General features: G+C 39.0%; 2 protein-coding genes across 2 annotated transcripts; one reads left to right on the top strand and one right to left on the bottom strand.

Moving 5' to 3' along the window:
- Nucleotides 1–10982: 10982 nt before the first annotated feature.
- On the bottom strand, nucleotides 10983–13970 carry LOC138743538 (DNA repair protein SWI5 homolog; the record flags this gene model as incomplete). The annotated part of the gene is made up of 2 exons (XM_069899029.1): nucleotides 10983–11078; nucleotides 13839–13970. Coding segments are annotated over 2 exons (228 nt in total), but the record flags the coding sequence as incomplete, so codon positions are not given.
- Nucleotides 13971–28973: 15003 nt separating this feature from the next.
- On the top strand, nucleotides 28974–115672 carry LOC138742886 (neuronal vesicle trafficking-associated protein 2-like). The gene is made up of 4 exons (XM_069897789.1): nucleotides 28974–29127; nucleotides 29561–29680; nucleotides 97522–97632; nucleotides 114476–115672. The coding sequence occupies exons 1-4, from the start codon at nucleotides 28999–29001 to the stop codon at nucleotides 114677–114679; spliced, it is 564 nt and encodes a 187-aa protein (XP_069753890.1). The 5' UTR covers nucleotides 28974–28998; the 3' UTR covers nucleotides 114680–115672.
- The last annotated feature ends 28507 nt before the right edge of the window (nucleotides 115673–144179 follow it).

Here is a 144179-nt window from a genome sequence, read left to right as displayed (position 1 = left end):
CTGGGAGCCTGGAGTGGCCACGTTATGTGCCTGGCCTGGAGGTCTGGGAGGCTGTGCCACCTTGGAGTGCAGGGCCCTGCAGTGGATGGTGGGGTTGGAGAGGAGTTTGTGGGGATCTCTCTACCATTACAGTGCCTGTGAACTGTGTGGTGGTTCTTTTGAAGCCACTGTACTTTTTAAGATCTAAGTCTGAAATGTGATTGTCTCCACTATACCTATTGTCTAGTTTTTCATCTTTTACTGTATTGTTAGCACTTTTTTTTTTACTCATTATGTAGTTTTGTGCAGGTGTGCTTTAGTCTTGTGTCGTTTTTAATCTTTTGTCTGGAGCAGAAATAGCATCTCGTGTTGTCTGATGTGTAATTGTGGTTATGTGGGTAGCATTGTGGTTTTTGGAGGATGTAATTACATTTTTATCTGTTTACTAATTTTAAATGACAATAAAGGGTACTACTATATTCTTTCTGCAAATCCAAATCCTAATGGTTCAGTGCTTCGTTGACTTCCACTGATTCCTGTCCTTACACTTACTGACACACTTATTCTCGTTTTTCCTTGAAATCCACCACGTTCACTGCAAATGTATTATTTTACCATGCAATATCTTCTAAAAAATATGTTGGAGGATTAATAAAAAAAAATCCAACAGTTTGGAAAATCAACAAAGTCTTGAGTATGCTAATCAGTGGAGTTTTGCTGTACTTTGAGTTTGTCAAAGTGTGGCTTTGGCCTTGACAAAGTTAATTTAAAATTTTAAAATTTAGACATACAGCATGGTACCAGGCCTTTTCATTCCATGAGTGCATGCCCTTCAAATACACCAATTAACCTACAATTCTTATACGTTTTTGAAGTGTGGGAGGAAACCAGAGTACCTGGAGGAAACCCACTCAGACACGGGAAGAACGTACAAATTCCTTATAGGCAGCTCAGAATTTGAATCGGGGTCGCTGGCATTGTAATAGTCTTGCACTAACATGTTCGTTGTGCTGCCCTTAAAATCTTTTTGGATATGAATTCAAATATTAACATGTCTAAAACTTGTTTGTTTATATAGTTTGGCAAGAAGCGCAAAGTTTTTAGAGTCATTTACAAAATGCTTCACGAGAATGAAAATCTACGGACCCGGTTATTGAACACCAGCCAAAAAAGAACTGCAAGTCTGTATCAACTTATTTTGGCACACAATACATTTGTAGATATTGGTAACTAATTTTCGAGAGAGGAATAACGTGGTTGTTTATATTGTTATAAGAATCATGGGGGTTATCTTTAACCTAACTTTCTGTGTGGTTAATCTACAGTTCAAATGGAATATTAGTTTTAGAATTCTCCCAATATAATACTTCATTAGTTTTAACAGAGTAAAATTGGGTAGAACATAAATCCATATTGTTCCTAACTGCTGAGATTGGTTAAAATCAACTCCATGATTTATGTAGCAAGTTGAAATTCATGGTATCCAACTGGACATTTTGCATTCTAGTTTTCTTCATTAATAGCTGCCATCCACTCCATATACTTGTTGAAGAGATCATGTTGTTCAACAAAATTGATTCATATTCTGCCTATATTTCTAGAATTCCAATGAATGTTCACAGTAATATATAATAAAAAGTGACAGATGGGGTTATGTTAAGGGATAGAAATTAGTTTACTGTCAGACACTAAATACGCTTTATACTTATTGTATTCTGTTTCTAAAATTTAGTGATTATATCTTAGTAATTCAATTAGTATTGTTACCTTGATGTACATTCCTGTAATAATAGAACCTTGTGTATTGCCATAGTAGTTTTTGTTTATAGGATAAAGCTTGAAGTTTTTATTGGGATGAGTTTTTATTGGGTTTCTTAATGGTTATGGTCAAGTTTTTAAACCGTTAGTTTATATATAATTTTACTTTTTTTACTACAGAATATTAATGAATGGGACAGGAGGACATTTAAGAAAGAACAGTAAAATATAGCCTAATTATATCAACAGCTGCCATGAATTGTATGGTGTCCTTTATATTTTAGACTTGATTCTCTGAAACTATAACCTATGCCCTGAAATTAACCCTGAGTTTAAAAATGATCTTATTTTTGTATAATTCTTTTCAGCAATATCTTTCATTGTTTTGGAGAATAGACTCAGTACAAGATCGAGTATTTGTTAGATACAAGGTTAATAGAGGATACATTTGGCTGCTATGAGAATACAAGGTTCTGCTTTTTATCTCCTAAGATTTAGTTCCTTTGAAATCAGAGTTGATTAAAGCTGGCACTTATTTCTTTCACATATATCCAATACTAACAATCAAAATAATTTCCCCTCAAGTTCCCAAGAAAGAGTAGGAAAAATTATTATAATTTAGATTATGCTCCCCATATTACTCCCATGTTGATAACCAAGCGTGCTGGAAAAACTCAGTTTCTCCAGCACATTTATGTATTGCACTTGACCACAGATTCTGCATGCTTTTTTGTTTAACTCTCATGTTGATGTTTTTTGGGCGTTTAAATTCATAACTCTTACTTCACAAAAACTTACAAACATCTGAATATAAATTATTCAGAGATGAATAGTACACAAGGAAATCCAATCCTTGAAGCTGTTATCAATTAATTTGTCACATTTGTACAATAATTTTAATGAATCATAATGAGATTGGCAATAGATATAGATAACAGAAACATTTCTTTTAAAAATAACCATTGCAGTTGGTCTAAAGATCAGAGACTACAGTTGATCTGCACAATAAAGGTGAGAGAATGGTACAGGGCCTTGGTAACCACTGCTTCCCATTGCTCACATTAGTGTGCTAAAATTATGGAAAACTAGGATACCACATTGGCACAGTGGTGGTGGGGGAGAAGGGCTGGTGGTTAGAGCTCCAGTTATGGCCTCAGGGGACTTCTCTGGAGATGGACTTGGATGGAAGTCATTGGAGTTGGCCAGTTCGGAGCCTATAGTGGAGTGTATGGTCAAAATATGGAGCTTGTTGTCAGTGATTTGGCCCTTGAGAAAGGGAGGACCGTTAGTGGGAGTGGTCAATGTGTTTTTGCAAGCATGAAAGCAGGTAATTCACAAATAATGTGCTATATGTATGAGTAACACTTCCATTGTTAGGGTGGATTCTGCTCAAGTCGCCTCTTTAAATAACTTTGCTATGTCAACATTTTTTCCAGAGTTCCTAGATATTGGATACTCTGTAATATAAATTGCTTTGCATGGGTAAATCATGGTAGGAAACACCTAGTGGAATTTTCTGAATGATATAATTTGACTGCCAACTCCTCCTCTGTCCTCCTCTAGCTACACAGTCCCATTTTAGTTGATCTACTATCAACTAAACCAATTTCAGAAGCTGGTTCTAACGTAGTGGTGGCAGAATGGAATGAACTTCCGAATGAGATAGTGGTGGCAGGGTCCCTTCTGTCATTTAAGAGAAGGTTGGATGTGTACATGGAGGTGAGGGGTTGGAGGGTAATTGGCGGTGAGCGGGAGGTTTGAGCTAGTGGAGTGGTTCTAGTGAACCGGTACGGACTCGAAAGGCCGACATGGCCTGTTTCCGCGCCGTATATGGTTATACGGTTATATGCCAACTTCTTGGTTTAACTTGGGGTTATCTTACTTCAGAACCTCTTCTGCAAAATTGAGTTCCCAATTACTGTACAATATTTAAATGATTCCTATTCCACTGATATCTCAACTCATTAATTTTAAGATAATCCATGAATTTCTGGATCCACAACTCTGACTTGTTTTGAGTCTCTGAGGAAGATATATGAGGAATTGTAATCTCATCTGTTCTGCTGATACATGAAGTATATTTGTTAATAGTAAAAAGAAAGGCATAAAATTATGCTATTAATGATGATTGGCAAAGGTGGATGGAGGTATAAAGAGAGAAGGAAGTACAGTGGAATTCGAGCAACTTGCAAAAAAAAAGTTGCAGAATATAAAAAGGTAAAAATACAGAAGTTTGAAATTGGCGTGCTTTGCTAGTTAGTTCACCAATCCACCCAACACGTAGTCTCAAGCAACAGGAAAATTCACTTCTCTGGCATCTACCAAACCCCTTAGGTGACAGATACCAAAGGTTTTACTGTAAATAGATGGACCTATTTGGGGTTATCAGCCCATCTAGGAAGAGTGGTGTTATAGCGCATCCTGAATTGATATAATTTGCATTGGCTTGAGTTGAGATAATTTGCATACCTGCCAGCAGGAAAAAAGAACCTCAAAGTTGTATGTGATGTCATGGATGTACTCTGACAATAAATTTGAACTTGAACTTGATTATCAAGGGTGGCAGTGATATACTCGCACATCGTTTGAGTATTTTGTTCTTTGTTGAAGTTTCTTAACTTTGCTCAATTCCAGTTCATTGAAGTGACCTCTATAAATTCATCCTTCAAATGCTGTTGAGTACAATGATTCCTTTACACCTCACTTTTTTCAGATGAATTTAAAGATGACTGAAAAATATGATGAATATCTGAATATGATTAGAAATTGCATTGTTCTTTCATAATTTATTTGTTTGAACAGTGAAGAATTACTTTGAGAACAGTATAGTGGCACCTTGTTAAAACAGCTTATAACTGGAATGAATCAAGACTGTTAAAATATAATTATGATAACAATGGAAATGAACTTGTTTGATTCTTATTCATCCCCAACATGAGGTGAAAAATTCATTTTTTTGTTCCAAAATGTGCATATTAGGAACCATGGTACATGGTTATGACATAGTCATAAAGATTTACCTTTTCTTTCTGTGCATGAACTTTCAGTAAATGGGGCATACTTCAGTATTGAAGTATGTTGTTTGTTATGTTATGAAATTTAGTGAATATGCCAGCAATTTGAGAAGCTGGTTCTAACACACCAACTTCTTGGTTTAACTTGGGGTTATCTTACTTCAGAACCTCTTCTGCAAAATTGAGTTCCCAATTACTGTCAATATTTAAACGATTCCTATTCCATTGATATCTCAACTCATTAATTTTAAGATAATCCATGAGTTTTCTCAAAAGTCAGGTGTATATCATCCATGTAGTTTAGTGTTTGGCAAGAGTATACATTGAAACCCAAAATATTGCTTAAAAATGCAAATCAAATTATTAAAAGATAACCTACCAACAAAAGCATGCAATATTTTGATTGAAAAAAATAAGATACCATGATTATATTGCTTGCATTCTATTATTTACAAATTATGTAAATAGATATTTATCATACAAAATTTTAAATACTGTGGGGGTTAAAATATTCCTTTATTTGTTTCATCGCAGCTGCAGAAATGACAACAATTATAAAGAAAGAAAAGGATTCTCCTGAAGCCTTGGTGAGTCTTCTAAAAGTTTTTAGAAAACAGGTCTTCAGCAACAATTTTCTGAACCTATTTCAAAATTACTAGTAAGGCAGATTTACATAAGTATTCTCTTTGTTTTTGCACCTGCTGGCACTAAGCAAAATATCTCTTCCACTGATAGTCAACTGAGGTTGCTTCTGTCATAATGAAACTTTAGTATGGTATAAAATTGTCTCCTAATGTTTGTCTCTGGAAGGGTGTTAAGTGATAGCAAGAAAAAAAGGGAGTAGGAAAAAATAAGTTCATCAGAATCCATCTTCTATCAAAATACTTGAAGCACAGGTTTGACAGAACCAAGAACCAGGTTTCAAGGAACGTCCTTATTTCAGGCACAGGCAAACTATTTAATCTGCGAGAAACACCAAGAATCACACTCTTTCAGGATGAGCTAATGACTATCACAATGGCTGTTTTCTAATCCATTTTGCTGCCTCAATTAGCCAAGGCCCAAATCAAAACCGAAACATTGCAGTAAGAAAATTAGCACGGAAAGAAAAAAGAAACAGGCCCACGAATGCCGTTCAGATGGAAAACTAGTGATCTAAAGAATAGATGGTGTGTATAAGGAGGTTCAGAGGTTCAGCAACTTGCTGATAACTGACATAATCAGTGGCCACTGGAAGGAGCACCAAGATGTCCTCAGTTGTGATTCAAGTCTTAATATGAGGTATCACAACTTTATTCAACAGTAAGATGTCTGATCCAGCCTTAACTCTATCAACTAAAAAGAAGTCTAAAATGTTCATTGCTACTGAAAAAAACAAGGACTCTGGAGCTGATACTATCTAACCTTGCTGAACTTTTAAAATTTGGTGGGGAAGTTTAGTGACGTTTGTAATCTTATTTTCCCTGATTGGACATTCTGAAGGTCTTGCAGTTATTTCTTATTCAAGATGAAAATCCAATATTGTTAACTACTGAGATGTCTCCCTCTTTTCTGACTCAAAGGAAGTTATTCCCAGGATCTCTTTGGCAACCTTCCATTGACCAAAGTGCTACTCTCCATATCACAATATGAATTCCATCTGTCTGGATGAACAATGAATATGATCTAAACTGCACACTCACTCCATACAAAATCAAAAAAATTCACACTGTGAACTATAATTCCTAATGAGATTGAGGAGGGAAAGGCCATCTTGACAACATTTTACAGGAGCATAGTTGAGAGTGTCCTGTATTGTTGCATCATTGACTGGTATGGAAGCTGCAGAGATCAGAAGTCAATGCAGAAGATCATTTTAAAAAAAGGCCAGAAAGATCACTGGCGTCTCCCTATTCTCTACTGATGACATTCAATGAGAGTGTTGCTTAAATTGGTTTCAAAGAATTATTGAGGATCCTTTCCATCAAGCACACAGTATCTTTGACCTTCTATCATCAAGAAGGAGGTAGAGGAGCATCAAAATTAGGACTGCTAAGCTGCATCTTTAAATCATTCTCCAATATTTTTAGATGGTTATTTTCAATTATATCTTTTTGTATATATGTAATTATTATGTGCTGTATATAATTTGAGCATATGTGTGTATTGTGGTCTGGAGAAACTTTTTGGGCCAGAAAAGAGGAAGACTTCTTTTGGAAAACTCAATTTTCAAGCAATATTTGGAAATACCATTTTTTGGCCATAAATAGGGAGGGGGTTGACTTTCACATGTCTATACACTGTAACTGTTTGGTCAACATATAATTCCAGACACATCTAATGTAGTTGATAAATTGCCTCTTGACTATCATTGGAATTGTCTAGGGAACAAAGGACAGAATGGAGCAAAGAGTTAAAAGAAGTGGGTAGAATAATACTCAGAATAAATTGGTGTCTTCCAGGTGTCACCTAAAATGTGACCAACACAGTGTAGAGGAGACAGTTTTCAGCAAAAATGGAGGAAAAAAAGACATGAGATTACTATTTCACTTGGAAGGAATTGTTAGGCCTGTTAAAAATAGCTGGAAAGAAGGATCAGTATTATTTTTGGATTGATTAGAAAGGTGCTATATGAGGTGGGAAGTGTTCTAATTGAAAAGTGGCTCGTTCTGTTACAGAGGGAACAGTTTCTTCAGAATGCTGAATAGAAGGAAAGTTTAGTACTATTTAGTGTCAGAACAAGAGGGAATTGTGAAAATAACAGATGATCCATTGAATGTAAATGTCGAGAGTGAATGTGAGCACAAGGGGAAGCAGGGTGGTCAAATTCAAGGATTGCATCAACTACAATGGAAGGGGGTAGAATTCTTGGTTGAGTAAAATCACTGGTTTGGAAGTAAGCATTGAGATTGTTGCAATGCAGACCAAAAAAACTAGAAGAATGAAAATGAATCCATTCAGAACACATGTTGGGAGGAAGCACAGTCAAGGCAGAAGTTCTTTGGCTGATGGTGTCCCTTGAGTGGTGGCCTAATCCCTGGTCAGCTTTATAGTCTTAAATCTTTGTTTCTAAACTCAGGCCATCTTCACCTAATTTTTTGCACAAACTCAATTCTGCCCCTTGGGCATCTCCATTTTTAACAGTCACACATCAGAAACATTACTTTAAAGAATCTTGGCTTTGGAATTTATTTCATTGACTATTTTGCTTTTCCGTATCTTCCTTTAAGATGCTTTGCAATCCTATTTTGACCAAATATTTGGTCATTTGCAATATTTCCTCTTTTGGCTCTTCAAATTTCATTCGTCACCACTGTCAATTCCTTGGAAGTATTTTAATGCTATAAGGCAGCTATATCCATGGTCAAAAGGAGGAATTTAAGGCTGGGATGGGGAGAATGGTGTTTTGAAAATATTGATGTACATGGAATGAATCTAATAACGAAGGCTGAATGCCACAGAGATATTTTAAAACATCTATTTATGTAATTTTTAAAAAAAAATCTCCCTTTACAAACATAAATCCCATTGAAAGAACCATCTGCTCATAACAATATTGTTCTCTAACTATCTCAAGTGTGGAATATTTGAGATGAGAAGTCAGAGTATTAGGGGCTGCAATTGAAATGTTGCATCTCTCTTTATCCTGTAGTTTTTAACTTGAACTGTCAGGTCAGAAATAAAGAATAGAGACTTAATATTGACTAGTCTTAAGAAAAACCTAGAGGTGAAAGAAATTGAAAGAAGACAGCAAACTCCCATGAAAATTAGTCAAATATATATTAACTGACTCAGGGAATTATCAAGTCAAGCATAATATAAATTTAAAATAATAATATACAGTATTTCAAAGGGTATTAGAGTTTCTGATTTGGAGTTGACAGATTAGACCACTAAGGCCCTGATTTGTGGAGATTCAATGCTGAATAGATATTCCATTTGATTAATTTTTTGCATTGGGGTTTATTGCAGAATTTTCCCTTTGGATACATTTATCAAAGTTTTATGCTCTTTTTCTGTTAATGTCAAATCTGTTCTGAGTAATCTTTCATTGTTCCTTTGGAGTACTGCAGTACTTTAGGGTTATTTTGTTTCTTAATTCACTTGCCCTGATAGAACCAATGTTAATTTCTATTCATTTTTTAATTCTTCTGGAATTAATTTTGTTCGTTTCTTTTATAGGATGCCACTCCTTTTGGATGGGTGTAGAAATGACAAAACTTCTCATTTTCAAGGATTTCCCATTTAATTGAGCATTCATTTTATTTCAATATTTAACACAAAATCAAAATGTTTTAATTTGGAAGCCAAACCATTTTTTTCAGCGCAACAGAAGTACTATGATTTTAATCTTTGAAATAGATTCAAGAATTAGTTTGTCAATATTTAGATAAATAAAATATTTATAGTAATAAATGAAATTAAATGTATTTAATTGAGGCAAGGTTTTGCAAGGTTGTGCATATAAATACAGCTCCTGGTTACTAATATATGTAATAAATTTATGGAAAGATCATGGTTTTTGTATTTTATTAATTGATGTCATACTCTTTTAATTGAAGTTATGGGTTGAGGTTACTTAATATCAGTCCTTGTGGGTACAGCATTGAGTCAAGTGATGTTTTCCTAAATCTCTGATCAAACAAACTGTACTTAAATTGTACTCTAAGAAACTTGCCATCACTACATTTGGAAAGTTTTCGAACTTTCTTCCTCAGGTGATCCACTTTAGAGAAATAGTTCACCCATGTGAGCAAAGAACAATAACTAGTAAGCTATAAATCTTGGTAACTGAAAATTAGTTTATTGTCGTACACATTTTACAATGTACATATTCACTGAAAACTTTACTTGCTGTAGCCAAATAAAACAACTACAATAACATACAGTACTTAATTAAACTAAAAAGACAATAAATGCAGAAAAGATAATATTCAGTTATCCTACAGCAAAACATTATTTTTCAGAACTGAACAAACATTTTATTGATAAATTTTGCTTCTCTACATTCAATAATAAATACAAGTATAGACTCATAAATTGGCACAAGTTGCTCATCTGATTCTTTTCCATGTTAAGCATAGCATAGGTTCAGTTCTTGCCATTTGCTGAGCTGTGCACTCTGGCTAGGGTTGGCAGGATAAAGGAGGGGTTGGGTGTTGTGGAAGTGACATTGCTACAACATCCATGGACTGGGATGTATGTGTACTCTTTCCGTATCCCTTCCTTATCCCCTTCATTATCTTGTGACACGGCCCCCACCACACCCTTCACTGCAGCAATGAGGAATAGAACTGGGCTGAACTCTGTGACATCCCAGTAAAGGATCCCAGATATTCACCTACTATACTGAGAAAACAGACAAACATTTCCCCAGTGATGGGCAGAAGAACACTTAGAAATAAAAAGGTGAATCCCAATTCTAAATTTACACCAATAACCATGCTTGAAGCAAACCAATGTAAATTAACTGATAATGCACAATGGAAGTTATTTTTCAATGAAGTAATTGCACCACACTCTAAATCTTCCTGCTTAGAATAGACAGACTGTGTAGAGTAGTGGTCTCCAAAATGCCCCCCCACCCAAACACACACTCCACCCTAAGCAATCCCCACACCACAAGCGCTCTGTGACCAAGGTGGCACACGAATGAAAAAAAATGTCTGAAAAATACTATTTCGATCGTACCTAATTGACTTGTTATGTGCATGGTTTCATAACTCCAAAGGAAATGGGCCAATGACCATTTTTCTTAAGCAAAATATTTCAGTAACAATTGGGTCTCGAGCAGTGGTTCTCAACCTTCCCCTTCTGGGTGGAAGTAACTTCCCAAGTAACTCCCCACCATCCGCAGAGCACCCACAGCACAGGAACTGACCAAGTCAGAAGGCGAGCCCAGGAGGTAGCCAATACTGAACCCTGGGGAGCTCTTCTGTTAACACCACAGAGATTGCTGTCTGTAAACAAGTGATTGAGCGTTGAGAGGTGAACAGTGGGCATAAACTGGCCATGGCAAAATCAATGATTGTTGGTATGCCAATGGATTGATTTTATTTAAACTTGGCCATATTCAGGATCATTACATCAAACTCTACACCCACCCATCCAATATGCAAGAGGCATTAGGACCTCAACTGTTCTTCTCCTCTGCTCCCAGTATTTTCTCACAAAACAGTGACCAAAACAGCAAAGAGATAAAGGTGCCTCCATTCCACATCCACATCCCACAGAAGTCTGTCTTGATACAGTCTAGTCATCCAATTCCAGTCCAAACTCATTGTCCAGATCCTTGATGGTGACCCCTCTGACCACTGCCAGTTTTCCCAACAGCATCTGGCCAACATCCTTTTTTTTTAAACTTTATTTAAGATTTTATAACATGAGTAACATATAGGATTACATTAAAAAAAATTAAAAATAAAATAATAAAATTACAATACAGTATCAGTAATCTAAATAAACTATACCCTCCCCAATAATTATTACACATTAATAACCCAACTCAAATTAGTCCAACCCCCCCTTTCCCCCCCAAAATAAAGAGTGAAGAATTAATAAAGTTAATAATATATGTGAGAAAAAAACCCACTTACAAAAAAAAACAAAAACATAACCAATTAAAATACTAACAAAAAGAGAAGTAATTAATACTAAGATATCAGACTTAAAAAACATATTTAAATCAAACTTAAATGCATATATTTAACAAACAGAGTTAAGATGAAACATATATTTAACTCAAACTTAATATAAAAAATTAGTAAAGTTAGTAACATTGTCTATCAAAAATTCTTAAACAATAATCAATTCTTTAAAAAAAATTGTAGCATGAGAAAAAAAAGATGAAAAAAAACTTTCTCTATAGAGATAAACCTTCACCAAATATCAACTAACTTCACATCTATCATCATATTAGTCACATAAACCACCATCTTAAAACAAAATTCAAACCTCATTAAGAATTGTACAATTCAATTTATAACTTTCACCATTATTCCCTTCTTCTATAACTAAAATAGCAAAATAATATACACCACTCCTTTCACCTTAAAGTTAAAGAAAAAATATATTAAAAAAAACCTATCCATCCCATTCACATTTAAATTTCAAATATTCCTTATCTACTGAATAAACTTTACAAAAAAACCACATCAATTTTTAGTTTTTTAAACAATCAAATACTTTCTTATGCTTTTTTTTATAAACTAAAAAAAAACCCTTCACTCTTTAATAATACAAAAAAAAGGAAAAAAAAAATGGGTAGGAGGTTAAAAATACCCCCTCCCGTCTAAACCGCGCAATGCGGTAACTCCCAAAAAAAAATGGGTGTGAGATAACTCACACGTAGCAGATGACTTTCAGGAAATAGTGCCTATCCAGTTCCCTCCCCCAACTCTCACTTCATCTTAAACTAACATCGTCATTATTTAATATTCCTTTTTTTAACAAAAACATAAGAAAAAAAAAGAACAACTCTTCTTTTAATCAACTCCAACTGCCGAGTCACCATTACAACCATTTCTTCTTGGAGCACGGCTCTTTTCTTCCATCTCTTGTCTCCTTGGAGATCGCGGCGGACTACGTCTCTGTTGAAACTGAGTAATTGGCGGCTCTTGAGCAAATGCTATAACTTCCTTTGGAGAATCAAAGAACTTTGGTTGGCAACCATCTTGAAAAACCTTCAAAACAGCTGGATATCTAAAGGTTGCCTTGTAACCTTTCTTCCACAACAACTCTTTAGCAGGATTGAATTCCCGTCGTTGGAACATAACTTCTTGACTCAAATCCGCATAGAAGAAAACTCGATTATTTTGAATCATCAAGGGTGATTTTCTCTGTTGTGCATTTCTAATAGCCACTCGTAAAATTATTTCTCTGTCATAATAATTCAAGCAACGAACCAAAACAGGTCTTGGACTTTGACCTGAAATAGGTCTTCTACGCAAGGCTCTGTGAGCACCTTCCAGTATTATACCTTCCGGGAAATGTTCTTGACCCAGCACCTGCGGAATCCATTCAGTAAAAAATTTTCTTGGGTCTGGTCCCTCCATTCCTTCCAGCAAACCAATAATCTTTATATTGTTCCGTCTGGATTGATTTTCCAAATAATCAATCTTTTTCACCAAATTTTTATTTTGAGTTTGTAAATCTTCGACCATTTTGGTCATATCTGAAACTTGATCTCGTATTTCGTCTATATCTTCTTCACACGAATTAAATTTATCTCTCACTTCAAGCTTAAAAGCGCCAAACTCAGCCATCTGTTGAGAATTTATTTCCATCAGAGTGTTGAACCTAGTACCAAGTTCAGTCATAATCTTAGATAATCCCTGCATTGTATAAGATAATTTAGATTCAAGATTCACAAGAATCTTTTCAATTGGAAGAGATTCTGGCTCAACAGATTTCTGCTTCTTCTGCATAACCAAAGGGTCTTCTGTTGCTTCCTTCATTCTGGTTGCCTTCCTTGTAGTATAGCTACGTGTGGAAACCCCAGCCACAGCCTTTCCAGCAGTGACTGGAGGACGCTGGCCGGGATTTTCCCCAGTCCATAATGTATTAATTTCTCCCAGTACATCAAGTTGTATAGGTTCTTTTATCTCAAGAGGTGCAGTTTGCAGTGCCACCGCTACAGTTGACAAATGCCTTTCCCCAGCCGGTACTTCAACTGATGTTACTACAAGTGGTTCATTCATAACATTGCCGTCAGATGCTACTGCACATGTGCGAACCTGAGTAACTCTTTGTTCTAAAGGCTGTTTGGCGCCCTCTTTAGAGGGCTCTACCGATGTAACATTGATCTCTACATCCGAAAGCTGTACCTCTCTCCTGGGATCCATTTCAGGCTGAGTCCCAGTGTCTTTCCTGTAGGTAGGCTCCAAAACTTGAACTTTTGGAAAATGTAGTTTTTTGATGATTTGTTGTCGTTTCTTTTTGCTCTTTTCCTCCAATTGTAGCATCATAAGTTAAATTAACAGCACTGAAGTTATCTAAACTTTTAAATAATTTTAACGGGCATTTCTAGACAAAACAATAAGATAGAGTCAGGAGAGGACTGGAAGGCACGTCTGATCCTTACGCCATCTTGCCACGCCCCCGGCCAACATCCTTGATGTCATTGTACTCGTGGAGCTGGACAATGTATTGATTAAGTTCAAGCGTATACCCTTCTGAGATCAATTCAGCAATCTGTTGGTCAAGATCTTCAGATTTCTTTTGCAGATCTTCGAGTTCAATTCAAAGATCAGCAACTCAGGTCTAGTGGGGTAACAACATTTAAAGCTTTCATTTAATGTTTTGGATTGTCCAACAGGTGTCCTCCTGAGGGAGCAGCCTGGAGTTGCACTACTGACCATGGGGACACAAGGAGACATGCCAGAGGATGGAGACCCAATCCCCAGCCTCGGGTCCTCAGCCATGAAGACTTCTCTCAGGCATTATTTCGCCTCCTACAGAAAAAATAGTGGTTGCTGTGATACCACTTTGGAATCACACCAACCACCCTATAAAACACTGCCAAAAGTAAATACCATTTTGTATATTACAATATTTAATTGTTCTACCCCTCATCTTGTGAGTAATCAGGGTAGAGGTAGGATTGCAATTCTCCATTCTTGTGTACCTTGTTTGGTTAGACCATGTAGAAATTACAGTACATTTTATACATGTTCCCCCATTTCAGGGCATCATAATATTTGGGACCTTTGGCTTCAGAGGTGTTTGTAATTACTCAGGTATGTTTAATTGCTTCATTGGTGTGGGTCTTAGAGAGCTAGGTTTGCTTCTAAGCTTTTGATCACCTTTGGAGTCTGTGGTTGTCATTTTTCTATACGAGGACCAGAGTTGTGCCAATGAAAGTCAAAGAAGCCATTATGTGGTTGAAAAACAAAAACGAAACAGTAAGAGACATCACACAAACCTTGGGATCACCAAAATCAGCTATTTGGAACATCATTAAGAAGAAAGAGCATACTGGTAAATTCAGTAATCTCAAAGGGACTGGTATTCCAAGGAAGTCCTCCATTGATGATGGCAGAATAATTCTTATCATAATGAAGAAAAATTTCCAAACATATGTCCAACAGATCAGAAACACTCTTCAGGAGGCAATGGGGATGTGTCAATGACTACTGTCTGCAGGAGACTTCATGAACAGAAATACAGAAGCAAATGAATGATTAGCCACAGAAACAGGATGACCAGATAACCGTTTGCCAAGAAGTATTTAAAATTCTGGGAAAAGGTCTTGTGGACAGGTGAGACCAAGATTAACCTGTATCATAGTGTTGGCAAGTTTGGAGGCTGAAGGAAAATGCCCACCTCATCTGTGAAACATGGTGGTGGGGGTGTTATGGCCTGGGAATCCATGGTTGGTACAGGTACTGGCGCGCTTCATTAATGATGTAACTGCTGATGGCAGTAGCAAAATGAATTCTGAGATTTATGGAAACATCTGATCAAGTTCTAGCAAATGCCTCTAAACTCATTGGTCAGTGCTTCATCTGACAGCCAGACATTGATCCCAAACATACATTACTGCTAAAGCAACAAAGGAGTTTTTCAAAGCTAAAAATTGAAAGATTCTTGAATGCCAAATCAGCCACTCAGTCTAAATCCAATTAAGCATGCCTTCATATGCTGAAGAGAAAACCAAAGGGGATAAGCTCCTGAAACAAGCAGGAGATGAAAAGATGACTGTAGTAGAGGCCTGGCAGAGCATCACCAGAGAAGATACTCAGTTCTTGTTTGGTGATGTCAATGAATCACAGACGTCAAGCAGTCATTGCATGCAAGGGATAGGAACAAAGCACTAAATATGACCACTTTAACTCTGTATACTATTTCTACGTCCCAAATACTATGATGCCCTAAAATGAGGGGACTATGTATAAAAAGTACTGTAATTTCTACATGGTCAAACCAAAATGTATACAAATAACCTTGAATAACATCTGGAATGCGCTCTTTAATCAAATGTGAATAGTTTGATTATGAATTTAAAACTGGAGGATGGGAAAATAAAGGAAAAAAAGTGTCTTTGTCCCGGTTTTGGAGAAAAGTTGCATGGCCTAACAACATTTATGTGCTTGGGGGAGCAGGTGTACTTCCTTTTGTCCAGCAAACAAAAAACAACCTTTTCCACTGTTGGCAGGCGCTGTTAATGTTATCCCAATCCCTAGGAACAGGTATAAAATGAGATCCAGACCTCACACATGTTTCTTAATGCAGCATCAGGTCCTTACAATCAGACTCTCATAACAATCTATGCTGGAGGTATCTTCAGTGAACAGAACCTTTCAATAGGGCTGATTCCTGTGAAACAAATCTTTAGAACTAAATATCTCATTTGTGGTGTGGAGGCCAGATAAAAACTAACTTCTTATTCTGCCATTAACAAATCAGTTCCTGTCATATCTGTCTTTCAAAGTCTTATCTTCCTTGGTGTCTGGTCTGAGTGTCTGAAATGTATTAGTTACTAAATTAAGTAGGTATTTCTTGTTTCAGTAGAAGGTTGGTTCTACTTTATCTGATGTTCAGAGTATCTGTTGGGAATTTTAATGCTTGTGCAGGCAAGATCTTTGCAGCAGATGTTTCAATGACCCAATTTTAAATATTTTGAAGAGGGAAAAGGTTCCATCATATTAATATGCCGCACTATTTACTCTTGTATGCATGTGAACTCCAGAAAGCTAAGATGATATTTTATCATGCAATACATGTAGTACACCATAAACGTCACCACCAATCTAGCTGGTTGTGATCAGTCAGAAGCTAAGAAGTTCAAATTTACTGTCAGAGTACAAACATAACAACTCGTACATCACCCTGAGATTCTTTTCCCTGTGAGCCAGGCAGTTATCAGTATTGTATGTATTCAAGAAAAAGATACATATACAAAAGAGAGAAATGTACACAAAGAAAGAAATATAAACAAACTGACAGTGCAAATACAGTAAAAAACAAATATACAGTAATAAATAATGTAAAAAGTTGGAGTCCTTAAATGAGATTCTGTATGAGTTTGTTGTTGAGGAGTCTGATGGTGGAGGGGTAGCAACTGTTCCTGAATCTGGTGCTATGAGTCTTGTGGCACCTATACTTCTTTCCTGAAAGCAGCAGTAAGAACAGAGCATGTCCTGGGTGATGTGAATCCTCGATAATTGCTGCTGCTCTTCAACAGCAGAGTTCCATGAAGATTTTCTTGATGGTGGTGAGAGTTATTCCTGTAATGTACTGGATTCTGTTCACTACCTTTTGCAGGGGTTTCTGCTTAGAAGTTTTGATGCAAGATATGATGTAGCCGGTCAGCTGACTTGCCACTACACACCTGTAGAAGTTTGCCAAGGTTTTCAATGTTATACTGAATCTCCACAAAGGCCTGAGGAAGCAGAGATGCTGATGTGCTTTCTTCACAATGACATTAGTATGTTGGGTCCAGGAAAGATCCTCTGTGATAGTGACTCTGAGGAATTTAAATTTGCATATCCTCTTCACCACTGATTCCCCTAATGATCACTGGATCGTATACCTCTGGTTTTCCCTTAATAAAATCTACAGTCAGCTCCTTGGTTTTGGTGACATTGAGTGTGAGGTTGTTGTTCGTACACCATTCTGCAAAGGTTCCAGTGTCCCTCCTGAATGCTGACACATTGCCTGTTTTTGTACAGCTCACTATTGTGGTTTCATCAGTAAATTTGTAAATGGTGTTGTTGCATACTGAGCGTAACACTTATGGGTGTAAATCGAGTAGAGTGGGAAGCTAAGCACCCAGTGCTGTGGTTCTCCAGTGCAGATGGAGATTGTGGAGGAGATGTTCCTGTCAATCTGCACTAATTTGGGTCTGGAGGTGAGGAAATCCTCCACATTGGTTTTGAGGCCCAGGTCTTGGATTTTGCAGATCAATTTTGAGGGGATTATGGTGTTGCTAGCAGAACCATAGCCAATAAAAAAACATCCTGATGTATGCATCTTTGCTGTCCAGGTGTTCCAGGGTTTTGTGTAGAGCCAGCGAGATGGCATGTGCCGTAGACTTGTTGCTGTGGTAGGAAAATAGGAGGCTCAGTCAAGAACTGATATGCTTCAAAACCAGGTTCTCAAAATACTTCATCACTGTGAGTACCACTGGAGTTTGTTCTTGTCTGTAGTCATTTAGGCAGATTTCCACACTCTTCATGGACACTGTTACGATGGAGGCCTGTTTGAAACAAGTGGGTACCTCATCCTGTCAGAGTGAGCTGTTGAAGATGTTCATGAAAACATTGGCCAGTTGGTCAGCATAGATTTTCAGTACTTGACTGGTATTTTGGGCCAGATGTTTTCCTTGAATTCACTCTCCTGAAGGTAGCCCACATGACACCTTCAGATACTAACAGAAGAGGATCATCAGGGGACGTGGGGGTGCACAGTGATGTTTCCTTGTTTTGGTGGTAAAATCAGAATTTTTTTGTCATGAACAAGTCATGACATTTGGTGTTTTGTGGCAGTATCACAGTGTAAATATTCATATTATAAACCATCTTACAACAATACTATAAAAAATATAAAAATAATAGTGCTTGAAAAGTAAGGCAGTGACTTTGGTTCATTGATTATTCAGGAATCTGATGGCAGTGGGGAAGAAACTGTCCTTGTGCCACTGAGTGCTCATCTTTAGGCTCCTGCACCTTTTTCCCCAATGGTAGCAGAGTGAAGAAGGCATGGTCTGAGTGATAAGGGTCTTTGAGGATAGAGGCTGCTTTTTTAAGACACCGCCTCCTATAGATATCCTAGATGGAGTGGTGCCTGTGATGTCACAGGCTGAGTTAACAATCCTCTGGACTTTTTTCTTGTCCTGAGAGATGATGCCTCCATACCAGGCAGTGAATGCTCTCCATGGTAAACCTGTAGAAGTTTTCAAGAATTTTTAGTGATACACTAAATCTCAGACATTTCACAAAATATAGCTGCTGGCAAGCCTTCTTTGTGATTGCATCAACACGGAGGCTCCAGGACAGATCTTTGGAGATGCTGACACCCAGGAATTTGAAGTTCTTGACCCTCTTCTCTACTGAACCCTCGATGAGGACTGGGCCATATTCCCCTGACTTCCTCCTGAAGTTCACAATCATCTCCTTGGTTTTGCTAACATTGAGTGCAAGATTATTGTCATTACACCATTCAACGAACTGATCTATCTCCCTTCTGAATGCTTCCTCATAGCTGTTTGTGATTCTGCCAACAACTGTGGTGTCATCGGTAAACTTGTAGATAGCATTCGAATTATGCCTGGCCACACAGTCATGGGTGTATAATGAATCGAGCAGTGGGATAAGCACACGCCCTTGTTGATAATCAGTGAGGAGGAGTTGTTGTTTCCAATTAGTACTGACTATGGCCTTCCAATAAGAAAATCAAGAATCCAGTTGCAGAGGGAGGTACAAAGGCCTAAAGCTTGTAGCTTCTTGACCAGCACTGATGGAATAATAGTATTGAAGGCCGAGCTGCAGTTGATGAAGAGCAGCCATATATTTGAATTGCTGTTTTCGAGGTGACCCAGAGCTGAGTGGAGAGCCAGTGGTATTGCATGTGCTGTGGAGTGATTGTGATGGTAGGTGAATTGCAGTGGGTCCAGATCTTTGTTTAGGTATGTGTTAATTCTGGCCATGGCCAGCTTCTCAAAGCATTTCATCACAGTAGTCGTTGAGGCACCTCACACTACTCTTCTTGGGTACCGGGAGGATTGATGCTCTTTTGAAACAGGTGGGAACCTCTGGCTGCAGCAATGAGAGGTTGAAAATGTCCATGAACACTCCGGCTAGTTGGTTGGTGCAGATTTTCAGTATCCTTCCAGGTACGCTGTCAGAGCCTGATGCCTTGCCAGGGTTTACCCTTTTGAATGATGTTCTAATGTCACCCTCAGAGACAGATATCACAGGTTCCTCAGTCTTTTCAGGTTATTTGCAAAGGGAATGGGACAAGAAATATGTGTATAGAAGAAACATCACAGAGTGAACACTTAAGTGACTCAATAAGATTGAGGGAGCCCAATGTGATTATCCAGAGTTCCAGCTATGTGTCATACTTTATAACATGACAATGAGGTACTTTGGTGTCATCACCATCCTCTTTAAGAAATGAGAGGATGTTGAAAAGAATGAAGCATCTAATTCTGCAAAGCAAGGAGTTGTCATAGAATGAGAGGGTGTATTACAGTGAGAAGAAATGACAGAATTTCTACGCAAGTTCCGTGTATGAAAGTCGCATTTAAAGATTTTGGCCACAAGGAGGCTCTGCATTAAAATGTTTAAATACTGTATTGCCTCATTGGATGCTTGCTGAATCTGATTAGTTTTTGAGCTTGTCTGCCTCTTTGGCCAACACTTTGGTATTCTAGTCAGTTTTATGGCTACTTATAATGCATATCAAATCTGTGAACTCTCCAGCTCTTGTAGTGAATTTCAGCATCAAATTTACAGCCACTGTTTTGTGGTGAAAAAAAGTGCACCATGAAGACAATTGGAAAGGAAATGTTCCTATTTTTCCAGACATTTTATGACATTTAAAGAAAAATGAATGATCTTGAGGAATTTTTTCTCCTTTGTCATATTCAGTTGGCAGACATGCTGACTCAATATTGTGATCAGCTCGGAGGATCACTTTTAGTTAAAGTGTAAAGTGTTCTATTTCTTTATTCCTTGGAGTATAATGCTGTGACATACTATGCTTAATAAGACCCTCTGTGTTTCCAGAAGGGCTTAGTCTTACACAAAAAAAAAAGATTTGAAAGAGCACTTGAAAGGTTCAATCTATTACATAGCTTTAGTTTTGGTTTAATGTTTTATCTGCTCTGTGTAGTCATAGATCCAGAATGTTTTCAAATATAAAATTAAAAATGGATAAGCTGATTTAAGTCAAAATCATTAGGTAAATGAATAAGTGGATGCTTTGATAACTAACAACACTGGAAATAAGAAAAAAAAAACCCTTTTATTGTCGAATAGGTTACCATGGAAATGATCTAGAGGGGTATTTTATAGTTGACCAATCCAATAGCAAGCATTTAGCTAGCAGCTCAAAGTTAAAATTAATCCAGATAACTCCAGAATAAAATGATTCTCAATTAACTCAATTTTACAAACCAATACAATTCTCTCAAATAAAAAAAACCCACATTAGAGACAAAACAAGAGAGCTGCACCTTGTGTCAGAATCTTTCTGAGGTAAGGTTATTGATCTGAAATTTAGTTCTTGGCACCTGATTCAACTTGGTCTGATTAACCAGTTATCAAAGGAGATTTTCTGGCCCCGTCCTGAGATGGAGTGATTATTGGACTGTCCTCTGTTACTCAAGGCCTCACCAATTTGACTGGAACTGACTTCATTGAGAACCTGCTGAGGTAAAAGCAGGTAGGTTTAGCAGCAGCTGTTCTGATGAATTCAAGGCTATTATATCTTCAAATGTTTCCCATTACAATGATGATCATTGACTTTTAAGGTTATTTTTTATTTCTCTGCCGATGCCCATGGATAACCATGTTGCAGTTGGATAACCATGTTGAGGAACTTGGGGGGGGGCATCTGAGGCGCTCTAGTATTTGCCAAAGCCCTTTCCTGCTCACGGTGTCGAAGGCCTTGGTGAGGTCAACAAAGGTGATGTAGAGTCCTTTGTTTTGTTCTCTGCACTTTTCTTGGAGCTGTCTGAGGGCAAAGACCATGTCAGTAGTTCCTCTGTTTGCGCGAAAGCCGCACTGTGATTCTGGGAGGACATTTTCGGCGACACTAGGTATTAGTCTATTAAGGAGAATCCTAGCAAAGATTTTGCCTGCAATGGAGAGCAGCGTGATTCCCCTGTAGTTTGAGCAGTCTGATTTCTCGCCTTTGTTTTTGTACATTGTACATTGCTGAGTGTATAGAATATAAATCAGCTAATATATCCTTTAGAGCAGGGGTGGCCAAAAAACGGCCTCTGGGCCAACTGTGGCCTATTACTCATTTTTAAGTGGCCCAGGGTGAATTTTAAAAATAAAATAGAATATGGCCTATTAGAACATAGTCTCTCACAACAAATTGCACTGTATGTACTTTGAACTTCTTAGTTTCAACACTAGATGTCGCCATTTTGAACAACTGACTGACAATGTCACTCATTGATGAAAACAATGACCTCAGTTTAAAAAAAATTACCTCGTTTTTTAAAAAAAAAATAGTTCAATTGATTAAACATGGCAGAACCAAAAAGGACAAATAGCAAGCGAGTGGTGAAAATATTTTTTCACTGATGTCTAGAGGAAGTTTGTTTGATTTGCAAGGAATCTGTTAACTTTAATAGCTTATAAGATTTACACATTTCATCATGACCATTAAGGTGGACACTTGGCCCACAACTGTATTCACTGAGTTGTGATGAATGTCTGGAGATTACCATGTCCCTTTCTAGATCTTTTCTCCTGTTTTTATTTTGCATTCACCATTTTAGTTTGCACTGCTTTAGAATGAGAGTTTTAAAGAGTTTTATTGTGTTCATTTAAATTAACTTTAAGAGCAGCAGATGTAGAAATGGCTACTGTAATATGTGATAATACATAAGAATACAATAAACTACTGTAATGTCAACAGTTACACTGTGCAATAGTGTTGTATAGTTACATTTTAAATTTAAATAAGCAGTACAATAACAGCCCCTTTTGGTCCACGACCCTGTGCCTCCCAATAACACCCGATTGATGAAAATCCCCAGTACGGTTTTTGACCGGTGGGTGGAAACCGGAGCATCTGGAGGAAACCCAGGCAGACTCTAGGAGAACGTACAAACTCCTTACAGACAGTGTAGGATTCAAACCCTGGTAACAATCATTGATTCCCTCTAACCATGCCACCCCAATTTTGATAGAAAATGAATTTATGATGGCACAGGGGTTTTCTGGTCTTAAAAACACCATTTTTTTTGTTGCAGTGTATCTGGTTGAAAACAGCTGGGCTTAATATTGATTTACCCATGACTCCTTGTATTTTTCTGTATGTAGCCCACAACCAAAAAGGGTTGACTACCCCTGCTTTAGAGCAGATTCTCCAAAGGTGCCTTTCCCTTTAAGATGTTTGTCACAAAAGTCCTATCATATGACTTGGCCATTCTGTGGCCTATATAGCAGTTGATACCATCTGTTATCAGTTTTCAACCAGCTGAGGCCAAAAAACAGCATTGCCAATTAAGCACAGAGAGCAATGTCTTTTGACTCTAAATATTTAACTTCAATCTAGTACTTGATTTTAACTCCCAAATAATCTTTCTTATCTCTATTTGAAAATGCTTTAAAAAAAAAAAAAATCTGTCATTGGGTAATATCTGCATAAAGTTAACATTGTCTAAAAATGCATAAATTCAGTCATAATGTGCAACTCAGTTCAATTCTTGATCCAGAACAAAATTGTTTGATGAAAAACTTAATTTGAAGAAGCAAAATGATTTAAAAAAAAAACTGTTTCTGCTGGAAGCTGTTTCCAATTATAAGATAAGAAATAAGAACAAGAATGGCCTGTTCCACCATTCGATAAGATCATGGTTGATGTGATCTTTGATCTTCACTCCATGTTCTTGCTTGATTCCAAAGCCCTGAATTCCCCTATAGTCCAAAAATCTGTTTATGATGCTGACTTGATTGCTAAATTATTTGAAAAACAATAAATATAGATTTTTATGGCCTGACCCATTTACTGCATAAACTTCATGAAGAAACCCATTATTTTTTTTAATAAAAAACATTCTTTGCTCTCATATCACATCTATTGGTATAAATAAAATTATTGTTGGGTGAATCCTAGATTACAAAGATTTAGGAAAATACACTTTTATTTAATCAAATTTGACTACACTAATGACACAAATTTGCAGCTTTGTGAAATAATTTATACAGATCAAGTACCCCTTATCCAGAAATCCAAAATCCAAAATATTTTGAGCACAAACATGATGCCATGAGTGGAAAATTCATTTGCTCATGTTGGACTCGGACACTCGGTCGCCGCCAGACCTGTTTTTAGCTTATTCTCTGCTCTGAGGTACAAAGATATTGTTGAAAATGACTGATGGTGAAATAGCCGAAATGGTTCTGAATTGAGGCAAGTACAAAACATTATATTTATGTGAAATCTGAAATTGATCTCTACCTAAACTACCATGTTTGAATGCAAGATGATCAGCAACATTATTGCATTTGGGTCTGTAACTTTTTGATCATTGTAGATGGAGACTGAAAGCCTGCTGTTTGTTGTTTAACAGCTGATACAGGTATCTGTATTCTGCTGATGCTCCTCAATTACCCTAACACATTATTCCAAAATCCAAACTTAATCCCAACTGTGTGTGTGTTACCCAAACTATTACAGCTTAGGCACAATTCTAGAAAGTCAATTCCCAAAGCTTAGTCTTTAAAAATCCTGTGTTGAAACTCAGAACTTTTAAACTGATGTTCAGAAATAGAGTGATAATGAAGTAGGTGAGACATTGAGTGATCAGGCTGCTCAAAAATCATGAATCCTTGTTGAGTTGCTTCCAGAGAAATGTTCTTTCATATGAATGATTGTCACAACTCCCCTCTTGCATAGGGAAAATGAAATGTGTGACTTCCACGATGCTTCCAAAGACCCAGGCAAGGGTCAGATGAAATGACTATCAGAATGGTCATGATCCAATGAGGCAATTCTCCTGCTTCCTTTACCCAGAAATCGGTCAATCAAAAATGACTCTCACACAAAGTCACTTCATTTCTGCCTCTGGCAGCTCTCTGGTTACTTCTGAATCAATCTTTCTTCAAGTGTCAATCAAATGACTTGCTTGATCAATAAAAACTGGAAAATGTCTTGAATGGCCGAGTCAGTCACTCGATCTAAATCAACTGAGTATACCTTCAATATGCTGAAGAGAAAACTTAAGGGAACAATACTAAAATCTGTTTCAATTTCCCAAAAATATGACTCATAAGCATATGACCTCTTTTTCACCAGATGTCTTTCCTTGAGTAAATGTCCATTGTTTTGGGTTTTTAGTTGAGAGCATTAATTCTGTTTATGGTTTTTGACTCACAATCACTTAACATTTCCAGACAGCCTGGCACCCTTATGAACTCTTTGGGGATTGCACCCTTTTCCATCCCCCAAAGTAACCCTCACTAAAAAAAATTACAGAAGCTTGCAATACTGAAACACTTCTGGTCCAATGCATTTTGGATAAGGGGTACTCAACCTGTATTTGATTTATTTGATGGCAATACTTGGTAAACAACAAATTTTCTTGACATAAATAGGCTTTCATTATTGTAAGAAAAAATTGATCTCCTTGAGCGTTAATTTAATTTTTATTTAGGAATAAAATGACATTTTGTTCATACCTCGATGAAGAGCTCAAGCCAAAACAGTGGTATGTAAACATTTTGCATCGGCACTCTTTATTGAGACTAAAGTTGATGAAAAGTCCTGACCCAAAAGGTTGACTGTCCATTTCTACTTGTGGATGTTGCCTAACCTGCTGAAATCCTAGAGTTTTCCTTTGTTTCCTGATGCTAAGTACTCCAGTGTCTTCTCCATATGTATTTAAACAATAACCTTTTGTTTGCCACAATCATTTGAAATGTGTTGAAATTCAAAAACTTGCTATCCTTTAACACCAAAATACCTCAAAAGCCAATGAGAGATTAATTATACCTTAAATGTCAATAGTGCACTGCATTCATGATGTTATAGAGTATGAGGAAGTGAGAATAATATCTGAATGCATCTTTTGATTTAGTTGTTTCTGTGACATACAGTGCCCTCCACAATGTTTCGGAGTCATTTTTTCCTTTATTTTTCCGTGTGCCACAGTTTTAAATTAGTAATCAAACAATTCACGTGATTAAAGTGCACATTCCAGATTTTATTCAAGATTATTTGTTTACATTTTGGTTTGACTATGTAGATATCACAGCACTTTTTATACTTAGTTCCTCCAATTTGGGGCACCCTAATATTTGGGTCATTTGGTTTCACAAGTATTTCAAGCAAACACCTTGGTTGGCACTTCATCTGACAGCAAGACATTGATCCCAAATATACAGCTTAAGCAACAAAAGTTTTTCTCAGCTAAAAACTGGAAAATGTCTTGAATGGCCGAGTCAGTCACTCGATCTAAATCAACTGAGTATACCTTCAATATGCTGAAGAGAAAACTTAAGGGAACAAGCCGCCAAAACAAACAAGAGCTGCAGTAGGGGCCTGACTTAGCACCTAGTGAGTATCAAGCAGTCATTGCAATGCAAAGAATATGCAACCAAGTACTAAATATGACCACTTTAACTCTATATACCATTGCTATGTCCCAAATATTATGGTGCACTGAAATGAGGGGACAATGTATGAAAAGTGCTGTAGTTTCTACCTCATCAAACCAAATGTATACAAATAACCTTGAATGTGCACTTTAATCACATGTGAATTGTTTGATCACAAATTTAAAACTGGAGCACAGGCAAATAAAGGAAAATGTGTGTCTTTGTCCCAAACAATATGGAAGACATTTTAAATATTGTAAATTCAAAACTTTAAAAAAATTCTCACTCTTAGGAAGTACATCTGCCAGATCACAAATCCTAACATCTGCATTCCCAGAATACTTGAGTTATTTCACCATATCAGCAGCCTGCTTTATTTTATTTCTTGTGGCAACAGGACCTTCAATGGTCGTATGCTGCATGTACATGTGATGCTCATAAGGGTCGTACACCACGTCGTTGGCAAACAGCTTGTGTGGTGTTGTGAGCCTTTGGTTCGTACTAATGTCATAATGAATTGGTACAAAATGGAGGGTTTTTTTTTTAATCAGCTTCCAGGATAACTTGAATTATTTGCTTCTTTTGGTTGCAGACTAGCTGTTTTTGAAAATGTGTGCGTCTGACATGCCCATATCTAGTTAGCCACAAGACCCTTGTCCTGGTAGATCTACATGCAAAATCTGTTGGATGAAAAAGTTCCTGGATTTAGACATAGCAATGAAGAGGAAAAAACAATCTCTTTCTGAGGACAGTGTGCAATGTGAAAGGAGAATGCAGGGAGTCGTGTTCCAATGCACTTGTTGCCCTCTTGAGTGATAGAAGTAGCAGGCATGGTGGGTGCTGTCTGGGTAGAACATGCAAGTAACTGCAATACATTTTATGGACTTTACATATATTGAAGTTGCCCTTGGAGGATTATCAATAGAGTTGAACTCTTGGGTTCAACTAAACACAACCTGCAGTGATCAAATGTAACATTTCCAATTTGGACGATAAGAATGGAAAGAAAGCTTGGAGAATATAGACTAGTTGAGTGAATGAGCAATGTAGATCAAATGTTATGTTAAAAAAGTAATCTTATCCACTTGTGGCAACATCTCAAATGCTGATTTAAGATTGGAAGCATAGGTGGTCAAATGCATATGGAAATCCTTCTCTCCATCCCCAAGAACTAATACATGTGCAGCAAGGGTCCAGGAATACAAATGGTGCATTGGTCTGTTTTACAAGAGGATTTGAATGCAAGAGTAAACAATCAAGTGGGCTCTCTCCTCCTGAATAGCGTCGAGCCTCTTGAGTGTATTATCATGAGGTTAGAAAGTCCTATCCCACTCCTGGGCTGCGTCTTGCAGATAGATGGTGGAGGAAACCAGCTGAAAGTGCAGAGCCAAAAGAGTAAAACTTGTTAATATATTAGTATCGACTGGGCCTCAGATCTCTGGAATTCTTCATGCTTGTCACCCTTAATTAGTTGCTATTGTGCTCTTCCTGAAAGAAGCATCTTATTCTGGCAATCTTCAAGTAGGATTGGTGGCTTTTGGACAATGACCTTCTGTTTCCATTTATTTTGCTCGGTTTTCCCGAAAGCATCTCTTTCATTTAAAACTCTTGCATTGTTTAATTGCAACAGCAGGTTAAGTTGCTGCCTGTCCTTTTGGAGAAGTTTCCTTTCAAACGTTTCGAGGAAGTCGAAACCGCAGCTTCTGAAACGCTCTCCTCTTGGTCGAGGCAGTCACGCAACGGATGGCAGTGCGTTGCTGGGTCGATTCGGTAGGCGGCGTGCTTTGCACGATGCAAAGAGGAGCATCAAGGGTTCCGGCTTGGACGTCAGTGTCCCGCAGCGCACGGAGCTTTCCCTTTCAGCACCCAACCTGTTCAGTCTGCGGCAGGAGCGCTCTCGGGTCAGAATCGACTGCAAAATCTTCCCCTGACCCAACGCCATCTTGTGACACTAGGTGCTTTGATTGTCAAGGTAAAAAAATCACCTACACTGTAAGTATGCAGTAAAGGAGCATAACATTAAAGCGACCACATCTTTTAGCGACCGTAACTCGGGCGGTCCGGATTGCAACGATCATCCTTTCGTTCCAAAAAGAGGCATTTTCAACGTGCGCATTGGTTGAATGATGTTAATTTGCGTCGAACCGTTCTGAATGTAACGGCGTGCTGATCCATTGCGGGGCAATGACATCGTTTTCTCTTTGTGCATTTCTCCTCGTCGCGTTGAAAACCAGGCAGGTAGAATGAATACACCGTCGACGCCAGATTAGCGAGCGCAGGTGCGATGTATTGGTGCGGTGGGCAGGAGAGAATGGCAGTGGGGGACGGTCGTCCACTTCGGGTGTTGTTATCTTCACAAAACAAAATACTTGAGCCAAGTCCACTCGTTCGGGTTTCTACTGTCCATTTGGCCTAATTTTCCAAGTCACAAGGAGTCTTCATGCACAATCTTCCAGGCGACCCGTCGATTACAATGCAGTCATCGTTGGGAAACCGATCCCCAGAAGCGACAACCCATTCATTCTACTCACCCGGGGATGGCGGTGAATTCAGTCTTTCCTTGTTTATGCTCACCTCCACCTAATTCTGATGTGTCTCTATGGATGTAATGTTTGGCATTAAGGATTTTTTTTTGTCTGCTGTCGGAAATCTGTTAGCTTTTAATCGAGGATACATGTGTACTGTTGCGATGTCTACCATGGTTAAATATTTTTTAATTTAACATATGGTGCTTTGTTAATCGCTTTGGGATTTATTACAGCGCGAAAGAAGTCAATTAGTATTCTAACCTCGATCTTGCCTGAAAAGAGGATGACATTACACTGAATTCACGGCGTAGATTAAAAGGGAGATGCTTTTCTTTCCTGCAGGAGCCAACTGTGCGTTGTGGTTTTTTTTTGCCCCGTGTCAAAACATTGTCCCCCGTCTTTCTCTTATTTCCCTAGGATTTAGAAAGCAAGTGAAGCAGCCGGCCTTCGTGAATAATGGTGAAGCTGGGGAGTAACTTGAATGACAAGAATGCCAAGCAGTCTTGTAGCGATGATAATTTTCACACCGTCCCTTTGATCACACCCTTGGATGTGAATCATCTGCAGTTCCCAGCACCAGACAAGGTACCGACCTCCTTCAGTCAATTCACCACAGAGTTGAACGAAAAAAAATAAGCACGCAGCTCATGAGCCATATATTTATTAATACGTCGAATTAAGTCGAACAGATTCATTCTATACGGAAGGGTCACAATAGAGCTCATTTTGACTGTGATGGTCGAGTGCCAGGTCGACCGCCGGTCAATCGAAAGTTGGGACAGGACTGATGAAAATTGACTGCTCAAGGTTATGATGGGTTGACCCCAACGAAGAAACAGTGGAAAGAAGAGCAGCGCAGGGGAATCGGGTGGGGCAGGAAGCTGTGGATGAAACAATACATCAGAATTGTCGTTCATTCTTGCCATGTCATTGTCCCTCGTTATCAATGTTCAGTAATTGTTGCGAAGAGTTGGGCAGGTTAAAGAATCAGCGCACCCTGATTTTTCCTTTATTGTAGGTTGTGGTTAAAACAAGGACCGAATTCCAATCGGATCAAAAGAACAAAGGGAAACTGCGGGTCCCCAAAATAGCTGAATTCACCATCAGCTTCAACGACGGCGTATCCGAAAGGCTCAAGGTAAAGATTTGAACATTTGTTCATTTTATTAGAATGAAAACCTATTTCAACACATTATTCATTGTCTTTGGCCCATGAAGGATGGTACACAAGGCAAGGGAAAACCTTGCTATTAAAAATGGCAAATCAAGAAAGATATTAAAAGTGCAATAAGGCAAGAACATGTCATATTTGTTGGTCTGGAATTAATTATTTTGTTATTTATTTTAATAAAATTGAATACCTTGTAACACCAACTTTTTTTTCCCCCAAAAAGAGTCACCATTTTGTCATGAATCAGAGTAATGATGAAATACAGAGAGTATATTAGCTGTCACAGAAAACCATTTTGTATTTTAAATGGGCTGAAATGGTTTCACGAATTCTGGAGATAGAACCAGCGAGTTGAAATGAATTGAATATTTCACACACAATTGGTCTTTGAAATAGATAATGAACATGGGAGACAATTCAGTGTTTTAGATTAAGAATTACAAAGCAGTAAACTATTCCAGCCAAGCACAAAGCAGTTGGGCAACCTATTATCAAAAATATAATTTAACTATACATTCAGATTATTGCTTCAGGGAACTTGGCATCCACTATTCATTTTGAAAGGGCAAAAAACTATCTAGTTTATATGAGGTCCACACATAAATACAATGGCAAAATAGGTTGGCTATTACAAAAAAAATTAAAAATTGAGAAAAGGTTATTGCCCTTAAATGTTGACTCTGTTTCTCTTTTCACAGATGCTGCCTGACTTGTTGAGTATTTCCAGCATTTTCAGTTATTTTAGATTTCCAGCCTCTGCAGTTTTTATTTTTGCTTGTAAATAGACCTTCAATTGCTTGCAGGTTTGTTGCTGATTGTTTTGCAGTTTGGTTAAGAAATATAGCTTCCTGTTTGCATTCTCAGTGCAGTTTCTGCACTCTATAGGAAGTGGTCTCATAAAACTAAGAACATAAGATTCTAGGAAGTTCTTCTTACAATTTCTCTCGGTAGTACCTGAGGAGTAGGTATGCAAAGGAGGCTTACTAGAAGAGGTAGGAACAGGAAGAAAAAGGGCCTCAGAAGGATGTCTTCACCAAGAGAAGTTGGTTAATAGTTCTACTGCAACCCTACAAGGAGCAATGCCATCCATAAGAGGCTTCATTTCATAGGATGATGCTGTTGGGTATGTGTTACAACAATAGTCACAATTTTGTCTACATTGCTGAGTCAGAATTGTGTTGCCAGTGATTTTGGAGGTCAAGGAGATCATTGAATTTGATGCTTCTGCTTCTTTCCTGGCTGGTCCAGAATACATTTAATTTTTTTTTGCAATTTGTAGCACACACTTGCATGGGGTGGCCACTTTATTTCTGGAGAATGGGATTCATTTCCCATGTTTGCTACATAGATTTGACTAGATCACAGGATGCCCGGTACCATGGACTGTTTTTTGCAATACTTTGAGAACATTTGTAAGTTGTAATATGCAAGAGTTTCCACTCCCTACATGTGCAACTATGACCTTATTCAATGATCATCTCTGTTACTGCTTGATATTGGATAACAGCCACATGATGAGTTTATTTTCCTCCATCTTTCTCACTATGCCAAGCCATGGGCTACCTTCCCACAAGCCACCTCTATCTGAACTGCATACAGAAGAATATGGTAATGCATAGAATGAGAACAGTGCTGTTTTCTGCCAGATGATCAAATGGCATACCCTAACAATACTTTGTCTACCTATTGGCTTTGGTCTCAGACTTCAGGTTCAGTCTTCTGTCAGCCATCACCTTGCCAGTAGTCATAGAGAAAGAGAGGCAACATCAAGAGTCCCTTTCACATTATGTCAACAAACTTATCCATTTGACTACAGTTTCCATCTTGTCAATAACTTGGGTTCATTGAATAATAAAAGGCAGTATCTGTTCAACTCTGCACACAAAAAAAAAGCTTGAAGTATAAACCATTATTTTAAGAAAGCCAAGGAGATTTGTGCTTAGTGGAGTCGCTTGCTCAGAAATCTTTTGAGGTCTGTTGGAGGATGGATTGCTGGAATTCTGTAACATTTGCAAATGGCTTTGGACACTGCTGTACAGAACTAAAATAAGAGGATTTGGAGCTTGTTTGACATTTATTGTTAGTGACTGCAGCATGTACACACTTGTGGGTTTTGACTTGTTCTGTAGTAGATAATGTTGTATTTTGCATTGTATATAGATATGTTTAAAGGAGATGAATTGTGGCAAGTTTTTTAGTGTAGGTCACATACAAAGACTTCAAAACAGATCTCATTTAAAACACTGGAGCTCTGCTCAAGCAAGACAGACTGGATCCGTGTTCCTTTACAAAAGCTTTGGGGAGTGCCTAATGGATCATTGATTTGAAAAGTAACAGATGAAAGAACTCTGAGGAGTAGTTTTGGAGCCACAGGCTGTCTAAGAGGGTCATGTGGTTTCGCAAGCAGAGAGAGTCAAACAGGCTGTTTCTCAGAGAGAGAGAGGAAAAAAAATTCAGTTCAGCAGCAGCAGGGACTGGAACAGGACAAGCTGGAAAGCTTGTGGAAAAACCACATTTTGAAGATGGGTTGTGAGTTCTTGGTTCAGCCTTGTGGACCAACTGGCTGCCTAATGTTTCACTTGAAATAGGAGAAACAAAAAGAAACTCTGTGGATACCTGAAAGAAAGGGGTTATCATCTGGAAAACCCTGATGGGGCAAATTTCTTCGGCAAGACATTGACATGGTTGATTAGAAGGGATCAGCTTGTGTCCAGCAAACAACAAATCTCTCTGAAAGCCGACAAGAACCTTTCTGAGCAGTAATCATTTACCTTTGAAGCACTAAAGCCTGGTGAAATTCATAAATGTTAAATCCTGTACACAGTATAAGAATTGCCTGCAACCAGTGAACTTGGAGGAGTGAGAAGTGAGATTGGACTGTGAATTAAAGGACTTATCTAAACTTACACACACATTACGTACACGTGCTCTTAGAATTAGAGGGGGATTAAGTTAGATTAAGTAAGTTAATGGTAATAAGATAAAGTTTGATCCTGTTTTCATGTTTAAAGATAATTAAAGTAACTTTTGTTTAAGTAACCATTTGTCTTGGTGAATAACTATTGCAGGTGGGTTTTGGGGTCCTCTGGGCTTGTAACAGTAGAAGATGAAAACCATTCTGCAAGTATAGAGCTGGCCTTTGTTCCTGTACAGGAATGGAGTGGGGGTAAGTGTGTGAGGGTGTGCTGTGGCGTACGAATAGGTCCAAATTGTGATTGATTGAAACTGTTGATAGATGAGTGTTAGGTCATGTGGACATTGAGCAATGTTTGTAGGTAGTTCACCATGATAGAAGCTATCATTTGATAATTAATTCACTTATCTTGAGGCTATTAAAGATTTTGACTGCATTCTCCCCATGACCATGGTAATTGCTGCTTACCACCTGTCTGTCTTTTCTGAGGATGGGAACATCCTGCCACCTCTTTGGTTCAGTCATGGCTTTCAACAAGCTCTAAAGACCTCTGGAGAAACTCCCATCAGTGGGTGCAGCCATAAAACTCTTCTGGGTTAAGAAATGCAGGCATGTTTTAATCTGCCTAGCCACTTTAAACTGCTGCTTCATCCATGAAGTTGGGCCCTAAGATGATGCTCCAAAACAATAAATGGTGTGATAAACACTGGCTAAAATCCACAGTAATGAGCATACAGCATAAACTTTATTGCACAAGGCCAAATAGGTGTGTGTTAGTTATGCAGGTGAACCCAGCTCCTGCCTTGCAGTTCTTTTCACTTTTGATTTTGTCATTGAGTAGATGTTAAAATCCACTGCTGGATGAATCCTAATTGCCTTTGAATTTTTTTTTAATTGGATGAATGTACAAAATTGCCATCATGACATTTTCATTAAAATTAATCTGATTGTTGAAGCAACAAAAATGAGAACAGATGAGCTGAAATGGAATTAATGTATTTTCAAAATACATGTTTTGTGTTCCTTTCTAAATATATGTATTAGGATCCAACATTAATATGACAAGTATGTGCAATGTTTTTAAAACAATATATTTTTGGAAAGTAAAACTGTAAATTATTGTATGGAATTTTTGCAGCATTTTTGCCTTTGAGCTGCATTGCTGCAGGGTTCTCATTTTGATTGCAATCTGGCGATATAGTCGATCTTGTTTTTGCATAAATTTTGTTAAAATGAGTAAGATGGAAAATGTAGTAATCACACTGAAAGTTGGAGGAACTCAACTGGTCTTTTCAGCATCTATAAGAGACAAAGATATATTGCTGATGTTACAGGCCTGAGCCCTTCTTCAAGCTAACATCAGAAAAGGCAGAAGCAGGAGATATCAGAAAGAAAGCATGGCTGTTAACTTAAGTCCTTGTAAAATAGAACATGAAAGCCCCGTTTATACATTTAATATATTTCTTAAATAAATCATCACTAAGTTAATATAGAGGTTAAGGAGTTGCAATGAATGAGTGAAAATGCACACAGTTGAAATCTCCATGTACCTACAAACTCCAGACATCAATAGAATACAGAGAAACAATTTATGGTTTTTGTGCAACACGGTTAATTGATATGCCTGATTTCAGTGCATGCTCTTATCAATTTCCCAATGTTTTTGTGTCACTTGGTGGAACTGGGAACAGGTTCCACTTCAGAGACTCGACCAAAGAAATGTATGATGAGATTCCAGTTCTATACTGAGAGAGTACGACATGAATGAAAGCGGTAGTGTTTGGGATTACGTTCCAAAGCCACTTGACTATGGAATATTTTTGAACAGGTGAATTTTCTCTTGGATTGTACCTATATTTTTATCAAGATGATTTGGAAGAAATTGATGAGATGGCTATAGTTGCTTTGCAGTTTGTGAGGGAAGGGTTCATGCAATTTAGCTGCTGCCTTTCCCACATTATAGTTATAACAGTCTTTCAAAAGGTAATTGGTTGTGAACTTTGGAACATCCTCCAGTTCTAAAAGGCATTATTTAAATGTAGATTTTTTTTTGTTGTCTTGTTCACATGATCCTTCAGCTCCCATGATTGTCAGTACTTGGCCTGATCCACTTCATAGAAATATACATTAATGTGCTTTGCTTATTATGGTTTTTTTTAATGTTTAGAGTCAGATTTCTTCCTTCAGCCTGTGACATAGTTGTAATATTGCTCTCCTTACTCATGTCTCTGTTGATCATAATCATATGAATAGGATTAAAATTTGTATTTAAAAATCAAAAATAATAAAATTCTGCTTGTCAATTACATAAAGAAACTGAATTGCGACAAACTATCATTCAAAATTTTTTGCCTGCTGCTTTTCCATCTTGCAGTACTAAATACTTTTTCACCTAATGTCCTAATATTATAGACCTGAAAATGCCCATTTCTCAATGACAAAAGAAAATTGTATCTGAATAACTTCACTCATGCCTTTACTTGAATACCTTGCCTAGGTATCTTGGGTGCTTCAACTTGATTTTGCTGCCAGTAGCAAAAATCTTTGATTTGATTCAATTTATTTTCAATTAGCCATTGAGGTAGAGGACAAATTTTAAAATCTCCATAAAGGCATTTTTGAAAAACCCACGTAAGAGTTATTAAAGAGAAAAAGAAGGAAAGAATAAAGCCAACAGGTAAAGATCACTTCAGGTGCTTACTTTGAATGTAAGTTGTTTGCCTTTTTTTACTTTGAAAGTCCAAAAAAATCAAACATTTTGATGTGAAAATAGCATTATATCTTTACATGATGCATTGTTTCCGATTGTGTTTAGAAAATAGTGTATTTAATAAGACTTTCAGTTAAAGTGTCAAGTAAAATCTTTTAGGCTAGAGATCATGGTAGATCCTGACCTTTGCAATTGTGCATGAATGCCTTTTCTTTTGTAGCCTTGCACCATTTCAGCAATTGGGTGAGGGTGGAGGGGTCAGGGGAAGCAGGAGAGAGATTCTCATGAGGAAGATTGGTGAGTTAGAAGATCATTTTCAATGAGGATTCATCCTGTTTCTGCAGAAAGAGTTAAAAAAAAACACCTCATATTAAATAGAGAATAAAAATGCAATGAATATGTCGCTGAAAACTGGAACTGTAGTAGTTCCTTGTCAGTAGCTAGATTTAGTAAGTCTTGCAACCAGTAAAACTTTTGAACTTGTAAACCATGTATTTGTTTGGATGTTTCAAATTCAGTTGTTGCTGCAAAATTCCCAAGCAAGACAACAATTGATCCTGATATATCTTAAAATTTTCTTGTAGCCATTATAGATTGAAGGAAACAGATAATGGTAACTTGAAAATTCCTAATGAGTAATGAAATAAAGCTTTGCACATAACACAAAACAGGTTAACAGTTAAATGACAAGGATGGATCATTTTCTAAATACTACACAGGGGAACATGGAATGTGTAGTACCAGGTATGTGTCTCAAGTCTGACAAGGGTCAAAGAAAACAAAAGCCAGTATTTTGTCCTTTCTTTTCTCAGCTTGAAAAGTTTTTACTTTGCAGTCAAAAAAGTAACCATCATTGCAAATTGACCAGGATATTTCTATTTAGAGCAGTAAATCTTATGACTTGTATTGGGCTTGTCACACAAATATCTACCTTAATTGCGGATCATTAGTTATGTGGCATTATGCCTTATCCTTTGTAAAACAGCATATCATCCAGTTGGAATACCATGATAAATGTGATAGTGTGAGTGAATTTCATGGAAAGAAGAATTAAATGAAGCTCACCCAGTTTCCATTCCATTAATTTCAGTGGAAAAGAAAATCCAATAGGAGATTTAAACAGTGGCCAATCCATTCACTTAAACATAGTATCATATCACAAGTATTCCATGGTTCAAACTTTAATTACTCAACATTATACAGGTGTAGATTTTTAATAACAATAATACTGACTGAGTTTTTCTAAAAATCTTTTATTTTGAACTGAAACTGACCAATCTTCAGGCAATGACATTATATTGTACTATATTGCATGTATTATACAAAAGAAATAATTTTGTCAGCCTCAAATATTTCCTATATGATATTCTGTATTAGAATTATATTTTATTCCTCGCTCTGTGTTACCATCATTTTGTAAAGAGAGAAGCCATCCTATATTTTATTACACCGACACTGCTGTAAAAGACATTAAAAAAAAATATATAAATGCTGGAAATCTGAAATACAAACAGACTTTGTCAGAATTGTGCATGGGATGGATGAGAGAAGAAAATCGAGGCCAGCTAATTGGATGCTGATTTTGTATCATAGCTTACAGAACATGAACATATAATCCTTTAAATATTGATATCAATTAGTTCATGAGTACTTTTTGTTTCAAGTTTTGTACTTTCAGTCATTCAGTGTTTTTTTTTTTGCTTCTGATGTCTGCCTTACCTGATGATACATATCCGCATTACTGATTTAGACCCATGTCTCTGCTTCAGTTTGCAAGACTTGTATTTCATACCTAGTCTATTAACAGAACATTGACCTTTCAGAAAATCCAACCAATCTTCCCTTTATATTTTTTGTCTCAAGTGCATTAGAACCTAGCAGCCTTGTAAATACACTATCGTCCTACAGTTATGCTCTGTGTCTTCATTTGGACATGTAATGTTCACTAAACCACAACATTAATTACAAGAATATGATCCATTTTCATTGAGAGTTTGTGCTGCTCTTTCCACCTTGGAATGTTCACATGGCTGTTCTTTCCTTCATTATATGAAAATGCAATTTGATGACTTCAATGAGTCATTCTATTGATTTGTTGACAGTCAATTTGTGGCTAACCTGCATCAACAAACATTAAATTCCAGGATGGATTTTCTTGGACCATTCATTCTGATTATCAGACAGAAGACGCCTGTGTGGTTTGATGATTACTGGCTCATATAACTCATCTTTCATTTCTTTGGTTCAAGGCTTCATTTAAAGTGAAAAAGCATTTGTTTTGTATCCCAATCCATGATACTATCTCCTCTGATAGATCACATCTCTGCTGATTCCAAGTAAATTACTCTTTTTCTCTGCTTAATATCATTCTGGTTGCCCGTTATGTGAATGGATTTCCCTTGTGAGAAATACAGATTGGAGAAAGACTGGTTTATTAGAATAACAGGATGAGCTAAACCAGAAAGCTATTGCATTCTTAGTTAGATCTTGGCTAGGTTTTATTTTAAAATGGGGTATAGATTCTGGCAAAATGATCATATTTCTTACAATATTTGACAGTTGTGTTTTGATCTCAATATGTGAATGGCTTTACAATCTTCTTGTAAAGTGTTTTCATAATTATGGAATAGATTAGTTATAACTATTTTTTTGTAGAAATGCATATTTTGAGGTTAAACTATATTTGCAGTTTAATCTTTTACACTATACATTTTATTTTGCATGCATTATAAACATTTACAAAAAAGAATATTAGTTGTCTATTTATTCTGTTCAATCAATGCCAAGGTTGTGCATGTTCTGTGGTAACAAAAGTTTTCATGATTCATGGATGATATTGGTGCATAAATGTATTTTCACTTTCAATTTGCAACAATATATTTAAGCTATCTGTCCACTGTCTCTAAGGATTTTATCCGGTTTGCCTGCACCTGATAACTGGGTTTGTGCCAGTTTGCATTGTCTGGAAGGAACTGGTTACATGTTCCATATGGCGAGATTCATGAAGCTTGTAATCCCTGATTCTTGAATAGAATGGAGACAGCACGGTGAATTTATTTGCTTGGAGCTTATAATTCATTTTGACCATTATCATCCATAGAATAATTGCAGTTCATAATAACCATTATTACATCAAAGACTTGATGTAGTGGGAAAATGATGATATGTAATGTACTGTTTGAAAGTTATTAAGCCTTGAAACAGAATTATTTTAATTTTGATTGGTGTAAATATAATTATTCTTTAACACTGATTCTCTCTCTTTATCCCCCCACCCCCCCCATACCATCTTAAGTAATCCCTTACTAACCACAGAGCATTTATGGTTTAGGATGCCATAAGTGCTCTGTGGTTAATAAGGGATTATTTAAGGTGGTATGTGAGTGGGGGTAAAAGGCGAAGAACCATTGTTTTAACACAATGGTTCTCAACCTTTTTTCTTTCCACTCACATACCACTTTAAGTAATCACTATGCCATTGGTGCTCTGTGATTAGTAAGGGATTACTTAAAGTGGTATGTGAGTGGGAAGGGAAGGTTGAGAATCACTGCTCCACACCCAATTGTTACTGAACTATTTTGCTTGAGAAAAATAGTCATTGGCCCATTTCCTTTGGAGTTATGAAACTGTGCACATAACGAGTCAGTTAGGTACAATCAAAGCAGTGGTTTTCAAACTTTTTCTTTCCACCCACATAACCACCTTAAGGAATCCCTTACTAGTCACAGAACACCTATGGCATAGGGAATACTTTAAAGTGTTATGTGAATGGAAAGAAAAAGGTTGAGAGCCACTGTTTTAACATTTCCTGTTATCAAGCAACTAAAATAGTACTCTGTGCTTTTAATTTTTTCCAAAGGGGTTACCATATATTTTGGCATATAAGTTGACCCTTGAAACTCTCAAAAAACACTAAAAAATCAGGGTAATCTTATACATCAGATACAAAAATGAGACTTTAAATTTAACTTTAAAAAAAAAAACCACTTGATATAGATTTGGGATCTAAAATGACCCAAACCAAAACAAAAAAAATCCAACCTACAACAAATTTTGAAGTTACCAGATATTAGAAATGATTTTTATGGAAAAAAAAAAGCACATTTAAAATTCTTCAACATCATTATCACCGTGATTGTGTGAGGCAAAGACCTTGGAAAGCACATCTAGAGTCTCACTGTTTACAGAGTCATCATACAGGTCCCAGTCTGAATTGACAATCCAAAGTGGTGCTTCTGCTCCTGACTTGTAATAAACTGGTGAAAACTGATAACCTTATGATCAAGATCTTTTGGTAGTTTCTGAGCAAATTTTTTTTGTCATTATACCAGATTTTTCCTGTTCATGAAATGATTTACACCTTTAAAATCGTTACTGTGTTCTGGGTTTGACTTTGCCCACACTTCATTTCATATGCTCTGATTTGATTTCTTGTGACTATGTAGCAATCTTGCCACTGTTCATGTACCCATTCTGCAATGTGATTTTTTTTTTTCTCCAACTCTAGCCAATGAAGGAGTCCTCTTCTCATTGAATATTGTTTCTTCAGTATTTTTTTTAAAGCATCTTCATTCTATCTCCAAACTCTTACCGACTTCTCATGTACCTCAAATGTCCTCACAGCAGCATAGTTGATGGATTCCTTGGCCACGTCTATGACCTTTAACTTAAAACTTGCTTGATACTCTCATCGTTTTGCTGGAGGCTCCATGATAACAACCTGCTTCCAGCCAGGGCCAACAACTCAGTCAATGCAATTTTATTTTGGGGGGGGGGGGTGGTGATTGTCTTATACACCTGATATATGATAAAACCATGAAAATGGGGACCAACTTATCTGAAGATTGACTTGAATGCCAAAATATATGGATTTTATTTGGATTTTGAATAAAGACATTTAGAGATCGTTGAAGAAGAGTTACTGAATGACAAATTTTTCAGGGATTACTCAAGAAAGTAAAATTAGAAACATAAGTGCATGGACATTCATAAGCTTTAAATAATATCCGAGGTGGATGGGAAAACTCCAAAATGTAAAGGTTTCTCTGGCATTGTCTTTCATATGCATGAAGTGGATGGGCTCTGTTCAGGTGGACTAGCTAAGTGGAGAGAAGCAATCTATGTGTGAGGAGATGCAATCTTATTATTTGCTATTTATTAAATGTTTATTGCTTACAATTCGGCTTACCGACCTCAGTTACTCATCAAAAAAGTGTGATTACCCTTTTGCAGCTCTGGGAAATAGCTTTCCTGTCTGTCAGCAGTGAGTTTGCTGATGGGCTATACATGAAGTAAATAACTTCTAATATGATCCTGCTGTTAAATTCATCAGGCCTAGCTGTGCCCGAGCTCTCCTTTGCCTACTTCTGCTATCACCCATATTTTCTGTAAATTATTCATGTGATTGTCTTTTTCTTTACTGAACTAGACCCTAGCTTGCTGAGTATGTGATGTAGATGTTCAAATGAAATGTTTGCCATCCATTTATGATGTAAGGAAATCTGTATCCTGATTTCTTATTCCAACTGTGCTGTAGTGTAAGTACCAACTACTTACATAAAAGAGAACGCTGTAAAACTAAATTGATGGTGCGCAGGGTATTTGTTTCAGTGCTGTTGGAGAGATATTTTGTGCAATTTCTTTTTCTTGGGATTACAAAATTAACTGCTAATTTTGGGATTCGCATTCACCACAGTAAATAAACCTGAATTATTAGATATAATGTCTGAACCTCTCAAAATATAATGATCAAAATCAACTGCTGGTGTGAAGAGTGCAGAAACATTTGAGAGAAGATGGCCTTCTTTTCTGACTGAGTTTAAAATTGTTCAGATGTGGGCATCTGGAAGGAGGGTGAGAATGCTTGGTCTGCACTACTTAAAAAAAAAGTCGCCTTGTCTAACAATTAATAGAAATCTTTCTGACCGTTACAGCTCAGCTGACCTCACCAGCTGTTTTGATGACTCTCAAACAAAGAAATGAAGTAGCCCTTTATTATATGACCAGACTGGTTCTTTCTCTCAGAATTAGAATTTCTGTATTAAGCCAACACTTTTTTCTGCTTTCTCATGGAACTTTCTCATGGAACAGCTGATTCAAATGTGTATTACATAATCATTGGTCAATGTTGCAGCATTCAACAGGCGGATCGAAGATTTGGAGTGCACTTGCATGCTGTAATTTAATTTTTTAAAATCCTGCAACAGTTGTGCCACATTGTGATTAAATAATTTATTTGTTCCCAATAAATCTATTCCGATCCCTTCATTCCTATTTTAGTCATTAAATGAATTCCTTATCCCTAAAATTGTGGTGTAGATGCTTGTATAAGCTCCATGACAGAATCCATTTTGGATTTCGGTTCAACATGCCCTGTTGGGGGTAGACATCATGGAGAAAAATTTTTTGGAATGTAAAGCTGTAGGGTACGGTTGGCATAGCAGTTAATGCAACGCCTTTACAGCGCCAACGATCAGAATTTGTATGTTCTCCCCATGTCTGTATTAGTTTTCCCCAGGGGCGGGGCTCCAATTTCCTCCCACCATTCAAAACATGTGGGGTGGGGGGAGGGTCAAGGTCAATAGGGTGTAAATTGGACGGCATGGACTCGTGGGCTGAAATGGCCTGTTACCATGGTGTATGTCTAAATTTAATTAAAAAAAAACATTAAAAAAAATCTTCAAGAAGCAAGCCCAACTGTGCTGATTTAAGTTATATTAGAGGACATGCACTACTGTTCTGGGCCTTAGTTCGGAATGTCACCAAAGACTGGACTTGCTAGTTGTCCACTGTTAAGTGTGAACTTAAAAGCAGTGCCTCTGAAGATCATCCTGACATAGTTTGCTACAGAAATCAGCTTGTGATTTTCATCCCCACTGCCATCAGATTCATGAATAATCAATAAACAAAAGACACTGCCTTGCTTTTCATGCTCTACTTTTTTTTTAAATATTATTGTAAGATGGTAATATTATGAATGTTGGCTCTGTGACGCTGCCACAAAACACCAAATTTTGTGACTTGTTCATGACAATAAATTCTGATTCTGAGGTTGTTATCCTCACACCATTTCATGAGATTTTCCACTTCTCCTGTGTCGTATGATTCATCGTTGTTGCTGATGAGGCCGACTACTGTTGTGTCATTCGCAAACTTGATGATTCTGTGGGAGCTGGATCTGGCTTTGCAGCTGTGGATCAGTAGAGTGAACAGGTGTGGGCTGAGCACACAACCCTGAGATGTGCTGGTACTCAGTGTTTCTTTAACTTGCAAGGCTGTCTTGTGATCTATTATGGTCTTGATTCCTTGCCAGACATGTTCCATGTCATTAGTGTTCCACAGCTGTCTGTGGACCTTCTGTGCCTACCCTTGCTTTGCCTTCTGGATTGCATGAGAGATTTCAAGCCTGGCTGATCTTAGTGCCATTTTGTCTCCTATCCTGAATGTATCATGAGCTTTGAGCAGTGCCTGGACTTCATCCAACCATGGTTTCTGGTTAGCCTTGGTTGTAAGGCATTTGATCTTGGTGACATCTTTGATGCACTTGCTAATGTAGCCAGTCACTGACCATCTGTACTCCTCGATGTTTACATGACCCTTTTAGGTGGCTGCCTCCCTGAAACAGCTCCAGTACATGGCCTCAAAGCGCTCTTGTACCGCTGCTGTTTCCCCCCTCCCCCGACCCCGGCCATGTCCTGATCTCCCTGCGCACTGGCTTAGTTCAATTTGCCAATGGTTTGTATGTCTGGGTCAGCTGGACAGGTATGTGATCCTAGTTACCAAGATGGGGGTAAGGGGCAGCCTTGTACTTTATGCACCAGGTTTGATCCAGGGTGTACTCTCCTCTGGTAGTGAAGTTGACATGCTGTTGAAACTGTGGTAAGATCATTTTCAAATTGGTGTGGTTGAAGTCAATGGCTACAATCATGGCACCATGAGGATGGAACGTCAAGGCTTCACAGATAGCACTGTAAAGCTCCTTCATGGCTTCACCCTCATTAGCTGAAGGCAGAACATAGTCTGCAGCCATTTGTAGGGCCAATAGTTCCCTGGACAGGCAGAAGGTCTGCATTGCTATCAGGTACTCTTATCTCTGCTAACAGGGCTTTGCAACAGGGGCATTTGTGCACTATTTCTCTCTGCTCCCAATTCATGTATTTGTATAATTCTCTGTAACCACAATCATCTTTAACAGGAAGGACCTGAATGCAACACATGCAATTTTCAAGGGTATAAACTGAATCACTATTTTTGACTGCTGGCTAGATCAGCTGACATTTTTAGTTTGACAACTTACTTTTTTTTTAAAGTTGGTTTTGGACACTGATATTCATTGATACTTGCAGATAAATGTTCACCTATTTCTCCCTAATGTTGTTGCCTCATTGGATTCATAGATAGATATTATCCTGTTGGCCCAGTATAATCATACAAAGCTGTTTGCTAGTTGATGCCTTGGCAACCAATAAATGAATGAATTGATCATGGCTGACTCAGAAAGGTTGCAATTAGGTAAGCTATATTTAGAATTATGTCTGTTCGTAACCAGCAGAAAATCTTTTGTCACTGCTCTAAAGGTTATGGCAGTTTTAATATAGAAAATCCTATGTACCAAACATTCTTTGAAAAGCAATAGTTTTGCATGCAGATCTGCTTTTGGTCATCTTCACTTGCACCCTCTGAGCAGATGACGGTGAATGTGTTCTGTAGACTTGTTAGGAAAAGTAAGCAAAAATTATTTAAAAAAAAAAAAAAATGTTTAAGTATCCCACATATGTCATCATTAATCTATGCTGGGACCTGTTATTAATCTCTGGATCCCACTTAAGTTATAAAAATCTAGATACTGTGAACATTCTTCCTAGTACCACCACACCCCAAGAAGTAATTCATCACTGTCTAATCTCAATAGAGCTATTGCCAGAAAATGTTGCAGTGGAACTAAACCTTGCATAAGATCAAATGTATACTATTTACAGAAGGGAAAATCTAGTACATTACAAGGGATGGTTATAATTAATGGTTTTGCGTAATACTGCAGAATAATCTGATGCTAAACTGTTCAGAATAGTCAGTCTGGACAGAATTGGCTTCTTAAAATGTTTTTTTTTTAAAAAATATTTTATTTACAAATTTTAAACCACGACTGTAAATACATTCAATAAAAAAAATCAAAGAATTTACATGTGGTATACAAAACCCCAGACCCCTGGATAAAGAAAAAAAAAGAAAATATAGAAAAAGAAGTAAAATAGTAAAAGATGGACTGGAAAGTGTAAAGGGAATAAACTATATATTAATTTAACACTGGAGGTTACCAAGAAATGAGGTCTTCAGAGAATCTGTTAAACATTCATACATACATTTTGCAATTATGGGTGCCATATTTTCCAAAATATATGATATTTATTTTGTGAACTGTAAATGATCTTCTCAAGTGTAATGCAGCTATGAAGTTCCGCATGCCATCTCTCCATCCCCAAGTCTGTCTGATTTCCAAGATGTTGCTATACACTTCCTAGAAACTGCTAAAGCAATTTGTGTAAATTCAGTTTGATACAAAGTTAATTTAGGTCTTATAACCTTAATGTTACCCCAAAAAATCAGATCTGTGGGAACTTGACCCCTGTTATTTGTTCTTAAAATTATCAACTTCCACCCAGAAGAGTTTAACTTTAGGACACTGCCAAATAGATTGCAAAAATGATCCAGTCTCTCATCCACACCTAAAACCTAAATCTGATAATGCAGGGTTCAATCTTTTTAATTTTTGAGGAGTCAGATATAACTGATGCAAAAAATTATATTGAACTAATCTATATAATATTTATAATTGTCATATTTTCTTTACATAATTCCATTCAGTCCTCATCTATTTGTCTATTTAAATCCACTTTGCATCTTAATCTTGTCTTATACACCCCTATTTTTGGGACTTTCCTTTGATGTAAATTGTACATTACAGAGATATTTGCATACATTACTATTATGAATCAGTAATTCCAATTCACTCCAGCTACGTAGCATCAAACTCTGACCTATTTTATCATCCAAAAAACCTTAACTTAATAACAGCAAAGGAAAGTGTTATTAATCATGCCAAATTATTCTTGATTTGTTCAAATGTTTCAAATCTTACTGTTTCAAAACAATCCTTTATCCTCTCAATACCCATCTGCATCCAAGTTCTCAAAAATTGATTATACGTAGAAAATGGAATGTCTATTTTGACATAAAGGCTTTTAAACTTCGTGTCCCTATTTCATAATTAATTTTATTCCATAATTCAATCAATTTTTTCAAAACGGGTGCATCCCTGCTTCCTATCAACAATTTAGAATTCCATTTATAAATAAAATCCTGTAAATTTATTTCTCCTATTTTACTAAGTTCTATATTGACCCAAGCAGGAATTTTATCTACACCAAGCAGAACATTAATAAATCTCAGTTGGGCAGCCTTCTAATAATTCTTAAAAAGGGGAAGTTGTAAACTCCCCCAATTCAAACTTCTAAGTCAAATTTTCCTTTCCATAAAAACATACAAACACTTGTATTCAAATCCTTAAAATATTTTGAGGAATTGAGGTGGGGATTGACTGAAAAAGATATTGAACTCTTGGAAAAATATTTATCTTAATACAATTTACCCTCCCTACTAAAGTTATTGGAAGGGTATTGCACTTTTTCAAATCCTCAATTATTAAGTAATGGTAACTTATTTAATTTATATAAATTATTCAAATCTTTATCAATCTGAATACCTAAATATTTAATTCAAACATTTGGCCACCTAAATTGAGTGGCCTTTCTACACTAAGTATAGTTGGCCTAAACTAAAGGCACAATTTCACTTTTATCCCAATTAATCTTGTATCCAGATACTTCATATTCTTTCAGTCTTGTATGTAATTGACACATATAATTCATAGGATCTGTCAAGTAAACCAAAACATCATCAGAAAACAGATTTATATTCTTCTTGATTAACCTTTATACACTTAATCTTAAAATCTTGTCTTATTAGCTCTGAAAAAGGCTCTATTGCCAAAATAAACAGGGCTAACAATAAAGGACAACCCTGTCTTCTTGATCTATAAGCTTTAACCCAATTTATAAATGTCGGTCCAAAATCAAGCTTTTTAAATACATTAAACACCATTCTAGCCTGTTAAAGGCCTTCTCTGCATCCAGCTTCTTAAAATTATGTTGTCTGATACAGCTGAATCCTGCCTGCTCTCTTCATAAGATCAGAGGGACCTGGATTTGGCATGAAGGCAATTGGCCTTTTCACACTGCTGTGTAAAATGGGGATTCCCAGGAAATTTTCACGAACATCCTCCTGTGAATTGATGGAGTGAAAATGTCAGCTGGGAAAATTACCCAGATAGGGCTGTCTACGGTCTGTATTGGCAAATGGCTGAGCAGGGGAAATGTCGTGATGTCATTGCTTGTGTGCTGCATAACCAATCAAGGAAGAAGTAGTATGTGGGAGAGGTGTTTAATAGGATTGTGGATTGAATTACTCATTAATGATTTTTTTTTTTGGAAAAGCTTCGTCAGTCATTACTTTGCCCCAGGAGGGCAAATTACAAGGAATTTGGACCATGGTGTGAAAGGCCTGGGAAATCTTGTCTTCCTGGGAATTTCACCTGATTCCAAGTAGGATCGCCTGCGGTGTGAAAAGGCCTAATATTAATGCTCTTTTCACTTTGGCATTACTCTCTTGCCTTTGACCTAAAATTCATTTCATAGAGAGAATTGTTTGTAGCTGTAAAAGGATTATGAGATGCTTATCTGTTAACTGCAGATCAACATCTCCCTCATTCCTTGCATTCAGAGCTTTACTAGGAATCCTAGTTTGTAAATGGAGGAGGAAGTAAAAGTCTTCATTAGCTCTGCTTGTTTGGCAGGGATTCCGTTATTGATATGTTAAATATATTTAAATAGCAATGGCTACTCTAGTTATAATAACACCAAGTATCTGTCTTTTACCAGATTACTAGTAATCTGGGAGCCATTAATTATAACCATTACTGCATTAAGTGGAAGTACACTTGGTTTCTGCATTGCATTTTTGGTGATGTTTTAAAGAGGTCAGAGATTTCTAGGGAGCTCTCCAAAAGCCTTTTTTTTTCCGGATGACTTTAGTATTTTCATATACAGGTACAGTACCCCATATCTGAAATACTTGGGACCAGATGATTTGTGGTTTTGTAGATTTTTGGAACAATGGAATGAAGCAGCACAGTTCTTCTTTTTCTTCTTCTTTGGCTTGGCTTCGCAGATGAAGATTTATGGAGGGGTAATGTCCACGTCAGCTGCAGGCTCGTTTGTGGCTGACAAGTCCGATGCGGGACAGACAGACACGGTTGCAAGGGAAAATTGGTTGGTTGGGGTTGGGTGTTGGGTTTTTCCTCCTTTGTCTTTTGACAGTGAGGTGGGCTCTGCGGTCTTCTTCAAAGGAGGTTGCTGCCCGCCGAACTGTGAGGCACCAAGATGCACGGTTTGAGGCGATATCAGCCCACTGGCGATGGTCAATGTGGCAGGCACCAAGAGCTTTCTTTAGGCAGTCCTTAGTAGCATCAGCAGAATACCTGTATCAGTGGTTGAACAGCAGCAACAACAAACTTTTTGATGCCACAAGTTGAAAATTCACATGAAATAATGTTTAGTACTTACCAATAATCTTGATCTCTGCTTACAAAAGAAGATAAATGCAGCACCAAACACTGGCAATTCTCCTCGATGGCTTTTGCAAATGTTTCCTCCAGTGTTATCTGCCTCCTTAACAATGGTTTTTGTTTTTTGCTGCCACTGGTCCCCAACACCTCCCCACTGCCACCAATCCCCGACTACAGTCCTCGCTCCTGCCTGGGAGCCCAAGATCCCCACACCTGCCCGAGGTCCCCTCTCCTGCTTGGGAACCCGTGGTGACTTCCTCAATGTGGATGACATCATACCCCATGTTGAGAATGTAGTCGCTGACTCCGACTGCAGTTGATGAAGACTTGGACCCAGCTCCATTTGGCATCTTCCCGGCCAGAAGCAAAGTTTTTTTTACCGTTATTGTAATCAAACTGTCACAAACAGAACATCAGAACCACATGGGAGAGTTAGGTGTTGAATTATTTTCCACTTGTGATGTTCTGTATATTTTTTAAAAAGTTTGAATTTTGGATCTTTTTGGAACTCCAGATATGAGGTACTTGACCTGTATTAACTGACTCAAATAAAAGCTGGCACCATTGTGACATTGGTGGTTCACCAGTTTTTTCCCTTGTATAACAGTAGGTGTTTTTAGTTTTTGTGTCAGGATGCTATTATATTTGCCAAATTGTACTTAAACTGGGGCTATCTCTTTTTACAGCAGATAGCTGGCACTGATATAGTTTGGTATATAACAGTTCTCTGCCCAGTGAGAAGATCCACATAAATTGGTGTCCAAAATATTTTAAGGTAATCCAGTAATTGAAGGTTTACTCATTAAAAAAATGCTGGAGAAACTCAGCAGGTCTCACAGTGTCCATAGGAGGTAAAGATGTATACTTCAGGCTTGAGCCCTTCTTCAAGGTACAAGCAAAAGCAGGAGGGTGTCTGAATAAAAAGACGGGGAAGAAAGGGTAGGGAGAGGAGCACAGGCCAACAGACAAAAGGTGATAATTGGACATAGAAGGACAGCAGAGGAAATGTGGAGTTGATCAGGGGTGCGAGCGATGCTCTTAATGCAGAGCTAGAGGGAAGGAGAAATTAGGGTGGGGAAAGGGAGAGATTGGTGGGGGGGGCACGTTAACAGAAATCAGAAGTGGATGTTAATGTCATTTGGTTGGATTGTGGTCAGTCATCTGATTGGAGTGTGGTCAGTTAGAATAAGAAGTGTTGTTCTTTCAATTTATGGGTGGTCTCAGTCTGTCACTGCGTGAGATCATGGACAGGCTTGTTGGCATGGGAATGAAGTGGGAAATTTGAAATGGGTGGCCACTGGGAGATCCCCACAATTGTGTTGGATGGAGGTAAGGTGCTAAATGAAGTGATCTCCCAGTCTGCGTCCAGCTTCTCCAATGCAGAGAAGACCACAACGGGACCACCAGAAGGGAAACATGCTCCTTCCCCTGCCCTTTCTTTCCTTCTCCAAAGCCTTTTAATTCTAATGCCTGTCTGCTTTCTCTCATACTTTGAAGAAGGACCCCAGTGCAAAATGTTGGTTGTATTTTTTTTTAACCTCCTATGGATGCTGCAAGGCTTGCCGAATGCCTCCAGTATTCTTTTATTTTTACTACAATCACAGCATCTGCATCCTTTCATGTGTCACTCTCTTGAAGGCTTATTAATAAATCAGCATGGAATATAGAACCTAGAATATCACAAAAAAGGGCCCTTCAGGCCACAATGTCTGCACTGAACATGATGCCAAATTTGTCTAGATCTCTGCTTTCACATGATCCATCCCGTCCATTTCCGACATATTCACATGCTTATTTAACAGCCTCTTAAATGCTGGAATTGTATCTTCTTCTGCCATTATTCCTGGCAGCTCATTCCAGACAGCTACCGCTATGTAGAAAAAAACATATCTAGCAGATCTCTTTTAAATGCCTAAAACCCCACCTCAGTATTCAAAGTTTTTTTTGCACTTTCTCGATTTCCAGGGTTTTGCAGAGGATCACTTGGGGGGGAGGGAGGGGGAGGGAGGGGGAGGGAGGGAGGGAGAGGGGGAGAGGGGGAGACAAAATCATTATCATTTACTAGACTCTCAATTTATAATTCTTTGGCATTCTGTCATTATACAGTGGCTGACTGCTCTACTTTTGCATTAAGAGAGAGAGGGATGGGTAATCTTAACTCTCTGGTGAGATTGTACATTCAAGCCCAACAGGTTTTACATTCATAAACCACTATCAACTCCGAGTGAAAGATATTTTAACAAATAAAAGAAAGCTTCCTTTTCTCATGACTGTTTTGGAGACATCTTTGAATGAAGTACCCATTTATAAAATCTTACTCTCAAAGATTTAAAAGCTGCTAGTTAGACAGTATTTGTAAATTATTCAAAACTTTAGTAGACTCGATATCTGTTGCTATTCTGTCTGAATTATACTTTTGAAACCTGGATTGGAATCTAAAACTACATGTTCTAACTCGGGTGACAGCATTATCACTGAGGCTACGTATTTAGTATTGGGTTAATATCTAGTGATGAATAGAGAACGGTGAATGATTAAATTAAGACTGCTTGCAAAAAGGGGCATCTGCAATCCATGAATGATTCATCCACATCCACACAGGTATAACCGGGATTTCACATAATTTTCTGCCTAACTTTACATATTGTTGAGTGGGCCTTTTACATAATGTAGAATTAGTGATTTGAAATATTTGCATTAAATAAGATCTTTCATGACCTAGGCCAGTGGTTTTCAAGCTTTTTCTTTCCACTCACATACCACTTTATGTATTTCCTATGCCATAGGTGCTCTGTGATTATAAAGGGATTACTTAAGTGGTATGTGAGTGGAAAGAAAAAGTTTGAAAACCACTGTTTTAATCATACCTAATTGACTCATTATGTGCACGGTTTCATAATTCCAAAGGAAATGGGCCAGTAACAGTTTTTCTCAAGCAAAATATTTCAGTAACAATTGAACAGTGATTCTCAAACATTTTTTCCCACTCACATGCCACCTTAAGCACTCCTTTTCTAAGCACAGAGCACGTATGGCATAGGGATTACTTAAGGTGGTATGTGAGTGGAAAGAAAAAGGTTGAAATTCACTGACCTAGACAATTGATTGGTTTTTCTGAAAAGTTTCATAAAAAGAAATGGCGTCAATGGCCAATTGGATTCCAAGTCTTTAGTTGGTTTTGGTATATACATTGAAAAGTAGAGAAGAGCATCTCTGCACTTCTTCAAAGAATGGGTTCATCTTCTATGAGCAGCTGAGAATGGAATCCAGATGTAGTCCAGTTTATCAGGTCTTGGCACTGCCTGTCTCATTAAAGCATTACCTAATACATGCTTTTTAAAAATGTTTCAATAGTTTTCTCAGCTTTTTGAATCATAACAACTCCTTTATGATAAAAAGAAAAGAATCAGGGAAATGCTGGAAGTTGGGTAATTGGTTATGTCTATACCCTTTGATGTGATAAATACCAGCACAAAATGCTAACACATATTTGATGTGTAATGTAATATTAATATCAAATGATGTGACTTGTCTGTCACAACAAATTACCTAAGCTTGGAGCGTTCCTGTTTGGTTGAAGGGAGGATAAAGTGAAGTGTGGAGATGCAGTGAGTGAATCTAATGGCATACTTTTTATTTGTTGTACATTACTTGGTCAGTTTCAGATGTAGGTATCTTTGGTACCTTAAGGATTTATTACTCATCCTTAATTGCCTTTGAGAAGGTGTTGGTGATCTACTTTTTTGAACTGCTGCTGTCTTCCGGTCAAGGGAATTCCAAGCTTGAGATTCAGCAATAAAGGTGCAGAAATATATTTTCAAGTTGTAATGGTGTGATCTACAGGTGGAGTTCCCAAGCACACAGCCTTGTTTTGCTGGTGAAATTTCTGAGTTTGTAAGATGCAATCAGAGTAACCTTGGCAAATAATTTGAGGAGATTAGAGTAACGGAATATCTAGGATAATGGATAGGGTACCAGTCAACTTCTGAGCTTCTCCACTGTGATTTTATTGAAATTCAACTAATGTGCGTGGAGAATTATTATTTTTGGATGGTGCAATGGCATTGGGGAGTAATATGATTCCATGTAATCACATTTATAGTTCTCATTCCAGCTGTTTTTTTAACCTCTAACTTCAATTGATGAATTGTGTGTGGACTTGCATCTGTTGGGAACTGGGTTGAAGTAGTAAAGAATGATTTTTTTTTGTATCTCAATTGTACCCAGCAAATAAAGATAGCAAATTTTGATCCCATTTCTCCAGGCTGAATGTGTGAATGTAAATTCAAGAGATGAATATTTTTGCATGTCATAATATCAAGCAACCAAACTTCTATACAAAGGATACACATTATAATCAAAAACTCTAAAAAGAATATGCAGATGTTGAAATAGCTGGTTCTGATTCCTTTGTTGCAGATCAAGATCAACAAAATGTATTACTTTCAGGTCAGTGATGATAGAACAAGGACCGTTTACCAATAAATAGCATGATTTTAAATAGAATCTCTAAAGTGTGTTGATAATTTTACCTATTCTATCCTGAGGGTTCGGACCTGAAACTTGGACCATTTCTACCCATGTCTGACTTGCTGAGTGCCCTCCAGCAATTCTTTGCTCAAAATGACAACATCTGCAGCTTTTGTGTTTCTCTAAACAAATATTATTTATTTTTCCTTTCCACATTTATCTGACCTCCCTTTATAAACTTCACATCTCAGCTAGTCTTTGTTAGCAAGATTCACAAGTAAAACAGTTTCTCAATATCAACTCAGCAAATTATTTCACTATTCTATACATCTCAGCCCCATATTTATTGTCACTGAAGAAAAGTCTCACTTTCTTTGATATTTCCTCAGAGCCACTGCTTTTGGGAATTTGTCTTTTTTTTTAACATCTTCTCTAGCGTCTCTGTATTCTGCTCATAGTGTTTGAAAGCAGGACCAAGATTTTCCCATGGATGCTGCCCGCTGCACTGGTTTCCTCCAACTGTTCATTGTTTGCTCAGCTGCAATTTTTCTGTTTTCCACTTGTTCTTCTTACCTTTTGGTGGACAATTGGCATTCCCTGTGGTAGCGGACTTGCCCCCTGTTGCCACCTTCTCTTCCTGGGAGATTAAGCCACTGTCTGAAATGGGCAGTGTCTTTCTTGAAACCATTTGGTATTCGACAAAACAACACATGCAGAAAATATTCTTTCAGCATTATTGTGCTTAGTGAAAATCACTTTTTTAAGAGCTTTAGCATTGACATCATTTAGCAGAGAATACTATGTTGATTTGAAAAGCTAATTGTCCTGTCTTGCACACAGTCATTTAAGGTTGTAATAGCATTTCAAATACATGCTGATATTTACATTATGATTAAAAATGGTCAGAATCAGCAGAATTAGTTGAAGATGGGCCATACAATTAATGCTCCTATTTAGAAACCACCAAATATCTATGAAATGATCTGTTGATACATGTTGGTGGAACTTCTAATGTATCCAAGTTGGCTGCCTCATTTCTCTTGGTGACTACATCTCAAATGTTGCTTGAGGTTATCAAAGGTGCCATTTAACTGCAAGTATTCCGTCAAAGCCCTGACAATCTAATATGGCATTGGGAAAATGTGGCAAAACCAGTCACCAATGATAAAGAAGAAAACTTCCAGTAACCTATTTTACTCCTAACACTAAAAAAAGATGGTTGCAGTTATGAAAGGTGAAGTCAAAGGCGATAGCTGAAGTGTTCCACTTGAACTCATGCTAATTGAGCTGAAGGAGATCTGCTTGATTCTCCTCTGGTATTTAGCTCCTTTGACCATGATTTAGGGTCTGATCAAGTGAGAATTCTAAAAATGAAAAACTGAGCATTTTTGAATAGATTATTGGTGAGGTTGTGTCCCTTTATAGTACAAATGATTGCTTCTATCGCTTAACGGATAATTAGGAAGTATTTGAAAGAGTGAGTGTTAATGAAATTGGATCGATTTTGACTATTTTTACAGAACATCTGAAAACTGTTATACCTTGCTACAGTTCTGGTGTTTTTAGTCTTTTGTCATTTCCTTGAACACTGCCATCACAATGGTCAATTAACCTTCCTTGAGGCCAGTACATTCAAATGTTTCTTATCATTGTGTAGTAAGGAAAATAATCTGATCCTGGCATTTATAATAAGGACAACATTGGGAGGAGGTTGAGCATAATTGTCCCCTTTTCATGTCACTGAATAAATATTCAGACATTATGTTAAAGTTTGAAATACTTAAGGCTGCACTTTGAAGTCAACTTGAAAGACTCTGTTTCATGGAACTGCTACATTACTGTTTATTGCATGATGCCAGGACTGAAACTTAAATAATCAAATACTTTCCCTTGTCTTTCACACTTGTGAACTACAGTTGAAGCTATTTAAGAGATTCTTCCTCCTTTTGCTGTCTCTTTTCTGAAATTGATACAATAGTGATTGGAGAGTTTGGTGTACACATGGATTGTTTTCTCCCCTATAATCAAGAGGTATTGGGGTCATTTAAGCTGTCAGTATACTCAGGAGTCAATATTTTGGGTTGGTACCCTGTCTTGATAAAGAATCCTGACTGAAAGCATTGTAATGAACCCAAAATATCTTCACTAAGTTCTTTTTATGCATTATTAAGAAACAAGTTTTTAAATGAAGCTTTTTTTCGATCTTACTAAAATGTATACCTTCATAAGTTAAGTACACAAAATGATTTAAAGCTAATTTCTGACATGTGAAACCGGGTCTCTTCATGGACATTAACTTCTGAACAGCATCTGCACTTTGTCCAAGTGCTACAGTTTTCTCTGTTGATAACAATCTAAATTAATTGTTATGGATCAGACAGTCTTCCATTAGTGAATTCCCATGAGTCATGTTAACATTTAGAAGCAGGATTGGCATTGCAGAGAAGCTGCTTGACCTGCTGAATGTTTCCAGCAAGCAGTTTTTAGATTGCATTAGAAATCATTTCTATGTGAAGCCTTGCCAATTGTAGAAATGGATGTGAATTGTATTTGCTCTTGTCAATTGAAAACTGATGTGAATTGTATTTGCAATTTTCTGTGATGAATCACATATCTTATGATGTCACTAACTGCCTAACCTTCATTTCTGTGGGTTGAGTGATTAGTCACCTCCTGAGACATTACAACATTCCTTCCCAATATAAATGGAAGCACAGAACTGCAACCTATGATCAACATGAAGTGTTGTACCTCAGGGCACTATGCAACACTCTTGCTTTTATTGTATTTTTTAAAATGGGAATTCTGATGGTATCAGGAGACCTACATGAACATGTTCAGAAATAAGTGCACACTGCCAAAGTCTAAAATGCTACCACAGTGAATATTTTCCCAGCAGTTGGATGCTGAGATACCGATCCAATATTTGGGACAGCAATAACACCGAAGGCAGTCCACCATTACTGGAGACATTATTGTGGCCATGGTCGTCAATGAAGAACCATTCCCTCAAGATCTTCACAGATACCAAATCCTTCCTAGATGAATAATGTATTCCTAGGCATAGGTTTTCCAAGCTGTCACCAAGGAGATGCATGACATTCTGATGTAGTGTTTGCTCTCTCCTTTGATTTAAAAAAAATTATTTACAGCATGGTAGAAGCCTATTCTGCCCCAAATTAACTTGCAACCCAGCATGTTTTGGAGAGTGGGAGGAAACTGGAGCACCTGTGAAAACCCACGCAGACATGGGGAGAATGTAAAAACTCCTTGCAGACTGCGCCAGATTTGAACTTGGGACATTAACACAGCAATACTCTTGTGCCAACCATGTCGCCTGATATCAAGGTTACTTGACTTTCAACTTCCATACAACAGGATCTATCCAGTGACCACACTAAATCCTTAGAAGTCTCTCAATGTGGGTTTTGTCACTGAGAGACAAGGGAACAACTTCTCCTAATTTGATTTTCACAAGGGACAGGTAGCAACCTGGATACTGTGAGTGAGAAGAGAAGGTTGAGAATCACTTCTCTATTACTCAAATATTTTGCTTGAGAAAAATTGTCATTGGCCCATTTCCTTTGGAATTATGAAACCGTGCACATAATGAGTCAATTAGGTACGATTAAAACTGGTTTTCAATCTTTTTCTTTCCACCCACATCCCACCTTAAGCAACCCCTTACTAATCACAGAGCACCTATAACAAAGGGAATACTTAAAGTGGGATGTGAGTGGAAAGAAAAAGGTTGAGAACCACCATGCCAGCATTAAAGAAAAGCAGTGTTGCTGGGGCTGACATGGGGAGAGTGAATTTTAGGGGAGACACTCTAACCCGGATGTTGCATAGCAAAATATAAGAAATGAGATGAGGTCCCAGTACAAAAAACTACAACTCATTTGATTGCTGGAATTTGGTCAGCTTCAAGGTCTTTTGAATCTTGGCACTAAACACAGCCATGCGTCAGCACATCAAATCAGTTTCTAAACATGGGTCTCAAAATGAAATAGAACAAAGGAACTCATGGAAATGGACAGAAAATGATAATTTTGTACTTTTGGTACTTTAATAGTGTCAAAGGTATCAAGGTATGGGGAAAAAAAACCTGGGAGCGAGAAATTGAAGCAAATGCACAATAAAATAACGAGTGTACTCTGAATTGAAATTCTGCTCGACTAAACTCCACATAATCTCATGTCTCACACACACATGCTACAGCTGTCCAAAGAAACATTTCTACTCTACAGATTTCTCAATGAATAGAATTGAAAAGTGATGCAGTTTTGTTGAACTCTGTTGAATCTTGATTCTGCTCGCCATCTCTAGTACTATAGAGACACTGAAGAAGATGTAAAACAGATTTACTAAAATTATTCCAAAATGCAGTGACTATGATTGAGGAAATATCAAAGAAGATGGGACTATTTTCTTCAGTGACAATAAATAGAGCTGATATCTATAAAATGGGGATTGAGATTGAGAAATTGTTTTACTTAGAGGTGAGACTAGACTTGGAGGCTAAAAATATAAAATAAGCACTCGTATATCCAGTAGGGAATTGAGGAGAAACTTCTTAAACCATGGAGAGGCAAGAATATGAATCTTGCTAACCCAAATCAATTTCAAGGGAAGCCAAATAAAGGTTAAAAAAAGGGAAATTAATGGAATTGGATCAGAGAAGCACAAAAGCTACTGAGGCTGGAGGCATGAGCAGACAAAGAATTGCAGGAGGGACTCGACACGTTAGAGAACATCCATGAGAAGAAAAGGTTGATCAACATTTTGGGTCGGAATCTTTAATCGAAACTAAAAGAGATTTGTACTACATATACAAAAAGAGAAAGAAGCTGGGCAGGGGCCAAAGGGTGATAGGGTACAGACTGATGGTACGAGAGACGGCAAGACAGGGAGAGTGAGAAACCATTGGGAAAGGCAGAGGGGAGTTAGAGAGAAAAGTAATTAGAGGAATAGTTAAAGAGATGGAAACTGTTGAACCAGATAGAAAAGACGACATGGAGTGGTGTCAGAACAAACTAATCTCAAGGAGTGGGAACAATCTAGCAAGAAATTCAATTACCTGACATGGAAAGATAAATATCCTGACAATTGGAATTATGTTGTGGAATACACCTTTCCTTTCTTTAAACTCTGGCCTCCCCCAACTCAGTTACTTACCCCACAAGGCAGCATTTTTCCTGTGGCACTCTTAACACAGCTTCTGGATCATATGTACATCCATTCACATGCTCACTCACAGAATACATCAACTAATGAAAACCAAATTTTTGTGATATTTTAAAAATCATTCTCACTCTTTCTTCCAGTCTAACAATTCACGAATCAAACAAATCGAGTAGCAATCTGGAGGCAGATCATTCCAAATGCAGTCACTCATCAGATTGAAGGAGAGGACCCTATCTAAGGGCTTTAAGTTAACTCAGCCTGCCAATGTTGGTATAGCAAAGGATTATTTTGAATAATTAAAATATTTCAAATATTATACCATCAGGACTGCCATGAATAGTACCTACTGCTAAAACTTTATCATTTTCAAGTTGCTCAAAGGTTGAAACACCATGCATGTGATCTGTAGTTGTTTGTAAGGGTGCCCTTCCAATTAACCAAGGAGATGGGACTGCTAATGGGATCCATCGACTTCATATGTGATTTAATTACCCTGCCATCAAATCGTGTGGATCTTTTTGCTGATCTTCAGTTTCCTGAAGCCCTTTGTTATGTCAGTGGCAGATTCCCTCAGACCATTTGAAGGAAACTCGTGTGCATGCTGTCCTCGGCAGTGAACTGTCACCAAAGCTTTCAAGAAAGCCAGTTGTCAGCAATAATAATTGAAGTTATTTTGAGAGCTGAACAATTCTGAAAGGACATCAGGAAATTAGCTGATCATCAAAGCCTTTTGACGTAAAGCAGATTTTTCTTTTAGTTGCATAATCTGGCAACCTAAAGGTCAGCTGCTTATTTTATAAATTTCATTGATACCTCTGTATAAATTTCTCCACTGGGAAATATTATTCATTTGAATGAATTGCTGGCCTTCCTTGTTTTCTTCATCCTCACTGACAAGTGATTGGTACCATCCTAAATGTGCTCTATCCAGGTTCTTCTTTGGCTTGGCTTCGCGGACGAAGATTTATGGAGGGGGTAAAAGTCCACGTCAGCTGCAGGCTCGTTTGTGGCTGACAAGTCCGATGCGGGACAGGCAGACACGGTTGCAGCGGCTGCAGGGGAAAATTGGTTGGTTGGGGTTGGGTGTTGGGTTTTTCCTCCTTTGCCTTTTGTCAGTGAGGTGGGCTCTGCGGTCTTCTTCAAAGGAGGTTGCTGCCCGCCAAACTGTGAGGCACCAAGATGCACGGTTTGAGGCGAGATCAGCCCACTGGCGGTGGTCAATGTGGCAGGCACCAAGAGATTTCTTTAGGCAGTCCTTGTACCTCTTCTTTGGTGCACCTCTGTCACGGTGGCCAGTGGAGAGCTCGCCATATAACACGATCTATCCAGGTAAAGTTGGATGATTGTGTCCAGTTACCTGCATTTCTTGCACTGATGGTGGTCAGTTCCTTAGCCATGTGCTTCATATGGCAAAGTGTCTCTCATGCTGTTTCATGCAATGATCTTGATTTCCTAAAATGAGGAGTTGGAATAAATTATCATAACCTTTTGGCTCAGCAGTTAACTGATTTTGTGGTTTCAGTCCCACATTCCACTACTTGATCAAATAGGTTCCTGGTTGTTGATTGTATGACAGTCTTTATGTGTATGATATCCCCATTTAATTTTTTTAAAATTATTCTGTACAGTTGAGGTCAATATTGGCTAAATAAGAAAGTCTGCTGTTGCTGTGGTTGAGTGTAGTGTGTCGTGTGCTGGAGAAACTCAGCAGGCTCCAAAGGGTAACTTGTGTTTCTGGCCCGGGCCCGTTGTCAGCCACGCCTGTGACCTGCTGAGTTTCTCCAGCATGTAGGTCTCGAGCAAGTCGCTATCAGTACTCTATAAAGATCCAATTCAATTGGAATGAATGATTTAGCTTTGTTCTCTGACCAATCCTCTTGTGTATGGACTGCATCACAATGAATCTTGAATAGGACAGCATGCTTTAATCAGAGAATCTTAACATAGGCTTGAACTTGAACTTTCTATTGCTGAGTGGTTAGTCTTCTATCCTGACCAGGACATTGTGGCTTTACGCAACTTCTTACTCAGAAGTAAGGCAGCTGCAAACACTCTTGGCAATCATGTGGGTCATGTTTGTATCAAATCTGTGATGAGGTTGGTAATTGAGGTTTGTCCCATACTGTAAAAGGGCTGGATGGCTTGGAATTTGTGAAATGTGTTTAGGAAAGCTTTCTAAATCAATATATAGAAGTAGCAATGAGAAAGGATGCAGTACTTGATTTCCTATTAGGGAACAAGATAGGCCAGGTGATAGATGTATGTGTAGGCGAACATTTTGGGTCCAGTGACCATCATGTCATTAACCTTCAAGTTAATTATGGAAAATGATAAGTCTGGTCCTCATGTTGGGATTCTAAACTGGAGGAAGGCAAATTTTGTGGAAATTAGAAAAGATCTAGGAAGAGTGGCTTGGGATGTGTTGTTTTCTGGCAAGGATGTATTCAGTAAGTAGATGGCCTTCAAAAGGAAATTTTGAGTGGAAAGTTTGCATGTTCCTCTTAGGATTAAAGGCAAAGTTAATAGGCATAGAGACCCCTGGTTTGCAAGGGATATTGACAATTTGATTAAGAAGAAGAGGGAGTATAGGCGACAAGGAGCTAATGAGGCACTTGAAAAGTACAGAAAATGCAAGAAAATACTCAAGAAGGACATCAGGAAGGCAAAAAGAAGACATGAGGTTGATTTGGCAGATAATGTGAAAGTAAACCTGAAAAGTTTCAAGAGTAAAAAGATAGTAAAGGATGAAATTGGTCCCCTAGAGGATCAGAGTAGTCAATTATGTGTGGAGCCTCACATAACGGGGGAGATCTTAAATACTGATGCAAAAACAAATCTGTTTAATTATGGTATAGTGCATAAGGAAGGGGGAGAAACAAACTGAAGTGTCATGGAACACAAGGAGATTAAAGAGGAGGGGGTGCTTGCTTTCTTATAGTGAATAAAGGTAGATAAATTCCCCCGAGTTGGATATGATATTCCCTTGGACCTTGAGGGGGACTAATGTAGAAATTGCAGGGGCCCTGGCAGATATGTTCAAAATGTCCTTATCTCCGGGTGAGGTGCCCGAGGATTGGAGGGTAGCTTGTTGTCTCGTTGTTTAAAAAAGGCTCCAAAAATAAATTGGGTAATTATAGGCCAGTGATTCTGACGTCAGTAGTTGGAAAATTATTAGAAGGAGTTCTGAGAGATAGGACAGCTATGGGCTGATTAAAGATAGTCAGCATAGCTTGTGCATGATAGGTTGTGTTTAACGAATCTTGTAGAGTTTTTCAAGGAGGATACCAAGAAGGTAGAAGATGGAAATACTGTGGATGTTGTCTGCATAGACTTTAGTAAAGCCTTTGACAAGGCCCCACATGGGAGGTTAGTTCAGAAGGTTAAGACATAGGTATCCATGGAGAGGTTGTAAACGGGATTAGAAATTGGCTGTGTTGGAGAAAACGAGAGTGATAGTGGATGGTTGTTTCTCTGACTGGAGGCCTGTAACTAGTGGTGTGCCTCAGGGATCTGTGTTAGAACCATTGTTGTTTGTTAATGAGCTAAACTGGATGAGCAAGTTTGTTGATGATACAAAGATCAGAGGTGTTGTGGACAGCGAAGAAGATTTTCAAAGCTTCCTGAGGGATCTGGACCAACTGGGAGAATGGGCCAAAAAATGGCAGATGGAGTTTAATGCAGACAAGAATAAGGTGATGTATTTTGGAAGTGCAAACCAAGGTAGGACCTACACAGTAAATGTAGGACACTGAGTACAGAGGAGCAAAGAGATCTGGGAATGCAGATACATTGTTCCCTGAAGGTGGCATCTCAGGTGGACAGGGTTGTAAAGAAAGCTTTTGACATTTTAGCCTTTATAAAATCAAAGTATTGAGTAAAGGAGTTGGGGTGTTATGTTGTAGTAGTTTAAGACATTGGTGAGGGCAAATTTAGAATATTGTGTGCAGTTCTGGTTGCCTAACTACAGGAAGACTGAAAGAGTGCAGAGAAGATTCACAAGGATGTTGCTGGGTCTATAGGAATTGAGTTACAGGGAAAGAGTAAACAGGTTAGGAAGGCTTTCTTCCTTGGAACGAAGAAAAATGAGGGGAAATTTGATAGCGGTTTCCAAGATTGAGAAGGATAGACAGAGTGGATGTATGTAGGCATTTTCCATTTGGAATGTGGGAGATAAATACAAGAGGTCATAAGTTTAAAGCTGAAAGGGAAATATTTAGGGGGAACGTTAGGGAAAGTTCTTTACTCAGAGTGGTGGGAGTGTGGAATGGGGTGCCATCTGATATGGTAAATGTAGGGTCAATCTTGAGTTTTAAGAATAGATTGGATAGATGCATGAATGGGAGAGTTTTGGCGAGTTGTGGAATGGGAGGAAGTCATAGGGACTAGCGAAATAATGGTAGGAGCAGACTAGAAGGGTTGAATGGCATTTTCTGTGCTTTTAAGGTTCCATTGAGTTATTTTGGCAATAGCTGAGATATGCAAGTTATTAATGAGTAGGATGTTTATTGAGTGAAGAGTTAGTTCCAATCTATATATTGCAATTAGATGTACAAACTGGAGTTATTATCAAGATGAAATTTAATATCAAATATTCTGTTAGTAATTATAAAGTACTCCAATATTGCTGTCATGTTTCTTTGTAGTTATTCTAGGCTACCTATTACATTTGTTGTTCTTGCATTGATTTGATTTCTATAACTCACAGTTATTGACCTATAAATTTTAGTCGGGTTACTTTATTTGTATTATTGTGTGGGTCCTGGAAATTCAGAGTACATTGTAGTCAGGCACCTGCTTATTTAAAATGCTCAGTGAAGCACTTATATAAAATTTAAAAAAAAAAACAGCCAGGATAATAGAAATGAAATAATTAGAGCAAGGAGAGATGTATGTGGAAAAAATAACAAAGGGAATTTAATCTTGATAAATACGAGGTGTTGTGTTTTTCAGTATTTAGTCATACAGCAGGATAACAGGCCCTTCTGGCCCACAAGCCTGTACCCCAACATACGCCAATTAACCTACAACCCCTGTATGTTTTGAATAGTGGGAGCACCTGGAGGAAACACATGCAGACGCTGGAAGAAAATATGAAGTCCTTACAGACAGTGCCAGATTTGAACCTGGGTTACTAGCACTGTAATAATGTCGCTCTAACCATTATGTGCAACTGTGCAGTCTGGGAGGTCGAATAAACTTTGCATGTACTGAATGGAAAAATAGGACCTTAGGAAGTACTGAAGAACAGAGATACTTTGGTGTATATGCACAAGAAGCCCAGAAGACATGGGTTGTGATTAAGAAAGCACGAGGGATACTAATCTTCAACAGCCAGGGTTTTGAAAAGGGGAAAAAAAAAAGCAAGGAAGGTGAGGTACAACCAGAAGAAAACATTAGGCCTCAGGACAAATACTGTACTATTTCAGTCACATACAATAGGGAGGATGAGCATTCATTCGAGAGGATGCATAGGTTTATCAGGATAGTGCCTGGGATGGAGTGTTTCAGCTACAGGGGAGTCTGGATAGGCAGTAATATTTTTAGACTGCAATGTCAGGAAAATTTCAGAAAAATTAACATACTAGTTCACACTGGGTATCTTTTTAGACTGCAAGTACCTGAGTGCAACAGTCTCGGTGCTTGGGTGTGCAGTAGAGTGGATGACCGTCAACAAATTTTGCTGGTACAATTTACACTGCAGGCTTCCTCCAAAATGTTCTAGGGGTCCTGTAGGATAAATTGCGGAGCAGGAATTGACTCAAAATTCATACACATTCCATTTTAGATTGCCCGCGTAGTGGCAAAATTCCTTGATTATGTCGTTACATGCCTACAGTCTAAAAACCATGCGATGGTTTACTTATGAGGAGAGTAGGATGAAAGCATCATCAGTGTGAAGAAAAGAATGGTCGATCTTTAGCTTCAGATTCCATCATCTGCAGTCTCCTATATGTCTGATAGGGGATCTGACTGGGCTATTACCACATCCTGAGGAGAGAGAATTGTCCTTAATTAGAGATTTAAGTTGAGGGGTAGGAAAGGAAGATTTTTTTCACCGTAGGGTAGGGTGTTTGAAATTTGAAATGTTCTGCCTGAGAGGGTGATAGAGGTAGATACTCTCACAATGTTAAAGGAATATTTAGATTAGTGCTTGGAAAGGCCAAGGGCTAAAATATGGGATATTATGTATGGTGTGAAATGAGAAAGTCTGCAGACATATTAATTGTATTAAATATACAAAGGTGTTGGAGAAACTCAACAGGTCTTGCAGTGTCTATCGGAGGCAAAGATATATAACCAACATTTCAGGTGTGAGGCCTCTTCAAGGCACCTGAATAAACAGGTGAGGGAAAGGGCAGAGGGAGGGGAGCACAGGCCAACTACCAGGAGGCCAAAGAGTGGACATGGATAGAAAAGCTGAGAATTGATTGGGGGAGAGGGGTGGCTCTGTAAATGCAGACCTGGAGGAAAGGAGACAGGGATGGGGAAAGAGAGCGAGATAAGATGTGAGGGGGGCTGGAGGAAAGGAGACTTGGGATAGGGGAAGAGAAAGATGGGGGGAGGGAGGGGCCTCAAGGAAACTGGAGAAGTTGATCCCATCTGGTTGGAGGGTACCCTGACAAAGGGCTCAGACCCAAAGCTTTGGGTTATATCTTTGCCTCCAATGGATGCTGTGGGACCTGCTGAGTTTCTCCAGTGGTTTTGTGTATTGATATAGTGATTTCATGGGGAGCATAGACATTGCTGTTGAATGGGAATGGTTTTGTGCTGCACGAGTTTGATATTTAAATAGAGGAAACACGAACAAATCTAAAAATTACAGCTATTATCCTTTTATTGCTTCACTTTTCAGTTTCTATGCAAAAGGTGGGAGGAAAATTCATATTTTTCATAAATCTGCTAAGCTTATTAAAGACATTAATGAGTGTTCAGTGAAAGATGCCACAGTATTTCTCTGGGAGCTATTAAAATTTCCTTGTGAAGCTCACCCACTGAACTGGAGTTAATTCATTGATAGCGCAACTAATCTCTTTGGCACAGCATCTGTTTAATATGGATTTGACTGTTGTTCCTGATTCAATGTTGACATTAGTTGGAGGGAGAAGACAGCCTTGCGGGCAGGACTTTCACCAGAGGTAAAGCACCCATCCTCCCAATTGCCGCTGGTGCTGATTGGACTGCGCTCACTGCCATTTAAATCAGCACAGTGTAATGCTGTGGCTCGGGGCTTTTTAAATGCATGGTTGATCATCTGTGTGCAAGTCCTACTGAGCTACTTTGCTCTATATTACTTTTTCATCATAAGAAAATAGAAATATTAAAATTTTTGGCCAAGACATTTAATCACAAAACATTATTTCTTTTAGCATTAAGAAAATGAAAATTGATTCCCCCACCCCACCCTGCCAAGAGTTAAAGCAAACATTTTGGTATATTTTGCACCAGAAATGTGACTAGACACGTCCTGACGTGAGTCATCCTTGACGAAGATCTCTCGATCCACCATCCCTCCAGTCACCTCTTTATCCCTGATCATTGCTCATGGTCCCATATGGCCCATTTTTCATTCTGTAAGGAATGCAATAGTATCGTATCAGTGCCCAAAGCCTTGAGCCTGCACAGGGAGCAGAAAGCCCATTGCCACTATAATTTTTCAATCTAAGGGCATGGTCACATAATACCATGAGATAAAGGAACAGAAGTAGGCTATTCAGATCCATTCTCCCACTCCTCTGGCTTCTCCCCATGACATTTGATTCCCAACAATTCAGATGCCTATCAATATCTGCCTTAAATATACCCAACGACTTGGTCTCTGCAGCCTCCCATGGTAGCAAATTCCAGAGGTTCACCACTCTCTGGTTAAAGAAATTTCTCCGCATCTCTGTTTTAAATGGGCACCCTTCAATCCTGAATCTGTGGTGTCTTGTCCTAGACTCCCTATTGTGGGAAACAACTTTGCCACATATACACTCTCCAGGCATTTCAATATCCAAAATGCTTCTCTGAAGTTCCCTTTCATTCTTCTGAACACCAAGGAGTACAAACCAAGAGCCATCAAACGTTTCTTGTATACCAATCCCTTCAATCCAGAAATCGTTCCTGTAAATCTTCTCTGAACCCTCTCCAATGTCAGCATATCTTCAATAAGGACCCCCCCACTCCAAGTTTAGCATCACCAGGTTCTTCAAACTCTTATCTTTTGGGAAATAACCAATGAAGTTATTTGAAACTCCCTTATTAACTTCAGAAGCCTGAAGTGGGAGCCATCATAAACTAAATGAAATTAATCCCATTATTTTCCAATCATTTTATGATGGCCATTAAGTTGTAGCCTGCAATCTAAGTTTTTTCACTTGTTTTTTTTTTAAGCACTCTCCATAGAATTGCAACAGGTTCAATGTTACTCATTTAGCAAGCTCAAACCTACCTGTGTCCCCATTACAGGATAGTTTTAGCCTTCCAAAATAGGTGGATTTGGGTCAAGGTGGGAAGTTAACATATTAAAAATCTAAAACGGGAATCCCAGCTTGACTTTCACTTGCTTATTTCTAGTTTTAGTGGAAGTGGGTCAGGGGAAAGATGACCAATCAGCTGCCAGAGACACAATCATCAGTAAAATCTTTTGTGGAGTGCTTCACCTTTCAAAAGGATGTTTAATTTTAACTCCTAAAATACCATTAGAATCATAATGTATTGTCATGAACATATCACAAAATTTGTTGTTTTGAGATTGCATCACAGGGCAAATATTTCTATAAACCATATTTCGAGATACAGTAAACTCCCTGTTATCTGGAATTTAAGCATACAGCAGCCTCCAGCAATTGTCAAAAAAATCACAGAAAATAAATAGGTAAAAAAATGCAAAAGTTTAAAATTGGTGCCCCTAGTTGGCAGTTCTCCAATATCAAGCAACTGGAAAATTCACTTATCCGGCATCTACTGATCCCCATCGGTGCTAGATACTGGGTTTTTTTTTAACTGTAAATAAAAATAGTGCAAGAAAAAAGCAAAAACACAAAGTGAAGTAATGTCTGGGGTTCATTATTCTTTCAGAAATCTGATGGCAGAGGGGAAGAAGCTGTCTTAATGCCACTGAGTGATCATCTTTAGGCTTGTGTATCTTTTTCCTGATGGTAGCAGAGTGGAGGCATGGTCTGGGTGATGAGGGTCCTTGAGACTAGAGGCTGCTTTCTAAGGACCGCATCTTGTATATGTCCTTGATGGAGTCGAGACTGATGCTCCATTAACAACCCTCTGGAGCATTTTTCTGACCTGAGCCTTGGCACCTTCATGCCAGGCCATGATGCAACCAGGCAGAATGCTCTTCACGTACACCAGTAGAAGTTTTAGAGAGTTTTTTGGCGACAAAGCAAATCGCATCAAACTCCTCATGAAGTATAGCCACTGGGAAGCTTTCTTCGTGATTGCTTTGTCATGGAAGCCCCAAGCCAGATCCTCAGAGATGGTGACACCCAGAAATTTGAAGTTCTTGATCCTCTCCACTGTTGATCCCTTGATGAGGACTAGTTTGTGTTCTGATTTCCTTCTGAAGTCCACAATCATCTCCTTGGTTTTGCTAACGTGTGTTTCAAGCAGTTGAGATAAATGCAAGATGATGAGATAAATGCATATACAACACAGCTTGTTGTCCCAGAGAAATAGTCGTTCCTCCAGGCTCAACATTTTTATGTAATCTAGAATCCAGGATCTTCTCAGTCCACTGTGATACAGTATTTATTCAACATCTACTTTTCCCCACAACAGAAGCATGGCATGTCATTCTGACTAACTGACTGGCTTCAGAAAAATATGTAAAAGAAAAACAATGTTTGTTAATTACTGCAAGGGTGTATAGAAAACCTAAACTTTTGGATTTGATATAGCCATTCCCTGACACGTGTCTGAGTTCCATTCTGACCAACCAGTCAGATCTTGAAATGGACGCAAGTTGAACATATGTTAGCATGGCATGTAGTCCCCATGCTATCATCCCCCACATTGATCCCACGGCCCCGTGCTCTCTCGACAGCCCGCTTTCTTAGTCCCCATACTGATCCCACTGCTCCACGCTCTCCCATCAGCTAGCTATACCTGTACAGCATTTTTTATTCTGAGAACTGAGAGAGATGCTGTTATATACAAAATGCCGGGATATCATCTGACAGCACATGCATCTGTTAACACTGGTGGACATATGATCAAGCGTAATTTTTATAATTACATATTTTTTCTTTATCTTAAAAAATTTATCCAGTTTTTTTTTTGGTCCTATGTACGGATGGTCATAAGTTACATAGTAGGGGAGAGGCTGTATTTGGAAAACCAGTTACATATAGACCTAATCAAAACATGCATGCACACAGGCAAACACAGACATATTAAATTTATTGTCAAGTCTTTAGAATGGTTATTGCATCATATACCAAAAGACTGAATTGTGCATCAGTGAATTGTATTCAGGATTTTAAAACCTTTAAAAGCACACTGCGGAGATTTTATCAAAATAGTCTAGAGCAGGGGTGTCAAACTCAAATTCACGGAGGGCCAAAATTAAAAACTTGGACTAAGTCGAGGGCCGAACTAAATATTTATTGAAAATTTTCAACAACATCTGCATGTTTTCTCTTCCTTCAACATATGTAATGTTAAACTTTTTCTTAATAAAATAAATGTTTAATAATAGTTTTGGATAAACTCTTTCCAGAAGCATTAACAAATGAGAAATAAAATATTCAATAAATAATATTTCTCTATAGAGGATTTGTCAAATGTTGATAGTGTGCTGTGGAATAGTAAAATCTGAGGGCTATTGAGAATATGGGAGAATAACATGATTCCTGAAACAATCAAATGGGTGACTGATTGTGGGCATGAACTCTAGCAGGGTTATTTGCCATGCCCTTTTTCCATTGGTACAGATATCCTTTGATTTACACACTTTTCAAGTTTTATGCCTAATGAGCTTGTATCCAGGTGCAGGACCATTTTTAACCAGGAATATATTTATCACTGTGACATGAAACTATTGGAAGATAGTTTTATCCTGAGATTAAAGTTCATAATCCTTACTCAGGCCTGTGTGCGGGAGGGCGGGGTTTGCGGGCGATTGGGTTGGACAATGACAGTGCGGGGGCATCGGCTCTCGCTGCAGGGCAGCATCTCGGCGGATCAGCGGCCCCGTCACCGTGAGTCACGGATCGGCCTGCGGCAGGGAGGGGGAGTGGGCAACGGTCCTGGCGAGGTCAGGCCCGAGGCTTCCGGTTCCAGGCGCTGGAAAGCGGCCTTGGCTTCCCCTGACACCGGCCAGGCCCCAAAACCAGAGTCCACGGTGAGACCCTGCAACGTAAACAGAGGAGGTGGGGGCGATTAGCAGGCTGACGCCAATGCATTCTGGGATTTGTTGTATTACTGTGCATGCGTTATACTGGTGCGGCGGCCAGCGGGCAACCTCTAATACATTTTTGAAATGATCTTGCGGGCCAAATATAATTATATCGGGCCAGAGTTTGACATGTGTGGTCCAGAGAATTAAAGTGTACTTGTACAGAAAGTTAAATACTGGGTCCATTTCAATTGTAGCAGACCACAGTGTTTCTTAATTAGGCTTTTAAAATAGAAAGAACTTTGATTTGGTGAGTAGCCAAAGGCTATTTCCTCTGGTGGCTGTAAATACACAGAAATGCTGGTCTTGTAGTATCCATAGGATACATAGGATCCATAGGAGGTAAAAAAAAAAACAGAGGAACTACTGACATGGTCTTTGCCCTCAGACAGCTCCAAGAAAAGTGCAGAGAACAAAACAAAGGACTCTACATCACCTTTGTTGACCTCACCAAAGCCTTCGACACCGTGAGCAGGAAAGGGCTTTGGCAAATACTAGAGCGCATCGGATGCCCCCCAAAGTTCCTCAACATGATTATCCAACTGCACGAAAACCAACAAGGTCGGGTCAGATACAGCAATGAGCTCTCTGAACCCTTCTCCATTAACAATGGCGTGAAGCAAGGCTGTGTTCTCGCACCAACCCTCTTTTCAATCTTCTTCAGCATGATGCTGAACCAAGCCATGAAAGACCTCAACAATGAAGACGCTGTTTACATCCGGTACCGCACGGATGGCAGTCTCTTCAATCTGAGGCGCCTGCAAGCTCACACCAAGACACAAGAGAAACTTGTCCATGAACTACTCTTCGCAGATGATGCCGCTTTAGTTGCCCATTCAGAGCCAGCTCTTCAGCACTTGACGTCCTGTTTTGCGGAAACTGCCAAAATATTTGGCCTGGAAGTCAGCCTGAAGAAAACTGAGGTCCTCCATCAGCCAGCTCCCCACCATGACTACCAGCCCCCCCACATCTCGATCGGGCACACAAAACTCAAAATGGTCAACCAGTTTACCTATCTCGGCTGCACCATTTCATCAGATGCAAGGATCGACAACGAGATAGACAACAGACTCGCCAAGGCAAATAGCGCCTTTGGAAGACTACACAGAGTCTGGAAAAACAACCAACTGAAAAACCTCACAAAGATAAGCATATACAGAGCCGTTGTCATACCCACACTCCTGTTCGGCTTCGAATCATGGGTCCTCTACCGGCATCACCTACGGCTCCTAGAACGCTTCCACCAGCGTGGTCTCCGCTCCATCCTCAACATTCATTGGAGCGCTTTCATCCCTAACGTTGAAGTACTTGAGATGGCAGAGGTCGACAGCATTGAGTCCACGCTGCTGAAGATCCAGCTGTGCTGGGTGGGTCATGTCTCCAGAATGGAGGACCATCGCCTTCCCAAGATCGTGTTATATGGCGAGCTTTCCACTGGCCACCGTGACAGAGGTGCACCAAAGGAAAGGTACAAGGACTGCCGAAAGAAATCTCTTGGTGCCTGCCACATTGACCACCGCCAGTGGGCTGATATCGCCTCAAACTGTGCATCTTGGCGCCTCACAGTTTGGCGGGCAGCAACCTCCTTTGAAGAAGTCCGCAGAGCCCACCTCACTGACAAAAGGCAAAGGAGGAAAAACCCAACCCCAACCAACCAATTTTCCGCTGCAACCGTGTCTGCCTGTCCCGCATCGGACTTGTCAGCCACAAACGAGCCTGCAGCTGACGTGGACATTTACCCCCTCCATAAATCTTCGTCTGCGAAGCCAAGCCAAAGAAGAAAGATATATTATTGACATTTCAGGTCTGAGCCCTTCAAGGCAGTGCCTGAATAAAAGAAATGGCAGGGGTGGAGTACAGACCATCAGACAAAAGGTGATGATTGAATGTGGAGAAGAGGCCAGGAGAAGGAGAAATGAGAATTGATAGGGGGAGGGGTGGCAGGGTTTGGCTCTGTAATTGCAGTGCTGAGGCAAAGGACACAGGGAAAAAGAGAGAGAGAGAGAGCGAGCATCTGGATGGAGGGTGCTTAGACAGAATGCGAGGTGTTGTTCTTCCAATTTGCAGCTGCCACACTGAGATCTGATAGCATTAATATTGACTCCTTTGGTTTCCGTTAGCCACTACCCCCCCCCCCCCCCCCAACCTCCCTGCATACCTCCTTTCCTGTAGCTCTGTCTCTCTTCCCTTTTCCCTCAGTTTCCTTTGTCTCAGCTCTGCATACACAGAGCTAACCCCCACCCCCATCATTTCTCATCTTTCCTCTCTCCTAGTCTCTTCTCCACATTTGTCTGTTGGTCTGTACCCCACCTCTTGCTATTTATTCAGGCGCTGCCTGGCTTTTCTCAAACCTTGAAGAAGGGCTCAGGCCTGAAAAGTAGGTCGTCTATCTTTACCTCGTATGGCCGCTGCGCGACTGGCTGTGTTCCTCCAGCATTTCTGTGTTTTTACTGCAATCCCACCGTCTGCAGACTTTAGTGTTTTACTCCTCTGGTGGCTGAGCCATTGGTGACAGATTATCAATTTGAATGTCTGTAAAGGAGAAGTTTTATGCAGAGAGCATGGAGTATTTTATAATTGGTAATAGCTATGACAGTCTGGACTCAATCCTTCTGACGAAAATTTGATAAAGCATATGAAGTGAAAGAAAATGCAACAGTTTGGTGAGAAATGGAATGGATTGATCTTGCAAAGCGCTGGCAGTGATACAATGGGATGAAAAGCTTCTTGAGTGCTTTCAGCCTCTGTGGTTCTGTGTTATGCCTATTTCTGTTGAGTCAGAGATCCTGCAAAACTATTCTGTCTCTCTTAGCTTTTGTACCTATTTACTCAGAGAGGTATAACATTTTGTTCAATCTTCCAAACACAAATAATATTATGGTACTTATTGAAATGATTACATTCTTTTTGGTGGGGGTGGGGGGTGGAAAGCTGTGATCTCTCAAGATCTTGGTGCTAATGTTTTGATAAGTTTATTCATGTAAGCCATTCTTCATGTATCAGCCAAATTGAGCATGGATACAAAGAATGAATGGTACAAGCATTTAATCTGAGCACCAGTCATGCCCAGATGGAAATTCTTAAAGAATGGACGAAAGGTATTTTTTTCCAAATGGGATGGGAAATGGTTTAAAATCTGACTCTTCCTTTTACAACAAAGGGTAGAGGCAAAAGCACATCTTCTGCTCTACTCTCCATGGCTGTAGCAGTTACAGTATATTGTTATATTAGATTGATTTTAGCTACCAACTGGTTAAGGATATACTGAAAGGTCTGAAACTCCAGTGAAATATAACTGATAATAGAGGTAATAATTACATTTTGTGTTTTTTAGAAAATTCTAATTTTTGTAATTGAACACTGAGGACAAAAAAAAATACACAAGCATTCTCTTTTGCTTAAAGAATTATGTAAAATGCATAATTATGTAAAAGAATGATGCAACTGGATCCTTGACTTCCTCATCGGAAGACCACAGTCATTTCAAATTGGAAACAACATCTCCTCCTCACTGACTATCAACACAGATGCACCCTAAGGATGTGTGCTTAGCCCACTGCTCTACTCACTCTACACTCAAGTCTTGGCACAATTCAAGAACAGTCTACAAATTTGATGATGACACCATGGATATCAGTAGAATTTCAGACATCAATGAGATCAGCTCATTGAGTGGTGTCACAACAATAACCTTACACTCAACATTAGCAAAACCAAGGAGATGATTGTGGACTTCAAGAGGAAATCAGGGGAACATGAACCAGTCCTTACCAAGTGGTCAGCAATGGAGAGGGGTCAAGAACTTTAAATTCCTAGGTGTCAACATATCTGAGGATCTGTCCTGGAGCCTCCATGTAGATGCAATCACAAGGAAGGCTCGCCAATGGCTATACTTTGTAATGAGTTTGAGAAGATTTAGTATGTCACCAAAGACTCTCAGATACTTCATCAGGTGTACCGTGGAAAGCATTCCTGCTGGTTGCATCACTGTCTGCTATGGAAGTGCCAACACTCAGGACAAAAAAAAACTTCAAGGCTTGTTAACTAGGCCTGCGACATCACAGGCACCAGTCTTCACTCCATTAATGGCATCTGAAAGAGACAGTGTCTTAAGAAAGTAGCCTCTATCCTCAAGGACCCCCACCACCCAAGCCATTCCCTCTTCACTCTGCTGCCAATGAGAAAAAGGTACAGGTGCCTGAGGATGAGCACACAGCGGCACAAGGGCAGCTTCTTCCCCACTGCCAACAGATTCCTGTATGAACGATAAATACCACCTCACTTTGTCTTTTTCTTTTTTCTTGCACTATTTTTTAGTTTTTAATGTGGTTTCTATAAATGTTTACACTATGACGTTGCTGCAAAACAACATGTTTCTTGACAAATTCATGACAATAAATTCTGATTTTGAAATAATTGAAATTTTCTGGGCTGCTGTTGAAATACAGGCCACTAATGTACCTCTTAATAATCCACCCTGGACAGAGTCATGTCCTCGAGTTAAAGAATTTGTAGCTGAATGTTGCATTCTGCTTTGGCTATCTTTCATTTTCTTTTCTCATTTTGTTTCAAACTCTGAAAAATTGAACAGTTCACATTCTGACTGGGCATTTGCTTGGATATTCTTGAAGTCTCAACTCCCATACTAGGAATGCTTAGGCCCTGTGGGAAATTACAATTCACAATTGCACTGTGCCTTTGGGAGTAATGTAATCACAGAAGAGATTAAAATTTCATCCACATGACTGTTGATTTTTATGATGGAAAACTCATTAATTATTAGAAGATAATTTCAAGAACTTAAATTTAGAGTGTAGAAGATGGTGAAAAAATGATTAAAAGGATTTATTGCAAATATTCAGATTGTTGTTTGCACTCCCAGCCCCTGTGACCCACTATCGTGGCTGTCATTGCAGACTGGGTCATTATTTCTCATCAGTTGCCTTCAACCTTTCAACTAAAAAGTAATCTTTACTGCTCCTTTACAGATTGGATTCCTACCTCCAATTCTCTTTAAAGACTTGAGAATGTTCTGTTGTTCATTTTCTACAGTGTATGGAGGGCAGGGGAGCAAGTAAAGGGGAGTTCTGGTGCACCAGGTGAAGGGGAGTTGGGGATGGGTGTGTGAGAGTAGGGGGGGAGTGAAGGGTAGCAGGGGGAGCGAAGGAGGGAATGGGTGAGGGATGGTGAGCAAAGGGGTGCAGGGTGACAGCAAATGAAGGGGAGGGGAAACAAGTGAAGGGGAGCTGGGTAGGGGAAGCAAGTGAAGGGGAGCAAGGGAGAAGGAGCGAGTGAAGGGGAGCGGGTGGGAAAATGAGTGAAGGGAAGGGGGAGCAGGGGGAAGAGCATGGGGGGGTGAAGAGCAAGTGAAAGAGGCAGAGTGTGGGTGTGAACGGGTCTAAGTGAGAGTGACTGAGGGGTCTGTAGGTCAGGACCGTGACAGTGAGTTGAAAAATTTCCCAGTTAATTGTGAATTCTGAGGCTATTTCCCTCTGATCACCTCAACAGACATGATCACCTGCTGCCAATCCTGTTGTCTTCCCAGTCAACCACTAAAGATGTCTGTTGTTTGACTGGTGATTCCAAAAGAAGCTCTTGCTAAGAGTGCTCATTCCCAACTCTTTTAACTTTTCCTAAATCTTTCCTCTCATCTCCCATCTCCTCTCCTTCCATGTGTTTGTTAGCTGTGGGATTTACTACTCTAACAGACTCTTGTTAGCTTCCCAGCTATTTCTATATGTTGATTTGTTTATAAATAATGCTGCTATTTTCTGACCTGTTCACAAATCCCTGTGCTTGCTGACCAATATTGAGTCTTCATTGGGCAGTGTTTCAGCTTTAAAATTCTTGGCATTGTTTTCAAATCCCATATAGTCTTGTCCCAGTGACATTAATCTACTTCAGGTAAGCAACTCTATAAGATGCCTCTACCAGCAAAGGCCTCAAACTAACATTGGCATCATGCTACCAGCCTTTTGAATAACATCTTAAAAACCATGTTCTACCAAATGATTAACAGGAATATCAAAGGGAAAGTCTACATGGTCAAACCCATTGAATGCTTTGAAAGATACAGTAGCCAAGATTAACTTCATAAAATATTTTTGATAACATTCCACATAATAGGTTAACAAATAAGGTCAGAAGATATGGAATTGGGGAAAGAGAATTGTATAGCTAGCTTAGTCAAGAGAAATAGTAGCGAATATCAGTGAGAGGAAACTATTCATCATGATCGTAAAGTGGGGTCCCACAAGGATTGATGCAGCATAGTTGTTTACAACATGTATTAATAATTCAGACTTTGTGGTCAAAACCACCAATATTTATAAAAATCAATTAGGAATACAGTTCATTCTAAGGCGGAGTGCAATGGCTCATTATATATTAAGAAGCCATTTTAAAAAATATTCAGAATGTATGTACTTTTGAAAAAATGTACTTCAACATTTGTGAGTGAGATATGTGGAATAAAAAAGAAAAATATGGGAAAATAAGAATCCAAATATGGAGATGAATATAGACAAATCACTTAACATAAAAACATAGATAAATAAGGATACAAAAGACATACCAAGTGAACTGTGGGAACTTTGGTTCATAACTCTATTAAATCTCATGGTATTTGGACAAAAATGATCAAGGAAGTCACTTTCTAGTTGACCACTAGCATAACTGGTTCACTTATAAATTGGTACACTCCATGATACTTAGCTAATATCAAAAGATAGTGGATAGAAAGGGCATAGAATATTTTATGGGAGGAGAAATCATCTTAACATATGGTGCAATATTGAGATACTACATGTGTTCTAGTGGTGTGAATGTTGGTCATCTGCTCTGAGGAAGATTGGAAGGTGAGTGGTTTGATTTCTGTGTTCTGTTATTTGACTTTTGTTGCTTCAATTGAATCTATAACTTTATTTGGAATGTTATCATTGCAGTGGATGCCACGTCTTCTTTGTCCAGTTCTTACTAGTTTCAGATTGAGTTTATTTGTGTGGAAGGTCCCTTTTATTAAGAGTTAGTCATATCTGCTTGGATTGTTCTTATTCCATTGAGCTTTCAGTGTACCATGCTAGTGAATATACATCATTAAGGCTAGTTTTGTAGAGTTTGTCTTGATCTTTGTATGCCTTGTGTATTTTGGTGGATTGAGTGCGATAGGTTTGCAAAGATGCTACTAGTGAAGAGGTGGCAGAGTTGACCCTTCTATTTTGTCTAGGGATTGATGGGACATAGCCTGTGGCTGCTTCCTTTTGATACATTATACTCTTTGGAAGAAGTCTTCCAGTGACTGTCATTAAGTATCCCATAAAGGAATAGTAGCAACTTTTAATTTCTGATATTCTGTTCCATTGAAATCTGTAGTATTATGTGTGGTGTAATGGTGCCCACCTCACTGACAAAAGGCAAAGGAGGAAAAACCCAACACCCAACCCCAACCAACCAATTTTCCCCTGCAACCGTGTCTGCCTGTCCCGCATCGGACTTGTCAGCCACAAACGAGCCTGCAGCTGACGTGGACTTTTTTACCCCCTCCATAAATCTTCGTCCGCGAAGCCAAGCCAAAGAGAATGGTACTGACCAAATATTTAGCCATTTGTCGAGCATTTTATGATTTTTTAACTTTGTTCTCTTGTTTCCATTTTGACAGCTGAAGGATGTTCGACTCTCTTGGGTTGCATTATTTTCAATAATGACACATTTTGATAAACAGGAAAGTGTAGAGCATTGTAACCTGAGATAAAATTCAATATTTTGACATATAAAATGACAAATGTTGCACCAATAGAAATATTTATTATCGATTAATCTTTCATCTGTTAACTATTCCAGTCATCTGAGAGAGAGTGATTTTTTTTGTTTTATCTGTACAAGTGGTGTTCCAATAGCTATAAAATGATCTTCACAGTTGATAGATGATCAGCTACCACTGCATAAAAATCAATGCTTAGTGAATTAAAATCATAGTAATTTAAAACATCATTTGACAAAGCACTTTTTAAAATTTTCATTATCAGAATATAGGATTGAAAATTGTTCATATCTGAAATTTCAGTACAGGCCATAGCTGATAATTCTTCCAAATGGGAATAAGATCTTGTGCAATGTCAACCTGTATTTGCAATGCTGCATTTTAATTCTTTTTCTTCATCCATGGCATTCAACTGCACTTTTGTAAGATGAATTGTTCAGTGCATTATTAAACAGTAAATTCAGTGTTTGACCTTTCTCTGGCACTTGAAGCAAGGTAATGAAGCCATTTGGATAAGAGCCAATTGCTGAATTAAATATTCCAATCCTTCATGTTTACTTCTCCCTCTCAAAATATAAATGACTTCACTGTGTTTTCATTTATGTGTGACAAGCCTACAGGTCACAATAATATCTTCAGTTTCAGTGATTGGGGAAAAAAAAGTTAGCAGGCTTATTAATGCTTTTTAATATTAACCTTTCCTTTATTAATTTTAAATTTGCATAATAGATGTGAGAAAACAGGGCAAATAGGATGAGGTTCATGTTTCCCCACCTTGTGTTATAATATTTTATTTTTATTTTAAATGTTGCTGTTTGCACACAATTATTTTAACAAAACTTTTGTTAATTTATAGGTTTTCAATTTTAAGAGCATTAAATTTCAAGCCAATGTGCATTATCAAATTCATAGGATTGGAGAAGTTTGCAGTACTGGGTTGCTTTCATTGGGATGTATTGTGTTGTATCAAGCAGTCAGCAGCCTCAAGCAACCGGCAAAAAAAAATTGTGGGAAATGGTTTGTAATTGGCATGCCTCGCCATTAGTTCATCAATCACACAACACATAATCTCAAGCAAATGGAAAATTCACTTATACAGCATCTATCAATCCCCATAAGTTCTAGATGCCAGGGGTTTTACTATAATTAATGTAAAGACCCCTTGCTTTTCATGATCTTGTATTTAATATTATAAATAACTTGGGTTTAACTCATTTATTTAATTTTAACCTTTATTCCATAATTATGGTGACATTTGTATGTCTTCTGACTTGTATATTCAGGACTGACAGAGCCAATCTTGGGCAACTCGGGCTCATTAATTACAGCACAGGATGAGCAATTGTGCTATCACACCAACTCCGTAGCCTTATCCTTCCATTAATCTTTAAAAGAAAATGTGCATGTTGCGACCTCCAGCAAGATTTTTTTTGGAAAATTTTATTTAAAAGTTTTCCATAGATGTAATCATAGCCAGATACAAAATACATTGATGAAAAATTAATATCAAATCCATTACATCATTTATAAACCCCAACCCCTCCCCCCTAAAAAACCCCAGGAGAAGAAAAAAAGAAAAAGGATAGAAAAAGAATAAAGAAAGAAAGAAAAAAATGGAAGGAGTCACGTGATGGAGTAGTGTGGATAGTTGGGGAATACCAGCCCCCTCCAGAAAAGAAGAAATAAAGTGAAGAAAATACAAAGTTCGAGAAATACAAAATATAACAAATAAAAGATAAAGTTGTAGAGAAAAGAAAGAAAATGGTACCCAAGAAGGAAAAAGTAAAAATAATGGAGAAAAAAGAAGAAAAGACACCGGAAGAGAAAGGAGAAGGTCTTACTTGCGAGAAGAAACAGGGAGCCGTCATGGAGAAGAGAGCCAGTTCTCTGAGGTTGGGTGACGGCCCCGGAGAGTCGCAACCCCCTGACCGTTGGACTGCAAAAATGGCTCTCTGAGCCAAACAAGTGTGCAGTGCGCCTACTAAGGAGAAGGAGAACACTGAAGGGAGGTGGGCCCAAACGAGGAGTGGGCAAGCACAACGCGATCAGCTGAGGGATCCCCTACACTAGGGCTCTCAGCTGGAAGAAGAGGAAAGTGACAGGAAAGGGAGTGAAAGGAAAGAAGAGCAGCAGCAGGAGGCCCAACAGATGAGTAGCCCAGAAGAAGAGGACCAACAGCAAGAAGCCAAGCAAGAAGAAGCCCAGCAAAGTGAGATAAGCATCTCATCAGGAAAGTCAAAAGAGATACAGATACAAAGAAGAGAAGAAGACACAAACACAGGTAAAGACACAGAAGAAGACGACCAAGATCTGCACAGAGAAATAGAAGATAAAACAGATGGACAGAATATAGATAGTTTTTTTTTTCAAGAACAAATGAAAGTATTAAAAGAATGGTTGACATTAGAATTTAGTGAAATTAAAAGAAAAATGAAAAGTACAGAAGATAAAGTGAATAAATTAGAGCTGGTCATGACAGAAATAAGGAAAAGAGTAGAAAATGGGGATGAATGAGAAATGGCTGTAGTGAATGAAAAGAAAATTGGAAGAAAGTGATAAAAAAAGTTACAGTCACAAGAGTTGTTAGCTCAGAAAATTGATATGTTGGAAAATTATAGTAGCTGAAACAACATCAAAATAGTGGGCCCAAAGGAAGATGAAAAAGGCACAGATATGAAGGAATTTATAAAAGAATGGATCCCCAAGATCCTGGGAATGACAGAAAATGCAGGAAGGAATGGAAATAGAAAGGGCACACAGAAACTAGCTCCGAAACCATATACACATCAAAAACCAAGATTAGTTTTAGTAAAATTTTTGAGATATACAACAAGAGAAAATATACTGGAGCAGGCAAGAAATAAAATTAGAGAAGACAATAAATCATTGGAATACAAGGGTCAAAAAACATAAGTTTTGAACTCTTAAAGAAGAGGAAGGAGTTTAATACAGTAAAATCGATCCTATGGAAAAAAGGTTATAAATTTATGTTAAGACATCCAGCTGTGCTTAAAATATTTATCCCTGGGGAGCAAAACAAACTGTTCTCAGATCTGGGTGAAGCATGAGAATTTGCAGAATGCCTGCAGGACAGAAGGAGAGTTGAAGAGTTGTAACAAGAATGAAGAATGGTGATTTAAAATATATATATAAAGATGTAAAAATAATGTATATGTAAGAACTAAAGAAGGGAAAAAGAAGGGAAGAAAGGAAGTAAAGGGGGAAAAAGAGGGTGAACTTTGTTATTTGTGGGGAAAAAAAAGTGTTTTCTGGGGGGGTTTATGGGAGAGAATAACCGTCACTGCAAAATCAGTTGACGCTTGCAAACGGGTTCGCAATTTAAATGGAGAGGGCAGTTGTGGTTGGCCGACAAGGGATAAGGGGCAACTCAGAGGGGGGGGGGGGGGAGACATTTGGGGCTAAGGAAATATTGGATGTGGGAGTTATTGAAGTATTTTATGTTTTAAATGTGTTGTCATACATTGAGTTTAAAAAGGGAAAACTGAGAGATGAAAATGCGGAAAAGGGGGATGGTGGTGGTGAGGAAGCAGAAATGAGGTGTAAACAGGATATGAGATGGACATGTTGAACTATATGACTATAAATATTAATGGAATACATAACCAAATTAAACAGAAGAGGCTATTAAATTTACTGAAAAAAGAAAAAAATAGACATAGCATTTGTGCAGGAAATGCATCTAACTGAAGTGGAACATAATAAATTAAAGAGAGACTGGGTAAGGCATGTAGCGGCAGTATCATATAATTCAAAAGCTAGAGGTGTAGCTATATTAATTAATAAAAATGTACCAATCAAAATAGAGGAGGAAATGATAGATCCAGCAGGGAGGTATGTAATGATAAAGTGTCAGATATATTCAGAATTTTGGAATTTGCTCAATATATATATGCACCTAATGAAGAGGATCAAAAGTTTATGCAAGATATTTTTTTGAAGATTGTAGATACAATTCCCTTTTTCCCTTCTTTAGATATTAATAGGAGGGAATTTTAACCTTAATTTGGATCCAATGTTGGATAAAACTGGACAAAAGACTAGCAAAAAGAATAAAGTGGCCAAATGTATGGTAAATCAATGCAGGAAATGAAACTTATGGATATATGGAGGAGGCAGCACTCAAGAGAGAAGGAATACTCATATTATTCAAGTAAGCATAAAACATACTCAAGGATTGATATGTTTCTGTGGTTGCCCCATATTCAAGGGAGAGTTAGGAAAACTGAATATAAAGCTAGATTTCTATCTGATCATTCACCCCTGTTATTAGCAATAGTACTGGAGGACATCCCACCAAGAACATATAGATGGAGGTTAAACTTCATGCTACTTAAAAGGCAGGAATTTAGAGAGTTTATTGAACGCCAAATTAAAACATTGAAATAAATACAGAATCAGTGAAAGACAAGTTTATATTATGGGAGGCAATGAAAGCCTTCATTAGAGGGCAGATAATAAGTTATGTAACTAAGATGAAAAAGGACTACAATTAGGAAATTGGAAAGGGAGATAGTAAGTACAGAAAAGGAACTAGCAAAAAGGGATGATATAACAAAAAGAAGAGAATTGGCAGATAAAAAAATATGAAGCATTACAAACATATAAGGTGGAGAAGAACAGAATGAAAATAAAGCAAATGTATTATGAACTAGGAGAAAAATACACACAAAATATTAGCCTGGCAACTTAAAACAGAACAAGCTAAAAGAACTGTATTGGCATCAAGGAAAAAGGACAAACAAATTACATGTAATCCAATGGAGATTAATGAGAACTTTAAGGAATTTTATGAACAATTATACCAAACTGAGAATGAGGGGAAAGTTGATAAAATAGAAGAGTTTTTAGCTAAAATTGAACTAAAATTTTTTTTAGCTCAAACAAACTGATAAACCATTTGAAATAGAGGAAGTACAGGATATATTAAAAAAAAACTGCTGAACAATAAAACGCCTGGAGAGGATGGATTCCCAATAGAATTGTATAAAACATTTAAAGAGTTAATTCCTTCTCTCCTGGAAGTAATGAACTAGATAGAAGAAACACAAAACTTACCAGATTCATGTAAGACACCAATAATTACAGTAATACCAAAGATGGGGAAGGATCCACTAACACCAGCATCATATAGACCAATATTTCTACTTAATTCAGATCATAAGAAAATAGCAAAATTATTAGGAAACAGATTAGCCAATTGTGTACCAAAAATAGTAAAACTAAATCAAACTAGATTTATTAAGAAAAGACGAACAGCGGATAATGTCTGTAAATTTATTAATTTAATTCATGCAGTTCAAGGAAATAAGATGCCAACAGTGGCTGTTGCTTTAGATGCAGAAAAAGCCTTTGACAGGGTAGAATGGAATTATTTATTCACAGAGGTTCAATCTACCAGAAAAATATATTAATTGGAGTAAAGTATTATATAATGGACCATTGGTGAAGATAACAGTAAATGGATATGTATCGAACCAATTTAAATTAAGTAGGTCAAATAGGCAGGGATGTTCATTATCTCCCTCACTGTTCGCTTTAGCAATAGAACCATTGGCAGAACTGATAAGAACAGAAAATAAAATAAAAGGGATAAAAATAAAGGAGAAGGAGTATAAAATCAGTTTATACTATATGACATCATAGTATACTTAACAGAACCAGAAATATCAATAAAAGAACTACATAAGAAAATGAAGGAGTATGGAGAAATATCGGGGAACAAGATCAACGCAAATAAAAGTGAAGTATGCCAATGAGTAATACGGATTATACAGAATTTAAAAAAGAATCACCATTTAAATGGCAAACACAAGCAATCCGATACATTGGTATTAGGTTAGATAATAATTTAAGCCACTTGTACAAATTAAATTATCAGCCACTAATAAAGAAATTGCAGAAAGTCTTAGAACATTGGAAAGAATTACCGCTGACGTTGATAGGGAGGGTAAATTACATTAAAATTAATGTTTTCCTAAGGATACAATACTTATTTCAATCATTACTAATTCCTTTAACAGAGAAATTCTTTAATGAATTAAAGAGAATAATAAGGAAATTTTTGTGGAAAGGAGGGAAACCGAGGATAGCGTTAGATAAATTAGCAGAGAGGTACATCAAGGTGGTTTGCAGTTACCAAACTTTAAAAATTATTATAGAGCAGCACAATTAAGGTATTTATCAGATTTTTATCAGACAAGGGAAAAACCAGATTGGACTAAGATAGAGCTAGATAAAATTGGGGAGAAGGTACCGGAACATATACTTTATAAGTGGGATGAAAAGCTGGTACAATATAATAAAAATTCACAGTATTGTATAATTTACTCAATATATGGAAGATTCACTTAGAAAGGAAAAAAAATTTACCAAATACCAAAATTATTATTGATGCAAAATCAGATAATCCCTTTTACAATAGATAACCTTTCCTTGAGATAATGGGAGAGAAAAGGAATTAAAAGAATGGAAAATTGTTTTTTGGGAAATAATTTATTAACATTTGAACAATTGAAGAATAAATATGGAATGACTCTTGTTACAATGTTTACATACCACCAAGCTTACTTAAAGGATAAATTGGGAAACAGACTGAGATTACCAGAAGGAAGCAGCTTTGAATATGTGATTACAAACACAATGATAATTAAAAGATTTATAACGAACATGTACATCAAGCTGCAAAAGAAAGAAAATTATGAAAAAAGCTATAAACCCAAACAAAAGTGGGAAAAGGATTTAAACATAAAGATAAAAAATGAAACATGGGAAAAGCTATGTTCTGGAACTATGAAGAATATAATAAACACAAGGTTACGCATGATACAGCATAATTGGTTACACAGGTTATATATCATGCCCCAAAAGTTAAAAAAAAAAATGGGATCCAACATCATCATATAGATGTTTTCGCTGTAAGAAGGAAACGGGAACAACAGTACATGCAATATGGGCAATATGAGAAAGTGAAAAAGTTTTGGGAAGATCTAAATCAGATATTAAATAAAATCACAAAAAATAACATACCAAAAAATCCAGAGATCTTTCTTCTACGTAATGTAAGAAGTAAGGAATTGGGCCTCAAACTAGATGAAGCGCAAAAAAGATTTATTATGATAGCCTTAGCTGTAGCAAAAAAATGTATAATGTCAACTTGGAAATCGGAAAGGAGCCTGAGAGTACAGCAATGGTACATGGAAATGAATAAATGTATTCCATTGGGAAAAATAACATATAATTTAAAAAATAAAGTCACATAATTTGAACAAATTTGGGAACAGTACATGGAACACAACAGAGAGGGCCTACCACAGACCTCCACCCCCTAAAATGACAAGAAGACCAAATGACTTGATCCAGTGTGTAAAAGTAGATGACACATTTTTCTTGTTTATATTTCATTGTGTGATGACATTGTTTAATGGTTTTATTGTTTTGTATATGTTGGTTATGGAGGGGGGTGGGAAGGGGGGAGGGAAGGTAGGAGGGGAGAAAATGCCACTGTGTATATTTAAGAGGGAAATGTATGTATTTTGGTTGATATGGTTCACAGTGTGAAAAATAAAAAAAATCATATATATAAAAAAAAAAGAAAAGAATAGAAACCTGGCTGCTGGAGGATCTCCTTCACTGCACGGCATCAATCATTTGTATTTTTTAATACGTCTGAAGCAGGTTGATGAGGCTTGAACCTTAAGGAAAGGTCTATAAATTAAATCTCTCAATTTGTAAATACGGGCACCAAATTTTCAAAAAGTACATCAATCTTATTTCTCACTGCAAGATATTGTTGAGGTACTAACATTCCTTCTTCATTGTAGAATGTCATAAGCAGTATTGCACACTTGTCAATCCAGCAACTGATTCGCTGCCAAATTAATGCATCGTTGTAGTAGCTATCGGTATCTTCATGCTGGGCCTCCGTTTCGATGCTGGCAGCAGAGGCAGGTAAAAATTTTAAATTTGCCTGCTCATGCTCCATTGCTGCTTTTATACAGAGCAGCACCTCAGTGTATCGTCCAGAGCCGCTGTAGGCAGGGTAACTGTGGCTGTGGCACCACCCATCATAAATACACAGCAGATCAATGGCCGTTTTCCCTACCCATAATCCCCCATGAAGCTGGAACTTCTCTGTGTTTCCTGGAATGGTTTCAGCTGTGTGGGGGATTATGGGTAGGAGGACAGTCATTGCTTTGCCATGTATTGAACTGCTGCTGCTGTCGAACGGCCCCAAAGACCAAAGTGGCCCAGTGAGATACCAGAGCAGGGCTGTCATAGCCTGCACCAGTGGCCCCCTGATGGCCCCTGCCAGCTGCCCATGCCCTGAAGGGGGTCATGGAGGGAAAGAGGTGAGTGAGTGGGAGAGAGCGGGGAGATGGGTTGCGGGCTGACGGCATCATCAGTCTGCCCCTAACCAGCTGCTTGCAGTGACAGTACATTCATGCTGGGTGGCGGAGCGCAACGCTCTGCCTTTGACCCTTCCCCTGAGAGGGATTGCAGTCGGCGCCTTGGAGCCAACCAGGGCGCATTCATGGAGGTAAGTTTCCTGATGCAAGGGTGGAGCATCTCCACCTTTATACTGGGGACTTTTTGACTGCATGAAAGGGCCTATATGGTGTTGTCTTGTTCAGTCTTTATTAATATACTAGCTTTATCCAAGATACCACATGCATGTATCGTAGCCAAAAGTTATTCCAACTAGTTTTAATCTATATTGCACATTATGTATGAAGGAACTGCATAGTTTTAAATTTGAATGCTAATTTCTAACATTAAGAGCTACTTCAAATCATAGGGTGAAAAGCCTTTTCACCTTGCTCGATGTGAGACTTTTCAGTCATGTAAATAAAATAGTATTAGTTATATTTAAAGAGTGAACAAGCACTTCAATCTGTTGGAACTAGTTTCCACTTGGATGGGAGGGGTATGGACTGGGTGTAAGTCAGTGCGACTAGGTAATAAAAATGGTTTGGCACAAGTTAGAAGGGCTGAAGGGGCCTGTTTCGGTGCTGTAATGATCTATGGTTCTAAGAGCTATGCACCCTTCAATTACTGATTTGAAATATGTGAATACTGCTGAATGCAGAATATACTATCCCTACAATCAGATAAACTTTTGGAAAGTAATTTTTGAAAAAGTGTTTTACTTTAGAAAATGTTTCTGTGCTCTAGTTAAGAGTAGTAATCTGGTGTGGTTTGATTAATATGACTAAAAATGAATTAATCACTGAAAAATAGTTTCCAAGTGTGTTGATCTGCCTGATTTTATAAAAATGGAAATGTTAAAATATCAGTACAAAATCCTTTGGAAATTGTTTCTGGATATGTTAGCATAGTTAACTAATCTCTTTCATTCTACAATACTCTGATGTACCAGCACTCTCCAAGTCTGGTCTTCTACATATCTCTGTTTTTATTGCTGCACTGTTGGCTTGAACTGACAAAACCTTAACAGAGGTGGCCAACTTTTTAATTTAGACATACAGCACGGTAACAGGCCATTTCGGCCCATGAGAACATACCAGGGTTGGAGTGGGGGCGGGGTGGGTGAGGTTAATTGGGTGGCACGGACTTGCGGGCTGATATAGCCTGTTACCGTGCTCTGTCTAAACTAAAAATTAAAAGGTTGACCACCCTGCTTAAGTCATGGAAAACACTTCAAGATCTACTCACTTCCTGTCCTGAAGGAGCTCCTTAAAGCTCTGACCATTTTCGTGTTTAAACAAAAATTGTAGGAACATAAGAAATAGGAGCAGCCTGTCAAGCCGACTCCGCCATTCAATGTGTGCATGGCTGATCTGATGACAGGCTCATCTCCGCCTACCTGCCTTTTTCCCATATCCCATAATTCCCTTACCATGTAGAAATCTATCTAACCTTTTCTTAAATATATTTACAGAGGTAACCTCCACTGCTTCACTGAGCAGCAAATTCCACAGAATCACTACCCTCTGGGAAGAGCAGTTCCTCCTCAGCTCTGTCCTTAACCTACTACCCTGAATCTTGAGGCTATGTCCCCTAGTTCTGGTCTCCCCCCACCAACTTACCTACTTCTATCTTATCGAAGCCTTGCATAATTTTATGTTTCTATAAGATCCCCTCTCATTTTTTAAATTCAAGTAAGTACAGTCCCAATTGACTCAATCTTTTATGATAGGCCAACTCCTTCATCTCTGGAATCAACCTATTGAACCTCCTCTGCACGGCCTCCATAGCCAGTACATCCTTCCTCAAGTAAGGAGTCCAGAACTGCATGCAGTACTCCAGATGCGGACTTACTAGTACAGTTGCAGCATGACCTCCCTGCACTTAAATTCAATCCTTCTAGCAGTGAAGGCTAACATTCCACTTGTTTTCTTGATAGCCTGCTACCCCTCAAAACCATCCTTTTGTGATTCATGCACAGGCACTCTAAAGTCCTTCTGCATAGCAACATGTTGCAATCGCTTGCCATTTAAATAATAATCTGATCTATTTTTCCTTCCAAAGTGGATAACCTCACATTTGCCAACATTGTACTCCATCTGCCAGATCCTTGCCCACTCACATCTACATCTCTCTGCAGACTCCCCATATCCTTTGCACAATTTGTTTTTCAACTCGATTTACTCTCATCAGCAAACTTAGATACACTACAATCTGTCCCCCTCTTCCAGATTGCTTATGTATATCGTGAACAGTTGCAGGCCCAGCCCCGACCCCTAAGGCACCACATTCAACTGAGAGGGGGCCGGGTGGTGTTAGTGTCATAGCAAGGGGGGGATCCACGTTGAATGAAGGGGAGGAGAATGGCTGCGTCAGAGCCGGGGTGGGGGGAGGGACTGCATTGAACTGAGTGGGGGTGGGGGGAGACGATATTTTTGAAAAATGAGATTGCAATTAGTTTGCTTACTCTTGAAGAAAAATAAATTAATTTAAATTATGTTGAACCACGCTCGAACTGAAAGTTGACACAATTCTACTTCTGGTCTGCTTGTCGATTTGTAACTACAGGTTGTTCGTAAATCGGATGACTTCAATCCAGGGACTGCTTGTACATCACCTCCAACTCCAAGCATCCTTTATCTTCAGTTTGTCTCTTTTATGTGGCACCTTGGTGGAGAATCTTGTGGATCACCAGTTAGGATAGAAGTGAGATGGGCCATCCTGCATTTAGAGATGTTTTGCAATGTGAAAGATTATAGAGAACTTAATCTGTATCCAGAATAAACAACGTCCATCTGCTCTCCTCTGCCTACCGCACTCATTATATTCTCAACTCTAGTAAATTTGTTGAATTTAGCCTTTGCTAAATCCATGCCGCATCTGCCCGATTTCAAAATTGATGACTTTTGTTTGTATTTTGTGAGGGACCTTGTATAGCAAAATAACTATAGATAACTTCAGCCAGGGAGCTGAAGCAAAACTGGAAATGTCTCAGCAGAATGGGCAGTGTCCATGAAGAGGGAAACAGAAAATACTTGTCCAACTTGGTAGGTCCAGCAGCATCTGTGGAAAGAAAATCAGTAAATTTGTCAGGTCAGTGATCCTTTATCCGAACAGAGAAAGATAAACAATTTAGCCCAGGTCGCAGAGAAAGCGAGCAGGGCAATGGTGAAACAAGGGAATTTCTCTGAAGTATGAAATAAGAAAGACTTCAAGGAGCATTTTAAATTTGATTGATTTTCTTTCTCTATGTAATACTGTCCATATAGATGTGCCTAGAAGACTAGATTATTTATTACAAGCAAAGTAGTCAATTTTGATGAATTAAAACAAAATGCTGGAACTACTCGATGACTGACTTGGGCAGCATCTCTGCAAAGAGAAACGTTTTACTTTTCAGGTGTCACACCCTTCATCAGAAAGGCACAGGATGGAAACCAACCAAGACTGAATGGTGCTGAAATGTGCTGGTGACAACAGGGAGGTGGTGAACCACAGATGATCTGTCTGGAGGAGGTGTTAATTAGAGCATGAAAATAGAGGGGAGAGAAAAAAGACAATTTGTTATGCTGAAAGGGGAGGTAGGGGAAAGGTCTGTGTGGAGGTGACATCATGTTGAAAGTGGCAGAAATGTCAGATAATGATCCATTAAATGTGATGGCTGGTGGAGTGTAAGTTAAGATAACCCTGTCCTGGGTGAAAGGAATGAAGTGAGAGCAGAAATGTGAGAAATGGAACAAATTGGGTTGAGAGTCCTGTCCACAGTGGTGGAAAATCAACGTGGAAGATATCATTAAAATAGATGCAATGGAACCAGATGACTTGAGCAAATGGAATGGAGTCCTCTGAAAGCAGATTAGGAGGACTCTGTGGTCCAGTAATGGATATTGGTGATTAGCGTCTTTCCCAAAATGGTTATAAAGAAGGTAAAAGAAGTGTCAGAAATGGACCATATGAAAGAGAGCAGGTAGAAGGTGGTTATGGAGGTTCTTGCCCTCTGCCTTTTTCTCCGATCACCTCCTATACTTAAAAAAAAATTATTTCCTCCCCCATGTATTGACCAGTCATCTGCCAACCTGTATCCCCTCCTGCTTTCCCTCTTTAATTCAGGCATCTGCCTGTTTCCTGCTATTCCCCTTGATGGGTTGGCCAGAAGAGATGGCTGTGTTCCATATATGCTGCAGCGCTGCCCGAACTGTCGAGATCCTCCAGCATTTCGTGTGCCACATAACTTTTCAAGCCTTTGGAGTCTCACTTGTTTATCTTGGTGGAGAATCTTGTGGATCACTGGTTAGGATAGAAGTGAGGTAGGCCATCCTGCATTTTGAGATGTTTTCCAACGTTAAAGCATTATAGAGAGCTTGATCTGTATCCAGAATAAACAGAGATCTCCACCCACAAAAAAAATCTGTTATGGAAAGGGAAATAGTTAATTGATTTTGCCATATGTGGCTCATTTAGCCAATCTATTCTTTTGAACAATTTAAACTAGTATCAAGATTGGCAGAATTTTAACAGTGAAATATAAATTATATGTTTCATGTATTTACCTTGAAATTCTCCTGGGAGAATAGAAATTTATCAAATGTTAAAGCAATGAAATCAAGAGGGTCTTCGTGATTTTTGTGTCAGCTGGTCATATTTAAATACCTCTAATCAGATTGCTTTAAAAGAACATTTATGGGCACAAAGTCCTGAGAGACTAAAACCTTCAGTTTTATTTTATGAATTGTCATCTTCTCATCAAAAGTTTAGAATAGTTCAGCACAGTACAGGCGCTTCTGCCCACAATGTTGTGTTGACCTTTAGACCCTGCCTACCACATAATCCTCCACTTTAAAGTCCTTATCTAGTAGTCTCTTGAAATTCACCAATGCACCTGCCTCCATCACTGAAGCAGGTGTTGCCTTCCACGCACCAACCACTCTCTGGGTTAAAAAAAAAATCTTCCTCTAATATCTCCCTTGATCTTCCCACCCATTACCTTAAAGCCATGCCCTCTTGTATTGAGTAGTGGGGCCCTGAGAAGGAGGCACTGGTTGACTATCTATTCCTCTTAATATCTTGTATACCTTCATCATTCTTTCATCCTCCTTCTCCAAAGAGTAAAGCCCAAGCTCCCTTAATCTCTGTTCATACTGCATACTCTCTAAACCAGGTATCATCCTGGTAAATCTCCTCTGCACCTTTTCCAACACCTATAATAAGGTGACCAGAACTGGGCACAGTACTCCAAGTGTGGTCTAACCAGTTTTGTAGAGCTCGCAACTCTTAAACTCACTCCCTTGATTTATGAAAGTAGTTTCTTAACTCCTCTGTCTACATGTGATGTATGGAGCAAAGCATAGAATTCACAGTGCATGTAGATTGATAGTTTGGGATTAAATATTATTATGGGCAAGTCATTCTCATAGCTTTTGTTAAATAGGTGGTAAAGATGGTTTAAAGTGTATCTCACAATAAATGTCACTTTCTGTTGTATCTATTTGATGCCGTTGGTGTTTGGAGGAAAATTCATAACCTTTATTATTTCTATTGAGGATTACATTTTACAAATTAAGAACAATTCAAATTTTGAAATATTAATTAATGTAATGTATAAATCAAAATCAAATGCTCTACAAATTAAATGTTTGCTTTTGTTCTTAGCTCAGTCAATATTTGTTTGTAATCTAAATGTAAAAGAATTTTATTTAAAACATTAATATTTGCAGAAGAGTCTTAAAAAATCCAAGGGGGAATATTTTGCAGATTCGCACAGACGCTGCATCAGTTCAAGCATTGCATATTAATTATGTATGTAGGTTGCCAAAGAACATCCTGGCTTAAGACAGGCAAATGATTGTAGTCTAATTTTCTGTTTGTGAAAATTAGTCTCCTGCCTGTGACGGGTAGAATGGGTTCGATGGGTTCAGAGAGTAACAAGTCCTGGACACGTGTTGGTAGAAAACAATTATTTTTATTAACACGCGGGAGAATTTGCCACAAGGAGTACACTCGCACACACTGCAAAGCAACTACACACGAATCGTACACATTGGACACGTTAATCTCTAGCCCCTTTCACACTTGCAAGTGATCCCAGGAATTAATCACCAATCAGCCTTCACAAAATCAGCTCAACACCAGTGTCAGATGATGTCACCTCATGCCGGGGATTGATGGCCTTGACCTCTAGTACAATCCCAAGCCCAGCGTCTCCAGACGCCAGCATTACAATCAGGCAAGTGTGAGGGGGCAATTGCATTGTGGGATTGAAATGACCCAAGTTTTTGCGTGAGTGCAGGAACATGAAGGAAGAAAACATTAAAATGAAGGTATAAACTTTGCTGTGGGAAAGTCGCAACAGTTGGGGGGGGGGGGTGGGTGGGGAGAGGAAGAGAAAGAGAGAGAATAAATAAATAGCAATAGTGGACAATTTTAAACAGCATGGGAAAGTTGGTAGCTCTATAAGTGCACAATTTATAAAGACCATGGGAAAATGCAATGGTGAACTTCACTTTCCAGAATGCCGTGTGGCAGAGAAATCCCTCCATAAATGCTCCATTGCTGCAAGTCAGTCATACAGCCCTTCCTCTGCTGCATGGCATTCTGGGAGGGCAGGTCACTTTTTACCCCCATGGTGTTTATAAATTATATGTGATAGTGCTACCAACTTTCCCATGCTATATAAATTGAGCACTAAAGCACTACCAAATTTCCCACGCTGTTTTAAAAATTGTTCACTATTGCTATTTATTGCTATCACTTTCCCACAGCCCCTTATAAAGGTTTATATAGGTCAGGACAACAACAACACTGGCTGAAGGTCTCATACTGTGCTGAACATAAAGCTTAATTATGTTATAATTAGGCATGATTAATTTTGTTCAAATATAAAATCATAATACATTGATCAGGATTTAGGGCAGGTCCACCATCGCTCAATGCGTCATGATGTCACTGATAGAAGATTGAACAGTCCTAACCCCAGGGTTGGCTCCTTGCAAGTGTGAAAGCATTCAGTGTCCCAATTAAGAGTGGTCTTGTGTGAAAGTCCAAACCCCTATTCCTATCCCGGGACACTGAACAGCCAATTTAGTGGGATGCAAGTGTGAAAGGGGCTACTGACAATTGCACTTCCAGATAAATCACCAATCAGCATTTTCTGATTGTGAAGCAAGTGTTAAACAAGCAATACCTACCACCCCTCTCTTGCCAGCAGGCACTGCACACCAATTAACTAAAAGGTACAAATCTGGTTACAATCTATGACAGGAGAGACACTACAGTCTCCTCCAGGTGAATGCCACAAATAATCCCCTCCCGGTACTAGCATACACCTCACAACCAGTTCTCCAGTGTCACCCAGGGCTCACAACCTGGATTGATCCCTTACCATTAGCCACAGGCAACACTGCAAGACTAACAACATAGAGATGTTTAAAGGGAACAAAAAGAATGACCTGCTCTGCTTGGGGGCTTTATGCTGCAGCTGGCTGGAGGGGCCAGCCCAGGTTCACCCACATGACCTAGGAGAACCAATTGCATGGCAGCCTTACCTGTGGGTGGATCTAATCTTGATTGACATGGGTGGGGAAATGACTTTTGACCAGCCTGGTTGGCAGATGACCCTCCAGTAGTAAGCACATGGACATTTCTTTGTTTGGACCAGTTTGATAATCCACCAGATAAAATTCCATCCCTTGAAAGTCACTGCACCATATCACACGGTCCACAAACCAATACAAGCTCAGGAGATGCTCTTCTTCCCCAGGGTGTCATGCTGGACAATTTGCCCCAACCCCCCGCCCATAGGAGCGATGAATGTTGGTGGCAGTCCTTCTGCAGTGTCTGGTTTGTTATCTCTGCAGGTATGTTTGCAAGCCACTTGGCAGATTTTCCCATCGCTGATCAGCACTACCATCATTTCTTCCTGCGTTGACACACGCATTATCCTATGATCAAGGACTCGGTCTCTCCAGATTAGTCAGTGCATGTGTGGACAGGTCATTCCCAGTTCTCCTGGTAATGTGACCCATGTCTCTGGCCTGTGTGCTATCACCTACCTCCTTTTCAGTGGAGATGATGGACACTCTAAACCTTTGATGGCCACCTGGGGTCCCAACCATGTGGCAGGTTTAGCTGGGATTGTGGTGAGCATGGCACCGATGTCTACAAGTGCCAGCCACCATTGGATGTTTCCCTTTCCTCAGTGTGCAGCCAAGGGAATATATGGAGTCAGGTCTCCTGGCTGGGAAAGGGCCTCAGAAAAATCTGTTGGGAGACCTGCCCCAGTCCTATGGCAGCAGAGTGAAGAGTTGCCACCCACTGGCTGACCCCTGCTGCCACTGCAGTTCTGCCACTTTGTCTGTCTTTTGGACCTTAGCTCATGCTCCTTTTTCTTTGTATTCTAGCCCACCTAGCAAGCGCATTGTCTCCTTCACAACTTTTCCAGTTGCTGGTCCGATGGGCTTAGGTGACCAGCTGTCCCACCAGCATGGGGGTAACACTGGAGCTCTCAAGGGAGTTGCAGATATGTATATGCATTCTATCCTCACTGTCCATCCCCTGACCACATGTCGGTGCCATCTCCCTGCAGTGTCATGGCTTGGACTTTGACTGGGTCCAGCTGCCAGCCAGCCCATCGAACCGTTTCTAGCTGCTGCATTTTTGCTAGCTTGCTGGCCAGTTCAGTGCCCTTCCATTCTAGATTCCATGCCCGGGTTTGGGCATCCCAGACTGCTTCCCCATGGTGGAGCCACACTGCTACAGTGTCTCCACCTCACCTCTTCTTCTCCAGGTTGTCATGTTGGTACCTCAGGGCAGTAGCTAGTAGCTCCCCTTAATTCCTAGGAACTCTGATCCCCTGAGAAGGGACACAATTTGGTCCCCCATTTCCTCCCCTCCTCAGCAAAAGGCCTGGGAGGTGGTATCTGCTGCGGACCTGTTGTGGCAGTGGCCAAATTGAAGTAGATCAGTTCTCCAAGTTTATTCTAACTTGTTCTGAATGGAATGGTCCCAGAGAAACCAATGGGTCTCAATATTTCCTTTGTATCCTAATGGTGGTTCATTTTAATTCCTTGTTTCCATTTAAAGAGAGACTCATAAGGTTAAAATAATTGCCATATGAAACCCACAATTTGGCAAGATAATTAAGATCCTTGGTGCAGTCAGAGAAGGCCCCAATGTGGGCTCTGTAATTGAGTCATACAGGATAGAACAGGCCCTTCTGGTTTTAATACTAGCAGGATACCTGGCATTGTCCGGGAAATAAAGCACTCAGTTGTTGAGTACATGGTTGAAACAAAATACCCAAAAAAACTTCATGGTAATTCTGCATAAATATATTTTTTTCAAACACAACATTTATATTATTTGTAACAGAGATACACGATTCAAACAAAGTTGACTTCTGGTAAAATATAGACAATCAATTCTCATTTAAGGGCTTCATAATAAGCAATGTTCTTAGTGTTGCCACTTTTTCTTTCTTTGGCTTGGCTTCGTGGACAAAGATTTATGGAGGGGTAATGTCCACGTCAGCTGCAGGCACGTTTGTGGCTGACAAGTCCAATGCGGGACAGGCAGACACGGTTGCAGCAGTTGGAAGGGAAAATTGGTTGGTTGGGGTTGGGTGTTGGCTTTTTCCTCCTTTGTCTTTTGTCAGTGAGGTGGGCTCTGCGGTCTTCTTCAAAGGAGGTTGCTGCCCGCCGAACTGTGAGGCGCCAAGATGCACGGTTTGAGGCGATATCAGCCCACTGGCGCTGGTCAATGTGGCAGGCACCAACAGATTTCTTTAGGCAGTCCTTGTACCTCTTCTTTGGTGCACCTCTGTCACGGTGGCCAGTGGAGAGCTCACCATAAAACATGATCTTGGGAAGGCGATGGACCTTCATTCTGGAGACGTGACCTACCCAGCGCAGTTGGATCTTCAGCAGCGTGGATTCTATGCTGTCGGCCTCTGCCATCTCAAGTACTTCGATGATAGTGATGAAGTTGCTCCAATGAATGTTGAGGATGGAGCGGAGACAACGCTGGTCGAAGCGTTCTAGGAGCCGTGTGTGATGCCGCTAGAGGTCCCATGATTCGGAGCCGAACAGGAGTGTGGGTATGACAACGGCTCTCTATACGCTAATCTTTGTGAGGCTTTTCAGTTGGTTGTTGCCACTTGAAGCATTTACATAAACACAATTTGAGCTTCCAACACGTGAACAACCAACATAGAGCAGCCCATGGGAAAAGTAGGGCTCTTCCAATTGCAGTCCAGCTACCTTTAACGTCTGACCTGGGAATTTATTGATGGACATAGTGAAGCTCAGGTGTATGGGAAATTGAAGTCTCTTGAACTCAAACAGCATATCAGTGGGAATTCTCAGAATGAGTACATTTTCTCCCTTGCTACATCTGGAAAGTATTTCCACCTCAATAACATGGGGCATGAGCTTCTTAACAACCAGTCTTGTTCCATTGTACGGGCATGGTGGATCCAAGTTACAAAGGAGCATGATCGGTGCTCCTACTTTTAGACAGAGTAGAGTCAGGGCTTGTGAAGAACCAATGTTGCTTCTCTTTTTTGGGCCCATATTGAACTGGGTTTGGCCACTTGTTTTTATTCTGAATGTTCATTGATGCACAGCACTGTAACTAATGGAGTGTCCCTGGTGAAAGGTCAAAATTTATCTTTGAACTTCTTAACTTCATATGACCTTAAAGGTTAAATTCAATGTGGTCATAACATTCAGCATCAAATGTTTTTCTTTAAATATTTCATTTTTGATTTTATCAACAAATGATACCAAATTATTATCACAGATAAGCAATTAAATGTGAATCATTAATACGTGTTCCCCCCTCCCCCAAACAAAGCCCCTAATGAAAATGGTAAAAATGAAAAAAAGTAAAAGAAAGTAGGAAACAGGAGAAAGAAAGAAAAAGAGAAGACTATCTCAATCTGAAATCCAATTCAACAAAGAAGCAGCCAATTATTTTTATCTAAATTTCAAAAAAAAAAAGAAAAATAGAGGGAAAAAAATAAATAGAACAAGTATCTTATTTATTAAGTATTCAACCCCACATTTTGTAAGTAAGGTTACCACACCTGCAAAAACATGTTGTATTTATTCTTTAAGTTGTAAGTAATTGTCTCCCAGGATTATAACTATGCATTTCCGTATTCCAACGGGTAGTTCCAAGAGAAAATCAGACTTCCAGGTAACTGCAATACATTTCCTGGCCACTGCCAATGCAATTTTAAGAAACTCTAATTGAAATTTGGACAGCCTTATTTGGTCTTGCTTCTGTATTCAGCATCAAATTTTATCACAATTGTAATAAATAGTAATGCAAGTCAATGCAAGCTGGTTAAAAAAAGACGCTTTTGAACTTCATATGACCTTAAATTCAATGTGGTCATGACATTCAGCATCAAATGTTACCCCTGCTGAACCTCCTTGGACAGTTCTAGAGTGCTCCATATTGATTTGCATGGAGAACAGACAAACAGACTTGCATGCACAAATAGATATTAGATTTTTTAAGATTTTTACATAGAGTAGGGTTCTTATTGAACCAGGAACAACACAGAAGCAGGTTTGATGGAGAGCAAGATTATAACTTAGTTCAATCTTTAATATTTCTATGTGAACAATGTGAGTGCGTCTGTGAGCTGAATGTAGCTGATTGTTGATTGTTCGTGAACTTTGGCCTCACTTCAATTTTGCATGAGCACCTCATGTAACGTAACCATCGATAAGTTGAGCCTTACTCATGTGAAATTTCTGAATTAGCTCATTTAAAAAAAAATGTCCTTGTTTTCTAAAATTGAGATTGGAAATAGAGGACATGCTTTATTGAATAAATGACAGTCCACTTGATAAGCATATCCTTAAATTGAATTGTACAAATCTTTTACGTGCTTCATAGCAAAATTAATTTATAAGATATAATAATCATATGGCAAGTACCATGTAATGACTAGCTTTGACAATCAAAACCACCAATGTTGCATTTTAAGTTCAAGTTAGATGTAGTCTGCTATTGAGTATGATTGAATGACAGTCAGTAATGTTATGGAATATTCTTTCAAGAAACTTTTGAGTTCTGTTGGATAGTTATTTGGCATCAGGACATCTTTGTATTGAAGAAATGTGAAGATGAGAGCCATGAAAATGTAAAAAAAATTATATTTATGATTTAAAGGTTTTAATGAACATGACCCTTCTATTTTCTCAAATTTCCAAGTAAACATAGTGTTTTCATTTTTTCTTACAGGTTACCATTCTCATTTTTCTTGCTCTCGCATTTCTTGCTTGTATCGTATTTCTCGTGGTATACAAAGCCTTCACCTACGATCACAGTTGCCCAGATGGATTTGTGTACAAGGTAGGGGTTCAGTTTGTGGAATGAATCAATCTTGTTTTCAGATTATGATGGTGGAATTTGTAGTCATCAACAGGGTAATGCTGTCACATTTCATAATTTCATTAAGATGGACATCATTTACAGCATAAGGTACAAAATATGATTTTTTTTTATGTTGCATCATTGGGGAGGAATTTTAGCAAGAATATATTTCTATCGTTGTAAGTGAAATTGTACTTGTGAGTTTGTCAGCATCAAGTAGATTCAAGTGTAATCCTGGTCATGACATCAGAAATGGGGTCAGTCGTTTGACCCTGTGAGTCTGCTCTGCTATTTTATTTAGGGCTGATCTCTGCCTCAGAGCCATTTTCCTCCACTAACTCATATCTCTTGATTCCCTTAATGTCCAGAAATTTATCATTCACTTGTTTCAAATGCTGTCCAGGGCAGAGAATTCAAAACAAATTCCTGCCCTCTGCATGAAGAAATCTCAATCCTTAATAGTCCGTTCCTTATTCTGAGAGTGTGGCACTTTATTCTGGACTCCTCAGCCTGGGGAAATACCCTCCTTGAAAAACCCCTGTAAGTAATTTTAAACAGTGGAAGACTGGTGGATGTTAAAAGATTCCAGATTCTTTTATTGTCATAGAATAAAACAGAAAATGTAATACAGCATTAAATTTTCTTTAGTCTACCATACAGTGAACAGTTTCCACTGGTGTTACCCAGTGCCCCTTGCAGTAAGCGAAGCAAAAGACAGTACCTTCAGAGTCACTGAGTGGTGGTTGATTCACCTTCACAGTTCCCGTATGGCTCTGCAGCCTTAAAGACCCCTGATTGATCCATTTGGCAACTTTAACTCTGGATCCAACTCGCTGATATGATCAGGGGACCCTTTCTGAACCTGAGGCCCTTTGCGAGCTCTTCTTTCCCTTGGCATTCTCTCGAATTACGGTTCCGAATCCTGGACCCATGAGCCAGTCTCTTAGCAGCCTGCAGCCTATGTGGGTCCTTCAGCTGCAGCAAAAGGTTACATTTTTCTGCTTTATATCCCATGTGGATGCTGTTCCCTATTCACTCAATATGTCTAAATCCCCTTAAAAGATCTTTACATTTCCCCCTCCCTGTTCAAAATTTTACCAAACATAGCATCACCAGCAAACTTGAAAATATGAAATTTGGTCCCCTCAGTCACATCATTGGTACAGATTGAATAACAGGGGCCGAAGTATTAATCCCTGTGGTACACCACTAATTACAGTCTGCCAACCAGAAAAAGATTTGCTTTTCTTACTATTTTGCTTTCTGTTCAATAACAAATTCTCAGTCGATATCTTTATATGCCCTTCAACGACACGTGCTCTAACCTCGTGGACCAATCTTCTCTGTATGTCCATGTAGAAAGCCTGAAAATCCAAAAGCACCACACCCATTGGTGGCTCCTCATTTAATCTAATGGTCACTTCTTCCTTAAAGAACTCGAGCAGTTTAGTCAGATGTTATTTTTTTTCTTTCATGTATCTGTGCTTCACTCAATCCCTATTTTTTCCCAAGGTATTCTGTATCCCTCATAAAAGTTTGCAGTTTTTTTTCTCATTCATTGACAATTAGGCTGACAGTTGGTACTTCCCTGTCTTCTCCTTTCCTAAACTGTGGGGTTATATTTGCTCCCCTCCAATCTACAGGAATGATTGCAGATTTTATAGAATTTTGGAAGCTGATAACCAGAAGCTGCTCTCTTTCTATAGTCACTAGCCATTGCCTTTAAAATGGGAATGAACACCATCAGAGGCATGGGGATTTGTCACTTTCAATCTTACTAATTTGTTTCTGCACTTTTTAAAAAACATGTTTATTCCTTAAGTTCCTCCTATTTGCTTGACTCTTGTTTCTTCAATAGCAGATACTTGTTTAATTCCCATCCCTGTCTTTAAACATCATACATTTGCCATTACTGTTTTTTTTTAAAAGGTTTTAAAAATCTGAAGGTCTAGTGTTTTTGTTATTACAGAAGTTCTTACTGTCTGATTTTATGTTTATGGCGAGTCCACTCTCGTATTCTATGTTGTACTTTTAAAAAAAAATGGTTCTTATTTCTTCAGTTCTGAGGCATTTCCGTTCTTAAGGCCCATCGCTATTTTTTGTAACTTTATAAACCTCTTGCTGTAATTTTATGCCATTTTAATGCTTTTTGTCAACCATGGATAAATGATTTTTCCATTTTGAGCTTTCGTACTCTTGAGGAAATTGGTAAAGAAACAATGGAAATTTGATTTTGGTTTCTCAAAGTTCTGAAAGCAGGGTTGAATGGTGAAAAATATAAGCCTGGAATCTCCTTGATCATCACCAGTGTGACCTAGGAGCAATGGGATGGGGTTTCTGTGTACTGAAATGTTTGAGTCAGTTTTCATATCACTGAGTTTGAATCCCATCAGTGAACCATCTTGCATTCAGGGTGGAATGGTGAAAGGCAGCATTCTTGTCTAAAGAGAATAGAGAATCTGCTGTTTTAGGACTGAGTGGAAGATAGAACATGGAAAAGTAGAGTGCAGGAACAGGCCCTTTGCCGCATTATGTCTGTGCTGTCTATGATCCATCTGCCAGACCTTGGTCTACAACCTCTCCATTCCCTGGTGATTCATCTGTCAAAGAGGAAGTAAAATAGCTACTGCAACAGTTGAGAAAACTCACTGATTTTTCTCCCCTCGAGGTTGAAATGTAAGTACTCCTGTCCAGTTGAGAGAAATGAGAGATGCTGAGGAGGATGTTGTCTAACACAGCAGCCTATTTCATGTCAAAGTTGTGGCAATGGCTTTGAGTAAAATGGCTAAGAAGGAGGTTGAGGAACAAAAGCATTGCATTTCAGTGAGAGAGGAGAAAGTTAAGAAGAACTTGAGAGGCAATCTTTTCTCTCAGATGGTGTATCATCTCTGGAATGAGCAGTCGGAGGAAGCTATCAAATACAATTATGGTCTTCAAAAGACATTTGATTAGAAGTATGCATAGAATGGTTTTGAAGGATCTGGACCCAAAGCAGGCAAATGGTACCAATCAAGAATGCTAATTTGGCCGGCGTGGTTGAGTTGAGGTGAAGGGCCTGTTGTTTGCTATTAAAGACAAATGTTCCATGTTGGCCGATGGAAGCATTTTTGTTGTTTAGATTGAGAATGCATCCTGGCATGGGGAATTATTAAGCCCTGTAGTTGTAGAAGTCTGGTAACTTGAAGAAATATGTTGGCTTTTTCAATAATTAGATGTCGCAGTGTTCGCATGTTTTCTCCTGAATTTTGATTCTATCAGTATCAAAACTCTATCTGCAACTGAATGCTGCAATTTTCCCCTCATCTGTGCATTTTATAGATCTGAGCTCTTGACATGAAATACTTTCCATGAGTGATGCTGAATTAGGATGGAGCATTGGGCATAAAATAGGTGGTGGAGGGAGGTTGATGGAATAACACTTGATTCTTCCTTTTTTCTTTTTTAAATAATTTTTAATTGATAAGCAATACAGTACAATGAAGAAAAGGGAACAAACCTTTTATATGTGTACATATTAAAATTTCAAATAGTATAAACTTGGTCTCCCCTCCACTGCAATGGGTGAATAAAAACATAAAATGTATTATATAAAAAAACCTCACCAAACCTACTCTAATTTAAAAAAATAACAAAAACAGCTGAGCAGCTTAACCTGAGGGTTACATATATTTTGTAGTTTTTAGTTCCTACATAAATCAAAAAAACAAAGGTATCTCATCTGACAGAGTAAATACATCTAATCACATTAGAAATATTTACATCATATGAAAAGGAAACATAAAAGGTCAAATTTCACTGATTATCTAATTTTTTTTCTAGATTTAGACAAGACATAATATGAGGAAACCATTGAAACACTGTTGGAGGTCTAGAGTCTTTCCATTTGAATAGGATGGGTCTTCTAGCCCACAGTGTAGAAAAGGTCACAACCCCTTGAACAGGTACAGAAAAACTCCCTATGTCTGGGTGAATAACCCCAAAAAGAGTGGTTACTGGATTGAGTCATAGCTCCACCTGGAGTATAGTTGAAAAGATATTAAAAATTTCTTTCCAATAGTTTTCTAAGAATGAAAAAGACCAAAACATATGTGTCAATGTAGCAATTTCAGATTTGCATCTGTCACAAATAGGGTTAATATTAGAAAAAAATACTAGTCAATTTATATTTGGAAATCACTTTGAATTGGATTAATGAATGTTGGGCACATATTGAAGATATATTTACCAGTTTAAAAGTCATTTCCCATAGATCTTTTGATAAAGGTCTTGCAAGTTTCAATTCCCAAGCCTTTTTAATCTTATCATAAAGTATTGGATGTAATTTTAATAATCTTTCATATATAATTCCAATGAATTCTTTGAGAAGTATTCAATTGAAAAATATTATCAACTAAATCTAGTGGATATAAAAATGAAAAATCCAGTAATATGGTATTTAAGAAATTTCTAATCTGTAAATATCTAAAAATAAATGAGTATTTGGTAAGTCATATTTACTTGCCAGTTGTTCAAAAGACATTAAACAACCTTCCTTAATGGATGATCCAATTTATCAGAATAAAAAATCCAAAAAATTAGATCATGAATATTAGTCCAATAATAAAATCTAAAATTAGGTAAGGCCATACATCCATCTTTTTGGTTCAGCCTTCTGTATTTGGCATGCAAAGGGATTTGTAGTGTTTTCTTCAACCAAGTATGAAATTCTAGTGAAATCATGGAACAGCGCTACTGCAATTGAAGCAGAATTGTACTTTACGCTGTCATAAATTTCTACCACAGTTTGACAAGTTTAGTCCATTCCATCCTGGAAATTTCCAGACTTCCCATTCGTCAGTGCCAAACTTACAAAATTAGAGGTCCTTAAGTACAAATTAAGTACACCCACACTAAACTAGGTTACTTATTAAAAGATGTAAAGGTACAATTAGAAGCTTTGTCACGCTGACATCTAACAATAGAATCACACCACAATTTAGGCATTGTTAGTTATCGACACCTCAGCTGTCTTACACTTGGGTGTCACATTGCTTTATACATGTGAAGAAATGATTAACAGCTGCATCTGAAGAATACATTAATATAAAGTAAGCCAAAGCATACTTCAAAACTAGATTATGACATGGGGAAGAACTTTTTTGAATATTTTATTTAAACATTTAAACCACAGAAAATCACATACATTTCAAATCTTTAAGTCAATTTCAAATATGCATGGTATATGAAAAGAAAAAAAAACCTTACCCACGCCTCCCCCCTCTAAACCCCATAAAGAAAGGAAAGAAAGAAAGATAGGACTAGAGATTGTCAGCAGGATAACTTCCAGTATTTAACACCATCCAATAAGCGAGACCACCAAGAGTGAGAAAAATGTCAGGATTTCAATTAAATGTTCATACCCATACTTTGTAAATATGGACATATTTCTTAAATTGTATGCAATTTTCTCAAGTGATATGTAACTCCGAACTGTCACTTGCCATCTCTCCATTCCTAAATCCATGTCTGATTTCCAAGTTATAGCAATGCATTTCCTACATTTGATACATAGCCAATTGATACATTTGATACATAGCCAATTTTAATTTGGGCCTGATTCCTTTAATATTACCTACTAGAAATAGCATTGGATCCTGTGGGAATACAACTCCAAGGGGAAAATCTTTCTGTATAAAATTCAGGGAGATCAGTTATGTCTCTAATGTAATTCATTGCATATGAATGTATAATTATAGATGATGCCACCGGTAGTCAGAGAGGGAGTAATTTTAGGCTGGTGGTTGATATGCCAGTCAAAGAGATTGCTTTGCCTTGGATGGTGCTGAATTTCTTAAGTTATTCAGCTACATTAATCCATACCAATGGACAGTGTTCCATCACATTTACTGAATTGTGGCTTACAAATGTTGGAAAAGTTTTCTTACTCAGAGTCACTTTTAGTAGGATAGCTAGGCTCTAACTTGCTGTTGTATCCACAATATTTATTCCACCAAACATTTTTCAAATAATTGAAAAGCTCAGACTGTAATAGTTGTGATCATGTCGTTCAAGGTGAAATATTTAAACTCTGTTGTTGTACAGGACTTCTGTGGCCTGACTCCTACTTGCCCCTGATCAAACAAAGTTAAATGTTATTAGTCTTGATGCATGTGAGGATGAATTGTTCCATTTGTTGAGTAGTTGTGCAATCATTGGCGAACACACCCATTTCTGACCTTCTGATGAGAGGAATGGTGAGTATTTGAAGCTGCTAGGCCAGAATGATAGATTTTCAACAGCCCAGCCATCTTCCTATGTGTGAGGTATGACTCCAACCATTGGCCTGTTTCCTCATTGATTCCCAGATCAACTGCCTTGATGTCAAAGGCAATCACTTGACTCATTTCTGGAATTCTGCTCATTGACCCATGTTGGACAATGACTGTAATGAATATTTTATTTATAAATGTAAACCACACAAAATCACATACATTACAAATCTTTAAGTCAATTTCAAATATGCATGGTATATGAAAAAAATAGTGATGGCAGGAATCTGGGTATCAATATATTATTGGAGAATAGTACCACTTGAGAATGTTATTGATAATGACTCCAATTGGTTTGCAGATGAATGGAAGTAGATTGATTTGGTTGTAAGTAGCTGGATTGGATTTGTGCTCCCCTTTGTTTACAAGGCAATCTGGACACTTTTCCAAAGTGTATGGTATGGAAGATGTTCATATTGTAACTGTGCCTGAACATCTTGGCTAGAGGTGCAGCATTCAATGGTGCAGGCCTTCAGAACTAAAGCCAAAGTGTTATTTAGCCTTTGCTGTTTCTTGAGAGCAGGACACGTGATTAGCACAGCACTATTACTGATTTGAATCTGGCATTATCTGTAAGGAGTTTATACATGCTTACTGCATAGGTTTCCTCTGGGTGCTCCAGTTTCCATCCACATTCCAAAGATGTATGGGGTTTATTGGTGGGTGCATTTAGGTGGTGCAGGCTCATGGGCCAGAAAGGCCTGTCACCCTGCTATATCTCAAAATTAAAATTACAAATTAAAATAGCAGAAGGCCAGTATTAGAGATGTAGGGGATTCAAGGAGAAAGCAGAGCAGGATCATCCTCTTGGCACTTATGGCTGAACATGGTTGTGAATACTTTAGCCCTTTATTTGTCACTCATGTAGTTGGCCCTACTATAATCGAGGATGGGAACATTTTAGGAACCTCTGCCCTCCATCAATTTGTGAATCGTTCACCACAGTTATGACAAAATATGGCTGGACCTTAGATATCTGATCTGACCCTTTGATTCTGATATTGCTATGCTCTGCCTGGTTTTGCTGTTCAATGCATTTGTAATCCTGTATCCCTGTTTCATCAGGTTGGCTAATACTACTGGTATGTCTTTCCTCGTGTGATCCCCTGGCTTGATTGTCAATGGTAGAACAAGATATAAATTGGGCTATGAGCATCCAGATCCTGGTGGTGTATGTCTGGTGTTGCTGATGGGACGTGGCACCTTGCAGGGACCACATTTTAAGCTTTGTTTATCTCCTTTAGCATTATTGCAGTAGTGTACAATATGATGTCCTCTGTAAAGATGGAATTTTGTCTCCTTAAGGGTTGTGCAATGATCACTTCTACCACTGGTGTAATGGAGAGGTGCAGTAGGTAATTTGTGGAGGGTGATATTTATCCCTTGTTCTGATTCCACTCACTCCTGCCACAGACTAGTCTAGCGAGTACGTTCTTCAGGACTCAGGACGCTTGGTCACTAATGGTGCCACTAAGCCATTTGTGGTGATGGATATTGAAAACTTCTCTTGAAGAGTACATTTGCTTCTGGTGCTTTCAAATGGAAGATGGAAGAAAAAAAATGTGGATAATTATAGGAGGGAGGAAAAGGATGACCTATATTGGTGGAGGAAGCTGTGCACCTCAGGAATTTCCATATTAATCTCATATGGGTATTTCTTTTGATTTGCCGGGAACACTTTTCAATTACATCTTCGAGTCATTCAGCCAGGATTCTTGCCTTCTGGAGTCCTCATCCACCAAGCAAAGGAATGTCCAAATGAGAGTAATGAAGGAAGTCCTGTGGTACACAGCCTCTAACACATTGAGCTCAGCTCATTTTGTTCCTCCCCTGACCACTGTCCCATTTTACCAATTGTCTATGATCCAAACTATAACTCTGTCTCCAAATCATAACCAAGTCACTTACACACTACCACACTCACACCACCAACCCCAACATCACTACACCCCCCCCCCCCACCACCCCCACACACTTGTTGTTATACTCGTATTGTACTGACTTTATACTTTGTTTTCTATGGTTCAACTGCAAATCAATTTGCCCTGCAGTTTTAGTTTTCTTAAGGGACTTTTCCAATATGCTTTGCAAACTTTTGAATATAATTGGAGAACAGTGTGTGTGTGTGTGTGTGTGTGTGTGTGTGTGTGTGTGTGTGTGTGTGTGTGTGTGTGTGTGTGTGTGTGTGTGTGTGTGTGTGTCTTGCTGCAACTGGAGTCAGGTGTAAAACTATGCACTGAACTTTGGGCAGGTATATTGGAAACAGACAGTTTTCAGGTTTGCTCTGATCATGCAAGAAGTTCAGATTTATTGTCTGAGTAATACATGACATCACATACAACCCTGAGATTCCTTTTTTCTGCAGACACGGCAGAATTACCACTAATTGGTAGTGCAATTATAAACGGTACAAAGCGTAAAAAAAATAAAGAACTGAAAAACAGGTAAGGAATGTAAACAAACTGTGCAATACAGAGAGAACAAAAAGAAAATCAATAAAGTTCACAAGAGTCCTTAAATGTGTCTCTGATTGAGTTTGTTGTTGAGGAGTCTGATGGTGGAGGGGTAGCAGTTGTTCCTCAACCTGGTGGTGTGATTCTTGTGGCACCTACACCTCTTTCCTGATGGCAACAGCAAGGACAGAGCATGTACTGGGTGGTGTGGGTCTTTGATGATTGCTGCTGCCCTCTGTTCCCTGTAGATACATTTAATAGTGGGGAGGGTTTTGCCTGTGATGTTCTGGCCTATGTCCACTACCTTTTTGGAAGGCTTTTCACTCAGAGGCATTGGTGTTCCCATCCCAGACCGTGATGCAGCAGGTCAGCACACTTTCTTCCAGAACTCCGTAGAAATTTGCCAGGGTTTCAGGTGTCATACCAAACCTCCACAAACTCCTGAGGAAGCAGAGGCGCTGACATGCTTTCTTCACGATGCCATTGGTGTGTTGGGTCCAGGAAATATCATCCGAGGTAGTGACTCCCAAAAATCTAAACATGGTCACCCTCTCTACCTCTGATTTCCTCGAATGATCACTGGATTGTAAACCTCTAGTTTCCTTTTCTGAAGTCTACAAACAGCTCCTTAGTTTTGGTGACATTGAGTCCAAGGGCCAAAGTGTTGTTATGAAATAGCTACATTAAATTAGTGGAACCTATTAAATATTGGGCACAAAACAAATTAAATCATTTTACAAATGATTTTTATTTGCATCTAAACATAAATGTAAAAGATTTGATGTATTTTGATTTGTTAGTCTAATATAGTTGATTTAGTGTAGTATAATTGAACAAGGTTTGCAGATTTCCAACTTGCTGATTATAAACTAAACATGATTTTTAATTCAATGGCTCACCTCTTGCTGATTCTGAGCAATTATATGCTACATTTCCCATATGTGTAATCATATTTGATACTTGTTGATTTTACATCATTGAATTATGCCACTTCAAATTAAACTGGGTTGAAGTTTCTGCTGTGTTATTTAGCTGAGTGAAATGATGTTGTCGCAATAATAGCCATAGGGAATAGATTGAAAGAATGGGAAAAATACTGGGTGCGTTTCATGCAATGAGCATAGTAATATTTATGTAAGGTGGGAATTAGTACTATGTATTGGTATTTACCAAGGTGAAGGTCACGGACATTGAAAGAGCGTAATGTGGAGAATACGTGTGTATTTTAGGGCATTTTTGGGGGTATTAAGGTAGACAACTTCCCTGGTCCTGATGAGATATATCCATATTATTGTAAGAGGAAAGTGAAGAAATAGCAGAGGCCTTGAAAAAGATCTTTGCATCCTCACTAGTGACAGGAGAAGTCCTCTGGTACAGAAGAGAGGCTCGTATTATACTTCAAAAAGATGAAAAAAAGGTTACTTAAGGAAGAAATTGGCCAATAAGCCTCACTTAACTTGATTCACTTAATAGTGACATTGGAGTTCACTGAACTAGAGACCTATTGTGGATACTCAACATCTCCTCGCTTGTCAGGAAGACACAACAGTGACTGCATTCCTGAGAAGACTGAAGTGGGTAAGGCTACCGGCCACCATTATGTCAATCTAATACAGGAGCTCTAGCAAGAGTGTCCTGGTTGGATGCATCACAGTGTGATACAGTTGCTGCAGAGCCATGGATCTGGGATCAATCCAAAGGACCACAAGAGTGGCAGAGAGGATAAATGGAGTCGCCTTCCCCCATATCAACATGATCTACCGGGATCATTGTCTGAAGAGGGCACGCAAAATCATTGAGGTCTCCTTCCACCTTGGACACAGCATTTTAAAGCTATCCTGTCAGGAAAGAGATGCAGGAGTATCAGAGCCAGCACCACCAAGTTGAGGAACAGCTTCTTCTCACGGGCAGTGAGAATGGTGAACGACCAAAGGAACTGTTCACACTAACCATCCGAGATTCTCATATTCATGAAACAATATACAGTATATTTGACCTGCTTGTGTTGTGTTTGGTTGTATGGCTGTGTGTTTTGCACCGAGGACCAGAGAACACTGTTTCATCGGCTTGTACTTGTACAAACACATGACAATAAACTTGACATTAATGGGAGGGAAACTATTGAAAAGGATTCTTAGGGATAGGATTCATGGATATTTGGAAAGGCAAGATCCGATTCAGAACAGTCAGTGTGACTTTGTAAAGGGCAAGTCACGACTTCCCAATTTGATTGAGTTTTTTTTTGATGACAAATATGGTTGATGAGGGTAGGGCAGAGGGTGCTGTATGTGTTATGGAATGAAGGGCCTGTTCTTCTGCTGTACCTTTCCATCATCTACAGCAACAATTAGTCAACCAAGTTGCACAAACTTTCTATTCCCCTATAAAATTAATTGACAGGACATGGTCAGGATGGCCTCTTTGCAGAATAGAGGTTGTACCTCTCTTATCTAGCACTCTGTGGTCTGCTGCTGTTAGTACAAATTTCTTACAGGCAGCGCAGGACTCAAACCTTGGTCCCACTCGCTGGCGCTGTAAAGCCATTGCACTAACCACCACGCAAATTGTGAAGCCCCACAGTATTATTTCCTGTTTTAAGCTTTATTCTACCTTTGATATGTTTACATAGTGGGGTTCCCTTAGGGGGTCAAATTTCTGTTTTTCTGTGGTCCAGCAATGTCCAGGTCCTAATATCACTAGATTAAAGATGTACAATCTGTACTAACAACTATTATCTGCCAAATTCTTCTTTCTTCTTTGGCTTGGCTTCGCGGACGAAGATTTATGGAGGGGGTAAAATTATGCCAAATTATGAAAAAAGAAAACCACGTTGGATAAAACCACATGCGATTACAGGGCTACAGTGGTCTTTTTGTTGCATAACTATATGGTGAACAGTGAAACTAGATTTTATAAATCTGCTCATTTCCATGCAAGTACAAAAAAGAGAGCTTGAAAGCTGTTAAAATGTTGTAAAATCTTAAAAGATTTATCCTACTGCCCTAACCTCTCATTCACTAGGAAATAGTTCAAGTAAAGTAGATGAGTACATTTAAATCCATACTGCTGGTCAGTAATGAACAGTAGTATATAGGAATAAGGAGTAAATTGATCATACCTCAAGCCTATTCTGCCATTTAATTAGATGATGTCTATTCTTTGTCCTTAACTCCTTTTTCCACCTTGATCCACATTACCCTTGATTCTCCTATAGTCTCCTTGAATATACATCACAAATATTTGTGATGACTCAGGTAGGTTTAATTGCTTCATTGGTGCAGGTATAAGTGAGCTAGGCTCGCTTCTAAGCTTTTGATCACCTTTGGAATCTGTAGTTGCTATTTTTCAACGTGAGGACCAGAGTTGTGCCAATTAAAGTCAAAGAATCTATTATGAGGCTTAAAATCAAGAATAAAACAGTAAGAGACATCACCTTAACCTTAGGATTACCAAAATCAACAGTTTAGAACATTATTAAAAAGAAAGAACGCACTGGTGAGCTCTGTAATTGCAAAGGACTTGTAGGCCAAGGAAGACCTCCACTGCCGATGACAGAAGAATGCTCAAACGCCTGTCTGACAGATGAGAAACACTCTTCAGGAGGCAGGTTTGGATGCATCAATGACTACTGTCTGCCGAAGTCTTCATGAATAGAAATACAGAGGCTACACGACGAGATGCAAGCCAGAAGCAGGATGGCCAGATTATTGTTTGCCAAAAAGTATTTCAGAGCATGCAGAATTCAGGAAAAAAAGATCTTGAGGACAGACGAGACCAAGATTAACCTGTATCAAAGTGTTGGAAAGAGCAAAATATGGAAGCATAAAGGAACCACCTCATCTGTGAAACATGGTGGTGGGGGTAGTAATGGTACAGGCACTCTTATCTTCATTGATGATATTACTTTGATGACAGTAAAAAAACAAATTCTGAGGTATATAGGAGGCCACAAGACATTTTCATCAAAATCCCTGATATAGATAACCAGAAGTACTACCTGACAAAGGGCCCAGGCCCAAAAGATTGGACACTCTATATAGTGACCTGCTGAGTTTCTCCAGCATGTTTGTGTACTGTACTCTCTGGTAACTGACCAACAACAGATGTTCACCTCATGGCCTGTAGTTCCCAAGCTTATTGAAAGGAGGCAAAATATTTGTCACCATCTAGTTTTCTGGCACCTCACTTGTTCTTAATGATGACTCAATTTTCAGCCAGGGCAACTACAATTTCTTCCCTCTTTCCACAATATCCTTGGATATCTCTGACCATGCCTAGGAGACTTGTCTATTTTGTACGCATTAGGGCTTTCAGTATCTCCTCAACCATAATATTAACTCTTCTCAAGGCACAACCATTGATTGCTCAAGTTCCACAGTCCTTGTGTCTTTCTCCATAGTAGAACAGAGAAGTACTTATTAAGGACTATACCGACCTCCTGTGGCTCCACAGATTTGACTGCATTGATTCATGAGGGGTTCCAAATTTTTTGATAGTTACCCCTCTCCCTTTATGTAATTACAAAATCACTTGGGATTATCCTTGATGCTATCTGCCAGAGCTATCTCTTGTCCTGCTTTTGCCTTCCTGATTTCCTTTTATAGCTTACTCCTCAGTTCCTGAAACTCTTCTGGGTATGCACTTGATCCCAGTTTCTTATACCTGCTGCCCAATGCCTCTTCATTTCTCTTAACCACAGCCTGAATTTCTCTCATCCTCCAAGCTTCCCTATATTCACATGTGTGACCTTTTACTCTAACAGGAACATGCACATCCTGGACTCTTGTCAGCATAATTCTAAAGATGCATCCCATTTTCCTGACCTTCTTCCTATAAACAACCTGTTCCAATTAATTAGTTCTTGATTTGTACTTTCAAAGTTGATCTTACCTCAATTCCGAATTTTAACTCATCGTCTCCCCCGTCTCTCTCTGTAACATTCTTAAACCTTATAGATCCATGGTCACTGAACCCTAAAGAATCATCCACAAACAATTCATCCACTTGCCCTTTCCAATTCCCCAAGACTAGATCAAGTGTGGTCCTCTGTCATGTGGAACCTTTTACATATTGCTTTCCTGAATTCATTTGACAAATTCTAACCCTTTTGCATTACGAGTTTCTTGGTCAATACTTGGCAGCAACCTCCTAGCATCGTAATAGGGCCTTCCTGTTTATGAGCCCGTGCCATCCAAATACATCGATTAATCTGAAACCCCTGATCATTTTTGGAAGGTTGGAGGAAACCATAACACTCACAGGAAACCCACACAGACACAATGAGAAAATATACAAACTCCTTACAAACAGCAGACAGCATCAGATTCAAACCTAGGTTAAAAGTGCTTTAATTGTTTTAAAATGTCGGCATACAGCACGGTAACAGGTCATTTCAGCCCAGAAACACATGCTGTCCAATTAACCCACAACCATTGGTATGTTTAAAACCGTGGGAGGTAACTGGAGCATCCAGGATAAACCCACGCAGACATAGAGAAAATGTACCAACTCCTTATAGACAGCGCGGGATTCGAACCCCAGTCCTGATCGCTGGAACTGTAATGGCTGTGCTGCTAATTCCTATTGGGCACCTAAAGAACACACCCAACAAGGTCATCATGTCTTTCTTCTTCCTCATCTGCACTCGTATAGCTTCGCTAGCTGACCCATCTCTAATGTCACCTCTGGCCATTGCCGTGAAATCCTCCTTAACCAACACCCACTGTCTCCTGAAGAATGTTTCTGATCTGTTGGACATGTATTTGGGGATTTTTCTTCATTATGATCAGAATTCTTCTGTCATCATTAGTGGAATTGCAGTCCCTTTGCGATGACTGAGCTCACCAGTACACTATTTCTTTTTTTTTATTTTTTATTTTTTATTTTTTTCACACCATAAATCACATTAGCCATGATACACACTTTTTCTTTTTCACACATATACAGTGACTTTTTCTCCCCCCCCTCCCTCCTCCCAAGCCACCCCCCCACCCCCCCCCCCCCATCCATTTTAGGTATACAATCTAGGTTACATTAAACCAGTCAGACAATGTTGTCATTCAACAAAAATACACCAGAAATTCTACTGAGTCCATTCTTTTCTTTCCTTCTCCTTCCATCAACTTAGGTAATGATTGTCCCCGGTAGGTTTTCGCTATTGTATTTAATGTAAGGCTCCCATATTTGTTCGAATATTTCAATATTATTTCTTAAACTATATGTAATTTTTTCTAATGGAATACATTTATTCATTTCTATATACCATTGTTGTATTTTCAGATTATCTTCCAATTTCCAGGTTGACATAATACATTTTTTTGCTATGGCTAGAGCTATCTTAACAAATCTTTTTTGTGCATCCTCCAAATCAATTCCAAATTCTTTGTTTTTTATGTTACTTAGGAGAAAGATCTCTGGATTCTTTGGTATATTGTTTTCTGTTATTTTATTTAATATCTGATTGAGATCTTCCCAAAATTTTTCTACTTTCTCACATGTCCAGATTTCTTGATGTTCCAAACTGTTGATTTTGGTAATCCTAAGGTTTAGGCAATGTCTTCTCCTGTTTTAGTCTTGTTTTACAGCTTCATAATGTCTTAATTGACTTTCACTAGCTCAATGGCAACTACAGATTCCAAAGGCGGCATGTGGCTTGTGTTACGAACCCAGAGGACCCCAAAACCCAGCAGCAATAGAAATTCACCAAGACACATGGTTACTTAAACAAAAGTTGCTTTTAATTTTCTTTAAATATAAAACAGGATCAAACTTTAACTTATTACTATTAACTTAACCCCCTTCTAATTCTAAGTGCATACGTATGTAATGTATATCTAATTTCAGAAAAGTTATTTGATTTGCAGTCCAATCTCACTTCTCATTCCTCCATGTTCACTGGTTGCAGGCAATTATACTGTGCACAGAATTTAACACTTATGAATTTCACCAGGCTTTGGTGCTTGAAAAGTAAATGGTTACCACTCAGGAAGGTTCTTGTCGGTTTTCCGAGAGAGATTTGATGCTTGTTGGATACTCACAATTGATTCCTTCCAATCCACCACTTCAGTGTCTTGCAGAAGAAACTTGCCCCATCAGGGTTTTCCAGATGATAACCCCTTTCTTTCAGGTCACCACAGAGTTCCTTTTTGTTTCTCCTATTTCAAGTGAAACATAATGCAGCCAGTCCTCTTCTCTTGTATGGAGTATAAGGGCTTTGACCAGGCTGAACTAAGAACTCACAATCCATCTTCAAAATGGTTTTTTACACAAGCTTGCCAGCTTGTCATGTTCCAGTCCCTGCTGCTGAACTGTAGAATGGAATTCTCTCTCTCTTCCCCTCTCCCATGAACCTCTTAGAAAAGCCAACTGCACTCAGACAGACTGCTGCTCCAGACTTAATTTTCTGAGCTTGTTCATCTGTTGTTTTCCAAAACAATAATTCATTACTTCACAGCCTGTCCAATTAACACCTACTTGTGAAGTCCTTATAGGCATTCTTCAAAGTTTTTGCAAAGGCATCTGGAGCCTGGACTGTCTGGCTTGAGTAAAGCTCTGGCATTTTAAATGAGATCGGTTTTGAAATATTTACATGTGACCTTCACTGAAAAAACCTCCCACAATTTATCTCTTTTAAACTTATCTATATACAATATAAAATAATCTGTCACACCCCTTACTGTGCTGCATGTCAATTTTTTTAAATTAAAAAGAAAGCTTAGAAGCAAGCCCAACTCTCTTATATCTGCACTAATGAAGCAATTAAACATACCTGATTACTCACAAACACCTGTGAAGCCAAGTGTCCCAAACATATGGTGCCCTGAAATGAGGGGACTATGTATAACGAGTTCAAACCAAAATGTATGCAAACAATCTTGAATAAAATCTGTTATGTGCACTTTAATTATATGTGAATTGATTGATTACAAATTTAAATCTATGGATCAAGTAATAAATAAAGGATAAAAGTGTCTTTGTCCCAAACGTTATGGAGGGCCCTGTATATGTTTTTCAAATAAGATGAAACAAGAAATGTTAATGATATCCTTTTCCTTCTGGCAGCATAAACGCTGTATACCAGCATCTCTTGAAGCCTACTACTCAGCACAAGACTCTACTTCCCGAGGGCGATTCTACACAGTCATCAGCCACTACAGCCTGGCTAAACAAACCACCTCTCGATCAGTTTCTCCATGGCTGCCTGCTGCATCAGCTGAGAAACCTGCAGAACATGATACAAAATCCTCCACCAGTGATAGTCACTGAACAACTTCCTCGGTGGTGATGTTTTTTTAAAACATAAAACCAAGTGAAATGTGTTAAGGTTGCCAATTATGAGGCTGTTGCAGTTCCAGAAAGCAGTATTTGGAACATTAACAATTGTTGTTTCTTTTGTTCCTTGTCTTTGTTGATTTGTAATTGATTATAAAGTTCTTTTGTACAAAGGCATGCTTGGTGTTGCTACAGTTCATATTATAAGCTCATTTTTAAATAGGTAACTTGAAGAAACATCTTGTCAATAACTTATTGTTTGATTGAATTTCAATAATAATCTCACCAACTGTCCAGTGGGCCTCTACCCTGAACATTTAGGCAGTGTGCACTTAATCATTCTTTGGAATAGAGCATCTCCCGCATGAACAGTTTATGTGCATGAAATTTTGCACGTTTAGCTGACGTGCACACTTATAATCATATGATGTTTTCACCTTCGTGGCTGCACTTTTCTAGAAGTAAACCAGATAAGATAAGCTTATGTAACACAGCCTTTGGTTGAAGAGCAATTGGTAACATATATTTCTCCTTCACCTGCAGGTGCTTGGGTGTTCTACAGTTCCTGCATTCTGTAACAATGCTAATGCTTGGAAAAAGATAAAGTGATTAACTGTTGTACATATGAATCCTTAATATTAAGGGATGCAGTATGGGGATTTAAGCATTAGATTTCACATGAATTATCAAATTTGTAGCTGAAGCTTGGTAGAGAATTGTAATTAGTATTTAACACAAGTGCAGTATCATATTTCTCACGTTTACACATGTAATATTTCATTGTCAAGTGTTGATTTTCAGCTAATGTAAAAAAGGAATAATTTATAATTCCTTGTGGTGTATTTTTGTCACTATCTAGCAGAAACGAAAGTATTTTTGGTTGTGTTTCTTGGGATTTTTTTTTTCCGATGAAGAAATAAAGCTAGATGTGTCTGACATTTTCAATCTTTTTCTGTTGGATTTTCTGCTGTTCACAAATAAAAACAAATTGAGCAAATATTTTATCATGCGCTTTTTATCAATTCTAATTTCACTGAGTTATTGTGCATTTGTGTAGTGGCATTTATACCCTCCCTAACTACAGTTATACCATTGATTTAAATTCCCTTCCATCAAACCCTGTTTGGGGAGGAAACAGGATATTACAGTAGTATCAAAGAATAAAGAGACATAAAATGCAATTGATTTGGCTTAACATTTCTATTGGTTTGTTTCTGGTGTTAGAATAGCAATTCAAGCTTCCTTGATGAAGTCTTCACAAATCCTTTCAGCTGCTCTTTCTTGCTAAAAGTGCCAAGGGCAAGAGAATAATCAAATTGATTTAACCCCCAATGGAGGACATACCTGTTTCCTGACTCTGAGAAGACAAAACGCAGCATTTGCAATCCAACCACAGTTCTCACTTGAGTGCCTATCTAGTTTCTTGTGGAAAGCCTTGATAAGTTCTGTTTCCATTACCCTTACAAGCAGTAACTTTCAAATAATAAATACTCACTGTATTTAAAAATAAAGTTTTTGTTACCTCCTGGATTTGTTTTTGTCCAGAATGTTAAATTTGTGATTCTCTGGTCCACCGTCAAAAGGTATAAATAAATCCATCAATTTACTCTATCTAAACCAGTTGTGATCTTTCAATCACCCAATTAAATTTCCTCTGAACTCACTTTGGTCCCTAAAGAATAAATTTTAGTCTGCTTCCTCTTTATGTTAGATGTTAGAAATGGATGCAATACTCCAAATACAATCAAACCAATACAGGTTAAACAATAATTCTCTTGTATTGTACACTTACCTCTGTTTATGAATCTCAGGATACTAAATGCTTTACTCATAACTTTCAATATCAGCTTCCATTTTCAAAGATTCATGCACATACATACCTCAGGCCCCAAGCTGCTGTGTTATGTTAGTTTATATTGGAGCAGACCATTGCCAAGCTGTTTGTTCCAGCTATCGTACTGCTTGGACTTGATCCTGAGCACTGCAGCATGGTTGAGTGCAGCACAGACTATCTCAGGGCAGGGATTCTGCTGTGCTCACAAAATGGATTTGGCAATTGGCAATTCCTCTTTCCCAAGCACATAACTGTAGATGGAGCTCTTAAATATCAGTCAATGTATAAAAATTAATGTTAAAACTTTTCTTGCATTTAACACAAAGCAGATTTAGTCACACGAACATCAAAACTAACCAAAACAAACTGCTTATCTTTCATTCAGCAGATGAGGTCTCCCATTCATTATTTGAGGACTACTATTAGTGTTCAAACTGGGACAGGTTTAATCAACTGGCTTTCCCCAACCTGTGAGATGAGAGATGTTGTTGAATAAGAAAATCTGGAGATGCTGGTGTCGAGTACAATACAGGAGCGCACAGGTATGATGAGAGGTACAGAATTGTATGCTGGCTTACTGGACTCATTGAGGAGCCTATTGAAGAGGCAGGTGTTGGCAGGGCAGAGAATGTCGTTGCTGTAGTGATCCTCCTGACCACTAGAGGGAGCCTGTTGCAGCTCTGGTATACAAGACAGATGCATCTGCATGGTCCTGAGTGAATTATTTAGCTCATAAAGTAGTTGTTTTAAAATAACCCTTTATTACAATTTAAAAAAAATCACATGGTACCAGGAGTGAGAATCAGTCGATATAGCAGCAGACAAATTGAATGTGTGAAGGCTAATATTTGGACTTGAAAGGTGAGCCATGAGTGGAGGTTGTTCAAAAAAAGATTCATGTTGTACCTGCAAGCCATTGGACTCGATAGCAAACCTGATGCAACCATGGCAGGACCTCAAGCACTAGAGGTTTTCAATACATTAGTTTTTATAGAGGTAAAAGACCATGGCAAATTTGACAAGGTTATGGAGATGTTTGATGAACACTGTTCAAAAAAGAAAAATTAAACATTCAAGAGGTACATGGTTTGCTTGTGAATGCAGCTTCAGGAAAAGAGCTTTGATACTTTTATTAACGGACTTGAAATTAAAAGCAAGAGCATGCAATTTTGGTTTGCTGCAAGATTCAATGATCCATGATCAAATTGTGTTTGGGATTATTGATAAGAAATTGAGAGAGGTTGCTGTAAGAGACAGCTTACCTTAGCTGGAGCAGTGAAGATTTTTCCACTCTGCAGCATGTGAAAAAGTTCAGTGCGAGTGCAAAAGCCAGTGAAAATGAAGGCATAGCCACAGTGTCGGGAAAAACAAAAAATGAGATGAGGAAACAACGAAAAGATGGAAAGACATTCAAGTGCAAATGATGTGGTATTAACAAACACTAAAATGATGCCGAGTCTATGGAAAAGTCTGTAATGAGTGCAAAGGGCAGAATTATTTTGCAAAGCAATATTTTTCCAAAGAGAAATAAACAGAAATGAAATTGTACACACTTTCGAATAAATTTCTCTCAGTGATACATTCTTCATTAGCATGGTAGTGCATAAAGATTCTAAACTACCGACACTGCCAAGCATGAACAAAGTTGAGCAGGACTAGTAGACTGTGTTATGACATACAAATGGAACAAAGATTCCTTTCAAGCTGAACGCAGGGACAAAAATCAATTTGATCTATGAGCGCAACATAAGGGCAATGAAGATAAAGGTGTACATCCATGCAAATTCTGTACAATGGACAGAGCATCAACACAAAAGCTACATTTAAGCTTAAGGTGAAAATAAAAGGTAAGGAGCACCACCTCAGGTTCACAGAATTCCCAGATGGACATGAATCACTGCTGGGTGACAAAGCATTTGAAAACTTAAGCCTAGTCAAGAGGGTGTACCACATTTACAGCGCCAATGCATGGAACAGCATTATAGAAATAATGGTAGACATCTTCCGGACTTCTTGAAGGGGGTTTGGATTTCTACCGTTCACCTATAAGATACAGTTAAAAGGGGACCCACAGCCAGTAGTGCATACTCCGAGGCAGGTTCCAGCACCACTAAAAGAAAAGCTCAAGCAGGAACTCAACTGAATGACATCACTTAGGGTCATAAAGAAAGTGGAGGAGCCCACAGAATGGGAGAATTTTATGATGTCTGTCAAAAAGAACAGTGACCTGTGTGTACATGGACCCAAAAGACTTGAATGCCAATATGAAGAGGGAACATTATCAGATTCCAACCACAATTACAAGTGAAATGGCTGGTGCAAAGTTTTTCCACTAAATTGGATGCATCCCAGGGCTTTTGGTAAATAAAACCTCATGATTCTAGCACAAACTACTAAACATTGAATACACCATTTGGCCAATACTCTTGTCTGAGGATGCCTTTTGGAATTTACTCAACTCTGGAAGTGTTCCACAGGACAATGGAACAGATCATAGAAGGCATGAATGGGGTAAGTGTGTACGTGGATCCTACGGGGATCCACATAAAAACAACACAACAAGAGGTTTGTCAAAGTGCTACTACGAATCCAGAAATATAGATTGAAGCTAAATAGAAAAATGTCCGTTTGTTGTGAAGGATATCACCTTTCTGGGAGATAAACTGTCAGAGGTAGGTGTGGAGCCAGACAACAGCAAGGTGAAAGCAATTTTAGAGATGCCCAGACCCATTGACAAACAAAGTGTATTGAGAATGCTGGGAATGATCAATTCCATTGGTAAATTCATACCAAATCTGTCTTCCAATCAATGCACCTAAGGAAGTTGTTTCATGACAAATATGAATTTAAGTGGACAGCCAACCATGAGGAAGAACGGGGACGAATGAAGACCATTCTAACTACAGAAACAGTACTTTTGACATTCTTTGATACATCCAGAAGGGCAAAAATATCTACAGGTGCTTCAGAAGATGGTATGGATGCACCTATCAGGCTTCAGGCTCTGGGAGAAGATTGGAGGCCAGTTGCATATGCATCAAGGACGATGACAACATCTGACTGTTGATATGCACAGATTGAGAAAGAGTGTCTAGGCCTTGCCTATGGATTCAAGAAATTCCATAGTTATGGTGTATGGTCGACCAACATTCCTGACAGAGACAGACCACAAGCCATTAATAGCGATTAATAAACAAAAACTCACTGAAATGTCACTGAGAATCAAAAGACTGATGATGAAGCTACAATGTTAGGACTTTGAAATGGAGTACACACCAGGGAAATTATTATATTAGCTGATGTGTTATCCAGGGCAATGGAGAAGAGTGAAGCACACAATGAGAGTTCCACAGAGACAGATAAGAGTCTCCTCGTGAACCTGATCATTGAATATTTTCCTGTATCTGGCACGAAATCGAAGCAGATATCAGCTGAAACAGAAAAAGACACAGTTCTACAGAAGGTCATCAAGAATCTGAATGAAGGATGGCTTAGAGGTGAATGTCAGCCATTCAATATCAGAGCTGAGCTGAGTCTTGTCAATGGGCTTCTACTCAGACAGAGTAGAATTGTCATTCCTCAATGAGAGAGATGCTGTATAGGGTGCATGAGGGGTACCTTGGAATGGGAAAATGCAAGAGGAAGGCCAGAACTACTGTTTGTTGGCCAAGGATAAATGCTGACATTGACAGGATGGTTTCACACTGTGAGACTTGTTTGAAACATCACACAAAGCAGGCAAAGGAATCCATGATAATAACTGATGTAGCAGCAGAACCATGGCAGAAAGTTGGGACTGATTTGTTCCATATGGATGGAAAAATTAATTGCTGGTTATTAGATTATCTATTGAACTATCCTGAGATTGTGCTGCTTCCTAACATGTCTGCTGCTTGTGTGATCAAATATATGAAAATGATCTTTGCAAGACATGGAATTCCTCAAATTGTCTACAGTGACAATGAATCATGCTACAGCTGTAGAGATTTCAGAACTTTGCAGAAGAGTATGATTTTCAATATGTGACTTCAAGTCCTCTGCATCCACAAATGGTAGAGAAAGGAGTTCACCAAAATAGTTGCTCAAGAAAGCACAAGATAGTGGTTCAGATCCATATCTAGCTCTATTGAGTTACTGAGCTTTGCCACTTGAACATGGCATGTCACCCGCTAAGTTTCTGATGGCACGTAGACTACACACCACACTTCCCTACTCTGCAGACCAAAACAAGAACAGAGATGTTGATGCTGAATGGAAAGAAAAGTGTTTCCAATGGAGACAAAAGCAAACTGTGATGATTCAGCAAGAAGCTTAGAGCCACCGACCAGCACAACATGGCCCAGTGAAACCCAGAGATTTCAACATTTGGGACAAGAAGGCCACTACTCTGGAGGAAGTAAATCCAAGGTCCTACATGGTCAGAACAGAGGATGGTCAAATACTGAGGAGGAATTGAAAGAGCCTGCTGAAAATGCAAGAGACACTGGAGGAGCTTACAAATGCAGAAGATCCAGCCTACACAGCAACAGAGGAGGCACCATACGTGCCGACAATAGTAGACCAGCAGAACTGACAGAAGCACCTGTGTTAAGATCCACACGCATTATCAAAGCACCTGACAGACTGAATCTCTAAAAGATAAAGAACTGCACACTTCAAAAGTTTGTGTTGCTGATGTTTGTGTTTAGGTTTGTGTTAACTTTAAATTGAAATGAATACTGTATTAGTGCGTCATGTTGTTAGATTAAACATCTCAAAGAAAGGGGATGTAATGATAGAGTGCTAGTGATCCTCCTGACCACCAGATGGAGTCAGAAACTAGTTTATTGCAGCTTGGGGATTCAAGATGGATGCATCCACGTGGTTCTGAGTGAGTACATTAGCTAATAAAGTATATTTGTTTTAAAAGAACCTAAGTTCCTTTATTACAATAAAAGAAACATCACAGTTGCCATCTAGGCCTATATAGGTGCTAGGCATGGAGATATGTGTGGTGATACTTGGGTACATAAGGGTACAAGAGGTAATGATGAGGAAGAGGATTTCCCCTCTCATTCTTTCTGCATAAATGTTTCACTTTACATTAAATGCTGGCTTGCGTCAACTCAGGTTATCCATATCCTTTTTTGCTTTTCGTTTTCTAATTTTTGTGTCACTTTATGTTTGGAAGAGTATCAGGTTCAGTGGGTTCACAGAGAGACAAGTCTGGACACATGTGTTACAACACAAGTAACTTTAATGAAGTCAAAAGGGAGAATGTCAAACAATACTCAATTACTATAATACTAAATTACTATATAGACATTCACATTGGACCCTGTTACCAGTGGCCACCTATATTCTATACAGTCAGACACGTATACACACGTACACACACTGTACAGACAGGGACTTTCACACGCACTCCCGGTTCCCTGTACCATTAGGGAAGCAATGATCTATCACAGTGCAGGTGCTCCTTAACTTACGATGGATTTTTGATCTGGCAGATCCATTGTAAGTGAGTAAAATCTTAAGTTGAAAAAGAATACCGACCTACAATTTTTTATAATTAAATTTTGAATACCTTTATTCCACACTGTATGTATGATACTCTTGTGCAACCCTGCCATCTCCCAGCATCGTGAGAGAGTAGCTTACCGCATATTACAAACCTGAGAACAGATTGGAATTCAAAATTGAAAGTATAGATTCAAACCATCATAACTTTGAAAAATCATAAGTTGGACTATCATAAGTAGGGGCTCACCTGTATTATGGTTCTGCTTAAGTGTAGTGCAGACCTTATCTGCAATACTTCCAGCGATGTTCACAGTAGTGACCTGGTACAGAGCGATGTCTGGGGCTTGAACCATGAGGCAGAGAGGAAGAATGTTCTATGCATCGATGTTTTACACAGTTCTGATCTGGACGTACAGCCAATAATGACTCTAGGTAATTTAAACAAGCCAACGGCAAGGTGTGCACTAATGGCTGGGAGGTGATGTGACTTCCAAATAAGTTTCAGATGGGGAGGACACGTGACCAACCACAATCCACAATGTTCCAGACAGGCAGAGAGGCAACGTGTTTTTCCACAATCTAGGTATAACAACTTAGAATTTTTTTAAAATTGCCTTGCATGCATAATCTAAATAATTAATAGTAGCACACTATTGTTTATCATTTTGCAGTCTGAAATACAGCTGTTAACCATAACTCTACTTTCTGCCTTTTAGCCATTCTACAGCATGTACTATTTTAACAGTGTACTAAAAATTGTTAAGCACATGGTGAAATTATGGATGTACAATTCAATCATTTAAATACTAAAATATAAATAAAACAGCTAAACAAAACCAGAATGTGGTCTGTATTTTCTAGAAGTGTATTCCAAGTTTATTTCTCTACATACCTGTATGTGTAAGAAACGGAGAATATTTTGCCATTTCTATTCAATTTCTTTGACCCATGGTGTTCAGACCAGATTCAATCATTGTGTAAAAAACAGAATGCTGGAAAAAAATCAGCAGGTCAAACTGTGTCCTTTATATAGCAAAGGTAAAGATACATAACCAATGTTTTAGGCATGAGCCCTTTATCAAGGCATGGAAAAATGTTGGCAGATGCCCAAATAATCATTATGTGTCTGCTTTCAGAATTTTTTTTTCCATTTTGACTGACAAATTTCATATCTACCCCAAACAGTGCTCTCATTTGGACCCGAATTATAACATTCATCATGTGAACAATGTCTTCACCCTTTCCTCTGTGGGGAGTTGCAAGATGTTAAACAGTGAAAAAAAAAGGTTTTCTGATAAGAAGAATTACTCCAATTGGTAGTGCAGCCCGAATCCAAAAAATGTATAATCGTTAACATTTTCTTTTATTACAGTGACTTTCATTAAGTGGGCATCTCTCTGCCTCGACCACTATGTTTAGACCCAGTTTTCGTTAACAACTCAAATTTCACACTGGGAACAGTGTAAGAGTCACAAGAAACAAGCATTGTATAAATATCTAGTGGTAGCAGAGATGAAAGTAAGTCAAATGTGGGCTGGTCTGCTGTACTGGTAAGTGGTCAATCCAATCAGTATGAATGAGGTAAACTGGCCGAGTTAGTGATAAGACTGTCCTGATAAAAAATTTACATTACTTTCACCCCAAGTGGTCAATTGGTTATGCATGTTTGCTGTTTTCTCACGGTCCATAAATGTACAGGGTTTTGTAGGTGTATTTGAGAGGCACGGACTCATGGTCAGGGAGCCCTGTTACCATTCAGTTCTGTCCTCTGTGTGATGTCTGCATGTTCTTTCTGAGACTACATTCCAGTTTCAGTTTCCTCCCAAATCTCAAAGACCTTCTGTCATTTCCCCACTCCTTTCCCTGTGACCTCTCTCTGCCCACACAACTACACTAGGGTCAATTAACCTACCAGAAGGTCTTTGCTGGACATACGTGGTGGTGAGGTCGTTGAGGTCGTCGCGCTGTCAATGGGTGTCCAGGCCCGCAGCCGCACTGGAAGAGGAGCCACTGCATTAGGGGAGGAAGAGAGCTCAATGTTACTGGAATTAACACAGGAAGAAATGGGGACTGAGACCAGAGAAGGTAGGCCTCAAGGGCAAGTGATGGAACCTGGTCTGGATTTTGTGTTTACAATATTGGAAGGGATTGCTTATCAAATGGAAAACATGTCAATGCAGATGTCTACTCAGATAAACCAAGGATTTATGGAAGTAAAAACTAAAATGAATAATATGTGTGAAGAGATGACTTCTATGAAGAAAGATATGACTGTAGTTAAAAGTGATGTTAGTAGATGTATAAAAACAGTAGATACTGTACAGGATAATTTTTTAAAAATTGAAGAAGCTTTTTTTGAATGTAAGAATCAAGTAGAGCGTAATAGAGAAAGAATGGAAAAAGTGGAGGACTTTTTCGTGGTCTGGGGGATTCAGAAGAAGGAATTACTGAAAGATTGATTCATTAGAAAATCAAGGTCGAAGAAATAATGTAAAAATAGTAGGTCTCCCAGAAAATATGGAAGGTTCAGATCCGGTAAAAAAATTTAAGAAATGGATTTTTGAGGTACTGGGCAAGGAATTTTTTCTGGATGGTCTAGAGTTGGATCGAGCGCCAATGAAATACAGTCAGCACTCAGACCTGACATTGTACCAGTAAACCAGCCAATGAAATACAGTCAGACCTGACATTGTACCAGTAAACCAGCCAATGAAATACAGTCAGACCTGACATTGTACCAGTAAACCAGCCAATGAAATACAGTCAGACCTGACATTGTACCAGTAAACCAGCCAATGAAATACAGTCAGACCTGACATTGTACCAGTAAACCAGCCAATGAAATAGTCAGACCTGACATTGTACCAGTAAACCAGCCAATGAAATACAGTCAGCATTGACCAGAAGTTAAAAATGAAACATGCAATTAAAACAAACAACAAACTCTTCTACAAAGAACTGTTAAAAGTACTGATGTTACAATGTGAGGGCAGGACCACTCAGGGTCGTAATTCAGGGTTCAACATTGTCACAGCTTTGTAAAAAAGGTTCTTCTTGAGCCCACTGGTGCGTGATCGAAGGCTCCTGTAGGGATGGGAGAAGAGTGAATAGTCCATGATTTGGTGTGATGCATATTTGATGATGTTTCTCACCCTGTCCAGACATTGTTCCCTATAGATGTTCTCAATGGTAGGCAATTGGATTCCAATAATCCATTGTGCAGTTTTCACTATTTGCTGGAGTGCCTTGCGATCTTGTGCAATACAATTCCTAAACCACGCCAAAATACCATATGTTAGCTCACTCATCTATAGAAATCCAACCGTATCCTGGGACAGGGGGGCATCTCCCTCAAGTCCCTCAAAAAATAAAGATGCTGTTGTGCCTTTTTAATCAGAATTGAAAAATTCAAGGACCAAAAGAGATCTTCAAAGATATGAATGCCAAGGAATTTAAAGCTTGGTGAATACTCCACCACCACTCCACTGGTGTAAATTGGGATGCGAGTTTGGTTTCTGGCATGCCTGAAGTCCACGATGACTTCCTTGGTCTTCTGAGTATTGAATGTCAAGTTGTTATTGGCACACCACAAGGCCAGCTGCTAAACTTCATCTCTATAGGCCATTTCATCGTCCCTTTTAATCAGAACTTGATTATTAAATTTGTACTACACATAGGAAAGTAGTCAGAGGTAAAGAGGGAGTACAAATGGGGGCTCAACACACAACCCAGGGACACCCTGGTGTTCAAGGTAAGAATGGAAGAGAAAATATTGCCCATCTTAACAAATTGAGGTCTGTTAGTTAGGAAGTCCAAAATCCAATTTCAAAGGGATGGGCTGATACCATGCAGATAAAGTTGGATGATCAGCTTAGAGGGGACAACATTGTTGAAAGATGAGCTATAGTTGATGAATAGCATTCTAACATCGGAGTCAGAGCTGTCCAAATGAGTCAAAGCAGGGTGAAGTACTGTTGAAAAGGCATCCTCTGTTGACCTGTTAGCACAGTAGGTGAATTGATGAGGAGATGTTCTTGACAATTTGCATTGATTGGGGTCTGGATGTGATGATCCAATTACACAGTGGGTTACTGAGTTCCTGATCTTGGAGTTTGCAGATTAGTTTTGAGGGGATAAAGGTGTTGAATGCTGAACTATAGTCAATGAAGAGCATCCTGAAGTATGCATCTTTGATGTCCAGGAGTTCCAGGGATTTGCATAGAGCCAGTGAGATAGCATTTGCTGCAGATCTGTTGTTGCAGTAGGCAAATTGTAATGGATTCACGTCACTGCACAAACAGGAGCCGATATGCTTTAACACCAGCCTGATGAGGCTCAGTTCCGCCCTGCTCCAGCTCCCTCAACAGCCCCTAAGGCTAGAGCTGGATGAGGTCCTCACCCGGGAAGAGACATATAAGGCAATTGAACAATTGAAAAGTCGCAAAGAAGCAGGTATGGATGGAATCCCCCCAGAGGTCTGGAAGGCTGGCGGCAAAACTCTGCATGCCAAACTGCATGAGTTTTTCAAGCTTTGCTGGGACCAAGGAAAACTGCCTCAGGACCTTTGTGATGCCATCATCATCACCCTGTACAAAAACAAAGGCGAGAAATCAGACTGCTCAAACTACAGGGGAATCATGCTGCTCTCCATTGCAGGCAAAATCTTCGCTAGGATTCTCCTAAATAGAATAATACCTAGTGTCGCCGAGAATGTTCTCCCAGAATCACAGTGCAGCTTTCGCGCAAACAGAGGAACTACTGACATGGTCTTTGCCCTCAGACAGCTCCAAGAAAAGTGCAGAGAACAAAACAAAGGACTCTACATCACCTTTGTTGACCTCACCAAAGCCTTCGACACCGTGAGCAGGAAAGGGCTTTGGCAAATACTAGAGTGCCTTGGATGCCCCCCAAAGTTCCTCAACATGGTTATCCAACTGCACGAAAACCAACAAGGTCGGGTCAGATACAGCAATGAGCTCTCTGAACCCTTCTCCATTAAAAATGGCATAAAGCAAGGCTGCGTTCTCGCACCAACCCTCTTTTCAATCTTCTTCAGCATGATGCTGAACCAAGCCATGAAAGATCTCAACAATGAAGATGCTGTTTACATCCGGATGGCAGTCTCTTCAATCTGAGGCACCTGCAAGCTCACACCAAGACACAAGAGCAACTTGTCCCTGAACTACTCTTTGCAGACGATGCCACTTTAGTTGCCCATTCAGAGTCAGCTCTTCAGCGCTTGACGTCCTGTTTTGCGGAAACTGCCAAAATGTTTGGCCTGGAAGTCAGCCTGAAGAAAACTGAGGTCCTCCATCAGCCAGCTCCCCACCATGACTACCAGCCCCCCAACATCTCCATCGGGCACACAAAACTCAAAACGGTCAACCAGTTTTCCTATCTCGGCTGCACCATTTCATCAGATGCAAGGATCAACAACGAGATAGACAACAGACTCACCAAGGCAAATAGCGCCTTTGGAAGGCTACACAAAAGAGTCTGGAAAAACAACCAACTGAAAAACCTCACAAAGATAAGCGTATACAGAGCCATTGTCATACCCACACTCCTGTTCGGCTCTGAATCATGGGTCCTCTACCGGCATCACCTACGGCTCCTAGAATGCTTCCACCAGTGTTGTCTCCGCTCCATCCTCAACATTCATTGGAGCGACTTCATCCCTAACATCGAAGTACTCGAGATGGCAGAGGCCGACAGCATCGAATCCACGCTGTTGAAGACCCAACTGTGCTGGGTAGGTCACGTCTCCAGAATGGAGGACCATCGCCTTCCCAAGATCGTGTTATATGGCAAGCTCTCCACTGGCCATCGTGTCAGAGGTGCACCAAAGAAGAGGTACAAGGACTGACTAAAGAAATCTCTTGGTGCCTGCCACATTGACCACCGCCAATGGGCTGATATCACCTCCAACCGTGCATCTTGGTGCCTCACAGTTCGGCGGGCAGCAACCTCCTTTGAAGAAGACCGCAGAGCCCACCTCACTGACAAAAGACAAAGGAGGAAAAACCCAACACCCAACCCCAACCAACAAATTTTCCCCTGCAACCACTGCAACCATGTCTGCCTGTCCCGCATCGGTCTTGTCATCCACAAACGAGCCTGCAGCTAACGTGGACATTTACCCCTCCATAAATCTTCATCTGCGAAGCCAAGCCAAAGACCAAAGAAAGTAGTTTCCTTGGAAAAAAATGAATGTCCTTAATTGCTTCACATTAAACTCTTTCCTGCCCTAACTTTGTCTTGATCTTTAATGTTTTCAACATTCTCCCTGAATTTTGGTTAACTATCAGATTTCCATTGAAACCAAACACAGACAAAAACATCTGTAGTTCATCCTTTCCAACTTTACACATATAGTATGTGCACCGCTATACAGCTTGTTAGTAAGTTTTACAATTACTGCCTAATTGTGTAGATCAAATTGAGTTATGTCTGTTTTATTGTTCTGGATTTTCAAGTATGCACCTGGAAATCCTAAAATACTTTTAAATTAAATTTAAATCCTAAAATACTTTTAAATTTAATTTTAATTAAATTTAGATATACATCATGGTAACAGGCCCTTACGGCCCACAAGCCTGAGCTGCCCAAATACCCCAATTAACCTGGTACATTTTGAAGGGCGGGAGGAAACTGGAGCACCAGAAGTAAACCCACGCAGACTCAGGGAGAACATACAAATTCCTTAAACACAATGCTGGATTCAAACCCACATCACTGGCGCTGTAACAGCATTGCACTAACTATGTCCCTCGCGCATTGAAACATTCAGTTTGATGTGCAACACATGGTTTCATGATGCTTTGGAGATATTTAATTCTTGGATGATTCTCTAAATATTTTCTCATTAGCGGAATGTTTGTCTACATTACATGATTGACAATTTAAGTTTTAACTGGTGTGTTGCAGTGAAATGTTAAAACGGATCATTTTGCGTAACATTCAAAATTCTTGTCAGCACTTTTCTAAGCCCCACCAACACTTCCACTGAAATTACATCACCTTCCCTTGGTGGGTTGTTTGGGAAACACCACAGTCTTCTAACAGCTGCTAGCAATGCCTCCATGCCCAGACCCTGGGCTAATGAAAGAGGTTTTCTATCTCTTTTCAGTTTTCTTTCACTTCAGAGAAATGGAAAGGCCATAATAATGGTGCTGAAAAATCATGTCTAGAAATGGGATTTTTCCTGTGGTGTTGTTGTATATGTAGCCAACATGAGTAAAATAAATACGATCCCTGTGTGTGCCGCAGGGATCAGTCCTGTGTCCTCTGCTGCTTGCCATCTACATTAGTGATTTGGATGGGAATGTAGGTGGCATGTTTAGTCAATTTCAAGATGTGAGTTCAAATCGGGGAATTAAATTTTAAGTAATTAAATTCAGTTGGAATTAGTATCATCAATGGCCAACTACAAACCAGGTTTATGTAAAAAAAAATTTGGTTTATGAATGACTTTCGGAGAAGTAAATCCTCCATCATGATTCATCTGGTCAATATCAATTTCCAGACACAGTAAACTGGCCCACTCTGATCTAGGGCAAATAGTGATGGCAATATATGCCCAAGCTACCATTCTTTGAGTGAATGAATAAAGAGCAAAAGCAACATACGAGTAATTGGGCAGATAGACAAATCTATGGATTATGGGCGGAAGCCAAGGATAATATGGAAGAGTCTGCAAAGTGGAGCCAAGATCAGATCAGCTGTGATCTGATTGAATGGTGGAGCATAGTTGAAGGCTGTGGAGCATACACCTGCTGCTATTTCTTAAGATCATACCCTAAATATGCATGAAACAAACGCTGCTGTTAATTAACACTGAGACGGTTTCATAGTCACATAGCATTTGATTGGAGATGCCTATCTCGTAGCAATTAGGAAATCCGTGCAATACCTGTTTGATGGTGTCAGAGACAGAGAAGCAGCCCTTGCCCCCCCCCTCCCCCCCTCAACTACTATCCGATCAATGTACTTGTAGGTTTCATGTAAACTATTATGGGATTAATGTGATGTAAAACAATGTTCCTGTGCAAAAAACAGACATGGTACCCCATGCAGCATAACTGAAGTGTTTACAGTCTGTTCTTAATGGATAATGCAAAATGCATGGATGGCTTCCTAACGGGAGGGAAAAATAATGAAATACCCGCAATGCAGAACCAAACTTCTTCACAGGCAGCTTCAGCTGTGATATTTGCCTTTTCCACCTTAAATAGAGCTGCTTACTCTCAAACGTGGTTGCTGAAGTGAAAGTCACAGGCATGAGTGCAGGCCTTCACCCACGATGGCCAAATAAACATCCCAAATCTGTACATGTTTAATTGCTCACTGAAGGCCTCCACAAATTTATGAACATCAGGACCTCAATGTTTCTGTAGAACCCATAAAATGACGTGTTTCCTGAGGATGCTTTAGATCTCTGTAAACTACTCTGGGACACAAAGACCTGTCTGCATTATTGCACTATTTCATTTATTGAACATTTTATTCTTGCACTAAATGTAATTGTGAATATTTATTATCTATCTTTCATATTATCTCTTTCTGTACTGGGATAATTTAATGTTGTGGTGCATTATCGAACAGAAGCAAACACACAAAACATAAAGTCTGTTCTACAGGCTTTATTCAACATAAAATTCCACAGAGCTGGCTGTGAGAATACTGTTGCAAGCTCTGAGACTGTCTTTGAAGGGCTGGATCTGGCTTATATCCCAGAGGGTGATTGACAGCCAACTGGGTGGGGCTTGGTCCACTCAGGTCAGCTGATTGACAGCCAGCCAGGTGTTGCCTTGTCCCCCGTGCTCTTCTGCAGGTACAGAGGTTGCCCCCTGCAGAAGGCTGGTGGTGTACCACCACAAATGTATACTACTGTAGTTTCTTTGTACTAAATGTATGTGTTCGACTATAGCAAGAATTTCAGTGCAAAAATATATTGAACCTATGGGGATGACTATAAACTCATCAATTCATTACCAATCCTCTTTACCCATTGGCTTACTGAAAACATAAATTAGTATTGAAGTGTAATTGCAACTGTACAAAAGATTATTGCTGAGGGAGAAACAAACACTTTGAAGCAGGGTTTCAACCCGAAATGTCAGCTGTCTATTTCCCTCCATGGACACTGCATGACACTCTTGAGTTCCTCCAGCAGTTTGATTTTTCCTGAGTTGGAGATGGCTTGAAGCAAGCGCATTCCACTTTGTAGTGAATGTACTAAATTGTTTTTAACAGAAGGCAAGCAGAACATCAGTGAAAAAGCACATTTGGACTTCTACTTACAGAGATGGCAATTGATTAATCAGAGAGCGATGAAGAGGAATTAATTTTATATGGCAAAATATTGCTTGATTAAAAATAATCTGGGAGCAAGCATATTCAAACAAATTTAATTAAAATATGATAGTTATATTAAAAAGTGGCACCATGTATATTGGTTCAGAATAATTCTATTGACCTAGAAATTATAGTTGGCAATATTAAGACTCCAACCCTTTTCAAATAAGCAGATGAATGCTTCAGTTAAGATAGTAAATGTGTAATATATATACAGTATATGGATGTGTTAATCATTCACTTAATCATATTGCTAATGGTAACTTCTGGGCTATATTAAACTGCTTTATTAAATTGGGGAATATTTTTAAAGCACTTTGCTAACTATCAAATATTAAATTCCTGACTCATGTATGAAGCAAATGAAAACCAATTGGCTGCATTGTTTTAAACTAAATGCATTGAGAAATATCGGGATGCAAAAAATGTAATTATCTATGAAAATATACACAGGTCTGTTTGTTCCAGTGCTATTATACTATGCATTTTGTTCATATCCCCAGTTCCTGCCGATATCAATGCTTAAGAAGTACCTTGTGCAAAACTTACATGGGCTCCTTATACATGCCAAAGCTTACTTTTGCTAATTCATGTTCTGAAGGGAAAGTAATCAATGAATCATCCACTGTCAAAAGTCATTAGGCATTTCAGAGCACAATGTGGAGGACCAACACTTGATTTTCGGTCTGGGCACCCTCTAAAAGGATGGCATTAACATAATCTCCTCTAGTTTCTGCTAGACCACTCTCCATTCTCCCTCCTATCCCTTTCCCTTTGCCTTCTTTCCTTCAGCACCCCCTTCCCTCCCCCTGCTTGTGGATGTGCCCTCTCTCCCTTATCGACCTTATAACCTCCTGCCTTTGGGATTGTGCTCCTTTCCCTGCCCCTCTCCTCCCCCTTCCCCCCCATTTTGTTCAGGTGCCTACCTACATATTTTCATACCTTGATGAAGGTATGAAAAGTTGGTTATGTATCTTTACCTTTGCTGTATAAATGAGATAGACAACAGACTCGCCAAGGCAAATAGCGCCTTTGGAAGACTACACAAAAGAGTCTGGAAAAACAACCAACTGAAAAACCTCACAAAGATAAGCGTATACAGAGCCGTTGTCATACCCACACTCCTGTTCGGCTCCGAATCATGGGTCCTCTACCGGCATCACCTACGGCTCTTAGAACGCTTCCACCAGCGTTGTCTCCGCTCCATCCTCAACATCCATTGGAGCGCTTTCATCCCTAACGTCGAAGTACTCGAGATGGCAGAGGTCGACAGCATCGAGTCCACGCTGCTGAAGATCCAGCTGCGCTGGAGGGTCACGTCTCCAGAATGGAGGACCATCGCCTTCCCAAGATCGTGTTATATGGCGAGCTCTCCACTGGCCACCGTGACAGAGGTGCACCAAAGAAGAGGTACAAGGACTGCCTAAAGAAATCTCTTGGTGCCTGCCACATTGACCACCGCCAGTGGGCTGATATCGCCTCAAACCGTGCATCTTGGCGCCTCACAGTTTGGCGGGCAGCAACCTCCTTTGAAGAAGACCGCAGAGCCCACCTCACTGACAAAAGGCAAAGGAGGAAAAACCCAACACCCAACCCCAACCAACCAATTTTCCCCTGCAGCCGCTGCAACCGTGTCTGCCTGTCCCGCATCAGACTTGTCAGCCACAAACGAGCCTGCAGCTGACGTGGACTTTTACCCCCTCCATAAATCTTCGTCCGCGAAGCCAAGCCAAAGAATAAAGTATACTATTTGACCAGCTGAATTTCTCCAGCATTGTGTTTTTATGATGAACTCACTGTATTACTATTGCTGGAGTTGAGGGTGCACCTATTTGTAGGAGGCCCATGAAATGACCAAATTTCAAAGTTCAGATTTATTGTCAAAGTGATGGGACATAACAACCCTAAGATTCTGTTTGGGTCAGGCAGTATTTCTACTTATCGGTAGTGCAAAAACTGTACTCAAGAAAGATATGTAGAGAAACATAAACAAAGAAAGAAAGGTAAACAAACTGCAATACAGAAAATAAATATTCAATAATAGATAATGTGCCAAGTAGAGTCCTTGAATGAGTCTCTGATTGAGTTTGTTGTTTAGGAGTCTGATGGAGGAGGGGTAGCAACTGTTCCTGAACCTGCTGGTACGGGACTTGTAGCTCTGGAGTCAGCAGTGAGAACAGAGCGTGTCGTGAGTTGGGTAGATCTTTGATGATTACTATTGCAGTGTCCTATGTTGATTTTCTCACTGTTAGGGGAGTTTTACCTGTGATGTACAGGGCTGTGTCCACTACCTTTTGCAGGTCTTTCCGTTCAGAGGTATTGGTGCAGAGCTGGTCTGCACAGTCTCCACCGTACATCTTCAGAGGTTTGCCAATGTCTCCGATGTCATACCAAACCTCCACAAACTCCTTAAGCTGTAGAGGCACTGACGTGCTTGCTTCACGATGACATTTGTGTGTCGGGTCCATGAGAGGTCTTCTGAAATTGTGACTCCGTGAATTTAATTTTGCTCACCCTCTCAGAAGAAGTGACATCAAAGAGGTGATGTCCGAAGGGAAGAGATTTCTATCCAAGGGGATGACCTGAAGTCCTTGTCCCAATGTTAGGAAAAAAAATAATGACGTAATTTTTTTTGGTCTAGGTTAGTGGGAACATCTGGAAATTCCTCAATCATTAGCCACACTGCTACATGCATTCGTTTAGCGGTAGTTAAACATGGATCCTGCGGTCTATTTATTCTTCCAACTATTTAACAATGGCAAGGATATTAGACATGTATATTGGAACAGACTCACTGACGATTTTCCCTTTTCCTTTACAGGCACCAATTAAAGCAAGTTTCTCATATTGTATGGGTAATTTTTAATTAAAAATTTTTTTGGAAATACAGCACGGTAACAGGCCCTTCTGGCCCACAAACCCATGCCGCCTAATTATACCCAATTAACCTACAACCCCCAAACGTTTTGAAAGGTGGGAGGAAATTTGAGCACCCAGAGGAAGACCACGTAGCATGGGGAGAATGAACAAACTCCTTACGCATAGTGCTGGATTCGAACTTGGGTCACTGGTGCTGTAACATTGTGGAGCTAAACGCTACACTAACCGTGCCACCTCATTGATGTCAAACTTTTAGTAATTTCAGAGGTCCCCTGCAGCTGCAATTTTGTAAAGAACTATTAGAACATAGAACATTACAGCTTAGGTACAATCCTTTGGCCTACAATGCCTGCATTTTATATGATGCCAAATTAAACTAAATCTTCTGCCTGCACATTATCCATATCCCTCCATTCCCTGAATGGAAATCTCTTTAATACTACAATCTTGCCTAGTCCACTACTACTGCTGGGAGCCACTTGCAGGGACCTACCATTCTCCATGTAAAATATTCCCCCTCACATCTCCTTTAAATTCCCCACCCTACCACTTCACCTTAAATGCATTTCCTCTGCTTTCTTTAGGAAACTTGAAATCACTTCTTCACTCAAACAGATCAACTCCCCTCACAAAGGCAGCAAAATGACTTGAATGTTGCAGTCTTGTGTGAATCAGGAGGGATAAGACTGATACCAGCTGTGGCTTCCTAGATAGATAGAGGTTAAATTCCATTACTTATAGGAAATAAAACAATTGGCTGCGTGGCTCACAGTGGGACAGAAAGCTTTAGAATGCAAGAAAGTAAAGATGCCTGGTTAGTCAGGAAGAAAAAGGGCAAATTAAATTTTGTCCCGAGAATCAGAAGGTAATGAATTTGTGAAGATGCGACAAGGCATGGAAATATGCAGTAAGTGGATGGATACTGAAAATCAAGGAGGAACAGAGGGAACAAAGAGTGTACTCTATGTCTACAAAGGCTTAGGGTTACCAAAGTGGCAGGTCAAAAAGGTGCATGAATTGATTTCCTTCGGAATGCAAGAACAGAGATGTGATGCTAAAACGAAATACAATGCAAAACAGAGTCCATAGCCTGAATATTACAGTAAAGATGAGTTTACATTGGAGAGGGAGCATTGGAAATTTATAAGAATATTGCCAGGATTGAAGACTGTTTCCCAACGTGTACCTGGGTGATTTGATTAAATGTGACTTGATTTTATGGAGGCTTCAATGATAGATCATTCCAAGACCATTGACACAAACTCTCCCAAGACACAATGCAAGCTTGAGCATGCATTTATTATGGTATACAGGTCTATGAGCACAAGCTGTATGATATATTATGACCTTTAACGTTTAAAATATCATAGGGTTTTTAATATTTTGTTTTAATGCTGCCATCCTCGTTCCAGAAAATATCATGAATCAGAGAAACAGATTTCGTTTTTCATTTTGGATCAAATGGTTTGCAGTTTATACCAGATTTAATAGAGGTCTTGAAAATAATCCTTAAACTATTACTTCCATAAACTGTAACGGATGTGTTAAATATATTTGATGTTAACATGGAATTATATATCTTAGGCTATGTAGTGGGCTTGGTTTCAGGGGTACACACACATTTGACAAACACTATCACACTGAGAGAGAACAAGAACAAGAGCAGATTCAAAGGGTCAAATGGCCTACTTCTGTTCCTTTATCTTATCCTGTGAAGATGTCAGTTTGGAAGTGCTGAGTATAGCAGATAAGCCAATAATGGAAATAAAATGCATCTATGGTAAAGAACTGTTACACCATGATTGGCTGCTATCGACTGGACACACCTCCCAAGAACGATCATACCCATAGCCCCCAAGTTACCCCTTTCCTTTTGCTCTGATCAGTCAAGGGGGTGGGTGGTTGTTTGATAGTGTTCCTGTCTTTAGCTATTAAAAGCCTGATTGTTTCACTATTCAGTCTTTTGTGAATTATTGATGGTATATCAATTTTAATAGCTAAAATTTTCAAAGAAATATGGAACAGTACCTGAAACCAGAGAAACTTTACATCGATCCCCAGTTGCTGGATGCCCAGAACACCTTCGAGCTGTGGCTAAGATGCTTCAAAAACTTCTTGGCAGCAGTCGTGGGCACCATCACCACAGAAACAAATCAGCAGAGACTATTCCTCTTGCGGGTCGGGCCCCAGGTTTTCCCCATGATCAGCAATGCCAGTTCATACTAGGCAATGATGGAGATCCTCAAGGCCCAGAATCACCAGAAGGTTAACAAGGTCTATGCCAGGCATCATCTGGCCACCAGAAAATAATGCCCTGATGAGTCTAGCGCTGAATTCCTCTAGATCCTGTATAGAGCCTGTAACTGCCAGCCTCCACTCTGAGTAAATACATCAGTGATTACTGGAGCAAAAGGTACTGGATTTGATGAGGGAGGTGGCCCTCCAGAACTCTATCGACTACTTGGCTGCTTGGTCACCACGCGCGTCATTATCCTGGGACAGGGCATCATCCCATCCTGCGGGTGACTGGTCTCATACACCGACTCATTACTCTAATAATCTGACCTCGGCTGCCATCGTGGGCAATCTCTCCAGATGGTACTTTTGTGGGCAGGGCAAACACCTGAGGAAATGCTGCTCAGCCAAGGATGCAGAATGCTCCCGGTGCTGAAAAACGGAGCATTATGCTAAAGTTTGCCAATCTAAACCATCTGCAAGATCCAGTAGTGCCATGTGTGGCCATTTGCTACCCCGGGCATTGCAATCAGTGCCAGCTTCCCTGCACTCCAGTGATGCCATTTTGAACTGCGCGCCAAATGCCATTTTCCCTGGCTTATGACACCATGAGAGGTTGAGGCTAGCTATCTTGGGGGTACCAATGGCACACTTCATGAATGGATGTTTTCCTTCCCTTGGAGATCCTTGAGGATCTCCATCATTGCCTAGTATGAACTGGCATTGCTGATCATGGGGAAAACCTGGGGCCCGACCCGCAAGAGGAATAGTCTCTGCTGATTTGTTTCTGTGGTGATGGTGCCCACGACTGCTGCCAAGAAGTTTTTGAAGCATCTTAGCCACAGCTCGAAGGTGTTCTGGGCATCCAGCAACTGGGGATCGATGTAAAGTTTCTCTGGTTTCAGGTACTGTTCCACATTTCCCTGATTCAAGGACTGAGCTGCCCACCTGGCTTAACTTGCCAGGATCTGTCCTACACTGCAAGCATGTCAGGCAATCTAAGACTGACCTACTGGTTGACAGGGTCTGCCTCCTCCATGCCAACCCCTAGTATGCCTACGTTGCCTTCCCTGATGGGCGAGAAGACAAGGTCTTGATCGAAGACCTGGCACCGTCGGGATCCCACCCGACCACCATTGACTTTCCAAAGACTCTCTTCCCCACTTCAACCTTAGGGAGAGAGAGTGGTAAACCACTGTTACACTGTGATTAGCTGACATTGGATAGGCCTCCCAAGACCAATCCTACCTATAGTCTCTTGCAGGCTACCCCTTTCCTTTTGCTCTGAAGGAGGTGGATGATAGTGTTTCAGTCTTTAGCTATTAAAAGCCTGATTGTTTCACCACTCAGACTTTTGTGAATTATTTTGATGGTACATCAGGATCACAATGGATGTCAGGACAATGTGTGCTTAAAGGGAACAGTATTAGATACATTCAGCCTTGTGCTGGTGGTGCAGCAAGCCCCAGATCCATTTGAGTGACAGGAGCCAGACTTTGCAAAATGAAATGTTGGAACAGGAGAGGTTGTGCAAACAGGCTGAAGCTGTGTGATGTCAGGTCACATAGGAAGCGAGGTAGGATAAAGAAGGCTGGAGGACATTGTTTTGAGGCAGAGCTCACAGAGCACAGGGGGCTGAATAAAACCTGTCCCTTCTGAAAAAACACAGTAAAAAAACTGTGATAATTGAAATGACCTGAATAAAACCTGACCTTTGAGAAGGGCAGGGTGAAAGCAGCAATCTCTGAGAAGACAGGGCTGTTGTCAAGCAAATCAGTTCTATAACTCTAAAAGGCTCAGAGAAAACATGTGAATACACCAGTGAGAAGAATTCTCTAAAAGCCAACTCATTGAAAGACATGTGAGTTTCTAAGAAAGCTGATGCTCCCTTCTTGCTGTATAATAACTTCTAGAACATAATTTAAGAAAAGATCTGGTGTTCGACAAGAGATTTGAAATGGGACTTTAAAACTGACATTTCCAGAAGCAAGCCCTAAACTTTGAAACCACACACACACACACACACACACACACACACACACACACACACACACACACACACACATTGTACACTTGTGCATAGTGAGGGTTAATTTAGTGTTAAGTTTAGAGTTATTGAGAGATGTTATGTGAGGAATATTTTAAATGAATGACTATCTTTTTTCAATTTACCATTATCTGGTGACTTTTTCATTGTTCCTAGTTAAAGCTAGTTAAGGGCTTGCTAGTTCATAATAAAACCAAGATTCACTATCTTACCTGTTATTACATTTTATCTTTAGAGCTGGTCATGCCTTTTACACATTTCTTCCTGAAAGATGTTAAACTGCTCATGCAGATTTTTAATATACTGCATCTTATTGCCTTCTGTTCAATATTATTTAAATATCACAAAGGTTTTCATTACTTGATAAGCATACTAATTTGCCTGAAGTGCAATCTTTCAACAGGAAACAAAAAAAATGAGAAAACATGATGCAGCCAGTCCCTTTAATTCAAATTATTTGCCAGAGTAATTGAGTTTTCAGATTTATTTATGGAGTTTAATTTAAATTATTGAGCTCTTCCATTTATTTTCAGTAATAAACTCTCTGAGTTGAGCAGAATGTAATTCTAGTTCACTTTACACTAGTTGAAGAGTGATGCAGATTCTTTCCCAATAGAAGGTTCCTGGTGGTGAGAATGAAGCTGGGTAAATGAAGAAACTCGTACAAGGAGATTTGAGCTACCTTTTGGAACTATAAAGTATGAATTTTTCATTCCTTACCTTGTCACTAACTATCTCACCATTTGAGAGAATATAGGAGGTATTCCTGATTCTGAGTGGCACTGCTAGCTTAGCAGTTAGCGCACTGCTATTACAGCGCCAGCAGCCAGGGGTTGAATCCAGCGCTGTCTGTAAGGAGTTTGTATGTTCTCTGCATGTCTGCGTGGGTTTCCTCCAGGCGCTCTGGTTTCCTTCCACACCAAAAATGTATGGGGGTTGTAGGTTAATTGGGGAATTTGGGCAACATGGGCTTGTGGGCTGGAAGGGCCTGTTACTGTGCTGTATGCCTAAATCAAAAACAAATTAAATACATTTCGTTTATATGGGTATTGTGTGTGTACCGTGGTCTGGAGAAACACTTTCGGTAGGTAGTATATATGCAGTCAGATGATAATAAACTTGAACGATATCTAAAAATTGGTTCGTGTATTGCCGATTAAAAAAATATATAGGTGGTATCCACACCACTTTTGACCTGGCTTGGAATGCTCGCTATCACTTCTGTGCGAATTCAAACCAAATGAGCCCATATTACTCTGTCTGATCTGCTTGCAATAAAAGGTTGGCACTCAGTTGTGCACCACAAATTTCTGCAGCCTCAAATCACAGCTCAAAAACTCCATGTTATTCCTGTTCTTTAAAGCTTTCGTAAAACTTGTAACATCAAGCTAGCTTGTTTCTTTTTCAGTGACATTGTGAGATTTGAACAGGCACCTTCAGAAATCACTGCATGCTGTTCAAATAACTCTACAGAATGTGTTACACTGACCATTAGCTGCTAAGATATTCTGTTAAGATACAGAGGTGTGTCCCTCTGCATTCCATCCAATGAGGAGCAATACATTTGCAGCATTATCACTGAGGCATGTGACATTATGTGGAAAGATGTTTGGCCACACTCTTGAGCCAAGTGTGCTGTCTAGGGGGGGTGGGGGTCAGGGTTCCTTGATTGTCCCTTTGAGTGAATGCAGCAACTGTCCCCCTCTCCCATGTTGCCTCTCTCTTCTCCATGGCAGCCATTAGATGTATTGATGCTGTCTGGCCTACATGCCGTAAAGGGCTGATGCCCTCCTCCGATTCCTGTGCAGAATGAGGTTAGTCAGTGAACTGCATTGAGTGTGAACCTAATGGGAATCGCATATTGCCCAATTTAAATTTGTTGTTTTAGTCTAAAATAACTTAAAGCAATTTCACACAGGATTTTGGTAACTCGTGATTTCTTGCAGTGAACCTGATTTGGTGTGAATGCTAAACATAATGAAATATAAATGCACCAAAATAAGGGCAATGAATTTCTAAGCAAAGGTTTCATTGTTTTATTTAACTGTTGATATCAGTGTAAATATAGATCTTTGCATATCTGCTAACATTCTTCAAATTCACAAGTAGCATTTTTATCTCCCAGTTAGGGTCAATGTTTGGAAAAGCGATACGTAATGATATATTCAATTAGCTCATTTTCTGATGGTTCAATTTCCTCCTAATGTACAAAACTCTAAGACTGGATTGAAAGTAATGGCCATGGATTTATATAACATTTTATTATTTGTCTCAATGTGTTTCAATTGTCATCAATTGGTCTGAATGACAGTGATTGGAGCTGAAGACTGAGGCCATTTTTGAGATTTTGGGGATTTATTAACAGTTAATGGAGTGATGTTTCCTTGCCCTCCCCTTTCACTTGGATGGTGGAACACTCAGTTTAGGCACAGAGTGGAATAAAATTAAATGACCTGAAGTACCAGCATATTTGGCTTGTGTAAATTGAACAAGCCTGCATCACGGCTCATTCCCAAAGTTTGAGCATGTTCCTGTCAGGGCTTGCCATCATGAAACAAGTGAGATGGATTCGTCAAAAGAGCAAAAACCGCAGATGCTAGAAATCTGAAACAAAAACAAAAATATGCTTCAGACCGAAGGTCTTTTGTTAGATTATGGCCTCTGAGTGCACCTAAAGCATGGACTCAAGACTCTTTATGCCAACTGCAAGAAGGAGCATCCAGGCCTCCTTAAGAGTCAGTGGGAATACAGGATTTTTATTCAGTCATACCCAAAGGAGGACCTCTGGCTCAGTGAGTCAGTGCAGACCATCAGCCATCCATTTACATTAATCCCATGTTTATTTTTAAATTCTTCCCGTTTTCTTGTCCTTTCCACTGCCATACTGGGGCCAATTTAGCGTGGCTCTTAACGTATCATCTCACATGTGATGTGAAAGGACACTAAGCACCTGGGCGAAACCTTCACGGTCACATGGAGAGCATACAAACTCCAGAGCGACGGATCCAAAATCAAGATGGAACCAGAGCCTCTGGTGCGGGGAGTTATATGGATCAAGAAGGAAGGCAGTATGAGAAAATTAGGTGACCATGGGAGAGTGGTACAGAAGCAGAAAGGTAGTCAAAGAAGCCTCAGAGTGCATCTTAAATTAAGTTAATTGAACTGTACATTCAAATTTATACAATACATATTTCCTTTTTCAAATAAGTAAGTTCTGAAAAATAATGGGGAGTGGAACAAATGAGGTAAGTATGGTCTCAGAGGGGCACATGTCTCTTATCAGCTGGAAAAACGCAAGTCTTTTAGATACATGCACAAACCCTTCAAAGAATCTATAGAGAAATCTAATACAGTCTGAAAACCAATGGTTGAAACAAGTTAGCAGCAAAGCCACATGAATTGTTTGCTCAGGAGAAAACTGGTGACAAATGGAATCACAAATGTCACTGGAGGCAAAAATCATCATCCCAATAGATGCTTACTGCTATCATGAATATGAAAGATTAAAGATTGGCTTGCTGATTTTCACTGCTAATGTAATAAATCACCACATTGTTCTCATTCATAACCTATGATCACTTCTAAGTCTCCAATCCTCAGATATTGTAGTCCTTTAAACCTTGGAGTTTAATCAATGCTAGCTGATGTTGCTTTGGATGTCAGTGTGATGTTTCTTTTAAGCAATAAAGAAACTTGGGTAATTTTGGTATCAACAACTCATGACCCTGTGGTGCAGCCGTGTTCTGTACATCTTGAATCTAACCCCAATTGCAGCATTCATCTCTGACTCCCTCTAGTGGTCAGGAGTATCACCGGCACTCTACCACTACCCACTGCTCTGGAATTTATTCAGTTCTTCATCTCATCACCTCTCCCTTAATGTTCCCCAGGAAATCTTTGTCAGCCCCGTTCAGATGGCAGAATCAAAGATAGAGCAAGAAACAGGCCCTTTGGCCCAATGAATGTGTGCACACCATTAAGGCTCCCATTTACATATCCTACCCTCATCCATTTTATTTTCCACACATTCCCATTAATTAATCCATCACTAGATTGTACACATTAAAGGCAATTTTCAGTGTTGATTGAACTACTGACTCACACACTTTTGAGGTGTGGAAGGAAACCAGAATAACTGGAGAAAGTCCATGCAGTTTCAGGAAGAATGTACCAACTCCCCACTGGCAAATGTGGAAGTCAGGATTGAACCTGGACTAGAAATGAACCCAGATTGAACCTGGAATTGTAAAGCTACATCTCAAATGCTTACACTGCTCTCTCACGTCGGGCCTGTGACCAAATATTAATTGGTAGCCACCCAGCGACCAATTAACATGTCTCTTTGGGCACTAAAAAAAATTGTAGGCATGACATTTCACTCGATGCATTTTTTCTGTCCATTGCAAATGCCATCACAGCTGGTTATTCAAAATGTGTAAGATTTATAATAAACCATTGTGATCAGGTAGCTGCGGACTAAAATCCAACTCCATGATATAAAATCTTGATTCCATTATCAACTTTTGCTTTGGTGTCTCATTGTTTGAGAAGATGAGCAGGTAGCCCAGCTGCTACCTCACAACGTGAGAGACCTGAGTTCAATCCTAACCTTAGAGGTTGTGCTGTGTTTAGACACTTCCTGTGGGGGTTTCTCCCAGATGCTCTGCTTTCCTCTTCCATGCAAATGTAAGGAGATCTGTAGGTTAATGTGCTCCTGTAAATTGCCACAAGTGAAACTGGATTGCAGGAGAATGGGGTGAGTTGTGCATTGATAGGGATGACAGGTTGGGGTGGGGGGGCAGTGGTGGGTGGGTGTAGAATTACTGTAGATGGGTGCTTGAGGTGTTTTGTAACGTGATGGCTCCTAAATATTTTACAGCTTTTCAGTCCAAATGAAAGACAATTTACTTCAAATGTACACATGACACACCTGATATACTTGCCCTCCATGTAAAGTAATAATTATTACTAAAATTATTTATGTTAAGCAAACTTATTTCAAGAGCATTTCTGATTTAATGAATCATTTTAGTTTTGCACACTATTGGCCCTGGGATTATATCATTATGTGAAAATCCCGATGATCTTGGCACCGTCATCAAATATTGGTCAAGAAAATTAATCCTTGATTAGTTACTGATCATAAATAAAATACTAGAAATGCATTTTGTGTTTTCTGCAATTAGATGATTCTGGGGAAAAAAAAATCAATCAATAGTCTTCAGGTTTATAAATGACAACAAGCAATTATCAATCTGTGCTCAAAACATTACATATTTACTATGTGCTTTTCCATTCTACACGTGAGACGTAGCAGCTGTTTTAATGTCACAAATGAGGTTCTGCAGGAATTAACAATTTACTGTATATAGCAAATCTGCTATGTGTAAAATAATGTCATCAATACCTGTGTGGCAATCAATAATCTTGAAGCAGTGGAGGTGATCCCATCTGTGCTACAATAATAAATCCCTTGTTTTTAACCACCATTCACTTCCTCCCCTTTCCCTTTTATTGCCTGTTACCTGATCTCACCACATGCAGGTCAACTGATTTGGAAGAACTAAGAGCCCAGGATGTCAGTCTCATTTGGGATTCCTTTCCATCTTTTAACTTAAATAGCCAGACTTTGTAGTAAC

This window comes from Narcine bancroftii, chromosome 9 (assembly GCF_036971445.1).
Source record: "Narcine bancroftii isolate sNarBan1 chromosome 9, sNarBan1.hap1, whole genome shotgun sequence".
Classification (NCBI taxonomy): Eukaryota; Metazoa; Chordata; class Chondrichthyes; order Torpediniformes; family Narcinidae; genus Narcine; species Narcine bancroftii.
The sequence above is the reverse complement of the archived record's forward strand: the minus strand, read 5'-3'. Positions and strand labels throughout refer to the sequence as shown.

Bases quoted from the DNA above. Each gene is read 5' to 3' on its own strand.
- LOC138742886 (XM_069897789.1), top strand. From the start codon at position 28,999: ATGGTGAAGCTGGGGAGTAACTTGAATGACAAGAATGCCAAGCAGTCT. The intron at 29,128-29,560 runs GTACCGACCTCC...CCTTTATTGTAG, and splicing joins AGTTCCCAGCACCAGACAAG to GTTGTGGTTAAAACAAGGAC. The intron at 29,681-97,521 runs GTAAAGATTTGA...TTTTTCTTACAG, and splicing joins GCGTATCCGAAAGGCTCAAG to GTTACCATTCTCATTTTTCT.